The sequence below is a fragment of the Macrotis lagotis genome, chromosome 3, assembly GCF_037893015.1.
Source record: "Macrotis lagotis isolate mMagLag1 chromosome 3, bilby.v1.9.chrom.fasta, whole genome shotgun sequence".
In the NCBI taxonomy this organism is placed as follows: Eukaryota; Metazoa; Chordata; class Mammalia; order Peramelemorphia; family Peramelidae; genus Macrotis; species Macrotis lagotis.
The window spans coordinates 149,040,463-149,184,641 of NC_133660.1; the positions used below are offsets into that span (position 1 = coordinate 149,040,463).

General features: G+C 33.4%; 1 pseudogene; it reads right to left on the minus strand.

Moving 5' to 3' along the window:
* Positions 1-110,041: 110,041 nt before the first annotated feature.
* Positions 110,042-110,569, minus strand: LOC141516279 (adenylate kinase isoenzyme 6 pseudogene; annotated as a pseudogene).
* Positions 110,570-144,179: the final 33,610 nt, after the last annotated feature.

The following is a 144,179-nucleotide window of genomic DNA, read 5'->3' on the forward strand; positions in this document are numbered from 1 at the left end:
TTTGAATTAAATGTTAAAGGAAACCAGTAAGTACAGGTAAGTAGGAAGAGAATACCAGGTATGATGATACCTATTGATCCCCTGAGATAGGAACAACTCTTTAGTTAAGCCAGAAGAAAGAAAAGGATTGACTGAGTAAACAGAATTGATGTGATTCAGTAGTTTCAAAATAGCTAAGTTCTAGTGAATGAAAGTCAGAGAAGATTCAACACTGTTGTGGAATGAAACTGTTTCAACAAGGTGATAGAGCAGGAAGATATTTTTCATCCTTTGTGGAGAAAAGATTTTATTACTTATTAATATTCTTTGAATCTAGCTTTCTGTGGCTCCAACCTTATAGTTCATACTGAAGACAGAAACCCAACTGGAAAGCTGTAGATTCCAGCATCATATGTTTGGAGAAAAAAAAAATAGGTTTATTTGGAATCTACCCCAAAACTTGCATTTTGACTTTGGATGATTTTACTGAATGTTTGGACAACCCTCTGACTTACAACTCAAGAAATCTTTATACCATTTTGGCAATTCTTTTTGTGGAATCTGCCAATTTGTGAGTTGCTTTACTTGTAATCTAATTTGAATTCTATTAAATATAAAACTTCAAGAGATACAGAAGGAGATAGTGAAACCATTATGCAACTTAATGTGTCTACCTTTAAAATTATTACTATTTCATTAATTGGATAGTTCTCAATTACATATAAAATTGATAATTTTTAAAAATGTTAAGCAAAAATGTAAATCTCCTTAATACACCTTCCTATCCTGGAGAAGGCAAGTAATTTGATATGGATTATGCATGTGATGCAAAACATACTTCCATATTACCTATGCTGCAAAAGAATACACAATAAGACTAAAAAGTAAAGACTATGTTAGTTCTGTCTCTCAGTTTATATCACTTCTCAATGTGGGTCCTTTGAAATTGACTTGGATCATTGTTTTGATCAGATTAGTTAAGTCTTTCAAAACTGATCATCCTTGCAATATTGCTGGTATTTGTATACTGGTTTTGCTCAGTTCACTTTGCATATGTTCATATAAGTCTTCACAGTTTTTTCCCCAAATTCATTCTGCTTGCAATGTTTTATAACACAATACTATCCCATAATAATTACAAATGGTAACTTGTTCAATCATTTATCAACTGATGGACCATTGAACACTGGATTAAAGATTCTACTTCTAGGAACCAAGATGGCACAGTTGACAGTAAGTTGCTGTTATTCTTCTAAATTCTCCTCCAAAAAACTTTAATAGAGCTTCCTAAAACAAATCCTGGAACAACAGAATGAGTAAAAAGACACATATTTTAGTCCAAGAAACTTGGAACTGCTACAAGAAAGGTCCTTTTCACTCTGGGAAAAGGGGAGCAGAGGAAGCATTCTAGTAAGCCAGCAGGAATTCCCACTTCAGCAAACCTGTAGGAGATCCAGAGCCCCAGTGGGGTGAAGCAGGCAAATATGAAGACCAGGACTCCCACACACAAACATAGCCTTAGTATAGCCAAGGAAACTAGCAGACACCAGCTCTGAGAAGCATCACATGCTTCAGTATAGCCTCAGGTTAAAAGAGAAAGTATTTACCAGGCTTTAGCACAAAACAAATGCTACTACTACTACTACTACTACTACTACTACTACTACTACTACTACTACTACTATATTCAACTCACCTCCATATAAGCTACCAGATAGCTACAATTTCCAGAAATAAGTCACAGCCCACTCAACTCTTTCAGGCCAGCTCCAATATGATGGCCTAATGTTGACTTCAGAGCAATATCAATACAGTAGCAGATAAAGAACAAGGGCTTGTAGAGTGTGAAGAGCAATCTAAGATAGTCTTCCTTCCTCACTGAGAACAAAGCTCAAATTTCAAAGAAAAGAAAAAGACCAACATACAAGATGACGAAAAAATAATAAAAATGAAAAAATTCAGAAGAGAACAACAATGTCAAAACATCTATGGGAAAAATTCCAAAGAAAAATGGAAGTGGTCTCAAATCCAGAAAGAACTCATGGAAGAATTTTCATATATAACAAATTTAGAAAAGTAGTAGGACATAAAAAGAACACGCATGAATCATCAGCATTTCTATAAATGAAAAACAAAGTCCAAGAAGAAAGAGATAGAAAGAAAAATTCTATTTAAAGTAACTGCAGACAACTTTAAATACTTGGGTATTTATCTCCCTAGGAAAACCCTGAAACAATTTCAAAACACTTCTCACATAAATAATGTCAGATGTAAACAACTGGAAAAATTTCTCTTGTTCATGACCAGGTCTAGCTAATAAAATAAAAATGACAATTCTACACAAATTAAATTGCTTATTTAGTGCCATACCAAACTACTAAATAATTATTTTACCAAGATAGAAAAAATTCATAGCAAAATTCATCTGGAGCAGCAAAAGATCCAGAATCTCAAGGGAACTGATGAAAAAAATGTAAAGGAAAGTGATCTAACTCTACCAGAGAGAAAACTATATTATAAAGCACACTCATCGAAAATACCTGGTACTGGTTAAGAAATAGAGTAGTGCATCAGTAGATTAGCATAGGTACAAAAGAAAAAATAGTAAATGACTGCAGCAATTTACTATTTGACAAATCCAAAGAACTTAGCTTCTGGGATAAGAATGTATTATGTGAGCAAAATTGTTGGAAAAACTGGAAAATGGCATGGCAAAAACTTGGCTTAGACTGACGTCTCATACCTATCCCCAAAAAAGTCAGAATTTAAACACAAATTATGATACCATATATCAATAAACAGACCAAGAAATACTCTGTCAGATTATGGAAAGGAGTGAAATGTATGACCAAACAAGAAATAGAGTGCATTATAAATTGCAAAATGAATAATTTTGATTACATTAAATTGAAAAGGTTTTGCACTAATAAAACAAGTGCTGCCAAAATTAGAAGGAAAAAAAAAAGCTGGGAAACAATTATCACAGCCAGAGGTTCTTAAAGTCTCATTTCTAAAATATATAGAGAATTGCATCAAATTTATAAGGTTATAAGTCATTTACCAATTGATAAATTCCAAAGGATTTGAGAAGACAGTTTTCAAAGAAGGAAATTAAAGCTATATAAAACATATATGAAAAATACTCCAAATCATTACTGAATAGAGAAATGCATATTAAAATAACTATGTGTTATCATCTTATACCCATCAGATTGACAAAGATGGCAAAGGATGGCAAAGATGGAGAAATTGTGGAAGGATTGGGACATTAATTTATTTTTGGTAGATTTATGAATGGATCCAACCATTCCAATGAGCAATATGGATCAAAGAGCAATGAAATTCATCATACCCTTTGACCCAGCAATTCCAACACTAGGCCTATATAGAAGGGAAGGTAAATGTTGGAGGGGAAAGGGGAAAGAAAGAGAAAGTGGCTAATAAAAGAGAGGGTGGATTTAAGGATGTGGCAATCAGAAGCAAATGACAAGATAGGAGGGATAGAGTGAAAGGATAGGAAAGTACAAAGGGAGAGAAAATAGGATGGAAAGTAATAAAGAGTAATCATTTTTGTGAATATGAATAAGATGAATGCTCCCCAAAAATAGAAGCAGATAGCAGAGTGTAATAAATATTAGAATCCTGTAATTTGTTGTTTACAATAAATACATTTGAAACAAAGAGATGCCTATAGAGTAAAAGAAAAAATCTTGAACAAAATAAAATATGCTTCAGTTAGAATTTACAAAAAAAAGAAGAATACTAAGCAAAAGAAAAAATCGATCCCATTAAAAGGGAAAAAGAAGGAAACTATGTCTGGCTAAAAGTTACCATATACAATGAAATGCAATACTAAACATATATATATACCAAATAATACAGCATTCACATTCTTAGAGTACTTAAATTAGTTATAGGAAGAGATAGAAAGCAAAGTTATATTAGTAGGGTACTTCAAGAGTTGCTGTTCAAGAACCAACTGGGGTGTGGAGGATTTGATTTGGGATTGATGGTCTAGGTCACTCCAGCAGGGCTCGAGGGTGAGTTCCATTGGAGAGTTGCAGACATAGGTCTGCTGAGATCCTCTGGTCTGAAGTATCTCAGACTCTATACTTTCACTTCAGTGGAATCCTCTTCCCAGAACAAAGACAGTAACAGTCCTCTCCACCCCCCTCCAACCACCAGGATCAGGCATGGGCAGCAGAGGTCCTTCAGCTGTGAATAGGAGAATAATTACCTTGCCCCATGGCATAGCCAACATTGTTCAAGGATAAAAGCATCCAGCAGTGCTGCCCAAATCCTCCAGACCAAGTAAAGGGGCTTTGAATAAAAGTCACAGTCACTCCAGAGAAAGCAATAACCACCCCCACAGTGGCTGACCCACTGGGAGTTATTAAACTCAGTGAGTAAAGCTTTTAGGGATCTCAACACCAAACTTCTGTGAACCACCCTTACTCCCAACACAAGATCTTAGGAAAATGAAGAAAGACTAGCAGAAAAGGGGGAGGGTGGTCCATAGAAAATTACCTGGAAAGTAAGGACCCTGATTGAGAAAGATCTAAAACCTCTGAGGAGAATATGATTTGGTCTCAAGCACAGAAAGACTTCCTTGAAGAAATCAGGAAGGAGTTTAAAAATCAATTGGAAAACTTGGGAGAGAAAATTTTCTTGCCACAAGAAAACAAATACTTGGAAAATGCAACTGGACAAATGCAAAAAGAAAATAATTCTCTCAAAATCTCAATTGGTCAAATGGAAAACTCTTTTGAAAATAGAATTGATTAATTAGAAAAGGAGTTGGAAAATGAAAATGAAGAAAATTCTTCTTTGTAGAAACTAATAACTTCATGAGACAACAAGAATCAGTTAAACAAAACCAAGAAATTGAAAAAATAGAAGAAAATGTAAAATACGTCATGGACAAAACTACTAACATAGAGAATAAAAGTAGGAGGGACAACTTAAGAATCACTGGCCTCCCTGAAAATATTAAAAGAGAAAAAAATCCTGGGCTTAATATAACAGAATTTAGTGAAGGAAAAATGCACTGATGTAATGGAATCAGAGGGCAAAATAGTTATTGAAAGAATTCATCTACCCTGAAGAGATGATGAAAAGGGTAAAAAGATCACTTGTACAAAAATATTCATAGCAGCCTTGGTTGTGGTGGCAATAATTGGAAAGCAAGTAAATGTCCATCAATTGGGGAATGGCTTAGCAAATTGTGTTATATGTATGTCATGGAACACTATTGCTCTATTAGAAACCAGGAGGGATGGGAATTCAGGGAAACCTGGAGGGATTTGCATGAAGTGATGCTGAGCAAGATGAGCAGAACCAGAAAAAATAACTGTACACCTTAACAGCAACATAGGTGTGATGATCAACCATAATGGACTCACTCATTCCATCAGTGCAACAGAGGCAACTTGGGGCTGTCTGTCATGGAGAATACAACCTGCTTCCAGAGAAAGAACTGAAGAGGTTGAAGAAAGCCCAATTTAGGAAAATTCTGTTATCTTAATGTCTGTTCTTGTTATATCTTTTACTTTATGTTTCTGCCTGAAGGATATGATTTCTCTCACATCACATTCAATTTTGATCAATGTATATCATGGGAACAATGCAAAGACTGGCAAATTTCCTTCTGTGGGGATAGAGGGAAGTGAGATTAGGGGGGAAATTGTAAAACTCAAAATAAATAAAATCTTCAAAAATAAATAAATATTTTTTAAAAAAGAAAAAAAAAAGAAAGAACTACATCAATCCCCTATGGAAAGGAATCCCAAAATAAAACCATCAGGGAATATTGTGGCCAAATTCCAGAATTATCGAATGAAAGAGAAAATCCTACAAGCAGACAGAAAGAAACAATTTAGATAACAAGGAGTCACAGTTGGTATTACACAGAACTTGCCTGCATTAACATTAAGGGAATTAAGGGCCTGGAATGCAATATTCCAAAAAGGTAAGGAGGCTTTGAAGGCAGCCAAGAATTCAATTTCCAGGAAAACTGAGCCTTCTCTTCCAGGGTAAAAAAATGGACATTTAATGAAATAGGAGACTTACCACTTTTCCTGATGAAAAGACCAGAACATAATAGAAAATGTGGACTTCAAAAAGGGGACTCAAGAGGCACATGAAAAATTAAAAAAAAAAGAATAAAGAAAAAAAACTACTATCCAAGAAGATGAAACTGGCTATATCCCTCACTGGGAGAAAGACTTTAATAGCTCTCTAGAATTGTAAATCTATTAGAGAGAATATGCTTAGACAAAAATGATGAACACTCAAGACTTTTCTTTCACTCGGATAGCATAATTTTAAAATAACGCCTCTTTATAAAGGGGGACAGTAAAGAGATGGGAGGATGGAGGAGATTGAATGGGGTAAATCTCATTACATTAAGAGGTACAAAGGATCTATTGCAATAGAGGGGAAGAAGGGAAGAGGTGAGAACTGCCTGAATCTTACTCTCATCAGATTTGGCTTAAAGTTAACATACATACATTCAGTTAAGAAACTTATCTTATCTTTAAAATATTAAAAGGGGGAAAGGGGAGGGGTAGGAAAACAGGAATTAAGAGAAGGAAGGGAAGGAAGAAGGGGCAAAGGGAGAGGGGAAAGAAGAGGGGAGAGGAATACAAGAGAGCAAACACACTGAAGGTGGTGGAATTAAGAAAGAAAATACTTAGGAATACAGATAAAGTGAAAAAAGTGGAAAAATATAATCAGAGGGAAGATAGCATGGAGAGCAATAAAAAGTTAGTAATTACTAACTGGATGAAATCTCCCTTAAAACATTAGCAAATGGAGTGGATTAAAAACCAGAATAATACAATATGGTGTTTACATGAAAGCCATTTGAAGCAGAGAGATACATATAGAATAAAGGTAAAAGCTTGGAGCAAAATATATTATGCTTCTGCTGAAGTGAAAAAAAGCAGGCGGAGCAATCCTTATCTCAGACAAAGCATCTGCAAAAGAGCTATTTTTTTTTAGGTTTTTTGCAAGGAAATGGGGTTAAGTGGCTTGCCCAAGGCCACACAGCTAGGTAATTATTAACTGTCTGAAACTGGATTTGAACTCAGGTACTCCTGAATCCAGAGTCAGTGCTCTGTCCACTGTACCACCTAGCCACCCCGAAAAGAGCTATTGTTAAAAGAGATAAGCAAGGAATCTATATCCTCCTAAAAGATACCATATACTATAACGTAATTTAAATATAGATATGTATGGATCAAATGGTATAGCATTCAAATTCTTAGTGGAGATATTTAAGGAGTTACAGGAAGACATAGACACTAAAACTCTACTGGTGTGAGACCTCAACCTCTTGCTCTCAGATTTAGATATCTTTAAATAAAAAAGCAGGAAGTTAATGAGGTAAATAGATTGTTAGAAAACCTAGGCTTGGGGCGACTAGGTGGCACAGTGGATACAACACCAGCCAGGAGTCAGGAGTACCTGATTTCAAATCCGATCTCAGATATTTAATAATTACCTAGCTGTGTGGACCTTGGGCTATCCACTTAACCTCATTTGCCTTGTAAAAACCTAAAAAAAAGAAAGAAAAGAAAACCTAGGTATGATAGAAACTGAATGGGTATAGAAAGGAATATATTTTTTCTGCCGTACATGGCACTTATAGAAAAATTGACCATATACTAGGCCATAAAAATATAATCAATTGCAGAAAGGCAGAAAACATATTTTTCAGATCATAATGCAATAAAAATCACATGCAATATTGGGCCAGGGAAACTAAGTAACCTCATTTTAAAGTATCAGTGGATCAAAGAATAAATTATTGAAAGAATAAATTATTGCATCCTAGATAGTGATAATAATAAAACAACATACCAAAACTTATGGGCCACAGCCAAGGCACTTCAAGGCAAAAGATTATATCTTTAAATCCTTACATGAATAAATTAGAGAGGAAGAAATCAATGGACTAAATATGCAACTAAAATAAATTGGAGAAAGAACAAGTTAAAACCCCCCAATTAAAATCAAAAAAGAAATTCTAAAAGTTAAAGGAGAAATTAATAAAATCAAAAGCTAGAAAACTATTGAGCTAATAAATGAAACCAAGAGTCAGTTTTATGACAAAAATCAGTAAAATTGATAAAGCTCAAGTTAATTTGAAAAAATAGAAAGAAGAAAACTAAATTGCTAGTATCATAAGTGAAAAAGGTAAACTCACCACCACTGAGGAGGAAATTAAAATAATAGTTCATAATTAATTTGCCTAACACTATGCCAATAAATTTGATAATCTAAGTGAAATGGAAGAATATTTATAAAAATATAAGTTGCCCAGGTTAAAGGAAGAAAAAGTTAATTACCTAAATAGCTCTATCTCAAAAAAAAAAAGAAATTCAACATTATTGAACTAAGAAAAAATCTCCAGGGCCAGATGGATTCTCAAATGAATTCTATTAAATATTTAAGGAATAATTTGTTCCAATTCTATATAAACTCTTTGAAAAAATAGGTGAAGATGGGGTGTCTAAGTGGCGCAGTGGATAGATTAACGGCCCTGGAGTCAGAAGTAACGAAGTTCAAATCCAGCCTCAGACACTTAATAATTACTTAGCTGTGTGGTCTTGGGCAAATCACTTAACCCCATTGCCTTGGTGAAGATGGACCTCTGCCTGACTCTTTCAATGACTCCAATATGGTGCTGATACGTAAACCATGATGTGTTAAAACAGAAAGAACATTATAGATCTATCACCTTGAAGAATATAGATGCAAATATCTTAAATAAAATTTTAGCAAAAGGATTGCAACAAGTTATCACTAATAAAACACATTATGACCAAGTAGGATTTTTCCCAGGAATGCAGGGTTGGTTCAATAATAGGAATAGTGTTAGTATAACTAATTACATTAATAAAAAACTTGTCAGAAATCATATGATTAGATCAATAGATGTTGAAAAAGCTTTTGACAAAATACAGCACCCATTCTTACTAAAAACACTAGAGAGTATAGGAATAAATCAATTATTCCTTAGAATAATAAGGTTAATCTACCTGAAACCATTAACAAGAATTATATGCAATGGAGATAGGCTAGAGGTATGCCAATAAGATCAGGGGTGAAACAAGGATGCCCATTATCACCACTACTCTTCAATATTGTCCTATAAATATCAGCTTCAACAATAAGAGGGGAAAAAAAGAAACTGAAGGAATTAGAATTGGGAATGAAGCGATAAAACTCTCACTCTTTGCAGATGCCATGATGGTTTACCCAGAGAATGCTAAAAAGTCATCTAAAAAGCTACTAATTAGCAAAAGTGATTTTGTTTTAACAAAGTCGCAGGATATAAAATAAACTCTCCCTATCCTCAACATTTCTTTATATGACTAGCAACATTTAGCAGAATGAACTAGAAAGAGAAATCTCATTCAAAGTAACTTAAGACAATACAAAATACTTGAAAGTTTGCCAAGGAATAGTCAGAAATTTTTTGAAAACCATTACAAAACAAAAAAATTAAGATTTAAATAACTGGGCAAATCTCAACTGCTCACAGATAGGTTGAGCTAAAATAATAAAAATGACAATTCTACTAAAATAAACTACTTATTTAATGCCTTAACAATAAAAATTCCAAAAAAATTAACTTAATGAGTTAGAAAAAATTTGTAAGTAAATTCATATGGAGAAATAAAATGTCAAGAATTTCTAGGAATTTAATGAAAAAAAGTTCAAAGGAAGGTTGGCTTAGCCATACCAGATCTAAAATTATATTATAAAACATCAGTCATCAAAACTGTCTTGTATTGGCTAAAAAAATAGACTGGTGGATCGTGAAATCTACCAGGTGCAATAGGAGGATATGATTATAGAAATCTGTTGTTTGATAAACCCAAAGAGTCCAGCTTCTGGGATAAAAACTCTCTTTTCAATAAACAACTATTGGGAAAATTGGAAGTTAGTATGACATAAACTTGGATTAGACCAATACTTCCCACCCTATAACAAGATAAAGTCAAAATGGATAAAGGATTCAGACATAAAAAAAAAAACATATTTTAAGCAAACAAGGAAATCAAGGAGTAGTTTACCTGTCAGTTCTATGAAAGGGAAAGCAGTTTTTGACCAAAGCAGACATAGAGAACATCATTAAAAACAAGTTAGATAATTTCTATTGCATTAAATTAAAAAGATTTTGCAGAGACAAACCCACTGCAACCAAAATCAAAAGAAATGTAGTAAATTAGGAAGCAATTTTTACACCTAGTATTTCTGACAAAGGACTTACTTTTAAAATATACAGAGAATTGAATCAAATTTTAAAAAAAATCAAGCCATTCCCTAATTGACAAATAGTCAAAGGATATGCAAAGGGAATTTATTGATGAGGAAATCAAAGTGATCCATAGTCATACAAAAATTTGCTCTAAATCACTACTTATTAGAAAAAATCAAATTAAAGCATCTCTAAGGTACTACCTCACACCTCTCAGACTGGCCAATATGAGTAGAAAGGACAATGATGAATGTTGGAAAGGATGTGGGAACTCTGGGACACTTATACATTGTTGGTGGAGCCTAATTGCCTCACATCCAGGACTATCTTTACTCATCCTGATTTGTGTATAGGCATTGGACCTGGGGGACTTTGGAGGAGAAAGTGAAGTTGCTAAGTTTTGACAACACTCCCACATACAAATCCAATCCCCATGCCTATCTAACCCTTTCTGGAGAACAATTTGGAATTATACCCGAAGAGCAACAAAAATGTGCATACCCTTTGATCCAGCAATACCCCTACTGGGTCTGTAACCTGAAGATATTATAAAAAAGTGTAAAAATATCAATTGTCCAAAAATACTCACAGCAACCCTGTTTGTGGTTGCAAAGAAATGGAAATTAAATCAATGTCCTTCAGTTGGTGAATGACTTAACAAACTGTGGTATATGTATGTCATGAAACACTATTTTTCTATTAGAAACCAGTAGGGATGGGAATTCAGGGAAGCCTGGAAGAAATATTTGCATACACTGTTGCTGAGGGAGATGAGCAGAAACAGAAGAACACTGTAGACCCTAAGGGGTGATTTCAGCCTTAATGGACTTGTTCATTTCATCAGTGCAACAATCAGGCACAATTTTGCAGTATCTGTGATGGACAATAACATCTGTGCCCAGAGAAAGAATTGTGGAGTTTGAACAAAGACCAGAGACTATTACCTCTAATTAGAACAAAAAGTTATCATATTAGGTAACTTTACTGTCTTTTATAGTTTATTTTTCTTCCTTAAAGATATGATTTCTCTCTCATAACATTCAGCTTAAATCAATGGATATCATGGAAGCAAATTAAAGACTGACAGATTGCCTTCTGTGGGGAGTGGGGGGGAGAGAAGAGAGTTTAGGGGGGAAATTGTAAAATTCAAAGTAAATAAATAAATATTTTTAAATAAAGGAATGTTTGCTTTAACAATGAGAAGAAAAGATAAATTGATGGAATTGGAATATGCAATGGGGAAACAAAACTCTCACTCTTTGCAGATGATAGGATGGTATACCTAGACAATTCTAAAAAAACTAAAAAAAACTGCTAGAATCAACAAGAAAATTTTCAGGATGTAAAATACACCCACATAGATCATCCACATTTCTGCCTATTATAGACAAAGCCTTGTAGCAAGAGATAGCAAGATTTCCATTTCAAGGGGCAGCTAGGTGGCGTAGTGGATAAAGCACCGGCCTTAGAGTCAGGAGCACCTGGGTTCAAATCCAGTCTCAGACACTTAAAAATTGCCTAGTTGTGTGGCCTTGGGCAAGCCACTTAACCCATTTGCCTTGCAAAAAACCTAAAATTACAAAAAGAAAAGATTTCCATTTCAAGTAACTGTAGAGTTACTTGAAATACCTGGAAGTCTAGCTGCAAGAAATACCCAGAAACTGTATGATCTTGATTATCACGCACTTTTTTTCACACAAACAGATCTAAACAAGTGGAAAAATGTAAATTATTCATCAGTAAATAGAGCTAATATAATAAAAATGACAATTGTACCTAAATTTAATTACTTATTTCATGCCATGCAAATCAAACTACCAAAATATATTTTATAGAACTAGTAATAACATTCATGTGGAAGAAGAAAAAATCAAGATTAACAAGGGAATTAATTGGGGAGAAATCAAAGGAAGGTGTCCTAGTCATACCAGATCTGAAATTATATTAGACAGTGGAAGCCATCAGAACTGTTTGACTAAGAAATAGAATGGTGGATGGGTAGAATAGATTAAAAACCAAAGAAACAGCAGCAAATGCCTATAATAATGTATTCTATTAAACACAAATACTCCAGTTTGGGGATAAGAACTCTCTATTTGTCAAAAGCTACTGGGAAAACCAGTATGGCAAAAACCAATCATATATCCACAGCTCATACTCTATACCACAATGAAGTCAAAATGAGTCATTCTTGTTGTCTGTCCTTCATTTTCAAAGAAGTTCTTGACATATGGGAGGTGATGCCAAGATATGCATGTGAATTGTATTTGTGTGTGGGAGTGTTGTCAAAACTTACCAACTTCACTTTCTCTTTCAAAGCTACCTAGGTCCAATGGCCATACACAAATCAGGATGACTAAAGATGGCCCTGGATGTGAGGCAATTAGAGTTAAGTGACTTGTCCAAGGTCACACACCAAGAATATGTCAGGTGTCTGAGACTCAATTTGAACTCAGAACCTCTTGACTCCAGGGCCAGTGCTCTATATACACTGTGCCATCTAGCTGTCCCTATATCATGTAACCATGACTTAGACATACAATATGATAACTAAGCCAATTATTAAAGGAAAAAATAATTTATCTGTCAGATCTAGGAGGAAGGGAGGAATTTATGATGAATCAAGATACAGAAAACATTATAAAATGCAAAATGGATAATTATGATTACTTGAAATTTTAAAGATTTTTTTAGAAATGAAACCAATGCAACCAAGATTAGAAGGAATATAAAAAGCTAGCCAGTGCTTCTGATAAAGGACTCATTTCTCAAATGTAAAGAGAATTAGTCAAATTTATAAGAGTACAAATCCTTCCTCAGGTAATCAATGGTCAAAGGATATGGATCAGCATTTTTCAAATGAAGAAATTAAAGCTATCAATGGTCATATAAAAATGCTCTAAATCATTATTGATTCGAGAAATGGAAATTTAAACAACTCTAAGGTATTAGACATGGAAATTATGCTAAAATTCTGAGGTAGCAAATATATTAGAATGCTCCTTTAATATTTAGATTTTGTTTGTTCCTTGAGTATGGTTAAATGGTATTTAAATGGCTTCTTTCAGTTTGTTTAAGGAATTTTCTCTTTGAGTGAGAGCTCTGGAATTTGAAGATAACATTCCTGGATTCTCATTTCAGGATCTCTTTGAGAGTGATTAAGGGATTATTTGAATTTTTATTTTACCCTCTGATTCAAGGATATCACAGAACTATGACTATGTTCTTTATTTGATTAGGACCAAAGTTAGTATAATACTCTTAAATAATCTTTTTTTTCAGGTAAGTTGTTTTTTCTCATGAGGTATATCAAGTTGGCATCTTTTTTGATTTTGTTTAATTATTTCTTGTTGTCTGATGAAGTCATCAGCTTCCATTCATCCAATTCTAATTTTCATGTATTAATTTTCTTCATTATGTTGTGCCTCTTTTGCCAAAAATCTTAAGTTTTTCAATGAATCTATCTTCATCTCTCTACTTATTTTCTCTTCTAATACTCTTCGATTGTGAAAATAATCTTTAGCTCATATAGAATTATTTTTGTGCTTCTGTCCAATTCCCAAAATTTTTCTTTGAGGTTCTGTTTATAGCTATTTTGACTTCATTTTCTTCTTCTTTTGAATTGGTTCTTGATTTTCTCTTTTATCATACTGTTTTGTATGGCCGGAATCTGTTTTTATCACTGTAGTTTCCTCACTCCCCTTACTTCATTCCCTTTTCTTCATTCGAAACATGTTAATATTAGATTCTATGACTAGTTTGGAAAGGGTAAGGAGAGACTTCAAATTTCAGTGCTTTTTCTTTTGTTTCTTTGTTTGTTATTTGTTTTCACTCTGCTGTTTTCAAAGATACCTCTGAGTTTTTGGAAGTTGGAGGTGTTTCCAAATAGTGTGATCTCTGTAGAGATTTGGTTACTGCTCTCTTGATCTGTATTTTTGTCCCTAGGAAAGGCCTCTGAATCCTTTAGGATTGCAATATACACAGATCTTCATGGCCTCTGTTCACATATCTGAAACAATATGGTTTCTTTAGGTCCCTGATGTCTGTTAATATTGTCCCTCAGAGCTTCCACTTTTTGACTGAAAGCGTCCCTCCCTGCCCTTGAGTTGTTTTTCAGAGGTAAGCTTAAGTAACTGAATTGCCAAACTGTTGCCTCCCAGTGGCCAGATACCTTTTGAATAAATATGCACCTCTTTACCCTAGAACTGTGTCCCAGAAAAGGGTTAGCAAAAGAGTTGCCAGTTTGTGGTCCTATGTCAATGCTCCTAAATTCACTTTCTGACCAATTGTCAGGTCTTCTTGCTGTCTCCAGCTTGAGAATTCATGAAGCTGCAGTTTCTGTTGCATTATGTATTCCCAAGATTGGTGTTTCATTTATGTGGGCTCGAGGTCAATCTCCTCTTTCTTCACAGATTTCTTTTTCTGATTTTCTGTGTTATCTTGGGCTGGAAAATTGTCTCACTCTGACTTTTTTTTGTCTTGGTCATTCAAGAATTTGATATGAGGTATTATTTTAAAGTTTGGAAGGGAATTTTGAGAGAATTCTACTACACCCATTTTGATTCCACCAATATATTTATTTATAAAAACCCTTTTTAGATTGTCCATTTGTTCTCAACCAAAACCTCCCCATGCCATCTGTCATGTTATCTGAAAAAAGCAGATTTAATTGTACAGAAAGATATAATTACATGCATAAATTGGAACATCTTTTGAGGAAGTAGACACACATTCCAGACAGATATACTGGGTTATAGTAAAACAGAGGACAGATTCAAGAGAGAGACACAACCTAAAATAATCATCAATCAATAAAACATCATGAAAAGAAATGCACAAAATGAATTATTAGACTAGAAATTTTATGGCTATAAATTTAATTGAAATATGTTTTCCCTACGTGTGTGATTTATTACCGTTACACTAAGTCTACTCTTCACATGGATGTTATTATATATGTATGAAGTTGTACCCCATGTTTCAATGATGTTTTTTGATTATACCTTTTTCTATGTCATTTTACTAATGATTCAATTAAAACATATACATACCTACTAGTTGATTGTTAATGCAATTTACATAATTCAGGGTACAGGAGCTATAGTATTAGACATGTAAATTAAACTAAAATTCTAAGGTACCAAGTATTCTCTTGGGATGTAGTTAGTGAGTGTGAGTTTAGCCTCCTCTAAAATCATAGTTGCATACATCTACCAGTTTTAACTTCCTCGTGGTTAGATCTGATTTTCATTCAAAAATATTCAATGATTTTTATGTCTACTAAATAAGAATCAATCATTTTTTTTTATTATTTTTGACATTTAAGACCAGATCTACCAGCATACAAGCCTCTTGTTCTTCTATAAGTCTTCTCTAAGCATTTTATGCTCTAGCCAATGAACTTCCTTCAAAAACCATTTTCCTTTTTACCTCTTCTTAAGCTATTCCAAATTCTTTCTCCCTTTTTTTAGACTGATGCCTTTCTTCTATTCATCAAGCTCAATTGCTACTTGCTCTACAAGTTTTTTCCCTGATTTCCTTAGGGATAATGACTTCTCCACTTGAACTTTACATGCAAAATTGTTATCTCCCTACCTGAGGAAAGTTGTGCTGTTACCAGCTGTTCTACAAAACAAATAACAACCTCAAAATTATGTATAATACTATTTTAAATTTAATTTTTATTATTAGCCTTTTCTTCATTACCTTCCTAAATCTTGGAAATTATCTTTTTTTGACTATGATCCTAAATTTCCTTTATTTAATTTGCCATAGTATCTTGAAAGCAGATTTCATTGTCCAGAAAAAGACAACCATATGTAGAAGCTGGAGCATCTTTTAAGGAAGTAAGCACACATTCCAGACAGAGATACTAGGAAATATAAGATTCAAGAGAGATACAACTATGTGTGTTTGCCAAATTCTTCACAATGAAAATTTAACTATTGTCTCTTTCTAATTTGTCTTAATTGATTCCAGCACTTTTGTCCTTAAGGCTCACACTATAACACAAGATATAAGCAACAATGTAAAGATGAGTGATGGTTGGGAACAGTTGCCAAGGTATTACAAATGAAGAATAGTTTGAAAGAAATAGAAAATTACATGGGCCAATATATTAGGTTTTTAATAAGAGCCAAAAGACTGACTCATATTGAACTAGGAAACATACTATGTCAAGGGATTAAGAACAAGACCACCTAGAGCATTGTTGGGTGATTTTAGTTAAGAGGAAGTAATTTAGGAAAATTAATAAAAATCTGTTCCAACAATTTTAAAAAAAGCATGCTGGCTAGATCCCAATTGATGAAATCATACAGATCATGCAGTTTATCTAGGAGGCTAGGTAGAAGAGTAATAGATTACTTGCCTTGGGACCCAAAAGATCTATGAGAAAATCCTATAACTAGTAGCTGTAGGTATATGGGTGTGATGAATAAATTGTCTCAGCCTCACTTCCATATTTATAAAAAACAAACAAACAAACAAATAAGCATAGTAAATGTGCCTACCACAAAGTATTGTTGTCAGGATCAAATGAGATAACATCTATTAAATTTCTGAAAACCTTCAATCATTATACAAATGATTTATGGCTATTATATCTTTTCTTTCTACTAGACAATAACCTCTATGATAGCAAGGACTTTGTCTTATCTAAACTAGATGAATTTTTTTTCAAATTATCATGTTCTTTGATTTTTAACTTGAAGTGATTAAAGTGGTAGGAATCAATAGGAAGTATAGTAGCAAATTCTACATCTGGGTGGGAAATAAACTTTTTACATAAAATTGAATTCTGGTGAGTTTAGCATTTATATATATATATATATATATATTTTAATTTAGAGTTGATAAGCATTAGGGCAGTGAAGGAATAAAATGTACCTTTTAAAGTCTATGAAGAAAAAGTTGGCTAAGTAAGTAAAATGTAAATAAGACTGAAAGTGGATCTCTTTAACTTTCTAAAGATAATAAAGTGTTGGGGTGGCTAGGTGGCACAGTGGATAATGCACTGGCCTGGGAGTCAGGAGTACCTGGATCCAAATCCCTTCTCAGACACTTAATAATTACCTATCTCTGTGGACTTGGGCAAGCCACTTAACCCCATTTGCCTTGCAAAAACCTAGAAAAAAAAGATAATAAAGTGTCCTCAATTATTATAAATTCCTCAGGCCTTCGACAGTCTATTCTCAATTAATCACCTAAAACTTAAGGAAGTTTAACTTCCATTACTTCCCTATGCCATGCTATACTCGCACTGAATTGGACTATTCCCTCACATTTTCTTTACTATTTCTATGTTCATATTATTGTTTATATCATAACTTAATATCAATATATAGTCTCCCAGGGGCAGCTAGATGGTGCAGGGGATAAAGCACAGGCCCTGGAGCCAGAAGGACCTGAGTTCAAATCTGATATCACACACTTAATAATCGCCTATTGTGTGACCTTGGGCAAGTCATTTAATTCTATTGCCCTAAATAAATCAAATTTCGAAAATATATACACACTCTCTAACTCACCAAAAATTATACACATATATAAAAAAAACTCAAATGCCACTTTTTTTTTAGGTTTTTGCAAGGCAAATGGGGTTAAGTGGCTTGCCCAAGGCGACACAGCTAGGTAATTATTAAGTGTCTGAGACTGGATTTGAACCCAGGTACTCCCGACTTCCAGGCCAGTGCTTTATCCACTACGCCACCTAGCTGCCCCAATGCTACTTCTTAATCTTCTCCTGATGATGATGTCTATTTGTCCTTCACCACTGTGACATCAGGGAGATGATGGCATGACAAGCACATAAATTGGATTTGAGTGAATGGGACTATGCTAAGACACCAGTCTAACTTTCACCTTCCGAAACATCTGTGTCTAGTGACCAAACATGAATTGGGGTGACTGGAGTCAGTCCTGCATACAAGGCAATCAGGGTGAAGTGACTTGCCCAATGTCACCCAGTGTCACCCAATTAGTATCAAGTGTCTAAGGCTAGATTCAAATTCCCATCTTCCTGATCCAACAGCAATGTTGTTAGCTGCCCTAATCTTCCCTTAATCATTTGAGCTAGAAATAAATTTTCTCCCTAGACCCACCCCACATAGAATATCAATAGCTCAGAGTCTCTATAATAGATATTATGTCACTTTTATCTCTTATCAATTACTACCCTGAATCTACGGATTATGTATAGGATCCTCCATACCTAAGATCATGAATTTTATTGCTCATTGTTTTCTTGGATATTGTTCCTTGATAATTATTACCCCCCCCTCTGATATTCTTGCTGCTATTTTATGACTGCTTTCTATGGCCATTCCTATATTTTAAACTGATGTAGATAAATGCATTTTACATTGCAAGATATCTTCCTCACTAGCTTTTTCATATCCCACATCTATTTTAATTTTCTGAAGCCTTTACCATTAATCAACAATAGTAGTGAAGAATTTCTGTCTTAGGTCCTTCTTTTCTTGCCTTCTACTTCATAATTCTTCACATTGTATTCAGATTATTTCCTTAGATATAATGTGTCTTCGTGTGGTTATCCCAAAGTGGATAATAGTAAAAGAGAAAGTTTGGCAAGTTGGTAGAAACTGTCTGTAATGCACTAGGTTTATTCCCCACTCCCTAGTACCTTGTAGCATTCTGTACCCCATTAGTTTAATCATGGAATTCCCAGATATTTCTGTTAAATAAATCAATACACAGGTGTTGTGAAGTTTTAAATGTGCAAACAAAATAGTTAAACCCTATGATCTCTTTTTGAGTATGTACTTCTTTGATTGGGCCAAGAAAAAAACAATTTGATCAGCTAAGAAGACTAGTCATGCCCATTGAGCCTAAGTACAAAATAGCAGTTAGTTCAAGGATAAGCTCAGTCAAGCAAGGAATGAGTTTAGTAGCTTAAGAGTTCTAGTTTGCAGGATTCCAGTTAAACAGTGGTACTAAAGCCTCTGAGATGGAAGGAAGGGAAAGAGAGAGTTCTGTTCAATTGGGATTTCTCAGACTGCTGAAATTACACTTTGATTTCACTCATGCATTACATTCATTTCTTACTGGTAGAAAAACACATATAACACTCATGCGACTTGACAATTCCCATAGCCATCTAAACTTGCTGAAATGTTTTCTTTTACACTTTTTCTCACTCAAGCTCTCTTTTACTCTTCTGTTTTAGCTTTTATGGCATATAATTGAGTTCTTGTTTCTGAGTAAGACTTTGTCTCACCACTGCAAACACCCTAATGTAAATGAAAGCTGTCTCAACTATTGTATGTTAAACTGTTTTAGGTAGACATACATGCAGCAGCTAGGTGGCACAAAGGATAGAGCACAAACCCTGGTGTCAGGAGGACTTCAGACATTCAATATTTACCTAGCTGTGTGACTTTGGGCCAGTTACTTAACCCTATTGACTTGGAAAAAAAAACCAAACAAACAAATAAGAAATACACTTAGGAACTCTTGGAATCTTGTTTTTTCTTCACTCCTTTTATAACTAATCAGACTTTAGTCACCTACTGACCAAAATTTTCATTCACCATGAGTGTTTTCTGTTCAGTCTTTAATCCTTCTTCAATCTGACAACACTTCAAATATTTTTAATTTTTTTAAATTTATTTAAGGATATTGGGGCTAAGAGTGACTCAACCAAGGTCATACAGCTAGGCAATTATTTAGTGTCTGATGCAGGATTTGAACTCAGGTCCTCCAGACTCCAGGGCCTGTGCTCTATCCACTACAATACCTAGCTGCCTTCACTTCAAATATTTTAATATGACTCAAAAATTTCCACAAGACATATTTTGTTCAAGCTATATATCCCTGGGTGGCTTCTCTAGTATTTATGCCTTGGTAATAATTCCTATCACAATTATGTTTGCCATCTTCTAGAAAACCTCTAACTTGAAAATATAGTTTCTAAATTGTGCTGATGTGATGCTCAAAACCAGATAATATAGGCATCTATTATAAAAATTTCCCAGTTTCATGTTTTAATTCTAATTTTAGAGGAAGAAGTTGTTTTTATTGATCAAAGATTTCACTTTTATTTCATGAAATCAAAATTTTTATCTTGTGATTCTTTCTCCTCTCTCCCTCTCTTCTCTTTCTCTCTCATTTGATTGGATTTTAACTCTTATACTTTATCCATAGATCTGACAGGTATATTTTTCCATGATTCCATAATTTAATTCTAATGTAGTGTTTTTATGTGAAAATTATTTATCCAATTTTATGTTTATCTTGATATATGGTGTTAGATGTTGTTCTATACCTATTTTGTGCAAAACTGCTTTCCAGTAGTCTAATAATTATTTTAATCAACTGCAAAATTCCCAGTCCCAAACTGGGATCTTTGGTTTTATCAAATTACAGATTACTATGACCATTGAACAAATCTATTCCATTGACCCAATTTATTTTTTGGCATCACAAAATTATCTTTATGATTACTGCTTTGTAATATAGTTGAACTTATAGAAATGCTAGATCATCTCCTTTTACATCATTTTTTTCATTAATTCCTTTAATACTCTAGAACTTTTGTTATTCTAGGTGAAATTTTATACTGTTTTTCTATTTCTATAAAATAATTTTGATTAGTTTAGCATTGAAAAAATAATTTAGTTAGAATTATCATTATTATTATATTGATTTGGCTAACCCATGAGCAAGTACTATTTTTTAATTGTTTAGATTTGTGTTTATTTGTATGAAAAGCATTTTGTAATTTAAGTCATATAATCATGTAATTCCTAGGTGTGACTTGGCAGATAGCATTTTATATTATTTATATTTATATTATCTCTTATTGCTTATAAAGAAATTCTCTTTTTTCTTACTACTAGATTTTTTTGTAAGTTTTGAAAGTACAAATAATACAGATAGCTTCCATATAACTAATTTTATCATTTAGCAACTTTTCTCAGAGAGCTTTAATTATATTATTTTTTATTTGAATAATTTTGCTTTTTTAGGACTTATTTTCTTCAGCAATGTTTTGTAATGTTTTCAATTGGTTTTAGATGTTTTTCTCTATTGCTTTTCTTCCTCTTTTACAAACTTGTAAGATTTGATTTTTCAATTTTTTTCTCTCATTTATTTCTTTACCCAATATTTCTTCCACCATTCATTTGATTTTGAAAATAATTTTAAGCTCTTCCAAAAATTCTTTTTGGATTTATATTTAATTTATTTCCCCTCCACATTAAGGATTTCTGTGTAGCTCTTTTGGTATTATTTTACTCTTCTGAGCTTCAGACTTGATCTCTGCTATCACCAAAGTAGAATATTTTGCTTAAATTCATTTTATTGCATTCTTTGCTTATTTTTCCAGATTATTTCTTTACTTTCAACTTTTTTAAAATTGCACTAGGTTCCCAGTATTTGCAAGCTTAAGGATTTTTCATGCTGTTGTATTAAGAATTAGTTCTGGGACTTTGAAGTTTTATATATAGTTCCAAGATGATGTGATCTGGAAGAGGTGTGATCATTCTTCTGGTCTGTGCTCTGTTCCCATTGAATGAAGGCCTCTGATGCCTTGCAACTGAAATTGATACTGTTCCTCAGCATGATTTTATACTTTTGATAAGAAGCATTACTATTATTCATGCCCCTGTTTTGTTGGCACTGAAAGTAACACTAATACCCAGTGTTCCTTATCTCCTTGGATCACAACCACTTTCTGTCCATTTGATATGACCTTTTATCATCTCAGACTTGAGAGCTCCCCTAACTGCTGTGGTCTCTGTCACCACCAATTAACTCCACCATGGATATTGTATACATGTGGATTCTTAAACTCCCTCCAACATACCTTTCCTTTTAACTTCCTAAGTTATGTTGATCTGAATGAATATGCCACCCTCAACTGTTGTCAGTTCTATCACTACAGAATTTGATTAAGATTTTATTTTAAAGGTTTTTGGTTTTCTTTTCTCTCTATTTTTTTTAAAGGAAATGTTGACAGAATTTGGATGAGTACTTTCTCTGTCCAAATCTTGGCTCCTCCCATTGATGTCCCTAATTTTCATATCTCAGAGAAATATAATTTATGTGAAATATTTATTGAAAAAAGAATCCAAAATTATAACTATAAGATTTTTAGTAGAATTTCCTATCCATGTAAATTAAATAGTATTGTATAGTTTAAAAATGAAAATTAAAAACAAAATAAAAGAGAACCAAAATCTCAACTTTAAAAAGATCTGAATTGAAATTCTGCTTCACTTATCTGTCCCATCACTCTGATCAAGTCACAGGGAAATTAATTAGCAGTCTTTTATAGATAATTTTTGAGCAGGCTTAATTGTTGCTCTACACAAGTTTTTAAAAGAATTGGAAAATTCTTAATTTACCTCTATTTATTTAATCTGTGACTTCATCCAAGCCCCTGAAAAAAATAATATCATTGACAATTCTTAGTGACAGCTAGCTAGTTATCATCCCCCATTTTTAAAAAAATAGGTAGCACTTATTTTATTCTAACTCACCTATCTGTCCTTATTTCCCCTCCATATTCTATCATCAAATCCTGTCAACCTTTCCTGCAATAACCTGTGCCCCCCTCTTACCTTCCCTTTTCTATTGCTGCTACTATGATAGTAGTCATTATTTTCTCAAGCCTAGAGTACCACAGTAGTATTCTTATTTTTTCAATATTCTCTAATTCTTGTTACCAATACATTCAATGCACTGCTCTGGAAGCATTCTTCCTAAAATACCACCTTGCACATACTACTCAGTTATAGAGTAATAGATATTTAGTCAAAGGAATCTAATCCTGAAAAAATCATTTTGACCTCTCTCAGCCTCACCTTCCTTGTATAATGGAGATGATAATATTACTATTTCTTAATATTATTGTAAAGTTCAAATAAGATAATAAATATAATGTACTTTGATAATTTTAAATTGATACCTAAATGATAGCTATACTAAATTTTTAACTGACTACTCATTTTTTCAACTGTTTACCCTTAATTTACAGAATCTCATGGTCATTACCAAGAATTTAAGACATTCATAATCTAAGCTTCTCTAAATATTCAAAATTATCACCTGCTAGTATCTTATCCCTTTCCTCTTAAATATTTATTTTTCCCTTAAAGCATCATGCATTCCATTGCCTTTACTCAAATACTGTCTCTGTCTCAAATACTTTTCCTTTTTCTTTCTCTTCATTTATGCTAGTCTTTTATTCTCTTACATATCTTCCCTCCTCCTCCTCAACCTTCTCTTTTCCTTCATGATTGTCTCTCTTTTATCTCTTGTTCTCTCTGTCCATTACATCCTTCCCTCATTAGTTTTCAATCAGTCATCCATTTCAATAATGCTCATGCCTCTATTCCCTTTAATCATTTATCTCCTTGATCAATTTGGCAACTGTCATGACATTGATAGTGTTCAACTCTGGTTGCTATGTTTTTCACATTTTTTTTTTTTAACCACTATTTGAAGTAAATTAAAGTAATAGCAAGAGTACAGGTCTTGGTATCTGGAAGATATTGTCCCCTTGATTAATTTGGCAACTTCTATGAACTTGATAATGCTCAACTCTAATCAATATGTCTTTCATCTATTTTTTAGAACTACTTGAAGAAAATTAAAGTAGTAGAGAGCGCACTGGTCTTGGTGTCAGGGAAATAGTTTACTTATATTACCTCAAGCAAGTGGTTCATATTTCTGGGCATCAGTTTTGCAATCTGTAACATGAGAATGTTATAGAGTACTACCAATAGCCCTACAAATTATAAATCTCTCATTGAAGAATTCACAAAAAATTCTATGCACTATTAAAAATTTATGGTATCCAAATGCAACTAGTCTTCCATATTTGCAATGAATTTTTTATCATATTTTTATATAATTATCACATTCCTTGTCTCCATATCTTCTCACATGCACACACACACACACACACACACATCCACCATACAGTTTATGTGACATAAAGGAAATGGGATGCCTTTTTGCTAATAAGATTGGTATTCAAGTCTTTATCCTTAATGGTTGATTCTTATACATAAATTGTTCCACAAACCCAATTACCATTCTACCTCTCTTTTCTATTCAAAGTATTCCTCTCTCCTTACCACTTCCATACTTTTCTTGTCTTTCCATTAGCTAAGAATGAAATTCATTTAGAACCAAGAACTCTTTTCCTACTGATATTTGTATCTCTTTTCTTATTTAAGTGTTCAGCACATAATAGATACTTAATATGTTACTTTTTCATTTTCTCTTTCTTTTTTATCAGAGAGGAACAAACTAATTGCACAATTTTCCAAATTTAAATCAGTCATTGCCTTCCTGCTATTCAACCATAAATGTAATTCATTATAGGGCCTATCCAGTACCATTGAATTAAAAATCAAGAAACTTAGGCTTCATTTTTGTCCTATACACTAATCATTTATAGGACCTTGGGTAAGGCACTTCAGTGTAACTAATTTTCCTCTTCTGTTAATATAATGATATTGACTTAGAAGATCTCAGCATTCATTTGAGAAATAAGTTCTATTTTTGAAGATTTTATGATGCTTTTCCTATTAATCATTTACTCTCTAGAAAAGGAATCAGGTTGTTCAAAAGGCTAGTTAGAAAGTCCAAACTATTTTTGAAGAAGTGAAGGAAAGCATCCCTCCCATTTACATCATTAGGAAATGCATGCATTCCTTAAGCTTACATTTCTCAAATATCAAGCTTCAGAATTATTCTAGGAACAGAAACGATAGTTTGATATAAGCAAGTGGGTAAATGTTAGTGTCATACTTCTCAGATGCCTTTCACAGAAATTGGAGACAATGCTCATTGCAATCAGAGATGATTCCTGTAAAGGAACAATAAAAAAGTTAGAAAAGCTGTTAGGGAAAATGGTTATGAATAAAGAGAGATTCTAAAAGAAAGAACTATTATTTTGAAATTTGGCATTTTCTTTGGCTACTACAAATCCAGCTTTTATTGACTGACTTTTTGCTTCATTTTGTTTTACCCAGGCAGGATATAAAGCTATAGTGTCAAGGACTAAAGATCAACATTTCAGCATCAGAATCATCAATTATAATTTTGAAAGCCTACAAGTATATGACACTACTTTGAATAGCAAGTTATCTTCTCTCCTGAACAGTAAGGAATAACATACATTGTGTTAAAGAGAGAAAGCTCTACTTCTTTCCCCTCCCTAATTCTCTTTTCTCAATGAATTGTGAGGTAATTAGGCAAATAGTGGCTCACATGCCTGTGAGAGATAGAAAAATGAAAGACAATTGTCATGGAGCACTACTTCATGGATTATTTCATCATTTTTCCCCTGTTTTGAAAGCAAGATAGTCATTAAAAATCATTTACAGATTTCAGAAACCTTTGGAGTACTTTGCTGTTGTTTTTGTCATTTCTGAGTGACTCCATTGGCCATGACATGTGAGGTCCTTCTAATCTCTACTATGTCTTTAAATCTGTCCAATATCATGTTCATTGTTTCCATGTTACTATCTATCCATCTCATCCAGAATGAACTCAATGCTTGGGATTAGTCAAGCCTAATCTCTATAATAAAAATTAATCATAGAATCACTTTTTTAGAATTTAACATTTAATGCAATTTTAGAGGTCATACAATGCAATACTGCAATTATATAGGGGAGACACATGAGCTCAAATGGCATTAAATTACTTAACAAAGGTCCCATTCAAATGCTATGATCCTGAATCCAATAAGTGTCAAGAGCCATACAAACAGTCTGGTTTGTCACCATTTCAATGGTATGTGATTATGATATTTCTTTAATGTTACAAGAGTTTTAAAGTTTATACCTTACAGAAAGTTTGATTTTGCTAAATTTATTTTAAAAATGTTCATTTGAGGAAATATTTGACAAGTTTGAGTTATTCAATGAAATTGAATATATTAAAATATTAATTAATAATTGTGCTACTAAAATATATATTAAATAAATCAATACCATCAATGAAGTTGGAAAATTATATGTGATATCCTTAAATAGGGCAGTGGAAAAATCAAGGAGTTCTTAGAAAAGAGCAAATATTAAATCAGGATTAGGAAATTCATCTATTAATTGATAGGTTTAGAACTGATATGTCAAACTCAAAGAACCATAATAAAATGTGATTGGGAAATGTTAAAATAAATAAAAATGTAATATCACATAAAGCCAATTTACAATTTTCCAAGACAATATGTAGTACATAGATATATGTTTCCTTTTCAGTTGGCAGTACAGGTAGAGAGAATTCATGATGAGAAATTGCCTCTCCCAAAGGCAACTGCTCTAAAAATGAAAAAGTTGACAGGGTACAAAGAGATTAAATGACTTATTAAAGTTCGCACAACAGCAGTGGAAGAAAGAGGATAACATGGGGAGATCAGGTTTTTATGATTCCAAGTCATGCTATTGATCTTCTGTGCAGCACTATCATTCAAGTTATAGACAGACAGATAGACAGACAGATAGATAGATAGATAGATAGATAGATAGATAGATAGATAGATCGATAGATAGATAATATTTGTATATATCGTATTTAAGATATTAATTCCCCACTAAAATTATTATTTTTTGCCTCAAAACTTTCTGCTAACACATAGATGGGATCACAGTCTTTGTTAGTGATGGAAATATTAAGTGGATAACATCTTAAGTCTTTGAGCATTTGAAGGAATTAACAAGTTTTCTTTTTCTGGCCTTATTAATGAAATCTATTTTATATATTTCAATATATCTTGGCTCTAAGAATTGTTTTTACATTGTAGATCTGCTTCATGGTATTTTTTCATGGCATATCTTCTTTGGTAGCAATTTGTTTGGAATTTGAGATAATACAGCTTTTGGATCACATTCATTCTTAATTCCAATTTCCTGAAGGATACATAGATAGGAAGAAATTAATAGTCCAAAAATCAAAAGATAACTTGAACTTACCCTTGTAACAAATAATAAATAATGTGACAATGCCAAAAGGTAAGTTATTGCAGTAAAATAATGAGAGTTTTATTTCAGATAAAGGTATATTTAAATGTATTATACATTTTCTTTGTGCCAAGATAGAGAGACACATAGATGGTACAATGAATAGAGAATTAAATCTGGAGTCAGAATGATCTGAATTCAAATATTAGCCTCAGATATTTACTAGCTATGTGCCACTAGTTAAGAAGGAAATGACAAACCACTCCAGTATCTTTGCCAAGAGATCCTCAAATGGAATCATAAAGAGTTAGACATGACTGAAATGACTTAACAGCAAAATACATTTCAGTTATCCTTAAATGGTTGTTATACCAATAAAAGAAAACAATACACACACACACACACACACACACACACACACACACATATATATATATATATATATATATATATATATATATATATATATATATATATTCTCCTTTCAAATAGGGCATTGCAATAAAGGAAGACAACTTATAAAGGGTAGATAAAAATAGAAAGAAGATCATTCATGACAAGGAAAGACATAGAATTGGCTAGAGTTAAATACATTTTTAGATTGAGGAAAAATAAGAAAATAAATGCACTATAATCAGAAAGTAGAACAGTACCAGATGGAGTACAAGGTTCTGCATATGATCACTTGAGTATACGAGGAAATGGCCATAAAGTCTGTTCAAATGTTTTTAATATTTGTAACTTATAGGATATTGGGGCAAATAACTTCAACTGCTACTTGAATCACTTCAACAGTTGCTTCATCAGTAAAATGAGGGGGACTTGACCAGGGAGTTGCTAAGATTTCTTCATGCTACAAGTCTGTGATACAATGACTTTCTTTCAAGAGAGGTAAGATGTACTTAACTATTGATCTATGGTTAAAATTCTATAACAATTTAAGAGCAAGTGAACAGAAAAGTGGTCCCTTTCCAATTGGTTTGATATTATAGGCACAAAAATCTGCATTTGGCAAGATCAATGTTTCTTCATAGAAATAAATTTAAATGTCAAGATGAATGGTAGAAGTTGGAAATTTCAAGGAAAATGATCATTTGATCTCTCTCACAGTGAGGTCCTTTCTCATGTCTCTCACTTGAAGCAGCTAGAAGCAATTGCTGACAGGAAAGAATTTACAGATAAAAATTAAGTCAGTCTAAAGAGTCTGACTGATAAAGACATGGAAATGAATTTCCATCATATGAAATAAGGATATAGATAATGTCATCAATGGAGGAAAGTTGCGGTTCCATGGTATTCCTTCTGAATGTGTCAGTAGATACACTCACCATTCCTGATTCTGCAGCTGGGAAAGGTTAGGGATGTTAAGTAATGGAGAGCAAAAATTATATTCCCTATCTTAACTCTCCAATCATAAATGTTATTCCCAACAGTGGTATGTAGAAGGCATCCTATACTGCTGCTACCCCTAATTTTGTATACTGCATATCCTTTTTGAGAGTGGTTGAAGTTCTTTACTACCATAGAAAATTCTTTACTACAATATGTTCTATATACATCCTTTCTTTTATCTTTTATCTTTCCTCTATGTACACAATGTGGAGGAGAAAAGTGGAAAAGAAAATATAAACTTATTAATTAAAAAAAATTTAAAATGAGCAAAGACCAGTTTCCCTTTCAAGTATAAATTTATTTAGAGAGACTTTTAGTGTCTCAGTACTTAGAGCACTTAAAGAGTCTATAATTAATTAAATCAGAAGTGATTTTAGGGGGAGAGGGTGGGAAGCTACTTAAAGTTTCCATATTTCAATTAACAAGGATTTAAGGACTCTAGTTGGAGGGCTAAATGGGGGGGATTTGAAAATGAATATGTGGGGGGTGGGTACAGAAGTTTGAGGAAGTGATTTGATTTTGGATGATATTTTGTCTCATGAGGATTGTATGTGCTTGGAGTACTTGTAAAGGGGGTAAGGTAAGTAATGATTATAATTTGATGTTATTCATGAGTCTTGAGAAATGTATTTCAAATGAGACAGAATTGACTATGAGGCAATGCTGCATATCAAACAAGCAATCAATTAGTCAAGCTTTGATTGAAGGTAATTTGATTGATGTTAATTGAATGGTACTTTTATTGATAAATATCACCAGGTGAAGTGGCACAAAGATGTATTATATTAGAGGGGAAAGAAGGGAGGGTGGGAACACTGAGTAAATTCTTTTCAATTATTTTAGCACCTAAAAGGAATAAGAGACTCCTGCTTGGGTTTAAAAATCTATCCTACTCTACTGGTAAGTGGAGGGAGTTGAATGGAAAGAAAAGGGAAGAAGGGACTGATAAAAGGCAAAGTGAAGATATAAGTGAATAAACTAAAAGTTAAAAGTTAAATGGGAAAGGGAGTAAAACTTTGGTGAGGAAGAATGAGGAATGGAAAGAAAAAATATAAATGGGGAAAGATAGCATGAAGGGAACTATAGAATTGGTAATTGAAACTAGAAATGTGAATAAGATGATTCTCTCAAAAAAGGGAATAGGATAACAGAATTCATTAAAAACAAGAATTCTACAATATATTGTTCACAAAGAAACACTTTTGAAATGGAGAGAAATACACAGGGTAAACGTAAAAGACTGGAGAAAAATATATTATGGGGCAAGTCAATTAACAAATAAAAATCAGGAATAAAGATTCTAATCTTAGATAAAGCAAAAGAAAAATTGTTCTCATTAAAAGGGATAATGTATCTTCTTAAAAGGCACCATAGGTTATGAATGTATATGATTATTAAATATGTATGCACCTAGTGATATAGCATTCAAATTTCTAGAGGAAAAGCTGAGTGAATTAGGAGACATAGGCAACAAAAATATAAATAATGAGGGACTTCAACCTCTCTCTCTCTCTCTCTCTCTCTCTCAGAACAAGATAAATCTAACCATAAAGTAAACAAGAAGAAAGTTAAGATGGTGAATAAAATCTTAGGAATCTTAGATCTGATAGATGTCTAGAGAAAACTGAATGGGGGATAGAGAAGAATATACATTTTTTCTCTTTAGTACATTGTACCTATACCAAAAATTAACCATGTAGTAGGGCATAAAAATCTTATAAACAAAAGTAGAAATACAGAAATAATAAATGTATACATTTCAGATCATGATGCAATAAACAGATCATGTAATACACACTGATGGAAAGATAAACCAAAAATTAAATTGGAAATAAATAACTTTAAATAATGAATGAATCAAACAGCAAATCATAGAGATAATCAATAATCACATACAAGAAAATGAAAACAATGAGACATCATACCAAAATTTATAGGATGCAGCCAAAGAAGCTTTGAGGGGGAATTCTATATCTCTCAATGCTTATAAGAATAAAATAAAAAAGAGATCAATGAATTAGGAATACAACTAAAAAAGTAGGAAAAAGAACAAATTAAGGAACCCCAAATAAATACCAAAGTAGAAAGCCTGAAAATCAAGGGAAAAATTAATAAAGCTGAAAGCAAGACAAATATGTATCTAATAAATAAAATTAAGAGATAGCTTTATGTCAAAAAAAAACCCAAACTAAATAAACCTTTGGTTAATCTGATTAAAAAAAGAAAGAAAGAAAACAACCAAATTACTAGCAGGAGAAGGATGAACTAACCTACAGATAGTAGGAAATTAAAGAGATAATTTGCAGTTATTTTGTCCAATTGCCAGTAAATTTGATAACCTGAGGGAAATGGATGAATATTTACAAAAATACAAACTACCCAGATTTACAGAATAGGAAATAAAATACTTAAATACTATGATTTCAGAAAAAGAAATTTAAAAACCATCAATAAACTTCCAAGTCCAGATGAATTTGCAAGTGAATTCTTACTAAAATTTAAGTAATAATTAATTCCTATTCTGCATAAATGATTTGTAAAAAGTGAAGGAGTTCTGACAAATATTTTTATGACATCAATATGATATTGATACCTAAACCAGAAAGAACCAAAACAGAAAAAGAAAATTATAAATCAATCTCCCTAATGAATATTGATGCAAAAATTTAAACAAAATTTCAGCAAAAATATTGCAACAAATTATTACTAAAATAATACACCATGATCAGGTAGGATTTATACCAGGTAGGCTGGGATGGTTTAATATTAGGAAAACACTCAGCATAATTGAACATATCAGTAACAAACTAACAGAAATCATATGATTGTCTCAATAGATGCTGAAAAAGTCTGTGATATATGATATCCATTCCTATTAAAAACACTAGAAAGTATAGGAATAAATGAGCAGTATCTTTCTAAACCCATTAACAAATATTAAAATAATGTGAATAAATTAGGAACATTTACAATTAGTGGAGATGATATGATAGTATACTTACATAACCCAATAAAATCATCTACAAGAGATAGAAAGAAAATCAATTTAAAATAACAGCAGACAACATTAAATACTTAGGAATCTACCTCCCAACACACTGCCAGAAACAGTATGAACACAATGATAAAACAATTGTCACCCAAATAAAGTTGGATCTAAACAACTGGAAAAAATGTCATTTGCTCATGGTTAGATCTAGGTGATTTATTAAAAATGACAACTCTACCCAAATTAAATTATTTATTCAGTGCCATACCAAACAAGTGACCAAGTAATTATTTTACCAAGCTAGGGAAAATATTAACAAAATTTATCTGGAGCAGCAAAAGGTCAAGGGAACTGATGAAAAAAATGTAAATTTCTCTAGCACTACCAGATCTAAAACCATACTATAAAATGGCAGTCATCAAAAGTGTCTGGTACTGATTAAGAAAGAGAGGTTAAGAAATAGAGAAATGGATCAGTGGACTAGGATAGGTGCAAAATAAACTCTAGTAAATGACTATAGTAATCTACTGCTTGACAAATCCAAAGACATTAGTTTCTGGAATAAGAACTCACTTTGACAAAAATTGTTGGAAAAACTGGAAAATAGTTAGGCAAAAAATAAGCAGACCCACATCTCACATCCCATACCAAAATAAGGTCAAAATGAGTACAGAATTTAAACATAAACTGCAGCACTTATAGCTCAATTAACAGATAAAGAAATACTCTGTCAGATCTATAGAAAGGGAAGAAATTTATAATCAAGGAAAGAAAATAGAGTACATTATAAATTGCAAAAGGGTGATTTCAACTATATTAAATTTAAAAGTTTCTCCATGAATAAAACCAATACTGCCAAAATTAGAAGGAAAACAGAAAGCTGGGAAACAATTTTTCACAACTAAGAGTTCTGATAAAAGTCTCATTTCTAAAACAAATAAACAATTGCATCAAATTAATAGGGTTGAAAAATCATTCCCCAATTGATAAATGATCAAAGGATAGTTTTAAAAATATGAAATTAAAGTTATATATAATCATATAGAATACTCAAAATCATTATGGATAAGAGAAATACAAATTAAAACAGCTATGAGTTATCACCTCACACCCCTTTGATCCAGCAATTACAATACTAGGACTTTATTCAGAAGAAATAACATATCAAATGTTCTAAAATATTCATAGCAGTTCTTTTTACAGTGACTAAGAATTGTAAATTGAGGGGATTTCCATCAAATGAGGAGTTACTGAACAAGTTTTGCTACATGAATATTATGAAATACTATTGTTTCCTAAGGAACCATGAATGGGCAGACTCTACAGAAGCATGTAATTTTTTTTAAGGAACTGATGCTGAACAAAGAGAGTAGAACCACAAGTGTGATGTATACATTAACAACAACACTGTGAGTTGATCAACTTTGATTAATGCAACTCTTCTCAACACTTCAGACAACTTGATCAACCCTAGGAGACTGCCACGGACAATGCTATCCCCATCCAGGGGAAGAAAAACAAATCACAACAACACAATGCAAAACCATACTGAATCTGAATGAACACTATATTTACTTTTTTTAAAAAGAAATTTCTCTCATGTATTTCTTTATGATCTCATGTTTTCTTTCTTTTCCCCTAACTCTAATTCTTCACATCAAAAATCACTAAACTTGTAAACCTGTAAAACAAAATGTGTATGTATAATATTCACCTAAATGTTCACCTCTGTGTGGAGAGGAGTGGGAAGGGTGGGTGAAAGGAAATTATGTAACTTAAAATATGCATATCCCTGTGAATGAATGTTGAAAAATTTCCATAATATCTAATTAGAAAAATAAGATTAAATAGCATTTAAAAATATATTGAAGACAATTACCAAACTACTTTAAAAAAAAGTTCATGTACTCTGTGTTTAGACCCCACATCCTAGCATATCTTTCAAGAATTCAATATTACTACTATTCCATGATAGGGAATTTAAATAAAACTTAAAAGGCTAAATATCCACATTGAAAAGTAAGCTAAAATAATGGACAAAAACCTTCAGTTGTCCTGTAAGATAAGTTGTGAATATGGTATGCAGGCAATCTAAATAATTAGCTTAAGAAAAAATGTCAGCTAAACTGAAAAAAAATTGATCACATTAAATTAAAAAGGTTTTGGAAAAACAAAACCACTGCAGCCAAGATTATAATGTATTAAATTGAGAAGCAATTTTTACAACTAGTGTTTATTAGAGAGAACCGAGTCAATTTTTTTAAAAGAAATAAGTCATTCTCAAATTGATAAATGGTCAAAGGGTATGGAAGTTCAATTCTCAGACAAAGAGATCATAAATATTTATAGTCATATGAAAAAATTATCTATAATTATTTTTAGAGAAATGCAAATTAAAGCATATCTGTGATACCCCTTCACGCCTCTCAGATTGGCCAATATGATTAGAAAAGATAAATGTAGGATGGGATGTGGAAAAACTGGGATACTGATGCATTGTTGGTGGAGTTGTGAATTTATCCAACCTTTCTGGAGGGCAATTTGAACTTTTGCCCAAAGGGCATTGAAAATGTGTATACCCGTTGATCTAGCAATACCTCTATTGTGCCTGTAATCCTGAAGAAATCATGAAAAGGGATAAAAATTTCACATATACCAAAATATTCATAACAGCTCTTTTTATAGTGGCATAAAATTGAAAAATGAGGGGATGCTCATCAATTTAGGGATGCTGAACAAACTGTGGCATATGTATATAATAGAGCACTATTATTGTAAAAGAAATCATGAGGGATGGGATTTCAGAAAAGCCTATAAAGACTTATATGATGCTAAGTGAAGGAACATTATACATACAAACAACCACATGGGGTGATGATCAACTCTGATGGACTTGTTCGATTTAGTAATAAAAAGACAATTTTAAGACTTGGGATGGAAGGAACTGTGGAGTTTAAAAGAAGACCAAAGCTTATTATCTTCAACTTTTTAAAGTTGTCATGTATTATGCAATTTTTCTTCTTTCATTTCTATGTGATTCTTCTCTCACAACAAATTATATTTTAATATATGTTTAGTAGGGTAACAAATATTAAGCCTATATCAGACTGTGTTCTACAGAAAGGGGGCAAGGGGGATGGAAGGGAGGGAAGGAGGGAGAAAAATTGTAAAACTCAAAGCCTTGCAAAAGAAAAATTATTGGTAAATAAACTATCATTATATGGTTTGTATATATTTGTGTGTGTGTGTGTGTGTGTGTGTTTGTGTGTGTATGTGGAAAAAAAGTCTGTTACATGCAAAAAAGTCACTAGATTAAAGATCGTTATTTACTTAAGACATTATAGGACAACTGGAGTACTATGTGGCAGGTGAGGTGTATGCCAAAACCTCACATTTTATTACAAGATAAATGTATATAAAATCTAGATAGCAAGGATCACATCAGAAATAAATCAAAGAAAGAATGAGTACATTACTTTCATTTTTTTTTTTTTTGTTTAGGAGAAGAGTTCATAGCCAAATAATGGAGAGATCAAAGAAGATGAAATGGACATTTTTGCTTGCATAACATTTTAAATACTTTTGTACATATTCAAATAAGATTATAAGTGAAATACTTATATAGGAAAATATTTATGCTAAGGTTCTCTGTTAATGTCTCATTTACAAGATGCTTAAGGAATTCATTCAAATTTTTAAGTGCAAGTTCCATTCTTTGACTGAAAAAAGGTCTACGAAATATGATAACTATAAAAAGATAGATTTTATGGGGAGAAATCCATGTTTCCTGATTCCTTGTGAAATAATCCTCCAAATTTTCAATTACTGGATAAATGTAAAAGAAAGCAATTCTGGGGTTCAAATTTATATCCATAAGATTGACAAAACTGACATAAAAGAAAATGGTAATATTGAAGGGACTTCAAGAGAAGAGGTACATTATTGGAACTGTGACTGAATCCTACTAATTCTCAAAAAAATAATTTATAATTATGAGGAGAAATTGCTAGTCTTCAAGTATTTTTAACTTCTTATGGCTTTAACTAATCTATGATTTCTGGTAGGTCTATACATCAAAGAAATCAAAGAAAGAAGAAAATTTCTCATTTGTATAATAAAAAAACATCTAAACTGGAGGACATGCCCATTATTTTGAGGATGGCTCTTAAATTGTGGTTTCTATATACAATGAAATACTATTGAAATTGGATAGTGATTTGAGTGAATTGAGTAGAACAATTAGAACAATTCATATTTTATCAATATTGTAAAAGTGAAAAATACTGACAGATAAACATGCTTACAATGACCTGACCAAAAAGAATTATAACATACAATTCAGAGTAAGAAATATATTTTATTTTCTAAATTTATTTATGTGGAAATGATTTCCTTGGCTTAGTTTTTGTGAAACAAGGGTTTAACATATATTTCTTTTTCCTCTTAAATGAATATAAAGTATGTGGAAGGCAGAAATGAATGTTTGGTCGTTAAAAAGAAAAAGAAGCAACAACTGGATAAATATTCAAATATGTACTTTGGTGCTATAAAGTGAATATCTGTTACTGACCTCAGGTCTTATAACTCTAATAATGTTATTTAAGATGTTCATAATATAAAATACAATGTTCTTCTCCTCCTGAGACTCATCATAGCAAAAGAGGGCATTGTCAGCTCCCAAATGATGAGATAGTAAAATTTCAAATTTTCATGAATTCTTCCAGTTTGGAAGCACTTAGCACATTAGGTCTGCTATCTGAATACCAGGCTAGTTAAATAAAGAGATTCAGCAACAATAAGGTAAGTAGGAAACCATACTTTCATTGGACATTCCATCCTATTAAAACATACAAACATTCAAAGTCACCCTCATTCACCTGCCATCCCTTCAATTTTTGCAATAATAGTTAAAAATTAGTAGAAAAAATTCCATATTTAGTAATAAAATGTGTAAGAAGAAATAAGAATCATGTATTTTTAGATCAATCCTAAATATGAAGATTGACCTTGAAATGCAAAATCTTTGTTTATTACCAGTGAGTTGATATGCTATTATGGAACAAAACCACATGCAACTGGATATTTGCATTGTACATAAAACTAGAATACATGAAAACATTGCAGCTAAATGGAAATGGCATATAAATGAGCTTGCTGACCTGGTCTCATGATGTTCACAAAGGTCCCTTAAAAAAAACTACTTAGTACAGCCATTTGGTTCTATTTATTTTAGGTCAATTGTTTTTCCAAAAGGGTAGTTCACATTTTTCCTATTTTTTTTCCCATTCCTTTGATTTTGTTTGATTATTTCTTGATATCTCATTATTCATTAACTTCCATTCGCTCATTTCCAGTTTTTAAAGAATTATTTTCTTCAGTGAATTTTGGTAGTTCTGTTTACATTCAGTCAATTCTACATTATTTTCAGGAGGTAAAGAAAGACAAATTTTAATTCACAGATTACTGTTAAGTTCATGAGTGATTTCAAAAAGTTCACAGATTAGGTTCTTTATAGAAGCAACAATAAGTGTGTTTAGTAGAAGTAGCAGAGTTAAGTAAAGGAGAAAAAGTCACGTGCTGACTTGGTGAGAACATAAAGGATATCTAGGAGGGAGAAAAGAAAGAGTGTGAGAGATTCTAGGGGGATTACAGTTCTCCAAAGCAGGTTAAGACAAGCACCATAATTAGCAAACAGTATAGGCAGTAGAGAAGAGCAAAAGAGTGTGGAATCACACTCCCCCAGCAAAGGCTGTCCTCCAAAGGCAAAGGAGAAACTCAACTGAGGAGTGAATTGAATTGTTAAGGAGGATTTAGGGAGACATAGGTGGGGATGGGTAATTTAGAGAGCAGGGATGATGCAACAGAGATGAGGTAATAAGAGGTGTGCAGTTGAGGTGTGGTAAGTCAGAGACTGAGTATTTTCAGGGATCCTTTATTTAATGGAGGCTTGTTTTCTGCCTGGGGCATAGATTTATTTATTTAGACCTTTCCAGGGAGGGTTAAAGTACTTTACTGAAAGTTAATTGACCTTGTCTCATAGCTTGAACAATGGGAATGGTGAAGCTGGAGGGAAGATACTTGGTCAATGCAAGGGGTTCAGAATAATAACTATAAAACATATGCCTCTGTCCAATATTTCTCCTACTTCATTCTACATTCAAACAATTTAGGACCAAATTCAGTACAGTTGAGGTGAAGGTTACTTTTCTTCTGAAGCTACTTCCAAGCTAAAAAAGGGTATGTAGAGCTGTTTCTGTCTAGCAGGTCTGTTTGAGGGGGAGTCAGGGTGAATCCAAGAATCAGCTGAAACAGGATCCAAGGATGCACTGACTCATAGGTTCCAGTACAGAATGGTATCTTCTTGGACCACTAAATTGAGATGTATCACTTGTAATCTAGAGGAAATAAACCTCACAAGAAAAGTTAAACTTTGACTCCCAAGTTCCAACAGTGGCCAATAAAGAGAAAAGCCAGGAGCCCCAGGTAAAGGAGCCTGGGGAAGAAGAACAATGTAGGGAAAGAGCAATTCTCCAATCCAGGTCTTTTATTATATGAGAGAACACTAGAAGGTCATGATGTGTTTGCATGCTTATGACTTATTGACTACTTACTATGATTGTGGAGATTTGACATAAAGGAGAAAAGCTGGGGCATGATTATATCAATACATATATATCAGGAAAAAATATTCAAACATCTATTTGATTTCAAGTAAGAGTCATAACTGATAATCAGTCATGAAGTAACAATACCACCTCAAAGTCTTACTCAGGAAATGTGAGAAACATTCCATTTTTTTTTTTTTTTTTGGTTTTTGCAAGGCAATGGGGCTAAGTGGCTTGCCCAAGGCCACACAGCTAGGCAATTATTGAGTGACTGGTCTGAGGCTAGATTTGAACTCAGGTACTCCTGAATCCAGGGCTGGTGCTCTATCCACTCCACCACCTAGCCACCCCAAAACATTCCTTTTAAAAAAGGAACACAACAGGGAAATTAAAAGGATTCTGCCCTGGGCTGAGACCAAAGACTTCCTTTAGTTGTTTTTCTCCTGATCTTCCACCTGCAACAATTCTCTGAGTAGTTTATGACTTTTCTTTCAAATGGTGGATTGCTGACTTAATGATCCTTCAGAGAACTATACTTAAATTCAAATATCAAAATAAAATACAATTATAGTCCCAAGGGCTTTTACCCGCAAATGGTAAATTTTAACCAAGAAAAACTTCAAGTTAGAGACAGTTGTTTTTCCTTTCATAGAGCTATGGTAAGCAAGAAAGTTTACCAGTTAAAACATGCATAAGAAATTTTACTATTTGTTCCTGTCTTTTCTTTTACTAAATACCAAAATTTTTTCCTCTAAAACTAGGAAGATTTTCTTTTCACAGCTTCAAATCTCTCAATCCTCCATTTCCAAAAACTACAAATCCTTCTAGGAGACATGCAGTAACTATACTATTGGCTAATGTAGAGATCCATAAGTGGGTTTTCTTGTGTTCCTGAGAAATCCAAAACAAAACTTCAAAATATTTGACTGCCAAATTAATTCAGTTTTTCCAAATTAATAAATTCAAAATTAAGTAAATTCAAAATACTGACATCTTTTTTGTGGGAGTGGGGGAGGTTCAGATGTTGCAGAACAGAGACAAGTTGAGCTGGAGAGTGGAATGAATGAATGAACCCACTCTAGATCCAATAGAATGGAACAGAAGGAGATCAAGATGTGAGTCTTAGCTAATTCACAAGTCAATCTCTCTCAGGACCCTGAGATGCAGCAACTTTTTCCCAATTCCCCACACCAAGAGGGTTTGGAAAAGGGAGAATACACAGTACAGATCAAAAACAGAGTCAGCCAAACCATTCAATATGACAATGGAGACACAACAGAAAATTTTCCCCAATTCCTCTGGTTAAAATGAAGTAAAGGGAGAAAACACAATGCAGATAAAAACACAGAGTGGCTGAACCAGCCAACATGACTACAGAGGTACCATAGACAGGCATCCCTAATCCCCCAGAATGGGGGATGGGGGGAGAAAGGGAGAATACACAACACAGATAACAAGCAGAGAATAACTGAACTAGTAGTCTTCACAGAGACATAACAAACAGCCAAACCAGTCAATCAAAACAACAGGGACACAATAAACAGTTAAAACATAGCCTAGATGGCTACTCTTCAGAACAAGATTTTCTCATGTTGTTATAGTTTTAATTATGCCCCTATTTAAACAGTGGTAGAAACTATGAGCCAGAGATAGTGCAGTTATACCAAAAAATTCCTTCACACAAAATTTTACCTAGAGTCTAAGAAGTGGATCCTTTAGTCCTAACTCAAAGACTAGATCATACTGACGAACCACACACAATAAAAATAACCAAACAAAAATACTAAAAATACTGCACTTGTCTTTGGAAAACTAGAGTGATTGAAGGAAGTGGTATCTCACATTTTTGACTAATAACTCCCACAAAATTTACACTGTCTGTACTTCTTATGCAAATCCCATGGGCAAGAGAAGGGCAATTTATAAAAGGGGGGTATTTTTCACCTTCCAGATTTAAAGAGAGTTGATCAGTACCTCACATTGGGTGCCATTATGAAGACAAGGAAAATGAGGCTAAGGGAGAGAAGGCTTAAGGATCTATATGGGTTCATTTTGTGAAGAATTTGCCAATTATCAGAAGGTTATAAAGTCTTAATTTTTTATTCACAGATTACTGCAAAAGTTCACCCATAACTACAAAAAAGTTCATGGGTTTAGTAAATTATTTGGAGAAGTAGCAAAATATAATGTTTAGTGTACTTCAATAGAAGTAGTGACATAAAGTAAAGAAGAAACAGTCACAAACTGGGATGATGAGAAGATCCAGGAAAACTAAAAGGGAGGAAAGAATATGAGAGATTATTTGGGGTATTACACTTCTCCAAAGCAGGCAAGCTTTTCAGCAAGACAAGTAACAAAAAGTAGTAGACAATGTAAGTATGATAGAAGGGCAAAGCAGTTGGGGATCATGCTCCCTCACAGCAGGCTATCCTCCAAAGTTAGTGGAGTCATTTTTTCTTAAGGTTTTTGCAAGGCAATAGGGTTAAGTGGCTTGCCCAAAGCCACACAGCTCAGTAATTATTAAGTGTCTGAGGCCGAATTTGAACTCAGGTACTCCTGACTCCAGGGTCTATACTCTATCCACTGAGCCACCTAGCTGCCTCCATACTTTTTAAGGAATTCTTTTCCAGTGAATTTTTGTGTCTCTTTTTGCATTTGGCCTATTCTAATTTCTAAGGTGCTATATTCTTCAGAATTTTTTTGCCCTCTTTTACCAAGTTGTTAACTATTTTTCCCATGATTTTCTTACATCATTTTCATGTGCTTTTCCTTTTATCTCTTGTATTTGATTGATAAAGTTCTTTGTGAGAGCTTCAAGAATTTTTTGGGGGGAGGAGGGTTGTTTGGAAGTCAAGACCAATTCACTTTTTTGTGGTTTTGGATATAGCAGTTTCAACTTTGGTGTCTGTTTCTGAGTTTGTATGGTAAATCTCCCTTTAATCATTATAATTTCCAAAGTTAGGCTTTTGTTATTATTGTTCATTTTTCCAGTTCATTTCTTGTTAAAGTTGTTAATGTTATATCAGTCTATTTTCTTGCTAAAGTTGAGTTCTACTCCAGAATGAAGTGAGCATTTTTGCAAGTGGAAGGCTTTTCATGAGGCTATTTTCAGAATCGATTTCTTTCATATATAAAGTTTTCAGGTTTTCCAAGATCTAAAGATTTCAGGTTTTCCAGGATCTAAAGTTTTCAGGCTTACTAAGATGATATAAATAGTTAGGAACACTGCTCACTTGGCTGGTTTGCTGGTCTGAAAGAGAATTTTTCCACCCTAGAATTATGACCGTGAACTACACTCATTTCTGATGACTAGCACTGGTGTGTTAAGGCTCCTTTTCTACCAGGCCTGTTACTGATATTTGTGTATGAGCAATGAAACAGTGCTGAACCCAGTGTTAGCGAAAATATCCCTTTAATTTTCTGAACAGTTGGCTGACCTCCCCATTTAAGTGATCTGAAAGCTTTGGAAGCAGTTGTCCTTATTTTTTTAAAATATTTAATTAAAGATTTTTATTTATTTTGAGTTTTACAATTTTTCCCTCAATCTCACTTCCTTCCCCCCACCCCCCCACAGAAAGCAATTTGTCAGTCTTTACATTGTTTCCATGTTGTATATTGATCCAAATTGAGTGTGATGATAGAAATCATATCCTTAAAGAAGAAACATAAAGTAAAAGAGATAACAAGATCAGACAATAAGATAGCAATTTTTTTTTCTAAATTAAAGGGAATAGACCTTGAACTTTCTTCAAACTCCATGGTTCTTTATCTGGATAGAGACGGTATTCTCCAATGCAGACAGTCCCAAACTGTCCCTGATTATTGCACTGACAAAATAAGTGAATCCATCAAAGCTAATCATCACCTCCATGTTGCTGTTAGGGTGTACACTGTTATTCTGGTTTTACTCATCTCACTCAGCATCAGTTCATGCAAATCCCTCCAGGCTTCCCTGAATTTCCATCCCTCCTGGTTTATAATAGAACAATAGTGTTCCATGACATACATACACAACAGTTTGCTAAGCCATTCCCCAACTGAAGGACATTTACTTGATTTCCATTTTTTTGCCACCATAAACAGGGCTGTTATGAATATTTCTGTCCAAGTGATGTTTTTACCCTTTTTCATCAGCTCTTCAGGGAATACACCCGGTAATGGTATTGCTGGATAAAAGGGTATGCACATTTATGTTGCCCTCTGGGCATAGTTCCAAATTTCTCTCCAGAAAGGTTGGATGAATTAACAGCAACACCAACAATGTAATAGTGTTCCAGATTTCCCACATACCTTCCAACAATGATCATTATCCTTCTCTGGTCATATTGGCCAGTCTCAAAGGTATGAGGTGGTACCTCAGAGAAGCTTTAATTTGCATTTCTCTAATAAGTAATGATTTAGAGCAATTTTTCATATGACTATGGATTGCTTTGATCTCCTCATCTGTAAATTGCCTTAGCATATCCTTTGATCATTTCTCAACTGGGGAATGGCTTTTTTGTTTGTTTTTTAATTAATTTTTATTAAAGATATTGAGTTTTACAATTTTTCTACCCAATCTTACTTCCCTCTCCTCCACCACGGAAAGTAATCTGTCAGTCTTTACTTTGTTTCCATGTTGTATCTTGATCCAAATTGGGTGTGATGACAGAAAAATCATATCCTTAGAGAAGAGACAAAAATTCTAAGAGGTAACAACATCAGACAATAAGATATCTGTTTTCTTTTCTAAATTAAAGGGTTTAGTCCTTGAACTTTTTTCAACTCCACAGCTCCTTAACTGGATACTGATGTCACTCTCTTTTGCAGACAGCCCAAAATTGCTCCCAATTGTTGTACTGATGGAATGAGCAAGTCCTTCAAGGTTGATCATCACTCCCATGTTGCTGTTAGGGTATACAGAGTTTTTCTGGTTCTGCTCATCTCACTCAGCATCAGTTCATGCAAATCCCTCCAGGCTTTCCTGAAATCCTGTCCCTCATGGTTTCTAATAGAACAATAGTATTCCAAGACATACATATACCAAAGTTTGCTAAGCCATTCCTCAATTGCAGGGCATTTACTTGATTTCCACTTCTTTGTCACCACAAACAGGGCTGCTATAAATATTTTTGTACAAGTAATGTTTTTACCCTGTTTCTTCATGGAATGGCTTTTTTAAAAATATGACTCAGTTCTTGTATATTTTAGAAATGAGTCCTTTGTCAGAAACATTAGTTGCAAAGATTGTTTCCTAGTTTACTAATTTCTTTTGATCTTCTCTGCAGTGGGTTTTATCTGTGAAAAAGCTTTTTAATTTATTGCAATCAAAATCATCTAGTTTGTTTTTTAGTGATGTTTTCCATTTCTTCCTTAGTCATAAACTGTAGAAGGAGTTCTCTTGCTATTTTGTTGGTGCAATTCCTACACTGGCAGATTGTCCTAGGCTGTGTTATATTCTCACCAATTGTAACAGAACATTGTTGCTGACCTTCTAAATCAACTTGGGAAGAAAAAAATTTCCTCTGTTATTTTGTGGGGTTTGCCACGCTATAATTCATTTTTGAGGTAGTTTTTAAAGTTGTTTAGTAGTTAACTGGGAGTGGTGGCTAGGTGGTGCAATGGATAGAGCACCGGTCCTGGAGTCAGGAGTACCTGAGTTTAAATCTGGCCTCAGACACATAATAATTACTTAGCTGTGTGGCCTTGGGCAAGTCACTTAACCACATTTGCCTTGCCAAAAAAAAAACCCTAAAAAAAAGTTAATTGAGAGAGCTCAGGAGAGTCCCTGGTTTTTTTTTTTCATTGTCAAGTGAGCTATGCCCCCAAGTTAAAATATTAATAATAAGTTTAAAGAATTGATAGACCTAATAAGAGGGAATATTATTCAAATATGACTTCTACTTGTCATTTATCAATCTAATGATTTCAAAGTAAAAGAGTATTAACAAAAATCCACAGGATAGATTAGTATCTTGTTTTCATGTTTCTCCAATAAGAAATATTCATTGTTGACTCACTGATTTCAAGTGGAGAGCATATATTGTGGAATAAAAGTGATATTAAAGCTGGATATCAGTTCATATTCATTTATTAAAAAAGAATCATAGCAAGAAGACTAAAAGAACCCAGAAACTGACCCACTGAATTCCAGAAGCACAAGAATATGTATTTGTTTATCCTTTCCATTCAAGAAATAATAACTCAAGTTTTTTCTCCTTTAATTTTATTGAGTAAAAGGTCTTTTTCTCTATTAATGAGAATAAAATATATGCATAAAGATTAATTTTATATAAATTCTTGATTGTTTCATCTCCTCACTAAATTATCTTCTTTTTTTGTTTTCTTAATAGGATCATAGATTTTAAACTGGAAAAGAACTTAGAACCTGTCAAGTGCATATACATATATATTATAAATATATAATACTTAATGTCTATATAAATAATTTTATTCAGAAAATTAAAGAAATCTTGGAAAAGTTATTTGATATTCATAAAACCTCACATCTTTTAAGTGTGCAAAACAAGATTCATACTCAGGTCTTCCTGATTAACATATTATATGCTCAAAGAATGAAACCTAGGTGTACCTCTTTTCAGCTGAGTGTTGTAGTATTGACTAATCGATAAAGGCTTAATGCATAATTCAATTTCATGTTCTGTGAATGAGGTTATAAAAATGGCAATTTGTTTTTTGCTAATTTGGTATTATGTAGCTAATCTTATTTACTTTATAGTCTAAATTTTCTTTATAACTGAATGAAGCAGTTACTATTTTTTATGATTTATTTTTTATCTTTGTGAATTCAACTTGTTCATTTTTTTTACTTTGATGTTGATATTCTGCCCTTTTAGAGTGAAATTGCCTCATGATTCATCAGTTTTATTATTCACAAATAGTTTTTTTGTTATTTTTATAATTCTTTAATTTTCAGTTGTCCCATCTATGAAATAATTCCACAAATGAGCTATAAAATGTGAAGGGAGAAGTGATCAATGTTTTTACACATAAATTATATTTTAAAAGCCTGTAATCTTATTGGGGCAAATGTGTTATTTGGTATTGTCTTCAAGTTGCTGCCTTGGGATCAATATTTCATATTAGAACTACTTCTTTAAATTATCATGACATATTGACATTTTGCAAGGAAGAGAAGTCAAATTCTTTTGCAAAAACTTTGCCAAAAAATTATCATTTTTTGTTTGAATTACCAATGTCCATATATGTTATATCTTATATTCACTAGAAAATTTCAAATTTATGAAAATTTGAAATCATCACAACTGCTATGTTTTTCAAATAATTCATCTAGAAATAGTAACTTGAACTCACCAATGCTAGCTCATTGGGGTGCTTATAATTTCCATACTTACCATTGGCATTTAATAGATATTAACCATTTTTCTTTCTGACCTTTGAAAATCAAGGGGTCTTTCTGTGTAACAGAGGAAAAAGGAGTAAAATGTTGAGTCTACTGTATTTTATCTTTGGCTGTAGTCATCCCACCTAACATGAAAACAAATTTGTATAAGCAAATTTACATGGAAAGAATTGGGGGAAAATGAATAGAAAGGAGGTAGTTGCTTTAATGATAATCCCTTGGGTTACACTATGAAAATCCCCAGAATCAGGAATTTGAATGTCTTGTTGTAGGAACATCAAAGAGACCAGTGCTGTTGAAAAATTTAGAGCAGTATGGTGAGGGAGTAGTGCAAGGGAGTCAAGAAGATTGGAAAGAAAGGGAAGGACAGATTGCAGGAAGGCTTTGAATATCAAATAGATTTTTTTTCCATTCTTTCCCTTTTCCTATGTTTCCTTTGTTTCTCATTGAAAACATAATTCCCTATGACAGAAAAAAATGAAAATAAATTGTATATGTCTGTCTTCTCTGTTTTGTCCATTTTCAGTGTCCTGTATTTCCTGAGGAGTATATCTAACATAGTGGAAGTGAGGTATCCAATCAGATATCATGGTATTCAGGGTTCCACTTACCAAGAGTATCATTTAAATGGAAATAATTTTAGTCTGTGTTTAAAGAACTTTGTCTTGGTCAAAAATACTTCACCTTGAGAGAAAGACCCATTCTAGCCATGATTCTGGGATACAGAAAGAAGACTCTTTAACTGGAGTAAAGCAAAAGACAAAAGAGTTTTTCCCTGGGAAAATCCTTTCATTTCTTCACACAAATTTTAGGGTTTCTGCTTTCTGAAAGGATTATAGCAAATAAAGCTTCAAGGCTTAGAATTTTTAAAAAGACCTATAGTCCTCTTATCCCAAAAAAGGAACTTCCTGCAGAAGCCCAGAGTTGAAATTCGATATGAGTTGCACAATCAGGGGAGTTGCACTTGGCAGTAAACCGAAGGGATCACCAGAATCAATGGAGCAATACTGAACCTCAATTATGAGAATCCAAAAAGGAGCAATGCAAAAGAGAAACAACATCCTCAAAGATGACATATTTGACAGAGACCACTTACTTTGAAAGACCAGCAGAAAACAGTACCAGGGGAAAACAATGCTATGACATAATCAGAATAAAGCAATCCTGGCTGATCAGAGATTATGTGGATTCCACATGTGTTCCCTATGAAAGTCCTACTATTTTATTGCAATTCCATGCAAATAACATGCTCATTTTCTAGGTCTTCTGAGAAGTTTTATTTAATTATCATGGTCTTCCCATGTTTTCTCTTTAAATGAAGATCACTTGCTCAACTGCTTTGATTGGCAATTAACAGTTTACTGTCAAACCCCAATGAAATACAAGCTGACTACAGCTGTTGCTTTCTGTTGGGGGGAGGGAAAATCCAAAGTATGATGTAAATACCAGTCTCATTTTACCTCTTCCTACCATTTTTATTCCTGCAAAACCCACAGTTATTATATTTTAAAAGTCTCTTTCTAGTTTGCCATTTTTTTACCATTTTATTTCAATTTCCACTAGCTGCTCAATAAGATTTTCCAAAATCAGAACTAGTACATCATCAAGTATTATTATTTCCCTCCATATCTAGTGTCTTGTAGGATATGGTAGTAAACCCTTTCAAAAAGATACTCATCCTATTGTCAAAGAACAAGACAAGAGAAAAGGGGACAATATTTATCCTCTCAGAAGACTGGGAAATTAGATTAGAAACAAAGTTTGTGAGGAAAAAAGAGACTATGGGGAAAAAATTCAGCAAACTCAGACATTAGATTTGTTTAGTGTAATGTGCCCCCTCATTTTATTCTATTTATACTTGTTTAGGTAACAGATAATTTTATTTGTACTAAAAATTTATCACTTTAATAGCATATATTATTTACAATTTGTACTTGCTTCTTTATCACCCAACACAATTCCAATAAACCAGGTCAAAATTATATCAAAATGAGCCCAATGAGGTCAGTAGTCTGCTTGAGGCTAAATCACAGTGATGCATAAATGTAGCATAAGTGTGTATGTTTATAGTAGATGTAAACCTCATGATCTGATTACAACTTACATAACTATGTGAAACTACCATGTAACTCCCTATATTGTTGTAAATTTATTCTAGTTATGTCATTATTATTCATCAATCATCTTTAATTATGGTCTTCAGATTAGCAACAAGTATTTTTGTGATGGGGATAAGCTAAAGGCATTCCCAATAAGATCAGGGGTGAAACAAGGATGCCCACTACTATTCAATAAATGTATTAGAAATGTTAGCAATAAGAGAAGAAAAATAAGTTGAAAGAATTAGAATTGGGAAGGAAGATACAAAACTCTAACTCTTTGCAGATAATATGATGGTATACCTAGAGAATCCTAAAAAAATCATCTAAAAAACTGCTAGAAACAATTAGCAACTTCAGCAACGTTACAGAATGTAAAATAAACTCATAAATTCTCAACATTTCTGTGTATTACTAGCAAGGTACAGAAGCAAGATCTAGAAAGAGAAATCCCATTTAAACTAACTTCAGGCAATATAAAATACTTGGGAGTCTACCTGCTGAGGCAGACTCAGAGACTCTGAAAACAGCTATAAAAGACTTCTTACACAAATAAAATCCTATTTAAATATCTGGACAAATATCAACTGCTCATGGATAGAACAAGGTAATATAATAGAAATGACAATTCTACCTAATTAAATTACTTATTTAATGCTTTACTGATCAAACTTCCAAAAAATTACAATAATGAGATAGAAAAAATTGTAAGTAAATTCATATGTAGAAACAAAAAGTCAAGAATATCCAAGGATTTAATGGAAAAAAGTGCAAAAGAAGGTGGCTTAGCCTGAACAGATCTAAAATTATATTATAAAGCATCAGTCATCAAAACTGGCTGGCATTGGCTGATAAACAAAATGATGGATCAGTGGAATAGACTAGGTACAAAAGAAATAGCAGGAAATGATTATAGTAATCTGCTGCTTGATAAACCCAAAGAGTCCAGCTTCTGGATGGCAACTCTCTCTTTGATAAAAACTGCTGGGAAAATTGGAACTATGGCAGAAACTTGGATTAGACCAACATCTCATACCCTATACCCTATCTCATACCCTATACCAAGATAAGATCAAAATGGGTACAGGATTTAGACATAAAAAACAATATTATAAGCAAACTAGGAGATCAAGAATTAGTTTACCTGTCAGATCTATGGAAACAGAAGCAGTTCATGAACAAGGAATAGATGGAGAACATCATTAAAAACAAACTAGATAATTTTAAATACATTAAATTAAAAAGCTTTGGTATAAACAAATATACTGTAGCCAAGATCAAAAGAAATGTGGTAAATTGTGAAACAATTTTTGCAACTAGTGTTACTGACAAAGAACTAATTTCTAAAATATATAGAGAATTGAGTCAAATTTAATAAAATAAATGCAAGCTATTCCTCAATTGACAAATGGTCAAAGGACATGCAGAGGCAATTTACAGATGAGGAAAGCAAAGTGATTCATAGTCATATGAAAAATTGCTCTAAATCATTTCTGATTAGAGAAATGCAAATTAAAGCATCTCTGGGGTACCACCAGAAACCTCTCAGAATGGTCAATATGACCAGAAAGGACAATGATCAATGTTAGAAGGAATATGGGAAATCTGGGACAGTAATATATTGTTGGTGGAGGTGTGAACTGATCTAACCTTTCTGGAGAACAATTTGGAAATATGTCCAAAGGGCAACAAAATTCCACATACCCTTTGATTCAGAAATATCAATATTAGGTCTATACCCTGAAGAGATAATGAAAAAGGGTAAAAAATCACTTTTACAAAAATATTCATAGCAACTCTGTTTGTTGTGGCAAAAGTATTGGAAATTGAGTAAATTTCCATGAAATGGAGAATAGCTGAACAAATTGTGGTATATGAATGTTATGGAACACTGCTGTTCTATTAGAAATCAGTAGGGATGGAAATTCAGAGAAGACTAGAAACACTCTCATGAACTGAACTGGATGAGCAGAACCAAAAGAACACTGTATACCATAACAGCAGCCATTACTATATTAGGCTTCTTCATTTCATCAGTGCAGTAATCAGGGATAATTTTAAGACATATGCAATGGAAAATGCCATCTGTATTCAAAGAAAGAATTGGGGAGTTTAAACAAAGACGAAAGACCTTTAATTTTTAAAAAAAAGTTATCTTATGTAATTTTGCTATGTCTAATTTTTATTTTGTTTATACATTTTATTTTATTCTTAAGGATTATTTTTTCTTAAGGATACAAATTTTTCACTCAACATATTTTGATCAATGCATAGCATAGAAAAAACAAAGATTATCAGATTGCCTTCTGTGGGGGAGGGGAGAAGGAAACAAGATTGAGGGGGAAATTGTAAAATTAAAAATTAAAAAATAATGACCTTCAAATTCAATCTTAAAATCATTGGTGTGAACATACCATTCTTCCACCCAAAAACTTTTAATGTCTTCTCATTGAGTATAAAATAAAAATTATTTTGCCTATTATTTAAGGTTCTCTACAATCCAGCTGCAAATTACCTTTACACATTCATTTCAAAACTCTGGTCCCTTTATATTCCCTATATTCATGCATAACTTAAATTCTAGCTATATTCTTAATTCGCCAAACCATTTACCTCATTTGCATGTTTGTATAGGTTAGCTCTCACATATAGGGTTAATACTTCCTCTCTCTCTCTCTCTCTCTCTCTCTCTCTCTCTCTCTCCCCCCCGTATCTCTATGTTCCTCTCTTTCTCTCTCGTACACATATACATACCTCAACACTTTATATGCAAGTCTTCTTTTCCTTTCTAATCGATGTTCACAAATCTCATTCAATGGATTATCATTTTCTGGCTACCAGAAAGGCAATAGTTAATGGTATTCAGCAGGAATGTACTGAATTGATGGACATCATTAATTTAATAGCTATAGCCTCACTACCTGCTATGGACTCTGCAGTGCTACAGAAAGGAAAAAGACAATGACTGCTAATGTTTCCACTTTTTTTGGGAGAATGACAATTGCAGACAATGAAGTATAATGTAAAATGAAACTTGTCAGTGCTAGAGGAGAAGTCTAAAGAAAGTTCTAAAAAAAGGGAAAAAATACCTTTTAATAATCAGTAAACAGGTACAAATAAGATAATTTTTTAATAGGACCTTGAACAATGGACCTTATTTCTGCATTAGAAAAATTCAATGGAGGACAGGTAGAATGATTAAGGGCATTCCACAAAATAGGAATGGCTTTGACAAAAACTAGGAATCAGGAAATGCATATTTCAGAAACGATGAAAAATTCAATTTTAGTAGAACTATAGATATATATGGAATAATGATGACAGATAAGTTTAGAAAGACAATTTGGGGCCAGATTATGGAATTCTTTATGAAAGGGATATTGTAAGGATATTGGACTTAGCAATAATGCACCTAATGCTGAGGATTATTATGAGAATGCTTACAATTTTACCCAATTAAGTGTTCGAAGCTTTATATATAAATTATATATATATATATATATATTATATATATATATATGATGTATTCTAGAGGTAGTCATATGCAATATATCCCCCCACACCCACCTCACCTGTCTGCAACCCTCTCAGTGTCCACATAAGGGGCAAGGTTATAAAACCTGAGTGGTACCTGCTCTGGAGGCTGTCACTCTCTTTCTGGCCCAGTCAGCTCTGTTTGACTGTTCCTTTTCCCTCTCTCTTTACCTATCTTCCTCTCTCTGTCTCTGCCTCACTCTTTACTTACCAGGTGTTTGTCATTCATTCTGTCTTAAGTGCTTCTGACCCTTCAGGAGGAAAAGTTTTTTAATCTTTTTACTTTGTTATATATTATAATAAAATTCTGAGCAGTTTTAACAACTCAGAGAGCATGGGAATTCATTGGCCTTTTCTATGGCCCCCAAATTCCAGTGCTTATCTGGTTACCATTGATCCCATCAACAACAGTAACATAAGAATAGATGTCAAAATTAGAATTCTGTTGCATTTGCCTTCTTGGACACTAAAAATAAGAAGGAAAAGAAAAACAAATGAAAAACCAATTAATTACAGAATTTCAATTCCAATGCCACTTTGTAGCACTGCACCATAACTATTATGCTGTATGTTACCATCATAGCAAGTCTCCAGGAAAAATAATTTAGAGATCTGAATGCAAAAGCCTGAAAAAAGACAAAGGTTATTTTAAAAAAAGAATTTTATTTTAACTTGACATGAAAACAATAGTTCATTGATTAAAATTGTAATATTTTCTAAGTGACATATTTTTGTATAGTGCCTGGAATTGTTTGCCAAACCATATGACAGCTCTTTCACATAATCTCTCCCCTACCATTGGAAAGTAGTCACTTCATATTATGCTATATACATACATACCGTTAAAGAACTCCCAGAAATAGTCAGAAACTTAGCTGTATATACATTCAATTAACATGGACCATTAAAATTCATAATCATTCTAATTTAAAGCAAATGTAATTTCATATTTATTTTTCATAAACTGAAAAACATGACTCCACCTTAAAATGTTTTCATTTTAAATTTTTTCTTGGTTTTATTTTTTTGGAGTCTTTTTTTGCTTATATGATATCAGAGGAAATAGAGATAGAGAAAACCATCTGAAGTTAGTAATACAGTGTTGGACTATGAGTCAAGAAGATCTGGGTCTAAACATGGAGTCATTCAGTTATTTGTGATGGAATTCTGGGCACGTAAATTAAGCTTTCCCATTTTAAATCTAAAATGGTAGTAATAATAATGATGATTATGATAACTATAATATTCATAATTTCTACTTCACAAAGTTCTTGTGATGAACTAATGAAATAATTTCTAAAGTACTATGTTGATTAATGTTATTTTATTATATGTGGCAGATTGTTATACATTAATATATAGAGAAAAATATAGGAGTTTAGAGAAAAACTTTGAGTTTATTTCTGGTGGGAATATGATGTGCTTTTAGAGGGATGTGATGTGCAATGAAATTAGAAGACTACTGGAAAAATGACTAGAGATATCACATTAAAATAAAAAGAAACATGCCATATACAAAGAATTGTAAACTGAGGGGATGCCTATCAACTGAGAAATGACTGAACATTTTTTGTTTTATATGAATTTTGTGGAATACTATTGTCCAATACAAATAATGAATGATTTCATAAAAACCTGGAAAGACTTTCATGAATGAATGCTTAGTGAAATGAACAAAATCAGGAGAAAAACAAGCACAGTAACAGCAACATTGTGTGTTGTTTAACTATGCTAGACTTAGCTCTTCTTAGCAATGAAGTGATCAAAGACAAGTTTAAAAGATATTTGCTGAAATATTCTAGTCCACATCCTATAAAAGAACTTTGGAATTTGTATGCAAATAAAGCCATACTATTTTCATTTGGGGTTTATTTTTGTTTTATTTTGTTTTGTTTTGTTTTTCCTTTCTTTTGATTTTCTCCTGATTCTTCTTTCACAACATGATTAATATGTAAATATGTTTAACACAGTTCTGCATGTATAGTCTATATCAGATTGCTAGCTGTCTTGGGGAGAAGGGAGGGAAGGAGACAATTGGAGAAAATTTTCCAAAAATGAATATTGAAAGCTATCTCAACACATTATGTGGGAAAAATAAAAATGGAGTGAGAAAAAATTTAAAAATACCTCTCCTTAGCCTGGATATAATTATCATTCTTATAATTTTGGATCAGCTTAATGAAAACAGAAGATGTTAGCAAAATAAAGATAATTGAATGAGTATTAATTAAAAAAGAAATATGACTTATGTAATACAATAATAAACAAGATGCAAAAAAATCATCAGTTGCTTAGATATGTAAAAGAAAAGATGTCAAAAATGACTCTGATTCAATTACTACTATTATGTAAAACAAAAAGAATGTCAACTCATAGTTGTGAAAAAAATAATTTAGTAATAATAAAGAGGACTGACCCAAGACTATTTCTGAATTGCCACAATAATTCTGAGAGTAGATAAGAAAATAATTAAAAGAGTTAAGGAAAAGTAAGAAGTAAGGAATTAAAATTTCTTTCATTTAAACATTACACATAAGAATCATTCAAACAACAAAGGTGGATAAGTTCAGAAATAAGAGACAGGAGGAAAAAATCATATCTCAGATGACAAAGAAGGAAAGGAAAGAGAGAGAGAGAGAGAGAGAGAGAGAGAGAGAGAGAGAGAGAGAAAGCATTTTGAATGATCATGTCCATTTTTTAAAACCAGAAAATGAACAAATAGATACCTCTCTATATATAAAATAAGCATATAAAAATGTATTTTCCAAATCAAAAGGAAATTTGCAAACATAGATACTGTTAAACTAACTTTTAAAAGTCAAATTTTAAAAAGAAAAAAGAATTTATTGTATAGCAATCTTATTTTACAGAAAGAAATCAAATCTCACAATAAAAATACAAGTTAGAAGGATTAAATAAAATCCACAACAATCAATATTTCTTTATATTCTTTACAAAGAAAAATGTAGAAATTGAAATTTTAATTCTAAGATATCAAAGTGAATGCAATATGGAATTAGCCTAAAAATACACAGAGAAGGACTTGGAAAAATAAACTGCTAATTTGTTTTCAGAAATAAAATATCCTAAACAGAATTTCAGACATAAAATATCCTAAAACAGTCCAAAGATAGGTATTCAATAGTCATGAATGGTTTGTCAATATAATTACTAGGAAAATGCTACAGAAATTTATCTACAGATTTCTTGCTACATCATTCAAACTTCAAATAGGAAAAATTTATAATTCTGTTCATTTAAAGAGATCTTTAATCTCAAGAAATCATTATAAATCACATAATTATCAAAGGTGTTTGACATTTGCTTAAAAAGTAGTAAAACAGGTATTTGAAATGCACTAGACAATCTCTGAGGCACTTGCTATTGGTAAATGTCTTCTATATGTTTTCTCCTCTCTGAGTTTTCTAATTCTTCTCAGTAGTTGATAATTCTTTTGAACACTTTTGACTACTACTTCTCTTTATCAATAGCCTATCTCCAATTGTAGAAATCATTCAGTTAGTTAAATATTTCTTAAGCACTTACCATGTGAAAGTGCCTATCTAATGGGAAATTCTGATGAAGAAGACAATTAGCAAATTATTATGTTTGTACAAGATGGTGCTCTTCCTATTGTTCAATTATTTCACTTATGTTAGACTCTGCAGAACATAATTTGAGGTTTTCTTGGCAAAGATATTGGAATGATTTGTCATTTTTCCCCTGCAATTCATTTTACAAATGAGAAATCTGAAATGTAAAAACTGAAGTAATTTTCCCAGGGTCACATAGCTAGTAAGTGTCTGAGGCTGAGTTGGAACTTATGAATATGCATCTTCCTTATTCCAAACCCAGCTTTCTCCACTGTACTACCCATCTGTCCCATACATAAGATATATGCCATATTAATGTCTCAAAAGGAAAGTGAAGAAATAGTAGTAGACAGAAAATGCCTCCTTCATAATGTGGTATTTGAACTGAGATTTGAAGGAAGTCAGGGAAACTAAAATAAAATGTGAAAGTGATGAATGAGAGCATCCCAATAATGAAAAACAAGTAATAAAAAATATGAAGTGTCACCAGGTCAATTTTGTTTTGTCATTGAATTAATGGGACTGGGTATATTAGAAGGGAATAAGTAAATGATTGGTTGGTTCTTGTTCCTCATTATTGAAGATCAAAATGACATCACTATGTTTGAGACAAATTACATTGTTTTTTAATGTGACAAGTTTGAAATACTCTACCCCAGGCTGGGCACAAATAGTTCATGTGAACACCTGGTGAGGGCTACTCTAAACTTATAAATGTCATATTTCCTTTGAACTGCTCCAATTATGCATTCCCCATGGAGTGTTGCACCCTCACTGAGGTGGGTACATCATGCTGGGAGATCCTATGCCAGTGTCTCCCATTCAGTACAATCAATTCTAAAGTTATTCAATGAGACCTTCAATCTCGGTATCACTTCTTCTGACACCCCTTGTGAGTGCTTGCCCTGTGTGAGTCCTCCATAATTTTTTATTTTTTTTGGCAAGGGTGCATTGGGCATCCGAACAATGTGACCAGTCCATCATAGTTACACTTTCTGCGGTAATGTTAGAATTTAAGGCAATTTAGTTAAAGGAACTCAGTGTCTTGTATCTTCTCCTGCCATATTATCTTCAGAAACTTCCAGGACAATTTCTTTCCTGATGTAGTGCTAGTGGATTGTCCTTATTTCACAAGCCTATAACAATGATGCTGGTACTATAGACCTTCAGTCTAGTAGTCAGTCTAATACCTCTTCTCTCCCATACTTTCTTTTGGAGCCTCCCAAATACTGAAGTGGCTCTGGAAATGTGAATGGCAATATCATTGACAATGCATACCTCCTTGGAAAGGACACTGCCAAGGTAAGTGAACTTGTTCACAGTACTCAAAATTTCTCCATTTGTTGTAATTCATGGGTTTACATATGGGTAGTGTGCTGCTGAGTGATGGAGCACCTGTGTTTTATTGGTGTTAATTGTTAGACCAAAATTAGCACAAATAACAGAGATTTGATCCATACTTTGTTGCATCTCAGCTTTGGAGGCTGCATTGAGTGCACACGCAGCTGCAAACAGATGATCACAAACTATCACTCCCTCTACTTTGGCCTTGACTTGTAGCCTTTTCAAGTTGAAGAATTTTCCATTAATGCAGTATCCAATATTGAGTCCACATACATCTTCAACAACATTGAAATCATCATGCTAGGACTTCCAGCGAAGATGGCAGAGAATAGACAGGCACAGTTCTAAAGTCTCCTGACCTTTCCCCATCTATCACATGAAACAAACCTCTTAAAAGAAATCTGACCCACAAAATCCAGAAAGAAAAGCCAGGAGAAAGAACATCTACCTCAGGCTTTGTCTCTGGCAGCAGCATGGGCTGAATTCAGGCTGCTGAGTCTGGGCTCAGAGGGAGGATCATCCCCGGATCAACCAGATTAACAGCTGAATTGGAGCCAGGAGTCTGAGGGCCTGAGAACCAGACCTGCTGGATCAGCAGCCGGGCTAGACTATAGGGGCTTGAGTCAACTAGAGAGCAGAGGCATTGGTGTTGGTGCTGTCCCCCAGGAGCTTGCAGACAGGGTTGGGGGGAGAGTTCTGGTAGAGGAGAGCTGTGGACACGATCCCTGGGCTCCTCTGGTCTGAGGAACTCAGAATCCCATTGCAGCTCAGACCTCTTCCCGAACAAACAAATGCAAACTACTTCTGCCTCAGGCCCAGGTGTGTGAGCAGAAGAACCAGCCCAGCTGACAATTGAGAGTGAATGACCTAAGGCCAGGGTAAAGCCCACCATTGACTGAAGGCAAAAGGATTCAATAGCTCCAACTCATCCCTTCAAGCAAAGGGAGAAAGCTTCAATCAAGGTCTCAGGCACTCCAGAGAAAGCAAACCAATACCAGCCAGTGAAACTGCACTCATTGAGTAAAGCCTTTAGAGATACCAAGCCCCTGTGAACCACCCCCCTCCCCAACTCAAGATATTAACAAAATGAAGAAGGGTCAGCAGAAAGATGGATGCATAGAAAAATACTTGGAAGGGAAAGACCCTAACTCAGAGAGACCTAGAACCTCTGAGGAGAATATGATCTGGTCTTCAGCACAGAAAGACTTCCTTGAAGAAGTAACAAGGAGCTAAAAAATTTGGGAGAGACAATTAACACATTGCATCAAGAAAACAAAGCCTTAGAAAGTACAATTGGACAAATACAAAAAGGAGAATAAATCTCTCAGATCATCAATTGGACAATGAGAAAATGAGAATAATTCTCTCAGATCATCAATTGTGCAAATGCAAAAAAAAAATAATTCTCTCAAAACCTCAATTGGTCAAATGGAAAGCTCTTTCAAAAGTAGAATTGACCAATTAGAAAAGGAGTTGCAAAAGGTTAATGAAGAAAACTCCTCCCCCCAAAAAAGAATGGAGTCTATAGAAACTAAGGACTCCATGAGAGAGCAAGAGTCAGTTAAACAAAATCAAAAAAATAGAAGAAATAGAAGAAAATGTAAAATACCTCATCAACAAAACCACTGACCTCGAGAATAGATCGAGGAGGGGCAACCTGAAAATTATAGGACTTCCTGAAACATTGAAGAGAAAAAAAAGCCTGGGCTTAATATTACAAGATCTAGTGATGGAAAACTGCCATGATATCATGGAATCAGAGGGCAAAGTAGTTATTAAAAAAATACATGGATACCCACCAGAAAAAGATCTGAAAATGAAAACACCAAGGAATGTTGTAGCCAAATTCCAGAACTATCAGATAAAAGAGAAAATCCTCCAAGCAGCCAGAAAGAAACAATTTAAATATCAAGGAGCCACAGTAAGAATCATGCAGGACCTGGCTGCATCAACATTAAGAGACTGAAAGACCAGGAATGAGATATTTCAAAGAGCAAGGGAGCTTGGTATACAGCCAAGAATCTACTTTCCCGCAAAGCTGAGCCTTCTCTTCCAGGGAAAAAGATGGACATTTAATGAACTGGGAGAATTCCAAAAATTTCTGATGAAAAGACCAGAGCTAAACAGAAAATTTGGACATCAAACAGGAGGTTCAAGAGACACATGAAAAGGTTAAATGAAATGGTGGGGGGGGCAGTAAAAGGAAAAAACTGCTATCCAGTAAGTTGAAACTGGCTATATCCCAGCATGGGGAAAAAAATTCTCATAAATCTTGAGAATTGTAATTCTAACAGAAAGAATATACCTAGCCAGAAATGATGTACATTCATGACCTATCCATGAGACTGCTATCTAATGGAATGTAACTGGCTTTAACCCCACTTGGGAGGAAGACTCTAATAACTATCAGGAATTTTGACTCTATTCAAAAGAATATACAGAACTAGAAGGGACAAACACTCAGAAATTTCGATGACTTAGATAGAATGAAATAAAAAACACTACCTCCTTAAAAAGGGGGACAGGAAAGAGACAGGAGGAGGGAGGGGATTAAATGGGGGTAAATCTCATTACATTAAGAGGTACAAAAACCCTATGGTAATAGAGGAGAAGAAAGGAGTGGATGAGAAACACCTGAATCTTCTTCTCATCAGACTTGGCTTAAAGTCAATGTACACATAATCAGTTAACTTACAAAACATATAACCTTTCAAATATTAAAAGGGGAAAAGGAGAGGGGGGATGGAGAAAGGCAAGAGGAGTGGGGGAAAAGGTGAAATAACAAAAGGAAGGGAAGGGAAAAGGGAAAAGGGAAAGGGGAAGGGGTAAAGAAAGGGGAGGGTGCGATATAGGAGGGCAAACACACTGAAGGGGTGGTATTCAGAAACAAAATACTGGGGAATATGGATAAGGGGGAAAAGGGGAAAAATAAAAACAGAGGGAAGATAGCATAGAGGGCAATAAAGAATGAGTAATCATAACTTTGAATGTGAATGGGATGAGCTCTCCCTTAAAATGTACGGAAATAGCAGAGTGGATTAAAAACCAGAATCCTATAATATGTTGCATACAAGAAACTCATTTGAAGCAGAGAGATACATATAGAGTAAAGGTAAAAGGTTGGAGCAAAATATATTTTGCTTCAGCTGAAGTAACAAAAGCAGGGGTAGCAATCCTTATCTCAGACAAAGCAACAGCAAAAATAGCGTTAAAAGAGATAAGGAAGGAAACTTTATCCTCCTAAAAGGTACCATAGAAGATAAAGTCATTTCAATATTGAATATATATGCACCCAATGGGACAACACCCAAATTCTTAGAGGAGAAGCTGAAAAAACTACAGGAAGACATAGAGAGCAAAACTCTACTACTGGGAGACCTCAACTTCCCTCTTTCAGATCTAGGTAAATCAAATCATAAAATAAACGAGAAAGAAGTAAAGGAGGTAAATAGATTGTTAGAAAAATTAGATATGATAGACTTATGGAGGAAACTGAATGAGGAGGAATATACCTTGTTCTCTGCAGTACATGGAACTTATACAAAAATTGACCATATACTAGGACATAAAAAACTAATGACCACCTGCAGAAAGGCAGAAATAGTGAATACATCTTTCTCAGATCACAATGCAATCAAAGTCATATGCAATACTGGGCCAAGGAGATATAGACCCAGAATAAATTGGAAACTGAATAACCTCATTTTAAAAAATGAGTGGACCAAAAAACAAATTGAAGAAACCATTAACTATTTTATCCTAGATAATGATAATACTGAAACAACATACCAAAACATATGGGATTCATTCAAAACGACTCTCAGGGGATATATTATAGCTCTAAATGCTTACATGAATAAATTGAAGAAGTAGGAAATCAATGAACTAAACATGAAAGTAAAAAAATTAGAGAAAGAACAAAATAAAAAAACAATCAAATTGATAAACCTCTGATCAATTGGATTAAAAAAAGAAAGAAGAAAACCAAATTGCTAGTATCATGAATGAAAAAGGTGAACTCACCACCAATGAGGAAGAAATTAAAGTAATAATTCAAAATTATTTTGCCCAACTCTATGCCAATAAATTTGATAATCTAAGTGAAATGGAAGAATATTAACAAAAATATAAGTTGCCCAGGTTAAATGAAGAAGAGATTAAATACCTAAACAACCCTATCTCAGAAAAAGAAATTAAACAAGCCATCATTGAACTAACTCCCTAAGAAAAAATCTCTAGGGCCTCATGGATTCACAAGTGAATTCTACCAAACATTTAAGGAACAATTGGTTCCAATTTTATATAAACTCTTTGGAAAAATAGGGAAAGATGGAACTCTGCCTAACTCTTTCTTTGAAACCAATATGATGCTGTTACCTAAACCAGGAAGAGTTAAAACAGCAAAAGAAAATTATAAACCTATTTCCCTGTTGAATATAGATGCAAATATCTTAAATAAAATCTTAGCAAAATGATTACAACAAGTTATCACTAGGATAATATATTATGATCAAGTAGGATTATTCCAGGAATGCAGGGTTGGTTCAATTTTGGAAAACTATTAGTATACTCAAGTATATCAACAAAAAGCCTATCAGAAAGTATATGATCCTATCAATAGATGCTGAAAAAAGCTTTTCACAAAATACAGCATCCATTCCTATTAAAAACACTACAGAGTGTAGGAATAAATGGACTGTTCAATAAAATAATTAGCAGTATCTGTCTGAAACCATCAACAAGCATTATATTCAATGGAGAGAGGCTATAGGCATTCCCAATAAGATCAGGGGTGAAACAAGGGTGCCCATTATCACCACTACTATTCAATATTGTATTAGAAATGTTAGCATCAGCAATTAGAGAAGAAAAAGAAATTGAAGGAATATTTGCAGATGACATTATGGTCTACTAGAGAATCCCAAGAAATCATTCAAAAACTACTGGAAACAATTAGCAATTTTAGCAAAGTTGCAGGTTATAAAATAAACCCTCATAAATCCTCAACTTTTCTATATATGTCTAGCAAGATACAGCAGGAAGAGCTTCAAAGAGAAATCCCATTCAAAGTAACCTCAGACAATATAAAAAATTTGGGAGTCTATTTGGCAAGACAGACTCAGAATCTTTTTGAAAACAATTATAAAACACTTCTCACACAAATTAAATCAGATTTAAATAACTGGGCAAATATCAACTTCTCATGGATAGGTAGAGCTAATATAATAAAAATGACAATTTTACCAAAAGTAAACTATCTGTCTAGTGCCCTACCAAACAACATTCCAAAAAATTACTTTAATGAGTTAGAATAATTGTAAGTAAATTCATATGGAGAAATAAAAAGTCAAGAATTGCCAGGAACTTAATGAAAAAAAAGTGCAAAAGAAGGTGGCTTAGCCCTACCTAAAATTATATTATAAAGCATCAGTCATCAAAACTGTTTGGTATTGGCTAAGAAATAGAGTGGTGGGCCAGTGGAATAGACTAGGTGTAAAAGCAGGAGATGATTATAGTAATCTGCTGTTTGATAAACCCAAAGAGTCCAGCCATTGGGATAAAAATTGCCTCTTTGATAAAAACTACTGGGATAATTGGAAGTTAGTATGGAAGAAACTTAGATTAGACCAATATCTAACACCCTTTACCAAGATAAGATCCAAATGGTTACAGGACTTAGACATAAACAACAATACAATAAGCAAATTAGAAGATCAAGGACTAGTCTACCTGTCAGATCTATGGAAAGGGGAACAGTTTATCACCAAGGAAGAGTTGGAGAACATCACCAAAAACCAATTAGATGATTTTGATTACATTAAATTAAAAAGGTGTTGCAAAGATAAAACCAATGTAACCAAGCTCAAAAGAAATGTAGTAAATTGGGAAACAGTCCTTCTGACAAAGTACTCATTTCTAAAATATACAGATAACTGAGTCATATTTTTAAAACAAAAAGCCATTCCCCAATAGACAAATGGTTAAAGGATATGCAAAGGCAATTTAAAGATGAGGAGATCAAAGCAATCCATAGCCATATGAAAAAATGCTCTAAATCATTAATTATTAGAGAAATGCAAATTAAAGTTTCTCTGAGGTACCACCTCACACCTCTCACATTGGTCAATAAGACCAGGAAGGATAATGATCATTGTTGGAAGGGTTGTGGGAAAGCTGGGACACCATTACACTGTTGGTGGAGCTGTGAACTCATCCAACCCTTCTGGAGAGCTATTTGGAACTACACCAAAAGGGCAACAAAAATGCGCATACTCTTTGATCCAGCAATACCACTACTGGGTCTATAACCTGAAAATGTTTAAAAACATCACTTGTACAGAAATATTCATAGCAGCCCTGTTTGTGGTGGAATGGCTTAGCAAACTGTGGTATATGTATGTCATGGAACACTATTGTTCTATTACAAACCAGGAGGGATGGGAATTCAGGGAAGCTTGGAGGGATTTACATGAGCTGATGCTGAGTGAGATGAACAGAACCAGAAAAATACTGTACACCCTAGCAGCAACATGGGGGTGATATTCAACCTTGATGGACTTGCTCATTCCATCAGTGCAACAACCAGGGAAAATTTGGGGCTGTCTGCAGTGGAGAATACCATCTGTATTCAGATAAAAAGCAGTGGAGTTTGAACAAAGTTCAAGGACTATTCCCTTTAATTTAGGAAAAAAATAGATATCTTATTGTCTGATCTTGCTATCTCTTATGCCTTTTGTTTCTTTCTTAGGGATGTGATTTCTCTCTCATCACAATCAATTTGGATCAATGACAACATGGAAACAAGATAAAGACTGACAGATTGCTTTCCATGGGGGGTGGGGAGGGAAGTTAGATTGAGAGAAAAATTGTAAAACTCAAATAAAATCTTTAAAAAAAAGAATAAACTTCCTAGTAAAACTGAATATAATATATCAGGTGAACAGGTAGAAATTTAATGAGATGGAGAACTTTCAAGCATTGAAGATGAAAAGACTAGAACTGAAAAGAAAATTTGACTTTGAAATTCAAGACTCAAGGGAAGCATAAAAAGATAAACACAGAAATAAAAATTCTAAGGGATGCAATAAAGTTAAACTGTTTACCATTCTATGTGGGAAGATTATGTATGCATTATCTAATAATTGCTTCATAATTAAGGCAGCTAGACATTTTACACAAAAACGAATATAGGAGTGAATCAGTTATGTTTGGAAGATGTAAAAACAAGTGGATAAGCAAGAAGTAGGGATGCCCTAGAAAAAGAGGAAAAAGGAGAAGATAGAGAAATAGAGTATAGAGAAAATTTATCTTATGTAAAAAAGAGGTGCAAGAAAGAGTTTTTACATTGGAAGTGATAATGGGGGGGGAGCAATGCTTGAATCACAGACATCTAAATTGACTCAGAAAGGGAAAACAAACACCATATTCTTTTGGATATATACATCTATCTTATCAAACAAGAGAGTCAGAAGAAAAGAAAATAAAATGGAGGGGGTAATTACAAGGATGCCAAATAAAAGAAAGTATGAACAGAAGTAAAATAGACTTTGGAGAATTGACAAGATCAAGAAAAAAATAGGAGGAATAGAAATACAGTTATTAATCTTAACAGTCAATGTGAATGGGATGAACTAATGGCATGATACTTAAGCAGATTGAAGAATTGATTAGAAATCAGAATTCAACATTATACTGTTTATAAGAAATATAATTTTGAAACAAACTGAAGACAGTGGAGAGAACCCAAGTTTCCCTCAGAAGCAGCCTTAATCAAATCTCTCTATGGATTTTTGAGTAACTTCACCAAAATAGAACAGAGTGGACCTTTTCCGGTAGTTTCTGTAGCTGATGGACTGTCTTGGACAGAAAACCAAAATCAATCTCTGTTAATAAGTGGCGAAGCATGATGGGGATCAACAAGAGATTCTCAGCTACAGAATGGATCTGCAGTGGAAGCCCTTGAAATCTTGAATTAGTAGGTTAATGAAACCGAAGGCCAATGATCAAGGCTCCAGTACAGATACACTGGCACAACTGAATTGGATGGTCCAGTCCAGCTAGCAAGTTTCTGTGATGACCACAGCTGGGTGAGTATGCTTCTGGCATTCTCAATGTGAATTACTCAGTGAGCAAATTGCTGAGGTTCAAAGAGACTTCTTGGAATAGCTTAAAATGGGTTTTAAAAACCATTAAGAAAAACTGAGGGGTAAAAAGGCAAGTGAAATTCACCATCTTGCAAAAAGAAGTACAAAAATTGACTGAACAAAATAAATTCATTAAAAAAACAATTGGGCAAACAGAAAAAAACAAAGGGAAAAAATAACAGCTACTTTAAAAATAGATTTGAGCAAATGGAAAAGGAGATACAAAAGCTAACTGAAGAAAATAATTACTTGAAGACTAGACTGGTGTGAGTGGAAGTGAATAACTCTAGGAGAAATCTAGAATTAGTCAAGCAAAACTTAAAAAAAAGAAAAATAGAATAAAATATAAAATACCTCATTGGAAAAAAATACTGACCTAGGAGAAATAATTCAATAACTTAAGACATAATTTAAGAATCATTGGACTAATTAAAAGCCATGATCAAAAAAAAAATCATTTAAGAAATTATCAAGGAAAACTGGCCTTTATCCTAGAACCATAGGGGAAAGGAGTCAACGATAGAATCTACTGATCACTTCCTGAAAAGGATCCCAAAATAAATATGCCAAGAAACATTTTATTAGTATTATCAAATCAAGGAGAAAATTCTGCAGGTAGACAGAAAAAAAATCAATTACCAAAAAAACTCAGGATTGCTCAACACTTGGCAGCATCAACAGGAAAGGATCAAGCTACCAGGATTATGACATTCTGGAGGGCAAAGGAGAATCAACTATCCAGCAAAGTTGATCATAACCTTTTAGGGGGAAAAGATGAATATTTAATGAAATAAGTGACTTTCAAATATTCTTCATAAAAAGACCAGAGGTGAACAGAAAATTTGTGCCTCAAACAGAAATCTCAAGAGATACATATGAAGGTAAATAGGGAAAAGGAAAGACTGTTATTCAATGGCATTTAGGTGGCTACTAACCTACATGAAAGTAAGATACTCATAACACTTGAGAACTAAAACTCTATTAGAAAGAGTATACTTAAACTGAAGGTATTGACATCAGTTCATTTTGATATCATGATTTTTTAAAAAATAAGTTATTAGAAAAAGGAATTGCAAAGAAATGGGAAGAAGGAGGAGCAGAATATGATAAATTACAATATATGAAGAGCTGCAAATGACCTGTGATAGAAGAGGGAGAGAAATGAGATGGGTGAGAATTGCCTGAAACTTAGTTTCACTGAATACATTTATATATATATATATATATATATATATATATATATATATATATATATATATATATATATATATTTAGGTTTTTGAAAGGCAATGGGGTTAAGTAATTTGCCCAGCATCATACAGCTAGGTAATTAGTAAATGTCTGAGGCCACATTTGAGCTCAGGTACTCCTGATTCCAGGGCCAGTGTTCTATTCACTGTGTCATTTAGACTTGAAACATTTTTAATAAGATAAGCAGTGCAACAATGACATCAGTTTTCATTGCTATTATTCAATATTGCACTAGAAATGTTGACTATTATTATTATTAAGAAAAATAAAAGAAATTGAAAGAATAAAAAAAAAAAACACATGCACAGAGGAATCAAAACTTTGCAAATGATATGATGACATGCACAGAGAATCTGAGAGAATCAGCTGAAAAACCCCCCAACAAAACTAAGTATAATGAAAAACTTCAACAAAATTTCAGGATATTAAATAAACCCACAAAAGGATGAGTATTTCTATATAGAACAACAAAACCCAGTAATAATAGATAGAAAGCAATAATCAATTTAAAATCACTATGAAAATGTAATATTCTTGGGAATTTACCTGTCAGAAAAAAATAGGAATTACATGAAAACAATTACACAACACTTTTCATACAAATAAAGACCAATCTAGAAAACCGGAAGAATAGGAATTGTTCATTGACAGATTGAGTATATATAATAAAAAATGACTATTATACTTAAGCTTATTTATTCAGTGTGAATGCAATCCTACTAGCAAAGCATTATTTTATAGAGCTAGAAAAATTGTTAAAAATACAGGAAAAAACAAAATGTCAGGAATATCCAGAAAACTAGTGAAAAAAATTGGAGCAAATTAGTTTACTAGTTCCAGATTTCAAACTACTTTACAAAATGGTGATCATGAAAATGTGGTACTGACTAAGAAATACTCTATCCATAGTAAACATTAGGTAAGCATGTAATACACAGTTGTAAGTGTATATAGTATCTTGCCTTGATCCCCATTCAGAAACTAACTATGTCAGTTTCTTCTTTCCGGCTGCTTACAGGATTTTCTCTTTTATCTGATAGTTCTGGAATTTGGCCACAATATTCCTTGGCATTTTCAAAAATATCCATGCTTTTGAGGTAAGAAATTAACACATGACAAAAAAAGTTTAGTAAAATGTGTAAACAATTTGGCAGAAATTAAGCATTGAGTAACATTACTTATCATATATATGAAGATAATTTCAAGATAAATAAATAATTTGAAATAGTGCTATAAGGAAAGTAGAAGAGCATAGATTAACATGTGCTCCTCAGATCTTTGGATAAGTAAAGAGTTTATGACCAAAAACCATATAGAGGATTATGTGAATTGAAAAAGATAATTTTATTAAATGAATTTAAAAATCTATTGCAAAAACAATAAAAGATAGTAGCCAAAATTGAGAGTAAATCAAAAAGAGGGGGATACAGCAAGATTTTTCTGAAAAGACCCCATTTCTGAAGTATATACAGAAGCATGCCAACTTTATTAAAAAATAATAGCTACATTAAGATATTTTAAATTAAACTACTCAGTTGACACCTCATAATTTATTCTACTATTAGAGAAAAGGAAAATGACAAATGCATATACATAGTGTGGAAACTAATGCATTTTTGGTGGAGATATGTACTAATCCAGTCATTCTTGAGAAAAATTTAGATTTGTCTCTGAAGGAGTATAAAACTGTACATACCCTTTGACCCAGCAATGCCACTACTATATCTTTATCTAAAAAGATCAAAGAAGAGGAAAAATAACCTACTTATTAAAAATATATTTTTGTGGTAGCAAAGAAATGGAAAATGAGGTGATACCAATCAATAAAGGGATATTAGAAGAAGTTGAGATGAATAATATAGGTGAAATATTACTGTGCTATAAGAAATAATGATAAAGATTGTTACAGGAAAGTCTGAGAAGACTTAGATGAACTCATACAAAGTGAAGTGAGCAAGAAACAGGAAAATATCATACATAGTAAAAATTCTAAATTTATCCTATCCTATTCTAAATATGAAAGACTTCCCTACTCTGACCAAGACAATTCCAGTGGACTCCTCAAAAAAATTGCTATCCACCTTCAGAAAGAAAATTGTTAATAAGATAAATAAATAAATACATAATACCTGATATCTGAATGCAGAATGAAATAAATATAATTAATTTCACTCTATTTTTATTGCTTAATTTCACTTGTTTTCTTTTGCAAAATGGCTAATATATAAATAGGTTTAGCATACCACATGTTTATATAATCAAAATCAAATTTTGTGTCTTCTCAAGAAGTAAGGTTAAGAAGGAAGGAGATGATCTGGAGCACAAAGCATGCTAAAAATTTTAACTTGGCATTGGAAAATATTTTACAAATTAATAAAAACAATTTAAAAATACAATTAGAAAACATTCCTGAATTTCAGTAATTCTCCCTACTGACAAATTAGTAACTAAAGAAGAAATATGGCAATGGTAAATTTTAAAGGGTTTTTGAAGAGTAGTCTAGTAATTAACTGTATTGAATTTTGAACTGGTTCAACTACTTTAGAAATATGTGAGAATTAAGAGAATAGTTTTAGTTGTTATTTTTTAAACAATGATTTATCTACTAGCTAGTCTGTACCCACAAAGGAAGTCAATAATAGAAAGATTACATATGTATTAAAATATTCAAAGCAGCCATATATTAATTGCAAAATGATGGAAATGGAGAGTTGCAAAGATGGCAGAGTAGGTTGAAGCATAACCCTCAAAGATATATACAAGATCATCAGATGAATGTAAGAAGAAATCACAGTGGGAGATCTTTCCAATCTGAGTATAAATTTTAATGACAGAAAAGTGGCAAAAGCCGGAACTATGTTATAGGGATATATTGACTTCTTAGATTCTGTCTAAGCCCCAGACCAATATTACTGGATTACTGGACTACTAATATTACTAAAGTAGAGACAAAATCAATTAGTTTCTGAATGGGAATGAAGGCAAGATAATTCAGAGAATCTGAGAGACTAAGCCTTCCCAGAAAACAAAGATCTCAGGAGTTTAGATTGCCCAAAATAGATCTTCAGATAGTTCACAGTCTAAGAAGTATAATCTTCAAGAATCTCCTTGACTAAGCTACTAACTTGGTTTTCATATTTTTCTTGCACCTCTCTTATTTCTCTTCCCAGTAGTTTCCTCTATTTCCCTTGGTTCTAAGGAAAACAATCAAATAAGTAATTCTTAAATTAGACATTCTGAAATTTCACCTAATAACATAGATTTATAAAAAGGAAAAAATGGAAAGATGTAAAATGTTAGGGATTTGTTTGAAAAAAGGAACATTAAAACATTTTAGTAGAAATTATGAATTGTTCTTAAAATTATTTGGGATGAGGGGCAGAGACAGGAAATCCCAGCAGCTATTGCCCAGATCATTCCAAATACCTCTAAACAACGACTCTAATCAAATTCTAAAGTGATGAAACCCAGAAAAAGATTGAGTGAAATAATTTTCCTGCACAAGACAATTTGGATGATCTGCAGGAAAGTTTTCTTGCAACAGGTTTTGAAAGGGCACACAGTATAGCTGACTCCAGCTATCCAGGACAACCACAAGGTGGCTGAGTCCCTAGAGGCTCACAGGTACATGGAGGTGGCAGTTTCCAGACCTTTCAATCCAGGGATTTCCAAGGATAATTTGGAAGTTAAGCAGGAAAACTCTGCCACATTAGAGTAAGCATGGAGCCTTATTCAATGCAGACCTCAATGCAGACCTAGCCTGGGAAGTCAGCAGTAGCAGGTCTGGGGAGTCACTTGTCAGGGAATCATCTGACAGTTGCTTGCAAAGCACTCAGCTCTCAGAAGATAATGGAGTCACATAAATTGCTCTCCCTGACGCAAAACTGTTTTGTTTTGTTTTTTTTCCCTAAACTCAGGGATCTCTGGACCCCAGACTCAGGAAAGGGATTTTACTACCATAGCAGAGCAGGTATGCTCCTCACAGCTTTTGGTTAGAGGGGAGTGCATTTTGTCATCCACTGACCAGAGCATAGACCAGAAAAACAGTGAGAATATTTCTTGAAGGAACTGAGGTCCTGAAGTTATCACTGAAAACAGCTACAAAAACCCTCAAAAGCATCATAGTCTCAGAAGTATGCATTTATTATTTCTGCCTTTCTGCATTTGATTATAAGGTTTTTAATGCCCTAGTATATGGTTAGTTTTGGTTTAAGTCCATATACTGCAGAGAAAAAGGTATATACTTTTCAATCACCATTAAGTTTTCTCCAGAGATTTATCTAAGTTTTCTAAGATGTTATTCACCTTCTTAAAATACTACTTATTTATTTTGTGGTTAGATTTATCTAAATCTAAGAAAGGTAGGTTGAGGTCCTCTATTATTGAATTTTTCCTGTCTGGTCCTCCTTGTAATTTGCTCAACTTTCCTCCTAGGAATTTAGAGGCTTCATCACTAGGTGCATACATGTTAAATAATACTATAACTTCAATATCTATGGTGCCTTTTAAGAAGATGTAGTTTTCTTCCTTATCTCTTTTAATGATATTAATTTTTGCCACACAGCTAGGTAATTATTAAGTGTCTGAGGCCTGATTTGAACTCAGGTACTCCTGACTCCAGGACCAGTGTTCTATCCATTGTGCCACCTAGCTAGCTGCCCATTGAAGCATGATATATTTTATTCCAACCTTTTTCCTCTTTCTCATTTACCCTCTGTGTATCTCTCTGCTTCAAATGCATTTCTTAAACAACATATTGTAGGATTCTGGAAAATGCTCAAAAACTTGGGAAAGTGCATTCTCCATGCTGGAAACAGACCCCTACCTTAACAATGAGTTAAAAAAAAACAAGTCATACACTGGTGAAATTAGCAAACAACAAAACAAAAAAGTCTGACCATAGACAATTATTTTGGTTTCATAGAGCATCAAAATAAACACTCAAAAATTAGCAAAGTCAAAGCTTCTGCATCCAAAGCCCCCAAGAAAAAATACAAATGGGACTCAGGCTATGTAAGAACACAAAAACGATATTGAAAATCAAGTAAGGGAGGTAGAGGAAAAAATTGATAACAGAAATGAGGGCTATGAGGGAAAATCATGAAAACCAAGTCAGCAGCATGATGGAGGTACAAAAAATTACTGAAGAAAATAATGTCTTCAAACCAATTCAGATCAAAAGGAAAAAAGCAGCTCCAAGAGAGATAATTTAAAAATTCTTGGTCTTCCTAAATGTCATGGCCATAAAAAAGAAGACCCTAGACTTCATTACTAAAGGCCTGAAGCCCACATCCCATCCAAGAGACCCAACAAGCTGCCATCCCCATGGTCCCAGACAGACCATCCAATCCAAGCACCCTGCAAAAAGTGAAAAAGAAAATGTGCTACATCTGACCATCCTCTCCTTTGATACATGAAATATCATAGCTTATTCTACCTCTCCTTTCTCTTATTCCCAGTACATTTCCCTTTTAGCCATTGATTCCATTTTAAAAAATATATTACATCTTCAAATTCAGGTCTCTCCTGTGCTTTTCTATAAAAGCTCCTTCTACTTGCTCTAGTAAATGAAAAGGTTCATATGAGTATTATCAGTATCATCTTCCCATGCAGAAAGACATGCAGTTATTCATCATTAAGTCCCTCATAATTTACCCTTCTCGTCCACCCTCTGCTTTACCAGATTCCTGTACTTAAAGGTCAAACTTTCTCTTCAACTCTGTTAAATTCCTGAGTTTCATTAAAAGTCCATCTTTTCCCCTGGAAGAGGATGTTCATGTTTGCTGGGTAGTTGATTCTTGGTTGCATTCCAAATTATTTTGCCACCTGGAGTATTATATTCCAAGCCCTATGAACCTTTAATGTAGTTGCTGTTAAGTCCACTGTGATCCTGACTGCAGCTTCACGATATATGAATTATATCCTTCTGGCTGTTTGTAATATTTTCTCTTTGACTTGGGAGTTCTGGAACTTGGCTATACTACTCCTAGGGGTTGGGTTTTTGGGAGGATCTCTTTCTGGGGGAGATTAGTAGATTCTCTCAATTTTTATTTTACCCCCTCTGCTTCTAGGATATCAGGGCAATTTTCCTGTAGAAATTCTTTAAAAATGAGATCAAGGTTTTTTCCTGATCATGACTTTCAGGTAGTCCAATAAATTTTAAATTATTTTTATTTGATCTGTTTTCCAGATCAGTAGTTTTTTCAATGAGATATTTTTCACATTTTCTTCAATTTTTTCATTCTTTTGGTATTGTTTTTACTATTTCTTGATTCCTTGAAAAATCAACAACTTACTTTAGCTCCATTCTGTTTGTGAAGGATTTGTTTTCCTCAGAGAGTTTTCATATCTCCTTTCCCATCTGGCCAATTCTGCTTTTAAAAGCATTCTTCTCCTCAATAATTTTTGAACTGTTTTATCCTCTTGACCTCAGCTGGTTTTTCAACATGTTATTTTCTTCAGTATTTTTTGTATCTCCTTATTATGACTAAATTATGACTAAACTACTGACTTCATCTTCATTTTTTTCCTGCATCTCTCTCATTTCTTTTCCCAATTTTTCTTCTATCTCCTTTACTTGATTTTCAAAATCTTTTTTGAGTTCAGCCATATCCTGAGCACAAATTCTGTATTTCTTGGAGTCTTTAGATGCAGAAGCTTGGACTTTCTCATGTTCTGATTGTGTGGTTTAGTCTTCCATACTTCCATTAGAACGAAGTCATTGTCTATGGTTAGGTTCCTTTTTCTATTTACTCATTTCCCCAGCCTGTCCCTGGTTTTGGGGTGCTTCCTGAGCTTTTCAGTATTATTGGGGCACCCACACACACACACAAAAGGACCTTGGGGTGTAAGGCTCTGACTGCTTTCTTGATCTGTGAATGACCACAAGTTCACCCTTCTTCCCTGAGGCTGTGGGGGGGGGAGTCCATGCTCTATGGAGGGCCTAGATTGTGCTCAGGGTCTGAATGTGGTCAAAGCCCTAGAGTCCTCTTCTAGGGACAGAGGACAGACCTGGACACTCTCCCTCCACTCCCTTACCTTCTGTGGGCTGAGCACTCAGGATGTAGCTGCCTAGAGGTTTCTGCTGGATGGTTCCATGGGTCTGCTTCTATTTCTTGGGATCTGGGCTGCAATGAGAGACTGGGCTATGCTAAGTGCCACAGCCACACTGAGGACCTGGACTTTGCACTGGCTCTGGCAGAGGTCTCCCTGCTGATCTTCCAAGTTGTGCATGGTACTCCCTGGGAGGCAGGTCAGGAAACTACTTCTGCTGCCAGGAGGAGGTGTGCCCTGGGGATGTTTCCAGGAGACTGAAGTTCCTTCGCTCAAGCTCTATACCACCCCTCTAGTCCCATGGAACAGAGTCTTCCTATTATTTTCCAGGTTACCTTGGGCTAGAGAATTGCCTCATTGGATCTTTCTGTGGGTTCAGTCTCTCAATAATTTATTTAAAGTAATAATTTTAAGGCTTTTGAAATATTGTGGAGAAAGCACATAAGAGAGGTTCTTCTCCTGCCAGCATCTTGGCTCCACCCCCTATATATTTTTATTTTTAATAATGTTTTAATTTCCCCAAGTATATATTAAAACAATTTTAAAGATCCATTTTTAAAGTATTGAGTTTCAAATTCTGCCCTTCACTTCTCTCCCCGCCCCTGAAATGATAAACAATCTGCTATCCATTATATATGTACAATCATTCAAATTCTTTATTAATCATTCAAACAAAATAAAGCAAGAAGTAAGAAAGGAAGGAAGGAAGGAAGGAAGGAAGGAAGGAAGGAAGGAAGGAAGGAAGGAAGGAAGGAAGGAAGGAAAGTGGAGGGAGGGAGGGAGGAAGGAAGAGGAAGAAATAAGTAATGGAAGAAAAATATATACTTCAGGCAGTATTCAGACAGCATCATTTCTTACTCTGGATGTGAATAGCCTTTTTCATCACATAGCCTTTAGAATTGTCTTAGATCATTGTCTTGATGAGAGTAGCTAATCATCTTTTCAAGATTTGTATTACTGCATAAAATAGTCTCCTGGTTCTGTTCACTTCAATTTCTATTAGTACATATAAGTTTTTCCAGGTTGTTCCATTACAATCATATAGAAAAGCTTATTTTGTCATTCATTTGAAGGATATTACCTTAATTATAATTCTTAGTTTCTCCTTTTTTATTACTTAATGATTCAGACATAAAAGTATTAAAACATGTGCAATTTTATAACCCTTTGGGCAGAGTTAAAATTATTCTCCTAAGTAATTGAATCAGTTCACAGATTCTCCCATATATCGCCTCCAATATATATAATTTTCCTTATTTTTTCACATTAGCCAAGTTGATATGTATAATATCATACCTCAAAATTATTTAATTTGCATTTTTATCATATGACTAGAGATACCTTTGATGTCTTTGTCTGAAGACTGCCTGTAACTATCATTTGACATTTATTCATTGGGAAGTAACTAATATCTTTATAAATTTGATTCAGTTCCTTATATATTTACGTAATGAACTCTATCAGAAAAATTTGTAATCTGACCCCCCCAATTCTCTGCTTTCCTTCTAATTTGGTTGCATTGATTTTGTTTGGATCAACAATACTTTTACAATTCTTAGAGATAAAAGAAAGAGAAAAAGATCCATATATTAAAAAAAATTAGCAACTTTTTTGTATTTTTCTAATGTAGAATTCTAGAAATGAGGGACTACTTCTCTATTGGGGAATGACTGAGCAAATTACGGTATACTACCATATAGAAATATGTTTTTGGTTTTTTTTTCCAGAAATGATTTCAAGAAATATCTAAGAAAATCTGTATGAAGTTTTTGACATGTCCCCAGACTGGAGTTAGGTTCATTTAGTGAGGAATTAACATAAACATATAACCTGAGGGTACAGGGATAAAGAAGAGAAAATTTTATTAAAAGGTACAACGAAAAATAATAATAGAGAAACCTTGTCAGTTAAACATGTTATAGTAGGTAGTAGTAAACAGTGAAGAACTTACCCAGTTTCATCACATACAAAAAGGTTGAAAGGCTGTGGAGCAGTTAGATGGAGCAATGGATAGAGCGCACCAATCCTAGAGTTAGGAGGATTGGAGTTCAAATCAGTACTCATACACTTAATAATTGCCTAGCTGTGTGACCTTGGGCAAGTCACTTAACCTCATTGCCTTAAATAAACAAATTTTTTTTCAAAAAGGAAGGCTGATCAGATGACCCTCTTTAAATAGTTCTGTGGTAGGAGGAACAGAGAATGGATTTAATTAGTGGTTAATACTTAATTTGGAGTGGTTAACACCTGATTTGAGGCAGCATTGCACATGTACATGAGGAGTATCCATTGTAACTGTCCCAGCAGCAAGGGTATCTGACCAAGGGGGCATGGGTAAACTAACTGTTAATTCCAGAATAGTTTACGATTTATCTAAACACTTTAACAATACAGAAAAATATTTGTTTTCAATACAAAAAAGTTTCCAAATCAAAAATTTTTCTATGTGGGCCCAGTGTTGCCATATTTCTTATCAATATAAAATTATGTAAGCAAAGTCTTGAGAAATATTGTTTTAATTACTATTCTGCAAAAAACAAATACCTTTGAAAGATATAGCTAGCAGCATTACAATGACAATGACAAAATATTATTCTAGAGACTGATGAAGAAGTGTATTTCAACCTGACAGATAATGAACACAGGTAACGAAATAAGACATTGTTTGACAGACAGTTGTTTTTCTTAACTATGCTTATATATTAAAAGGAATTTTATACCTTTTCAATAAGGTATCAGAAGAAAAAGAATAATTTATAGTTATTAATTGGAAAAATAAAATTAAACTGTAAATAAGTTATATTTTCATCGAGTTAGTAAATAGTTGAACAAATTATTCCTTGGTAATATAATGAAATATTATGTTGACATAAGGCATAAACAAATGAACTATTCAGAAAAATATCAGAAAACTTTATGAATTGACAGAGAATATAAACAGAATCAAAGTTGGTCAACAGTCAACAGGATTTATTCTGTTCCAAGTACTGTGTGAAATTCTGAGGATACGTAAATCCTAAACCTTTTTATAACAATAAGAAGAAAAGTTGATTGTTACAGAGTACTTTTTTAATACCAAAGAAAAAGGAAATACTTTAGAAAACATCTATAAACTTTAAGATAGAAGAATAAGAGTTTGATCACCTGCAATTGACTCAGTAAATAGAATTACTATAAAGACTATTTCAGAATAAAAGGGTCAATCTTTTTCTCTTTTTGAAAGTATTATGTTGCTTACAAATAGATTGGACACATTTTTCTTTCTTTTTATACAGAATGCTATTTTGTGTGTCAATTTCCTTCTAGTATGTGTTCCTTTTATTTCGTTTTTTTTTCTAGCAGAGGAAATTTCTTGAATTAAAGGTGTTTGTGCAATCCTAAAAAAAGCAAATATAAGAAACTTGGTGAAATAGCAAAAAGTGAAATGAATGATAAACTTCTAGAGTTAAGAAATCTGTTTTGTTCAAAGTTTTTAGATTTCTGTTCTACAGTTGAGTGCCCTCAACACTGGTGGTATTTTTATCTATATAATAATCACAGGTTTTGTTTAATGGGAACACTTAATGATGCTGCCGATTAAGTCAAATGAGGAACCTCCTATTTACCCATACATGTAAAAGGAAGTCACCCTTGCTGCCCTTTCAATTAAAGGCAAAGAGGATCAAGTTTTCTCTTAATGACTTAAAATGAAAACAAGTTGCTAGGCAGAATCAAAGCAATCCAGAGAAGACCTTTTATATTTATTTAATAATTAGGTTATTTAAAAAGTTTAATTCATTTTAGGTTTTTTGCAAGGCAAACGGGGTTAAGTGGCTGTCCCAAGGCCACACAGCTAGGTAATTATTAAGTCTCTGAGACCGGATTTGAACCCAGGAACTCCTGACTCCAGGGCCAGTGCTTTATCCACTATACCACCTAGCCGCCCCTTAAAAAGCTTATTTTAAATGATAATTTTCAGTTTTATTCAATTAATATTTTAATATTTCTTTGCAATCATTTGAGAACAATCTTTTAATTTTTGTTGGACTTAGTGTTCAATGCAACATTAGAAGAGACAGCAATTAAAGTAAGTAATGTAAAACTTTATGAATTTCATAAGCTCAATTGAGACAACTCACCACTTACATAATCTCTTTTCTTTCTCACCACTTACATAATCTCTTTTCTTTCCTTGGACCCCTATTCCTTTCTCAAAATTTATATCCCCTCTGCTTGTAAATCTTATTTCTTTGCTGACAAATCTTTACTATTGTTGGGGTTCAGCGTGCAAACCATCTCTTGAAAGAAATTAGGCTTGATATTCTTCCATGAAGCCATGGTCATTTTTTGGGGGGGAGCATGTTTCCTAGTAGCAGACTGTTATTCTAAAGGAAGACTACAACTCAACTGAAGATGTGTTAATCAGGCATGACAGATAAAAAATCAGTTAGATATAGTTGATCAAGAATCAATACTTTCCCTAAAGATATATATATATATATACACACATATAATTCCCTTTTAGCATTGTCAAACTGTTCAGGTATAAAGTTGAGGAAAGACACAGACATGCTTATACTTCAACAAGGAAATGGATATAGAGAGAAATATCTTAAGTTTGTCAAATTTAGTCATTAACTATCTAAAAGATCATTGTTATCTCCATCCCTAAATAGATCTAAAAATGGTAAGAATACCATGTAGGAAGCCAGTTTTCACCTTTCATCAATCAGCTGTGATAACTGTGTTTTTTCTTTGTATCTCTAGCACTTAGCACTAGCTGGCACATAGTTGGCATTTGATAGATGTTTATTGTCTGATCCATAATTCAAATTCCTTAGCTATCTTACTTTAAAGTGAAATGATTCTCTACAACTCTTGAAACTTTAACTGCAAAACTGAATAAGCAGCTTGGTGAGAGATCAATAGAAATGATATATATGGGGCAGCTAGGTGGTGTAGTGGATAAAGCACTGGCCTTGGAGTCAGGAGTACCTGGGTTCAAATCTGGTCTCAGACACTTGATAATTACCTAGCTGTGTGGCCTTGGGCAAGCCACTTAACCCCATTTGCCTTGAAAAAGCCTAAAAAATGAGATGTATGAAGCAATAGAAAGAATAAAGATTAACTTTTAGTTTGTGTGAAAGATTCAAATCTCAATCCTGACATTTATCAGTAGCCTGACCTCTATGGGATCATTGCAAAAATTAAATATAATGACTCTAAAGTCTTTTAGAAATTGAAGTGGCAGGGGATTAGAAACTAATGACTCCATGAGAGAGCAAGAGTCAGTTAAACAAAATCAAAAAAAATAGAAGAAATAGAAGAAAATGTAAAATACCTCATCAACAAAACCACTGACCTCGAGAATAGATCGAGGAGGGGCAACCTGAAAATTATAGGACTTCCTGATACATTGAAGAGAAAAAAAGCCTGGACTTAATATTACAGGATCTAGTGATGGAAAACTGCCCTGATATCATGGAATCAGAGGGCAAAGTAGTTATTGAAAGAATACATGGATACTCACCAGAAAAGATCCAAAAATGAAAACACCAAGGAATGTTGTGGCCAAATTCCAGAACTATCAGATAAAAGAGAAAATCCTCCAAGCAGCCAGAAAGAAACAATTTAAATATCAAGGAGCCACAGTAAGAATCATGCAGGACCTGGCTGCATCAACATTAAGAGACTGAAGGGCCTGGAATGAGATATTTCAAAGAGCAAGCGAGCTTGGAATGAAGCCATGAATCCAGTATCCCAAAAAGCTGAACCTTCTTTTCCGGGGGAAAGAGATGGAAATATAACAAAATGGAAGAATTCCAAAAATTCCTGATGAAAAGACCAGAGCTAAGTAGAAAATTTGGACATCAAACAGGATGTTCAAGAGACACATGAAAAGGTTAAGAAAAGGGGGGGGTGGTAAAAGAAAAAAAAACTGCTATCCAACAAGGTGAAATTGGCTATTCCCAGCATGGGGGAAAAGATTCTCATAAATCTTGAGAACTGTAACTCTAACAGAGAGAATATACATAGCCAGAAGTGATGGACGATCATGACCTATCTACGAGACTGCTATCCAATGGGATGTAACTGGCTTTAACCTCACTTGGGAGAAAGATTCTACTAACTCTCAAGAATTTAACTCTACTAGATAGAATGTACTTAGCTAGAAGTGATGGATACTTAGAAGTTTCTGTTACTCAGAATGATTTTTAAAAACACTAACTCCTTTAAAAGGGGGACAGGAAGGAGGGAGGGGATTGAATGAGGTAAATCTAATTACATTAAGAGGTATAAAATACCTATGATAACAGAGGGGAAGAAGGGAGGAAATGAGAAACACCTGAATCTTCTTCTCCTCAGCCTTGGCTTAAAGTCAATTTACACATACTTAGTTAACTTAAAAAAAAATCTAACCCTTCAAGTATTAAAAGGGGAAAAGGGGAGTGGGATGGTGAAGAGGGGGGGGACCAGCAAAGGGAAAGGAAAAGGGGAAAAGGGAAAGGGAAAAGAAAGGGGAGGGAGGGATATAGGAGGGCAATCACACTGAAGGGGGTGATATTCAGAAACAAAATACTTGGGAATATGGAAAAAGGTAGGGAAAGGGGGGGAATACAAACAGAGGGAAAATAACATGGAGGGCAATAAAGAATTAGTAATCATAACTTTGAATGTGAATGGGATGAACTCTCCCTTAAAACATAAATAAATAGCAGAGTGGATTAAAAACCAGAACCCTACAATATGATTTCTCTCTCAACACACTCAGTTTGGAACAATGTACAACATGGAAATAAAATAAAGACTGACAGATTGCTGTGGGGGAGGGGTGGAGGGAGGGAGGTACAATTGGGAGGAAAAATTGTAAAACTCAAATAAAATCTTTTTTTTGTTTGTTTTAGATTTTTCTCAAGGCAATGGAGTTAAGTGGCTTGCCCAAGGCAACACAGGTAAGTAATCATTATGTGTGTAAGGTAGGATTTGAACCCAGGTATTTGGGACTCCAAGGCCAGTGTTCTATTCACTGTGCCACCTAGCTGCCCCAAATCAAATCTTTAAAAAAACCAAGGTCATAGAAGCCAGGTTAAGATTCTTGTAGCTAATAACTGCTTTCTTTTGTGAAAATAATTGAATTGCTTTTACTTAATAAAAAATAGAAATTTAATGGCCTATGTAAATGCTAGCTATTATTAAAAATCAACAAAGTTGATAGAGAGAAACCAGGTACTGTCATAAGGTCAGCTGGCTTTACCTCAGATCTAACATTATCCAAGACTCTTAACAGAATTTGGATGCACAAAACCCACAGAAGAACTTAGGAGATGAACATCTACCAAAATGGTCTTGTTTCAAAGCTAGCCAGGGGCAGAAAGCAGATAGCAACTTAGGGGTAGTGGAGTGAGACCAGGGGGCCTAACCTGAGAACAGCAGCAGAGGCTTTTGCTGTGGGCCATAGAGAGATAAACCTAAAACTAATTGAAAACTAAATAACCAGTGAATCAAGCAACAAATTGTAGATAGAATTAATGATTTGATCCTAGACAGTGACAATCATGAGACAACACACCAAACTTGTGGGATACAGGTAAAGCAGTTATTAGGGGATGTATTCTATCTCTAATGTTAACATGAACTAAACAGAGGAAATCAATTAACTAAGCATGAAACTAAAAATTAGATAAAGAACAAATCCAACACCTCCAAGTGATACTAAATAAGAAATTCTAAAAAATTAAAAGAGAAATCAATAAAATCAAAAGTAAGAAAACCTGAACTAATAAATAAAACCAAGAATTCTTTTTTACAAAAAAATAAAGTTGATAAACCTTTTGTTAATTGGATTTAAAAACAGAGGAAAACCAATTACTAGCATCAAAAATTAAAAAGGCGAACTCACCACCAATGAGGAGGAATTAAAATTATAATTCAGGACTAATTTGCCTAACTCTATGCTAATAAATTTGATAATTTAAATGAAATGGATGAATATATACAAAAAATATAAGTTGCCCAGGTTAAATGAAGATAAAATTAAACACCTAAATAATCCAATCTCAGAAAACAAGATTCAACAAGCCAGCAATGAACTCTCTGAGAAAAAATCTTCAGGGCCAGATGGATTCAAAAGTGGATTCCATCAAACATTTAAGGAACAATTGACTCCAATTCTATACAAACTCTTTGGGAAAATAGGTGTAAAGAGTACTCTGACTAATTCCTTCTATGACAACAGTATGATGATGATACTTAAGGCAGGAAGTATCAAAACAGAGAAAGAAAATTATAGACCAATTTCCCTAATGAATATGGGTCCAAAATTTTCAAATAAAATCTTAGCAAAGTGATTACAGCAAGTTATCATCAGGATGCTACACTATGATCAAGCTGAATTTATCCCAGGAATGTATGGTTGATTCAAAATTAGGTAAATGTTAGTATAATTGATCATATCAATAAAAAATCTAACAGAAATAATATAATTATCTCAATAGATGCTGAAAAAGTCTTTGAGAAAATACAGCACCAATTCCTACTAAAAACACGGTAGAGTCTAGGAATAAATGGATTGTTCCTTAGAATGATAAGCAGTGTCTATATGAAACCATAAACAAGTACTATATGCAATAGGGATAAGCTAGAGGCATTCCCAATAAGTTCAGGGATGAAACAAGAATGCCTGTTAGCAACACCACAATTCAATATTGTATAGAAATGTTAGCTTCAGCCATAAGAAAAGAAAAAACAAATTGAAGGAATTAGAATTAGGAAAGAAGAAACAGAACTTTCACTCTTTATAGATGATATTATGGTACACCTAGAGAAACCTAAAAACTTATCTAAAAATTATTTAAAACAATTTAGCAGTTACAGGATATAAAATAAAGCCACACAAACACTCCACATTTCCACAGATTACTAGCACGATACAGCAGTAAGAGCCAGAAAAAGAAATCCCATTTAAAATTACTTCAAACAACATAAAATACCCAGGAGTCTATCTGCCAAGGCAGATTCAGAAACTCTATGAAAACAACTATAAAATAATTTCCACACAAATAAAATCAGATTTAAATAACTGGGAAAATATCAACTGCTGATGGATAGGCCAAGTTAATTTAATAAAAAATGACAATTCTACCTAAATTAAACTTCATATTTTGTGTCATGACTATCAGATTTCCAAAAAATCATTTAATGAGCTAGAAGAAATTGTAACTAAATTCATATGGAGAAACAAAAAATCAAGAATATGCAAGGATTTAATGAAAAAAGTGCCAAAAAGTGGCTTAGCCTTTCCAGATCTAAAATTATATTCTAGAGTTTCAATCATCAAAACTGCCCAGTACTGGCTAAGAAATAGTGTGGTGGATCAGTGGAATAGACTAGATGCAAAAATGATAGCAGGAAATGACTATAGTAATTGACTGTTTGATAAACACAAAAAGGCCAGTTTATGGGATAGAAACTTCAATAAAAAAAACTATTGAGAAAAATTGGAAGATAGTATGGCAGAAACTTGAATTAAGCTAACATCTTACACCCTATACCAAAATAAGGTGAAAATGAAAGCAGGATTTACACATAAAAGACAATATTAAAGGCAAACTAGGAGAGCAAGTAATAGTTTACCTCTCACTTCTATGGAAAGGAGAGCATTTTATGACCAAGGAAGAGATAGAGAACATCATAAAAAAAACAAACTGGATAATTTTGATTACATTAATTTAAAATTCTTTTGCACAAACAAAACCACTCTAACCAAGATCAAAAGAAAGGTAGTAAATTGGGGAGCAATTTTTATAATTACTGTTTCTGAAAATGGACTTATTGCTAAAATATATAGAGAACTGAGTCAAATTTATAAAAAAAAAACCATTTAACAATTGAGAAATGGTCAAAGGATATCTTCAAATTGGGTAATTCTCTGATATAATCCTCTGTACAAAGTCATCTGAAAATACATGTAACTGAATTAAGGGGTTTGTAAAAAAATAATATCGATTTTTCTTTGATTATAATGCTTTATGGCTCCTCTGGAATCATAGGAGGAAAAAAGAACTCATGGGAATGCTAAAATAAATAGGGTCAGAATGACCCTGATAGAGGCTGGGAGTCTGCCAAAACCTTTGTTAACACAGACTTCTGAGTTATATGCTCTTAAACAGCCTTTATAATTGTTTAAAAAAGGGGGGTATAGTTCATATATATGAAAAATTTTGGGTGGCAGAGGAATGATAAACAGTAAAGGTAAAGATTTAGTGCATATACTACCTTCATATCTCAAAATATGGGGAATCTCAAATTCCCAGAACATCATTTTGTCAGGAGGATTGAAAGCTCTTATGAGTTAGAGCATTGAGAAGTTAACATAGCACTAACACATTAGGAAGAATTTGCAAACTTTTATATTTTGAACTCAGGTCCTCCTGACTCCAGGGTGCTACCACCTGCCCCCAACTTTTATATTTTGAAAAGGAAAATAATTTGAGGTAATTTTGCATATGAGTTTTTTAATTTATAATATTATTAAGAGAACTATAAGGAAAATATTGTAAAAAAAAACTTATGAAAACACCTGGTCTTAAGAAATTTTTTTAATTGCAAAGTTTTAGGGAGTAAAGGGAATATACTTTAAATTGAATATGTGTTATGTATAATTAATAAACTTTTAATAAGAACAGATTCAAACATTTTTTGAAAATTTAAAATTGTGTTACAATAACAAAATAGGAATGAAGTGAAGTGTCATTCATCACATTTGTAAAGATTTGTTGTAAGGAAGATTAGAGAATACCTTGCCAACAGGTTATATCTCTCAAGGTCTTTTTTGGCCCAGAGAGTTTGTGAAATGCTTTGTTTTTCCAACTCATGTTTATGAAAAAGAATATTCATAAGTAAGATCAAAGAAATTCAAGTAATATAAGTTATTTGAGAAAAAAAAATTTATATGTATCTTGCAGCACTGGCTTTGGTAAAAAAAATTGCATTTTTTTTTCAAATTTATATATATATATATATACATATATATATAAAATTTAAACTAAATTCATAAAGAATTTTATTTCCTTTTGTAAAATAGGAGTGTATTTGAAATAAGAGGAAAGTAAGTTTATAATATAGAGATGTGAAAGAAATTTGTGTTGAAAAGATATTCAGGTCTAAGGTTAACTTCAAGAGAACTTGTTTTGTTTTGTTTTAGCTTTAAGAAAATGAGATGTCAGCCTGGAAATCTTATGTTTCACATAGGTTAAGAGTTAAATGTTCAATTTTAAAGAAGTAAAATGAAAAACTCAGAAGAAACATGTATAAGAGATTGGGAAGTTATTGCAATTATTTCCAATAAAATTTTTTAGGGTTTTTTGCAAGGCAAATGGAGTTAAGTGACTTGCCCAAGGCCATACAGCTAGGTAATTGTTAAGTGTCTGAGGCCAGATTTGAACTCAGGTCCTCCTGACTCCAGGGTCGGTGCTCTATCCACTGTGCCACCTAGCCACCTCTTTTTCCAATAATATTGATGGTATGTGAGGGACTTTGAATAGTTATTGGGTTATTGAAAATTATGTAATCCATAGACTTCCTAGTGAGCAAGATGTTGAAAAAAAGTTATATGATCTAGGTTTGTCTATATAAGCTATTTTTCACTGTAACAATGTCTAAGCTTGGAATTAATGTTTATCACTTTGTAGAGGTAATGAGGTTAAATATCAGAAGTCATGACCCTCTGGGTTTTCTGAAATTTTTAAACCATGTGATGAAAATAATCATAGGACTGATCATTTAACTCTTCCACTCCTTATAAGCTCAGTAGAAGAGTAACCTAAACTGTCTTACAAAAAGAATTCATCAGAATGCTTCTTTATTAAGGTTAGAATTTTTTTAAAAATTCATCAGAATGCCTCTTTACTATGGAAAGAATTTTAAAAATTAAAATTAAAGCTAGGAATATAATAAAATCCTGTCCACAAATGGGTATTTACCTACCTCTCCAAATTATTTGAAGAATCATAGAGGTCATACTCCTAATGAGTTATGGCAGATGAATGTGACTCATCATGCAACTATTGGAAAAATGAAATTTATTCATGTGACTGTAGATACATCTATTCACATACAATGTCAACAGCACAAAGTGCAGAGGCTATTCGAGGTGTGATTAATCATTTATTACTTTTGCAGGGATAACAAAATTTACAAAAACAGATAATGAGACTGGATACACTTCTTTGGTATTTAAACAATTCTATCTATATTACAATATAAACGTTACAGACATTCTTTATAATACCATGGGTCAAGCCTATGGTTGACAGGAAGAATAGGTCATTAAATGTGTTCCTACATAAACAGAAAAGGGGGACTATGGGGGAACAGATACCGAAGTAAAGCTTTGTATTCATTAAATTATTTGACTGAATGAAAAGAATAAAACTGTGACTGAAAAAAACACTTTGGTTACAAAATTACCATAGATGACTTAATAAATTCTCCTAAAGAGTGCTCATAGAGTAATGTGGAAGGATACAAAAGATGGACATTAGAAATGACTTGATCAATTACTAACCTGGGGTCAAGGGTATGCTTTAGTTTTGTACACAGATGGAGAAACTGTCTAGATGCTAGAAAGGAAAATCAGACCGTGCAGACCAGATGATCAAGTAATACAGAAAATAAATAACTTACTCTTAAGAAATGGAGGGAAAAAAAGGATAATAGAAGTAAGGACAGACCAGGCAAATGGAAATCATGACATGGACTTACAGGACAACTCTTGATGCTTAAATTTATCATTAACAATTTTGGGACTGTAAAAGGAACTGAATATTGGACTTATATTCAAAAACTATACTATGGGGAGAAAAGTATGATTGAAGTTGTTTAGATAGAGGAAGCTGTATATTTTGGGGGACATAACAAAGCTACTATTTGAAATATCAAAGAAGAGATGCTGAGAAGAGAAGTTGAGTATAATTTTTCTGGCTTAAATAGTATGACACCTATATGTTTTTGGAAAGAGTATACTGTTGAAACATTTTATAAGTAAAACTAATCATTCTGCTCATCCAAATATTCATGGCATGGGAGTATTTAGAACCTTAGGAATATTAGGAGTTCCATTTTTAGAAAGTATTGAAGGAAGAAAAATATTTCCTATGGAAACTCCTTGTTTAAATTTACATGCTTGAGATATGAAACATGAATGTTTTCTACCCTGAGTTGCTTGTCATACCCCATATAGAGGAATTTATGATCATTACTGAGAAAAAGAGGGGTATAGTATTACCTGATACAATTTCATTATTTGAGCATGTGTATGTAAAGAAGTGACAAATAAGGAAAAGATAGAAGCAAAATATACTCAAAAATTGTCAGAAAATGTTTCTAGAGCATTAAAGGCTCAGAAGAAGGTATCATGAAGATATTTATAATTTGATTAATACATTATAAACCTCTGTAATGAGCAATTTGTGTTAGGGAAGAAAATATAGATTTAAGCAAGAAATAGTATGATTGGCTGTCTTCTCCACCTGTAATTGGTACATGGCACATGGTATTATTTCTGTTTTCAGCTTTATTGTAATTATGATATTGATCATTTATTGTTTGCCTATCTTTTTTTTTTTTAGATTTTTCAAGGCAATGGGGTTAAGTGGCTCATCCACAGCTAGGTAATTAAGTGTCTGAGGTCGCATTTGAACCCAGGTACTCCTGGCTCCAAGGCTGATGCTCTATTCACTGTATCACCGAGCTGCCCTGCCTCTCATTTTCAAATGTATCTTTGCTCTGAATAAAGTGTGAGTTTCACATTCAAGATGTTAAAAACACAGAATGGCACCTATTGAGGAAGATGTACAAAAAAACCTCCAAAAATGGTTTGAAGCCAGATAAGATGATGTACTTACCGATCAGTATACTTAAGGTCTTTTATATATGTTGAAGGTATAACATTTTGATAACACAAGTTAAGAACCAGATACTATATGATGAAGGGGTGAAGGTCAACTCATGCAATTGTGAGCTTGTTGTGTAAACAGAAAAGGGGAAAGTGTTGAGAGCTGCTAGGATAAGTTTGGGTGTAAGGTTAGTTATGACTAAAGGCGCAAGCTTAGGTGACATTTGAGCTGAAACCTCTCCATGGAACTCTGCTATAATAACATAACATGACCACACTTGTGTGAAAGCCTTGTACCCGAACTTCTTGACCTGGGTTACATCCTGCTAGGTTATTTCCTGCATGTTTGAGAAACATCATTGTTTTATCTTATATACTAATTTTGTGGTTTTCTGCTACAAAGAATTATCTGATAATGTGAATAAACGGCTCTACTAGTTGTCCCACTAGCATACCCACCCAAGTGTGCCAGTGTTTCTTTTCACTCCTGAGTTGAATTAATTCCCCTGCTGGATAAAAACACATGTTTACAGATTAGTTTCTTTAGGTATAAGGAATTAGGTTTAAGGGAAAGAGATACATAAGATATAATTTTTATAAAGTGTTCATCAGATTCTGAAGGGTTGGGTTGTATGTTTAAGTGTGTGTGTGTGTGTGTGTGTGTGTGTGTGTGTGTGTGTGTGTGTGTGTTTCTTCAGGATAACTTTGCCCAAAGCAGGTCTAATAGAGTTGTTCCAGTTCTCTGAACTGCTGAGAGAAGCTGCTTCCAGAAAGGTTGTTCATCTTTCAATGTTGTTGTTAATCTATGCAATTTTGTCTTCATTCTACTCCCTTCATTCAGCATCAGATCTCAGAAGTCATTCCACACTTATCTAGATTTCAAATATTTGTGGTTTCTTAAAGAGCAATAATATTCCATAGTATTCATGTACCATAACTTATTTAGTCATAATTAATGGGCAGCCCCTCAATTTCCAAATTTTTTTTCACTCCAAAAAGAGGTACTAAGATTATTTTGAAATATGTAGGACTTTTCCCATTTTTTATAATTTCTTCTGGATACAGACCTAGAATTGGGATTACTGGGTCAAAGAGTACAAGTAGTTTTAGTGCTCTTTGGGCATAGTTCCATATTGCTTTCCAGAAAGGTTGAAACCATTCATAACTCCATCGATGTCCCAATCTTTCCACAACCACTCCAAAGGCAATCATGTTCCCTTATTCTCATCTTTGCCAATCTGATAGATATAAGATGATACTTCATTGATATTTTAATTTGCATTGAAGCATTTTTTTCATATGATTATATATATAGCTTTAATTTCTTCATTTGAAAACTGTTCATATCCTTTGAACATTAACATTTGGGGAATGACTTGTGATCTTATAAATGTGATGCAATTCTCTATATATTTTGGAAAGGAGACCTTTATCAGAACTTCTAGTTGTAAAGACTGTTTTCCAGCTTTCTTTTTTTCTGTTAATTTTGGAAGCATTGATTTTATTAGTGTAAAAACTTTTTATTTAATATAGGCAAAATCATTCATTTTGCAGTTTATAATGGGCTCTAAATCTTTTCTGGTCATACATTTATACTCTTTCCATAGATCCGATAGATAGAGAATTTCTTAGTCTATTAATTTATCTATGCTGTTGTTCTTTATATCTAAATCCTGTACCCATTTGATCTTAATTTGGTATAGGGTGTGAGATGTGGATCTAAGTCTATTTTTTGCCATGCTATTTTCCAGTTTTCCCAACAATTTTTGTCAAATAGTCAGTTCTTATCCCAGAAGATTGTCTTTGAGTTTGTGAAGTAGTAGATTGCTGTAGTCATTTACTGTGCTTTCCTTTAAACCTCTCCTAATCCACTGATCCTTTACTCTATTTCTTAACCAGTACCAGGAAGTTTTGATGACTGCCACCTTATGGCATATTTTAGATGTGGTAGACCTAGGCCACCTTCTTTTACATGTTTTTTCATCAGTTCCCTTGCTATTCTTGCCCTTCTGTTGCTCCAGATAAATTGTGTTACTATTTTTACTAGCTCAGTAAAGTAGTTTGATTGGTATGATACTAAAAAAGTAAATTAAATTGGGTAGAAATGTCATTTTGATTATATTAGTTCTATCTAACCATGAGCATTTGAAAATTTTTCCAATTACTTATATCTGACTTCATTTGGGTGAGAAGAGCTTTATAGTTTTGTACACACACTTTCTGGGTTGTCTTGGGAGGCAGATTCCCAAGTATTTGATATTGTCTACAATTATTTTATATGTAATTTCTCTTTCTATCTCTTGCTCTTGGATTTTGTTGTTCATATATAGAAGTGCTGATGATTTATGTGGGTTTATTTTAGATCCTGCTCCTTTGCTGAATTTTTTAATTGTTTCAAGGAGTTTTGAGATGATTTTCTCAAGTTCTCTAAGTACAGCATCAGATCATCTGCAAAGAGTGAAAGGCTTGCTTCCTCATTACCAATTCTGTCCTTCAATTTCTTTTTCTTCTCATTTTGCTGAAGCTAACAATTTCTAATACTATATGGAATAGTAATGGTGACAATTGACATCCTTGTTTCTACTCTGATTTTATTGTAAATGCTCTGAGTGTATTTCCTTTACATATAATATTTATTGAAGGTTTTAGGTAGATACTATTTATTATTTTAAGGAAAATTCCATTTATTGCTAAACTTTCTAGTGTTTTTATTAGGAATGGATGTTGTATTTTATCAAAGACTTTTTCAGTATCTATTGAGATAATCATATGATTTCTGTTGGTTTAATATTTGGTATGTTTAATTATGGTTGAATATTTTCATAATGATGATCCATCCCTGCCTACCTGGAACAAATCCTACCTGATAATAACTTGCTGTAGTCTCATTACTAAAATTTTATTTAAGATTTTTGCATCAATATTCTTCGGGAGTTTAGTGTTTAATTTTCTTTGTCTGTTTTTGTTCTTCCTAGTTTAGATATCAGTACCATTTTGCTGTCATAAAAGGAGTTTGACAGAACTCCTTCTTCTACTATTTTTGAAATAGTTTATGTAGAATAGGAATGAATTGTTCCATAAATGTTTGGTAGAATTCACTTGTAAATCCATCTGGACCTGAAGACTTTTTCTTAGGGACTTCATTGATGGTTTCATCAATTTCTTTTTCTGGAATAGGCTTATTTTACTAATTTATTTCCTCTTTTGTTAATCTGAGCAATTTGCATTTTTATAAATATTCATTCATTTCACTCAGTTGATCCAATTTATAGGCATACAGTTCAGCAAATTAGCTCTGAATTATGTCTTTAATTCTCTCCTCATTGGTGATTAATTCATCCTTTTCATTTCTGATACTGGTATTTTGGTCATCTTCTTTCTTTTTTTTTTTTTAAATCAGATTAACCAAAGGTTTGTCTATTGTGCTGATTTTTTTCCCAAAACCAACTCAGTTTTATTTATGAAATCAATGGTTTTCTTGCTTTTGATTTCATTAACCTCCCCACCCCTTGATTTTCAGAATTTCTAACTTAGTATTTAATAGGGGAAATTTAACTTGTTCTTTTTCTAGCTTTTATAGTTACAAACCCAATTCATTGTACTTCTCTTTCTCTATTTTATTCATATAGGTATTTAGAGATATGAAGTTTCCTCTTAAAACTGCCTTGGCTGCATCCCATAAGTTCTGCTGTGATATCTCATTATTATCATTTTCTTGGATATAATTATTGGTTATTTATATTATTTGCTGCTTGATTTATCCATTATTTTTGAAAAAAATATTTAATATCCAATTAATTCTTGGTTTATTTTTCCATGATCATTTCTTACATGTAATTTTTATTGTTTCGTGGTCTGAGAAGTGTGTATTTATAATTTCAGCCTTTCTACATTTGATTAAAAGTTTTTTATGTCCTAATACGTGATCAATTTTGGTATAGTTGCAGTTCATTGACAAGGAAAAGGTATATACTTTTTTGATCCCCATTAAGTATTCTCCAGAGGGTTATCATATCTAAGTTTTCTAAGATTTCATTCACCTTCTTAACTTCCTTCTTGTTTATTTTGTGGTGAAATTTATCTAGTTTTTCCTCCCTGAGGAAAAAAGTCTCTAGGTCCAGATGGATTTACAAGTGAATTCTACCAAACATTTAAGTAACAATTAATTCCTATCTACATAAACTATTTTCAAAAAATAAGAGAGGAAGGAGTTCTGCCAAACTCCTTATATGACACCGACATGGTGCTAATACCTAAATCAGGAAGAATCAAAACAGACAAAGAAAATTATAAACTAAACCCCTTAATGAATATGAATGCAAAAATCTTAAATAAAATTTTAGCAATGAGACTACAAGAATTTATAATAAGGATAATACATCATTATCAGGTTAGATTTATGTGAGGCATGCAGGATGGTTCAACTTTAGGAAAAACAGTCAACCTAATTAAATTTATCAATAGCAATACCAACAGAAATTGTATGATTATAGCAATAGATGCTGAAAATCCTCTGATAAAATACAACATCCATTTATATTTTAAAAAACCACTAGAAAATTTCAGAATAAATGGAGTTTTCCTTAAAATAATAAATAGTATCAATCTAAAACCATCAACAAATATTATATTTAATGAGATTAAACTCAGAGCTTTTCCAATAAAATCAGGGGTGAAACAAGGATGCCCATTATCACCATTACTATTTAATAAAGTGTTGTAATTTCTAGCAGTCACAATAAGAGAAGAAAAAGAAATTGACAATTAGAATTGGCAATGAGGAAGCAAAACTTTTACTCTTTGCAGATGATATGATGGTATAACTAGAGAATCCAAGAAAATCATCTCAAAAACTTTTAATAATTAAAAAGTTCAGAAAAGTAGCAGGATATAAAATAAACCCTCATAAATCATCAGTATTTCTAAATACAAAAAACAAAGCCAAAGGAGAAGCTATAGAAAGAGAAATTCCATTTAAAATAGTTGTAGATAACATTAAATACTTGGAAATCTACCTTCCAAGAAAATCTATGAGCACAATTATAAAGTACTCCTCACCCAAATAAAGTCAAATCTAAATATTAGAAATATGTCAAATGCTCATTATTTTTATTATATTAGGTGAAGCTAATATAATAAAAATGATGATTCTAAACTAATGAAACTACCAAATAAGTACTTTACCGAGGTACAAACAAAAAGTAACAAAATTCATCTGGAGCAACAAAAGGGCAAGAACAGCAAGGGAACTGATGAAAAAATATGTAAAAGAAGGTGGCCTAGGTCTACTAGATCTAAAATTATACTATAAAGCAGAAGTCATCAAAACTGCCTGGGATTGGTTAAGAAATAGAGTAATGGATCAATGGATTAGGATAGGTTCAAAAGAAACTGCAGTAAATAACTACAGCAATCTATTTGACAAACACAAAGACATCAGATTCTGGGATAAGAACTCATTACTGGACAAAATTGTTGGGAAATATGAGAAAACAATATGGCAAAAACTGGGCATAGATCCACATATCAGACACTATATCAAAATAAGATAAAATGGGTACAGGATTTAGATATAAAGAGCAATACCATAGAAAAATTAGTAGACCAAAAAATACTCTCTCTCTATCTGATCTATGGAAAGTAAATAAATTTATGGCCAAAGAAGAATTAGAGCATATTATAAGCTACAAAGTGAATGATTTTCACTATATAAAATCGAAGAAGATTTTGCACTAATAAAAATGAATGCTGCCAAAATTAGAAGAAAAGCAGAAAGCTGGGAAACAATCTTTACAACTAGGAGTTCTGAAAAAGTTCTCATTTCTAAAATATATAGGGAATTGTATCAAATTTACAGGATGATAAGTCATCCCCAATTAATAAATTGTCAAAGGATATGAACAGACAGTTTCAAATGAAGACATTAAAGCTATATATATTATCATATGAAAAATGCTCCAAATCACCATTGATTAGAGAAATGCAAATTAAAACAACAATGAGGTATTATCTCACACATATTAGATTAGCCAAGATGAGAAAAAGGGAAGATGAGCAATGTTAGAGAGGTTGTGGGAAGATTGGGACATTGATCCATTGCTGATGTTGTGAATGGATTCAACTTTTCTGGAGAGCAATATGGAACTATGCCCAAAGAGCAATAAAACTTTTCATACCCTTTGACCCAGCAATTCCAATTCTAGGTCTATATCCAGAAGAAATTATAAAAAAATAAAAATTCTATGTTCCAAAATATTCATAACATCTCTTTTGTAGTGGCAAAGAGGGGATATGCATCAAATGGGGAATGGCTAAACAAGTTATGGTACATGAATACTATGGAATACTATTGTCCAACAAGAAAACATAAATGGTTGGACTCTAGAGAAGCATGTAATGACATCCAGGATCTGATGCTGAATGAAAGGAATAGAACCAAGAGATAGATCAGCAACAACATTATGGGATGAACAAACTTGATGGAAGCAGCTCTTCTTGGAAGTGCAAAGAGCAAGGACAATTGTATTTGACTGGTTATGGACTATATAACCACAAAGGAAGAAAAATAAAACACATCCAAACAAAGAGGGAAAAAACCTTCAGAAGCTGATGAACACTTTACAAAAATTATCCCTTATGTATCTCTTTCCCTTAATCATAATTCCTCATGCCCAAAATTACTAATTTGTAAACATAATTAAAAAAAGATATATGTAAAATGCTAACCTAACCATTATCTGCTGAGGGGAGAATGGTTGGAAGAGATGATAGAGGGAAATTTTGTAACTTGCAAATTTCCATGTGCATATGGACTAAAATAAATTAATAAATTTTTAGAAAAAATTTTAAAGATTTATCTAGTTCTGAGAGAGGGAGATTGAGGTCTCCCATTATTATTGAAGTTCTGCTGATTATGTCTCCTTGAATTTCACTCAGCTTTTCCTTGAGGGATTTGGATGCTATACCACTAAGGACATACATGTTTATTAGTTATATGTTTAGTAATGATATAACTTCATTACTAATGGTGCCTTTTAATGAGATATCTCTTTTAATAAGATTGATTTTTACTTTTACTTCATCTGAGATTAAGATTACTACCCAAGATTTTTTTTTTTTACTTCAGCTAAGGCATAATATATTTTGTTCCACCCTTTTGCCTTTACTCTGTGTGTGTATCTTCATTTCAAATATATTTCTTGTAAACAAAATATTATAAGATCCTGGTTTTTAATATATTCTGCTATATGCTTCCATTTTATGGAACGATTCATCCCATTCTCATTTACAGTTAAGAATACTAATTCTGAGTTTCACTACATGCAATCTTTCTCCATTTATATTTCTCTTTCCATTTCTCATATTCCTCCTCACCAAAATTTTACTCTTTCCCCTTTGATTTTTCATTTAAAAATTTAACTTTCAGTTTATTTACCTTTGCCTTCCCTTTTATCAATCTCCTTTCCTTATCTTTCCATTTCCTATCCTTCCTTCCCTGTAGATTAGGGTAGACTTTTAAACCCATGAAGGAGTGTACCTTATTCCCTCTCTGGGCTAAATCTTTTCAATAGATTTTACTCAGTATTCAAGTTCTCCCTTCTTTCCCTCTAAAATTATAAAACTTTGTGCTTCTTCCCTTAGTGTTATCTATAACTCTGATTCTACTAATCAGGTATCATCAATCAAAATTTGATTATTTGATTCCTTGATATGGTCATATTTTTCTCAAGTTATCATAACTGATTCTTTACTCACTTAATTGATAAGCAGCATTGTCCCAAATTACATCAAATTATAATTACAATCATTCTTACCTTACCCCTGTTTAAGTATCTTTCAAGTAAACACAATCCTTTTCATGAGCCGAAATATCATTCAAAACCATATCATTTTTTAACTATTTGTTTCCCTCCCCCAGGTCTATTTTCTCTTACACTGTACTCCCCTCCCTCTGACTCCCCACCCAGGATACTTAACCCCTTATTAAGTGTAGTAACATTTATTTTCTCTACCACTTTTCACCCCACCTCCACACACAGGGTACTAACCCCTTTTTACATGAAGCATTGGGTTGTCAAGCCCTGATCTACTTAATTGCAGGAATCTTAAAGATTTTTAAGTACTGGGAGTTGCTATAGGTCTCACCTAAGAGCTTTACAAATTATTGTAAGTTATGGGAGACAATGACTCAGGACCTTGCAGTTTATAATGCCCTCATTAGATAAGGTGCTAACCAAAGTAAAATTTAAGCGTGGCAAAGGAAAATGAGATAGTTAAGTTTAAAGTTAACACCCCTGCTTTTCTTCAGGTCCTCTTGCATCAAACTAATGATGTCACCTTTGATTTCTTCAAGGGACAGATAAGATGCAACTATATCCATATCCTTCAAGTACAATTTCTTCAATTATAGTTCACCCTTTAATTATCCTAAAAGAAGTAAAGTTCTAAAGGAGTAGAAGTGTTTCATCTTCCTTTTATGGGTTGTATACAATTTGATGGTCTTGACCAACATTTGTTTTGTTTTGCTTTTTTCCTTCTCCTTTTCATTTAGGTTTTTAAGCAACTCTTGAGTCATGTTTTTGGCCATTGAATTCTCTGTTCAGTTCTGGTCTTTGTGTCAGGAAATTTGGAAGTCCTCTATTTTTTTGAACATCCATCTCTTCCTTTGAGAGTATATACTTAATTTTGCTAGGTAGTAGTACATTCTGTGTTGTAATTCCACATCCTTTGCTTTCTGATATATGGTATTCCAGACCTTCCTACTTTTTAATGTTGAGGTTAATAGGTCCTATGTCTGATTTTGTTTCCTTTGTATTTGAATTGTTTTCTTTTTTGCTGCTTGCAATATTCTGTCCTTTATTTGAAGAGTTCTAAAATTTGACTGTAATTTCTATCCTGGAGTCTCTTTTTTGGAGGGGTACTGTGGATTCTTTCAGTGATTATATTATTATCTTGTTCTAGTAGATTTGTACATTTTTCCCTTGTAATTTCCTGCTTGTAGTTTTTCATATTCTTTTCTTTTTGGTCTAGGCATTCTTGTCCAAAGGTTCATAGATTATCTCTCCTGGATCTGTTTTCCAGGTCATTCTTTTGCCTAAATTTTACTTTACATTTTTTTCAGTCATTTAATTTTATTTGATGGAATCTTGTAGTCTTATAGAGTCATTGGTTTGTCTCTGGTGAATTCTAATTTTTAGGGCTTTATTTTCTTCAATTAACTTTTGCATTTCCTTTTCCACTTGGTTATTTTTACTTTTAACAGAGTTGAATTCTTTGGTCAATTATTTGTATTTTTACTGCATGACTCTCATTTCTTTTTTTCCATTTTTCTTCTTCCTCTTTCCTTTGGTTTTTTAAATTCTAATATGAACTTTTATAATTGAGTCCAATTTATAGACTGTTTTGATACTTCCCCTGTGAATGACTTTTCACTGCTTTCTTCTTCTGGCATGGCATTATCATATTTGTCTGTTAAGTAGTTTTCTATAGTGATCACTCTTTTAGCATTTTTGCTCATATTTGTTGTTTTAGCTCTGCTCCTGGGGTATAGGGAGTATAGATCCGAGCTTTTTTTTTCAGGACCTGGCATCTAATCCAAGATGTTGCTATGCAGTTCAGGTCTTGTCTTTGCAGAGGTTCATTTCCTCCTTTATATCAATTCTGATTTAGCAGTGATTTGTTTCAAACCCAATTTGATCTTTTGCCTCGGTTTTTCCATGGTTCAGATTTTGTTTGGGTTTGGGTTCCTGGCTGATGGCTTGCCATCTAGAGGCTGGGACCTCTGCTGTTTTAAGTTGTTGGGACTCAGATTGCACTTTGGCTAAGAGCTTCCTGATAGCTTTCCTTGCTTTCCCACCTCCTGGGCTTTGCTTCCCCTTTTCCCCCCAAAGAGACAGACTTTCACTTAAGATCCTCCACAATGTCTATAGTTGAAAACTTTTTTGAATCTTCTTTTTTCTTGGTGGGACCTGTAGTTTGAATGTTAGAGTAGATGTGTCATTTATCTTTGGTAAGGAAAAGATCCAAGAGCATTTTAACTTCAAGTCACCTTCTGGGCTCTACCCTGGAAGTTCCCTGACCTACCCAGGTTCAACTGCAATTCACTATGAACCTTCTTCCACTTTAACCTTCAAAGTTCTCATTTGTTTTAAATTCCCAAAATACTAGAATATTTGCTAATGCATTTATTCAAATGCCTAGTTCAGTTACTAGTAACTTACTTTATGCTATCAAATAGGAATGATAAGAAATATGAACTCTATACTGGTCTGGTTATTACATTGCAAAATTCTCTAAGAATCTCAGAGTGCAAAATTACGTATCTTTCATTCCCATTTCTTTCCGAGTGGTTGCACTAACTTGCTTGCTTTATTATTCTTTTTCCTTTGTTCTACAATGGAACCAATAGTATCAATGGAGTGATGAGTTGACTTGAATGTGAATTGTGTTTAAGTCAGATCTGCTCAAAGTCATAAGGCTCATTCCCTTCTCCAGAGTCATCTGAGTCCAATGTCAAGACAAGTGTCAAGATGATTTGTCTGAAGTTTCACTGAAGCAATGCTTATTCAAAGACTAAGAACTAGGTAAGAATTAAGACAAAAAATGATCTATTTTACCAACATAAAAGTAACAGTGGGGAAGGTAAAGATCCTCAGAGTTTCTGGTTGACAAAGTGTTGGAAGCCATCAAAATGCAAATAAGTAACAAAGGCTTGGGTTGAATGTATCATTTGCTATTCAGTAAAAGCAATAATTAAGGTTTAAAGGCATAGTCAGGAGGTTTCATCTGAATTACAATATTTTAAGGCTATTTTTCCCAGTGCTATGCTTCAAAAAAATCATGCATGAAAATTGAAGAATAAAGAGCAAGTTGTCCCAACGTTTTTTGAGAAAAATAATGTCAAAAAAAATTCAAAGAGGAAAATTTTAAATCTCATCTCTAACTTCAAATCCAAAAGTTTGTTCCTTCAGAGAGACATTTCAAGTGGAGAGGGGGGCAAAAAAGGAAAGAGAGAGAGAGAGAGAAGGGAGTCAGGGAGGAATAAAGAAAAAGAAAGAAAGAAGAAGAAATATAAGAGAGAAAGAAAAGGAAAAGAAAAAAGTAGGATAAAGAAATTGGTATTCTCACAGATTATATAATCATAATAATCAATAATAATAATTACTTGCACATTATATTTAGCACAGTGAGGAAAATGTTGTACAAAGACATACTTGTCAATTGCTTTTTCCAGAATTCTTTGATCTCATGGCCTTATTTGAAAGGAAACAGAACTTTTGGTGGAGATCTAGATGTTCCAAGAGTTTCTTGGTCTTTGAATTGTTTCACTGCTTCCTTTTTCCCTTCTGACTTCTTGGTGCACTATCAATTCTGGAGGACCCATTACATAAGAAGGGTGACATGAGACAGAGCAGTGCAGAGTTCTCAATCTCATTCTTTCCTCAGAGAAACTGGAGTCAGAGGCAAAATGAGTCAAGAAGATTAAGGATGGTCTAGAACTTGTCAGTAATGCAAATATAGTTAATGTGCATTTATTCTATCAGTTCCAATCCTAAATCACAATTCAACTTCCCCCTTCCCACAAACTTCTTATATAGAATATCCCCAAAGTCTTTTTATTTTGGGGGGGGTAGATTTTTGCAAGGCAATAAGTTTAAGTGACTGAGGCCAAAATTGAACTCAGGTCCTCCTTGTTACAAATGACTTGTGAATCTTTAGTCCAGAGTGTTTAAAATCGTTTTATTTATTTATCTTAATAAATGGCATACCTCTCTCTCTCTTTTTTTTTTAGGTTCTTGCAAGGCAAATGGGGTTAAGTGGCTTGCCCAAGGCCACACAGCTAGGTAATTATTAAGTGTCTGAGACTGGATTTGAATCCAGGTACTCCTGACTCCAGGGCCGGTGCTTTATCCACTATGCCACCTAACCACCCCTCATACCTCTCTCTTAAGGGAAGAGGGGCAGTGAATCCTGGAAATGTTAGATGTTATATACACTTTGAAAGACTTTGTTACTGTCCCTTTATGCCAGTCATTGGCTGGAGTCACAAATCTAATTGATACATTTTTCCTGCCCTACTCATTATAGTAATGAGCAAGAGCAGTTTCCTTCTTGAGCATGCTCAAAGGAGGACACAGAGCCTAGGTTAATCTCAGAACAAGATGAGGCAGACCTGATCTAATTTCAGTTTTAATCAGATTGAGGCTAAAGCTTTTGTCCTAACTCAGGTACCTACCTTTAGGCAACAATTTAGGCAGTCTTTGTAATGTAAACTAACAATTCTCCCTTCACATTCTTGTGAAACATTCCCCATATTCTACATTCTCCTGACTGCAGAGCCAGTAGTCTATCCACTTCCTTACCAAAATTCTTAGAGGTATATTTTTGGAACCTGCACTAAGAAATTAATGACACCATATATTTCACTGATCCCTATTCAAATGACCTTTGTATACTAGATTAAGTACTCATAGGAAATGACAAAATATTCATAGTGGGGTTTTATTCTTTAATTTTAATTCTTTTTAATATCACAGGAAAAATTAAAGCAATAAACTAAATTTCTACTGAATTATGGTGTGTTAATAGATTATCATAATTACTAGGTAATTTATCATATCTCCAAAATGTCTATAGCCAACATCAGAGTAAATAAATGAATATTATGAACCATACGTCATCCTCTAGGACCTATAATAGAAAGTCTCAGGAATTTTCAATGTAGAACTTAACTTTTATTTCTAATGACATGGTCAAAGATTCAGGAGTGAGAATACACAGAAACTCATATAAATATGTTTTGTTTTTGTTTTTTCAAGTCCAGTTACAGTCAGGGATCTATATCTACTACTTAACATAATTAGTTCATTTCTGTGGAGCAGAGAGAATTGACTGAGTAGCAGTACCTACTTGGGCATTCTTTGTCATTGTATTCTACTGCTCTAATTTCTTGTGACCAGAAAGTATGTCAAATTCCACCTTATCCTCTATTTCCATTGTTAGGGCAGGTCTAACACCAACACAGTTATGTAAGGTTCAGTTTTAAGACAAAATGAAGATTGTGTGAGGATATGAAAAAAGTATTTATTGGCAGTTTTTTAAGACTTGATTCCCCCTTCTCCATAAGGAAATGCATCATCAGCAAAACTGCATGCTCTGACTCCATGTGGGGAGGACTTTTTATGCCCTTAGAAGAACATGAAAGTTATCTACAGAGAAGCAGAAGTCAATCAGGTCACTGGGACAGCTTATCACCTTTTAGGAAAAACATCCCTGTTGGAGAAAAGACAAGGGCAACCCTAGTATATATTAATCACACCACTTTCAGTGACATCGTCTGTGTCACTTATTAACCCTAAAACTGCAAAATTTTAAAAAATATAGTTAATATAAAATGATAGAAAATATCAGTTAGTCATGAAGTTTTATTCTCTGAGATTTCCCATTCCCTAGGGGTAGATGTCATTCTGGTTAATAAGCACTCCAAGCTGAAGGAGATCATAATATTTATACAGCATGGAAAGGAGCAATTATAGATATTTTTATATATAAATGAAGAAAAATAACATATTATTTTAAAAAGATTGAAATATTAGATTAGAAGCCAGAGGAACTTCAATCAGATCTTCTTTCCATTATTACACTGTTGAATGAGAGCAAGTTACCTTTTTGCCTCTGTCCTCAAGTGACTTACATTCTATTGAAAAAGGAAGAAAAAAATTGTACATAATGCACCCAAAAACAAAAAGATGCTAACACATACATTCATTCTTGCATACATACACAATATAATACATAAGCAAAATAAAAGTAAGGCACTGCAATAAGTAGGAAGAGCAAAAAACCTCAAGGAGGAACTATATTTGAACTGAATTTGAAAGAGAAACTAGAGATTTAAGATATAGAAGAATAAAATGCATTCCAAGTGATAGTAGGAAATGGAATATGATGTATAACAAAGAACAAGAACTAACTCATCTCTTTTTTTAATTCATAAAGTTGCTTAATGAAATTTCTTATGCCATTCTCCTGTACATTCTTCATTGGTGATATATTACAACCTACTCATGTCTACTAATCATCTCTCTATTATCCTTTGAGGTACTCTCAACTTTAAATTTGTAGACATAGCATAATTTTATAATTTGAAGCAATGCAGCATCACAGTAAAACATTAATGTTTAAAAAGGCAGATCTCTTGTTCAGAGATATATAGGTTTATTTAAAAATTCTTTGCAGTTTTCCAAATGCAATAATCCAGTCCACACTTTTTCTTTTGCTCAATTCCAGCCTCAATATATTTTTTCAACTCTTAAAATACTTGCATATTAATTTCAAAATGATCACTTATAGCTAGAGTTATACTCCTATTTTAATAACTACCCCATAATCCTTAATCTTATATATTTTTCAATATTATTAACCTAATGAGAGGTCACATAACATAATGTATAACTGGACTCAGTAACAGGAAGAACAATGTTCAAATAATGTCTCTTACACAAACTATCTCTGTGAATGCCTTGATGTTAGGGACTATCTTTCTCAATAACCCCAGCATGTCACACAATTCTCAGTATGTTCTTCGAGTTTAATAAATGCATATTGAATGGCTAATTGGCATGATAGTCAACTCTTCAAGAGTTAGAGAGTTAATAATCAACTCTCTCAATCAACTCTAATAAGTATTAGCATAGATATCAACTTTCATTAGTGAAGAGAGTTTATTTATCCAAGAATTCCCTATAACAATGGTATCCAATCCCATGCCTATTAATCTATTTCATGTTTATGTCTTTCCAGGACCATTGGTAATTACATAAGCAACTAGACTTCATATCTTTAAATAGATATAAACATATCTCTGCATATATATTATGTTTTACACATATATACTTACATACACATATTTGTATGCATACACACATTTGTATGTTTATCTATACAGACATAAATATGCACAATGTATAAATACTTTTCTGTTGTATGTGTGTATGCTTGTGGCAAAATGAAGTGAATTTATTAGACTTTGAAGACAATCCTGCTACATTAATATTGCTATTACTACACAATTTTATACTTGGTCCTTTAGTAATCATATACTAATAAATGATGCCATATTCATGGCATATTGAGCCATTCTCATAATTATTCTTACTTAATTTTCATTTTTTTCCATATTCTTTTCACTGATATGCAGGGTAGACAGAAAATTGAAATCTATGAAAAAAGTTTCCTTTTCTGCTTTGGTATAATGAAAGTTTTTCTTTAGTAAATAATATTGACACCTATTTCACTGGCTACATCATTCTGCTGTATTTTCCTGTCCTCCTACTCATTTTAAAGGTATGTTCATGTTAAAAACAAAGAAATTCGAAGACCTTTGGTCAATGGAGAGTATAATTCAATTTTAGAAATATGATTATTAAAAATCATAAATAGGCTAATTCTAATTTACCCTGAATATTGCCATGTTTAATTCTTAAAGTCAACCAGATGTCTAAATATTATTCTATATTATTTGTTGTTTATTCTGAAGAATATTAAGGTGTTTCACTTTTTTGTTATTTTTCAAATAAGAATAGCATTTTTATGACTAAATGGGATTTTTTAAAAAAGCAACCAACAAATCACAATTGCCAATTCCTTTATCCAAAGTTTGGAGTTCTGAGGTCTCCCAGACTCACTATCACCTTCCTATGCAAGAATATTGCCAGTTTACCTTTTTTTATGCTTCACTTGAGTCTCATATTTGAAGATCCAATTTTCTGTTCAGGTCTGATCTTTTCATCATGAAAGTTTGAAAGTTCCCTACTACATTAAATGTCTATCATTTCCCCTGAAAACGTATGCTAACTTTACTGTATTGTTAAACCTTGATTGAATTCCAAGTTCTTTTGTCTTCCAGAATTTCATATTCCAAGTCCTATGATACCTTAATATAGAAGCTACTAAATCTTGTCTAATTCTGAATGTGATTCTATGATTTTTGAATTGTTTCTTTCTAGCTGCTTGCAATATTTTCTCCTTGATCAGGGAGCTCTGAAATTGGATTATAATATTCCTGGAAGTTTTCATTTCAGGATACCTTTCTTTTTATTTTTATTTTATCCTCTAGAATATCAGGACAGTTTTCCTTGATAATCCCTTTTAAATGATATCTAGGTTCTTTTTTTTTTAATTATTGTCTTCAGGTAATTCAATAATTTTAAAATTAAATCTCCTTGATCTATTTTTCCAGTTTAGTTGTTTTTTCCACTGAGATATTTCATGTTTTCTTCTAGTTTTTAATTATTTTTGTCTTCTTTTATTGTTTCTTAATTTCTCACAAATTTGGCATCTTCCCTTTGCTCAATTCTATACTTTAAGGAATTATTTTCTTCATTGAGATTCTATATCTCTTTTTTCCATTTCCCAAATTCTCCTTTTTAAGGCATTCTTCTCATTGACTTTTTTTGGACCTCTTTTTTTTTCCATTTGGCCCAGTCTGTTATTAAAATTGTTATTTTCTTCAGTATTTTTTGTGTCTCCTTCATTAAACTGCTAATTTGGTTTTCATGTTTTTTCCACATTACTCTCATTTTTCTTCTCAACTTTTTCACTATTTCCCTTAATTGATTTTCAAAATCACTTCTGAACTCTTCCATGGCCTAAGTTAATTCATATTTTTTTCTTGTAGGCTTTGGATGTAAAAGCCTTGATCTTGATATATTCTTCTGAATGTATGTTTTGTTCTTACCTATCACCATAGTAATTTTCTATGGTCAGGATTTTTTTTTTTTTCATTTCCCCAACTCATGATTGGATTTTGACTCTTTGTTAAAGAATGGGTTTGCTTTTGTTTTGTTTTGATTTGTTTTTTGGCAGATATTTTCAGAAATACTTCTAGGGACCTACAAGTTTTCAGTTCTTACAAGGTGATATGATCTAAGAAGAGATTTTTACTACCCTTCTGGCCTTTGCTGTGGTCTCTGGGTGACCACACATACTCCTTTCTTCCCTGAAACTGTGAGGGGAGTTCCCACTCCCCTGTAGCAGCAAGATCTGGCATGTTACTGCTTTTCCTGTTCCTAGGACTGTGACCCAGATCAAAGTATAGGCAAAACAACAGAGTCCTGCCTCAGTGAAAGCAAAGAGACCCTTGTAATCCTTTACCAGAGCTCTGGAAGCAGCTGTTGTTGCTGATTCAGTGACTTGTAAATACTGTTCTGGTTCTCCTCAGTCAGGTCTGTACTGCTTAGGCCTCTGAAGAGTTTTGATCCATTCTCACCCTGGTGTGATAGTCCTTTCCTACTGACCTTCCATGTTGACCTTAGCAATCTCTGGGCTGAGAAGACTAGAAACTTCCATCCCTGTTCCTGAAACAGTTGCTTAGCTACCTGTTCCTGAATTGTTAGGGTCACTTATGTCCAGCACAGCCCTGGTTGTACTGCTTTCCTCTCACCTTTGTGCAAAATACTTCATGATAATGTTCCAAGTCATCTTAGACTGGAAAATAGTATCAGTCAGTCTTTTTAGGATAACATCTACCCTAGAATTTATTTAAAGTCATTATTTAAAGTTATTTGGTGTGGTTTGGGAGTTGGGGAGAGTTTGAAGAGTCCCTGATTTGACTTAGCCGCCTTGTCTCTGCAGAGCAAACCTATAGCTTAACAATTTTTGAATAAAATTTTATTTTTCCAAAATATATGAAAACACAATATGTTACACATGTAAAATCAGTGACACATTGCCTTAATTGTCTTGTAAAAGAAGGTACAGACCAAAAGAAAAAAAATATCATGTAATGAAATAAAGTTTGCTTCAAACTGAATTCAGACTCCATCAGAACTTTCTCAGGATCTGAATAACATTTTTCATCTTGAATCCTTCGGAATTCTGTTGGATCATGGTCTTTCTAAGAATAGCTAAATAATTCAGTTAGTTGATAATCATACAATATTGTTGTTACTGTGTACAATGTTCTCCTGATTTTTCTCACTTCACTGTGCATTTGTTCACTTAAGTCTTTCCAGGTTTTTCTTAAATCATTCTGCTCATCCTTTCTTATAGCATAATATTCTTCCATTCTAATCATATACCACAATTTTTGCAGCCATTCTCCAATTATTGAATACTGTCTCAATTTCCAATTTTTCAATGCAAATCCAAAAGACAAATAATACAATTACTATTATCTTTATTTTATAAATGAACAAAACAAACCTAAAAGAAACTGGACACAACTTCTTTAACACAACTATTGTTAGATCCAGATCAATATTTGCACCAATTTTTCCCAACTCAAAGTCCTGAAATCTTCTAAGTCCATAACAATACTTTTAGATGTCTGCTGAATTCAAGAAACTTTTATATCTTTTTGTAACAGCTAATCAATATTTATTGTCTACCTATCATGTGCACAGTACTATGCTAGTTCTGGGAAAACTACAAAATTTGTGCAAGACATGATAATCTCTACCATCATAGAACCTATGTTCCAGAATGTAGGCAAGACAAAAAAAAAACCTCATCATAGAAGATACCAGCATTAAACAATAAATACATTAGCTGCCAGGTGAGGTCCTGCCAGTCTTTAAGCAAAGGATGGATCAACAGTTTGTTAGGTAGAGCTGAAGATATCTTTGTTCATATTGATTCAACCAGGAGAGTCAAGGCCATCCAAACCAACTCTGAGATTCTGATCATGTGCTTCTGTTTTGAGGGACATCATGTGGGGGGGGTGATAGAGATTGGTAGAAATTCAGTGGAAGAGGGACCAGACAATTTTTCTGCAAAGCTATTAACATAAGCCAGGAGGAGGGCTTGGAGGGATAATGTAGTAGTTTCATTTATGGGGAATAAGATGATCAAGCCAGAAAAAGTGATAATGGTGGGCCTTGAAGTTCTACAACAGAGTTGTACTAATAAAGAGTGTGAGCTTCTGATTTTTGGATCCTCAGCACTTCATACAATTTTTGCATTTGTTTTGATTTCATTGGTGAAGGAAACTCTTCTCACCTAACAACTATAACTTAAAAATCATTCCCATAAGGGAAGGTAATACTTTTAAGAGAGTGATGACCAGACAAGATATTTTGACTTGGCAGTCAAAGTGATGGTGACTAGATTCTCAGAACAATTGATTAAGGTATCCTTTCTAGAACAGGGGCTTTGATTTGATTACTCTTTTTTTTTCTAGGTTTTTGCAAGGCAAACGGGGCTAAAGTGGCCAGCCCAAGGTCACACAGCTAGGCAATTGCCAAGTGTTTGTGGTTGGACCTGAACTCAGGCACCCCCAACTCCAGGGCCAATGCTCCATCCACTTCACCACCTAGTCACCCCCTTGATTATTCTTTCCACGAGAGGCAGAAACCAGGGAAAGGTTAGGTATGAAGACTGATCACAATACCAGGGTGGAAATTGGAGTAATAGGAGGAGCTAGACAAAATACAAAGATAGCTGGAATTTAAGAAATGTTCGTACTTAATCTTCAGGAGGCAATAGGGTGCCACTTTTTTTGGAGTAGTAAAACACATAGGTTCATGTGTGAGAAAAGAGATCATATTGGTATTGGTTAAAGTAGACTATTTTTTACATTGTTAGGAGGTGGCTAGCTGGCACAACGAATAAAGCACCAGTCCTGAAGCCAGGGGTACCCGGGCCCAAATCTGGTCTCAGACACTCAACAACTACCCTGCTGTGTGGCCTTGGACAAGCCACCCAACCCCATTTGCCTTGTAACCCCCCCCCCCAAAAGAGTCTAGGCATAATGAGAGCTTGTGTGAATTTAGTGACAATGGGAACAAAGAAGAAAGAAATGGATATGGAAGGTAACATGACTCTACCAGACTGAGGAACTGACTGGATTTGAAAGACAAGGGAGAAATAGAAGATAAATTAGTTACCATGAATCCTGAAGCCTCAGTGTAAGCTATAGCTTCCTAATCAGTTTTCAGGGCTGCTTAGAAATTCTTTAGGAGTTGACCTTACTACAACTGTATATATATTTTTTAAATTTAGGCATTGCCAGTCTTATCCACACTTTAAAAGGACTGTTGTTTTTATATATAAGGTTATTTTGTGAAAGAATCTCACAAACTGTTTCCAATGCTTCAGATGAAGGTATGAAACTTTTGGGTTTTTGAGTAATTATATCCAGCCCTAGAAAATTCTGAAAGATCATACTTGCTCTCAAATACAATCCTTAGGCATTATGGAATGTTATGTTTCAAAGAACAGTGAGAAACCTAACAGTTTCTTATTATGATAGATAATTTTAGATGCATTTATCAAAGTTTATTTGATACATTTTCTTTTAAAGTAAACTTTGATGAAGTAGAAAGGCAACTAGATTTGGAATTGTAATTCAAATCCACTCTCTGTCACTTATTACCCATGTAATCTAGAGCAACCCAGCCTTCTGGGCTCAAGTTACCTTTAAGGTACCATTCACTTTCATTTTTGATTTTGTGAGAGGTTAAGTGATTTGCCCAAGGTCATGCAGCTAGTAAGTATCAAGAATCTGAGGCTGGATTTGAAATTAGGTCCTCTTGACTCCAGGGCTGGAGTCCTAGCTGCCCTCCATTCACTTCTTAACTCTGTCCTCCTGTGCTTATAGACATAAAATTAGCCTTTGCTCTCCATAAACTTGCATTTTAATATTAATGATAAAGCTCTGAAAATGAGATGTTGAATGAATGGAGGTATCATTGAATTTGTTTGGGATGGGGCTAGGGGGAGTGCAGAAGATGGTCTTGGACATACTGAGTTTTAAGTGCTGGTGGGACACATAAATGGAGATACCTCACAGGCAGCTGGATATGGAGATGGGACTAAAGAGTTGGAGTCATGCCAAGAGCTGAAATCATAGCAACAAATGAGATTTTCAAGGGAGAATATAGACAGAAAAGGCAACCTGACAGAATCTTGGGAAATATCCATTTTAAGCACTTGGCTGGGGGTGGGGGGTGGAGATCAAGACACCAATAGGTTGCCCTAATATAGAGGACAACCAAGGATGTAACCTGTCTCTAAAGCCATATGAGGATATTGCTCCAATAGATGAAGATGACCAGCAATGTCTGATGTTTGAGGGCAGTTTCAGGAGACTGTTGGGACAAAATTCCAAGTAAAAGGAAAAACAGGTGATAATAGAGCAGAAGCATCTCATTGTCAGTGAAGGAGAAAGGAGAAAGTTAGGAAAGTAGCTGATTAGGGTAGAAGGAACAAGTGAAGGCATATTTTGTGAGAACTGGGGAGATCTCAGCCTATGTAATATAGTAAATACTGGAGACTTTGAGGGCCTATATAAAGGGAGTAGGGGAGAGGCAGAAGGAAGAGAGACTGAGACAGATTTAGGAAGCAGGAAGAGAATTGAATGAATAGCTATAACGCGAGGAAAAGGGAAGAGTTGAACATAATACCAAAGGTTTTAAAACATTCAACAAGAATAATGTTTTAAAAAAAAGAATTTATTAAGTACTGCTATGCCAGGCCCTTGTGTTAGTTGCTAAGACAAAAATGAAAGGGTCTCTATCCTCCAGTTTTACATTCTTTCAAGGAATAGAACATATGCATATATATAAATATATATATATATATACATATATGTATAGATACATACATATGTAAAAATAGGTTATTTGAAGGGGGTAAAGAGACAAGGCAATAGTAACTTGGGGATAGAGAGAAGGCTTCTAGTATAATGTGGTGCTTGAGTTGAGAGTTTGTAAGGAAACTGGGAATTAAAGCACCAGGGTTAAGGAATGCATTCTAGGTCTGAGGATACTCAATGGAAAAGGCACATTTTGTGGAACGATCAGTAAGGGAGGGATAGGTAATGGTGCAATGGAGAGAATGCTGACCCAGAGTCAGAAAGATCTGAGTTCAAATGTAGCCTCAGACCTTTAATACTTACCTGAGGCAAGTTGTATGAAAGCTAAATTGGTCAGGTTAAGAAGTTTAAATGTCAAAAAGAATGGATAAAAAAAAAATTGATGTTTGATTCTAAAGGCAATAGCAAATTTCTGGTGTTTTAATAAACAGGGGTGGCAAATAATGTCATTGGTAGATGTGGTGGATAGATCAGAGAAGGCTAATGACCAGAGGAGGAAGATGAAGCAGAAGGCTTTTTGCAATGGCCCATGCTTACCTATGATGGTAATCAAGTATAGAGAAGGGGAGATCCAAAAGCTGTCAGAGGTAAAACTGACAGGACTTTGCAAATGAACATAGAAAAGAGGGTGAATTATAGCATCACAAACAAAAATAGAAATTGGAAAGCAAGTTTGGGAAAAATAACTGAAAATTCTATGTCACTGTTAAGTCTATAAATAACTTTCCTCAATAACACTGTGCAACTAACATTTTTTTTATAAAATGATATCAAAGCTCAGAGTTTTGTATTTCTCCAGGGTTACATGGTTTATAGCAGACAAAATCTGAATTCAGTTTTCTCCTAATTATAAATCTAGTGCTCTCTGGGAGGGCCTAAACTGAAGAAGCCATAATATGTCCAAGTGGAGATGGCCTAAAGGCAAGTTGGACATGCAGAACCTTACCAGCAATGAATCTGACTTTCTCTCACAAAAACACTGATGGATTGGATCACCTTCTGGTTGAAGTTATAGGCAGCAAAGGTGATCTTTGAAAGGGATGTTCCTCAAAAAGGCAAAGGAAGGAGGTGCAGAGTACCCTAGGTAAAGTAATAAGGCCTGCTTCATGGTCCAAGAATATATCAATAAGGCATAGAAATATACTTTTAAAAGGGAGAGGGAAAATGTTAGTTGTCAATGTTAAAACACATCTTCATGAAATACACAATCACTATATTTTAAAATTTTATCTCATAATTTCCACCACCTCTATGGTAGAAAAGCATTATCACATGAATTTTCATGGAACTTACTTAGCAAGACTTAAATTAGCCAACCAATAAATTTATATTTACAGTTTCCATGGTGCACAGAAGACTTGCTATTTCCCATCTATATATGGAAAATGTGATCAACTTACTCTTCCTGAAGAGATAACTATCAGTGCTAGTATCAGCAGTGAATTTTTAGGCAAAAGAGCTCTGTGAACAGACTAAACAACCACTAAAAATATTTTTTTTAAATGCTATTTTCTTAAAAGCCTCATCTTTTACTTTGTGACTATCCTAATTTATAACCAACTCCAAGATTTAAAAAACAACAAACATTAACCACCAATAGAACACTTAAAGTAATGTTGATAGCTTTATCCTTAAGCTCTATTATTTACAAAATCAGCAGTTCTTCCTAGTCTTCATTTTTCTTTTTCATGTCAATTATTAGATTTCCACCTAGTTTCTCAAATGTGCTTACTCTTTAGCAGGTAACCAAAATAAATGAGAATATTGAATATATCTAAACTTTAAAAATCCTTAATATCTTCTTCGTTTATTTGGGGGTTTCTCAGTTTTCTCATGGAGAAAAAAAAATTTAGTCATAACTCAATCTTATATATTATCCACGTGCCACTTGTACAACAAAATTCTGGATAGTAAAATGTGGTGTATGTTGTCTTAATTCCTATTGCATAAGAAGGAAGAAGTCATCAAGAAAATAATTTGTAGAACACCTTGAAAATCCATGCTTTGCCTTCAAAGTTCAATTATTTTCTTTCATCCACTGTTCAATCCATTTCATTATCTGATCTAAATTACTTTCTAGTTCTTCTGGCACATTGATTGGCAGCCTGTGTACTATTTCATGCTTGTAGGAGGCCATGGCTTCTTCATAAAGAATTTGGAAAATTTCACACTGTATGTTGTCCTGTAGTTTCTTTACACTGTATCCCCTCTTTTCAAGTTTTGAATATAACACAGAATTATCTGTTTGAAGCACAAAAACTATATGAGACCATCGTTTAGGAAAGAAGTCACAGCCATGGTAATCAACAATAATTCCACTTTTGGTCATTTTATTTTCTAACTCATCAACTACTCTGTCTTCATCCAAAATAGGACATTTGTATTCTTCATCAAAATCATCATATAACTGTCCTATGATTTACCTTCTTGCACTAAATCGCCCACATTAATGTATGTCAGTCCTGTTCTTGGATGCAAGTTCTTTGCCCAGTGTGGTCTTTCCAACCCCTGGTGTACCGGTGAGCAGGATGTTGGGCAGCCTCATGGTGGTTGTGGCGCCAACTCCACCCCGGCGCTGGCCCTCCACGAGGGAGCAGCAGGCCGAAACTTTTGTATCTTTGACTATCTCTACCTAAAGATTCAGTAATATTTGCTGCCTTTAGGACAATCCTTTGGTTTAAAGAGAAGTCTTCATTTTCATTTCCATAGGACAAACTCTATTGAAACCCATCTAAAGTCAGGTGACCTTCATTGGATCAAAAAATAAGCATATTACCTTTACAACTATTGGAAAAAAAGATGAAAGATCATCTAACCATATTTAAAGATAATGAAAGGCTGAAATTTTTGATTGTGTGAGGATCATTGAGGCACTCTAAAGAATCACAAATGCTTTATTTAAAAGAACTAAATAAGTAAAAAAGTAAAATCATTAAAATAGCTATAATATATTTTCCTAATGTTTCTTAGTGATCAATTATAGACACTTTTATGAAAATTCTAAAAGTACAAGGCATAAAAATAAAAATCATACAATATCCCTAATCTCAAAATATAATTTAAATAATGACTGACCTACCATGCATTCAAATTTCACAATAAAATTCAAGCTATGTATATATGTGTGTGTGTGTGTGTGTGTAGTTAACTATTGCAAATATTGCTTAAAAATTAATTTCCCATTAAAGAAAAAGTAATTTGAAACTGATATTTAGCAAATCTCTCATCACATAGAAGTCTGACACCCCTTTTCCTAAGTTATTATAAGAATGAATCTCTATAGGTTTTAGTACTTCATAATTCTCTGTTTCTTTATACATGTCATCTTGTCTCCTTATGTATGAATCTAAGAACATAGACAGCAAAGAACAATGTTTCTTCATCTCTGATTTCTCAAAGTCTAGAAACTCATAAACACCCTTACTTGTATGATCAAAATGTTTGTGCTTACTTTTCTTTCATGTTTAATATCAGCTACTGGATGAAGACCTCAATTCAGACAGATTAAGAATTTTCAAAAAAAAGAAAAGAGTTTCCCCTATGAGAATGTTAATAGCAACACTATAACAATTATTCCAGAAAAATAATATAAAGTATGTTATAGAGTTAATATATAACCAAAAATTGCTAAAGAAAGAAAGAAAGAGAAAAGAAAAAATATACAAGCCATGTAGCAAGAGCAAGTGGCTTTGCATATTGTACATGCCTAATAAATATTTGTTGGTTAATTACATTGTTATTTTTTCAGTGGCATAAAATCATAATGGAACCCTCAGTAAAATGGATTAGTCCTCTTCAAAAAATTTAGGGGAAGATACAGGCAAGTGTCACCAATAATCAAACAAGAAGAAATAAATGTATATTTTTACATATTTTGGAATGAAAAACTCATATTGATATAGTCACAGATTCATTGACATATTGGAGAACTGAAGTTTAAGAACAAATCAAATGAAATACTACTTATATTTTAAAATAAAATTCAAAAGTTCTTACATCTATAAGACACAAATGAATTTGACATTAATTCAAAAATGTCACATTCATAATAGGTTGTCAAAGGAAGACAGGGATATATTTGGATTGCCTTTCAATTTTTGAACTTAATTACATGGAAGCCAATTGTTCTCCACCACAAATGATTATTTAGTGCCACTTGAAGAGATTTTTTGTATGAAAATGTCATTTGGTTTAAATTAACATTTAACTCTTTTTTTATTTAAAAAAAGTCAGCGTGTCACCAGGTACAAGGGAAATATTCTCCTAGTGAAGGTTGCATGGTCTTTCCTAGAAGTTGCATAGTTGCTGCTTGCTTTCCATTTCTTCACCAAAATGTCCTATGGTTAATTAGAATTCTTGATGACCTTGGAATGTTACCTAGAATGAGTTCTGCATTAAATGAAAGTGAAACCTTTGGCCTTAAATTTTTTTTAAAAAGTAAAAAATCCTAATTATCTTCCCAGAATGCTTGAAGGCTGCCTACTTTCAAATGGAAAAGAGATGAAAATTTTAGCAGAATAAGAACAAGGAGGGGCAACTAGGTGGTACAGTGGATAGTGCACAGGCCCTGGAGTCAGGAGTATCTGAGTTCAAATGCAGTCTCAGACACTTAATAATTACTTAGATATGTGGCCTTGGGCAAGCCACTTAATCCCATTGTCTTGCAAAAAACCTAAAAACAAAACCAAAAAAAAAAAAAAGAAAAAGAAAAAGAACATAGGGAAAAATAAAATCAAGTCAACCAAATGACAGTGTTCTCCAAAACAAAGTTTATTATAGTACTGGTATATTTAATGTGGATTAATGGTGTCAATGTAAAATAGGTATAGGTGTAAGTCATCTGTAGTTCTTTTTATGTCATTTGAATATTAAAAGTGAAATAGGATGGCCTTGCCTGATACCAGTTTTGTTATAATCTGGTCTAACAATCCTTCAGCTGCCACTCATTATGAGATTTTAATTTAATTTTAATGTTACATTTTATCTATATTTTATTACATTTTGTTTACTTAGAGAAACTGACAATTGCTTAGAATACTAAAACTATAAGTAAAGCAGGGTGGGGTAGAGTTTGTTGAATAATGTTTAGATAATTAATGCTCTATTGTTTATTGCCTGATAGTCCATGAGTTTGAGGGAAAATTGCTTAGAGTGCAAAGAGACTTATTTGTCTTAGTGTATAATGATGAAATTGGGGAAGGATTGAATTAATTTCCTGAGGTCATGATTAAACACCAACCACCTGGATAGAGCTATGTCCTGAATAAGTTCAGACAAATTAGAGGAAAGTGAAAATACTGCTTATTCAATGTTCATTTTTCCTTACAAACAAAATATGCCTGATAGGTTAAAACATAGTTTCAAATTATTTAGCAGGCAGCATATGTGTTTTTCTTCTAAGATGTCCTTCTACCTTTAAGACATTTGGTAGCTTTGTGCACTTTCGGTTATAATCAACAAGCATTTCCCAGTTGCTTTCTGCATGCTTGCATTATACTACTAATGCAAAGAAAAAAAAATGAAACAGCTCCTGACCTTGCAGAATTTACATTCTTTTAGAGGAAAAAATATAAATATCAAGAAGCATAAACAGAAAAATTCAAAACCAAACCCAATGCAGTTTTGGGAGTATAGAAGGAAACCATCATTTATTAAGCCCCTTGTGTTCTAGGTAAGGGCTTCATAAATATCATCCCATTTAATATTCCAGGGCTAAAATAATGATCATTAAATGCTACAAAATAAAGTAGATTTGTAGGGTATGTTTACAAAAGACTAGCACCTCTGATGTGAAGGTTGCCTACAAGCCCTTTTCTGGTCTTCTTTCTACCCTGCATGTGTACCTGAGACAACCAATTCTCACCTGTGACTCTAAGAATTGACCTCACACTGGTAAACCATTTTGGCAGGATGAGAGTAACTGAGGGAATCCCAAACTCGTTGGTGAGTTGGCAGGGTATCTACCCTAAGCATGTGAAGTCTTCACTGGTGGAATGGATGGATGATAACATTTCATTTCAAGGCCAAGAATAGAGCTGAAGCAGGTGCTGTAAAATGCTTAGAGCTTGATTAGACATTGACTCCAGGGTCATCTACTGCCTTTAGAGTCATCACGAGTTGTCTTGTCTCTGCCTTGCTACTCCACTGTGATAATTTTGAATGAGAAAATGAGCTCCACAGCTTATACAATTCTGTGTCACTTAAATCCAATTTATGCACAAATTTATCACCCATACTGCTTTTCCATTCCTTTCTCAACACCCTGTGGTGATGGGTAAATGATGAAACAGAAGGTGAAGATATACTGGGAGCTATAGTCCCAACCTTGCACATAGGCAGCCCAGGCCATAGTGTCATTTTCCTAATGAAAGTAGAATTGAAATTCAGCAGCCTCCTGGGTGTCTGAACAGCCATTTTAGGATCACCATTGCTCACCTCCCAATTTGTGAGAGGGGCTAGAAAAGATGCCCTAATTATTTTTTTCTTATTACCCAACCCTGGCCTGATTACCACAGCAGACAGGGATCCCACCCTGCAGAGAAAATACAAAAAAAGTTCAAAAACTTCTTCAAGGAGATTTATACACCATGATTGCATAGAAAGTGTGTTCCCTCATAGACAATACAAAATCTAAAATACCTGAAAGAAGAAATCTCTTGTTATAAGAGAACTCAGTGAGGTATCATATCCAAAAGCAAGCCTGATTGAAACAAGGCTGGCAAATGATGATCAGGTTACTGAAGTCAGAGCTGGGTACATGATTTTCTGGAGTGGTCACAGTTAAGGGAGAATACTGTGAAATTAGAGTAGATTTTGTACATAAATTAATCTAGTCATCAGGTTTATATACCTACAAAAAAGAGACATGTTCATGATCATCCAATTGTTATTTGTAGGAAGATGTCACTCCAACATCATCAGTGTCTATGCTCCCGACTTCTGCTGAAGTTGAAAAATTCCATGATCATCATCAATTTACCAAAGAAGACAAGTTTATAATTTTTGAGTGTTTTAATGCTAGAGTAGGCTTAGACTACCATACATGACAGAGAGTCCTTGGGAGAAATGGAGTTGCAAATAACAACAGCAAGGAACACCTATTACTGAAGACTTATGCATTTCATGACCTTCTCATCACCAACACTACCTTTGATTTACCTATATGCAAAAAAACATCCTGGATGTACCTTCACAGAAAACATTGACATCAAATAGATTATGTGATTGAAGAAGAGAAAGATAGAGGGGTGGCTAGGTGGCACAGTGGATAGAGCACCAACCGTGTTGTCAGGAGTACCTGAGTTCAAATCTAGCCTCAGACACTTAGTAATTACCTAGCTGTGTGGTCTTGGGCAAGTCACTTAACCCCATTGCCTTGCCAAAAACCGCCCCCCTAAAACAAAAGAAGATAAAGATCGGATGTGAGAATGACAAAGACAATTTGTGATATAGTGCTGGACTGATCCAAGACACATTCTTTTCATGCTTCAATCAAAATGGCAGACCCAAGGCAAAACAACCATGAGAGAAGTAATGGTAAGAGATTAGAGTACTGCTATGAGTGGGAATAGATTGCTGTGAACTTGGAGAGAAAGTTGAACAAAAATAATTTGGAAACAATGAAGGAGAAAAGGATTGGACAACTTTCAGAGATTTGGTGAAGAGCACTGCATTGACTCATTTGAGTTGGAATTGTTCTTCAACTTAAAAGGCTACAAGACAAGACTAAAATGGAACAAGTATTGGTGCAAGATGTTCTTCTGGCAGATGATTGTGCACTCAGTGCAACCTCTGAAGTTGAGAAGCAACATATTATGGATCAGTTCTCTGCTGCTTTTCATAACTTTAGCTTAACAATGAAAGTCAAGAAATCAAAGTTTCTCCATCAGTCAGTACTGCACCATCTATATATGGAACCATTGGTCACAGCAAATAGAGACATTTTGAATTTGATGAATTCATTTATCTTGAAAGGATACTTTCAAAGGATATGCACTTTGATAATGAGGTTAATACACATGTTGCTAGAGCTAGCTCAGCATTTTGGAGGCTCCAAAAGAGTGTGTGAGAGAAGAGATTTTATACTGATTCCCAAACTGAAGGTTCATAGAGCCATTTTGCTGACCTCATTATTGCATGCATTTGAAACCTGGACAGTATACCTGTGCCATGCAAGGAAACTGAATTGCTCCCATTTAATTTGTGTTTGAAAGATTCTGAAGTTCAACTATCAAAATAAGATACAAGACACTGAGGCCCTTTCTTGAACTAAACTGCCAAGCATTTAAATGCTACTACAGAGAATACAACTATGATGAACTCTCCATATTGTTCATATGCTAAGCATATGCTTACAAAAAAAGACTATTTTATGAAGTAATCAAACACTAACAGAATTAGGGATTGGGGATTTAGAAAAAGTGATATGACACTTTAAAGATCTCTCTTAAGAACTTTGGAATTGATTGTGCATCATAGAAGATACCTTTACGGGACCACTCAGGATGATGTACCCTCATCAATGAAGGTATTGTCCTCTATGAGCAAGGCAGAATTGAAGCAATCAAAGGAAGCACAAGATATGCAAACTTTGAAAACTCATCCCAGGTGTACACATAGGCTATTTGTACCTGATGTGTGGTAGAGCTCCTATTGATCTGATCAGTCACAGAAGGATACACTGTAACTTATCCCTAGCATAGTGATAATTAAGGAGAAGAATGAAACAACAAAATAAACAAAATAATTCAAAGATATCTCCATTGTCCATCTCTATAAAAGAAAAGGGAATATATTGTCCATAAACAATCAAAGGGAGGCCCTTAGTGCTGAAAAGATTCCTGTCAAAATTCTCCTTAATAAACATATCTTTCAATTGGAAGGTGGTTATTTAACTGAGATCCAGTGTGGCTTCATAAAGATACCAAGGAATGGTCAATATGGCAATTACTGTCCAACACCTCTAAAAATGCCAGAAGCAGAAAAGAGAGCTGTATACAATGGTTACAGATCTGACCAAAGACTTATCAGAAATTATGTTGACATTTGGTCACCCATTGAAATTTAACAGAACTGTACCTCAATGTCCTGATGGCATTCTTGCCTAAGTTCTGGATAATGGATGACTCTCTCACACTGTTGCAGTCACTACTGTAGTATACTTGCTTCCTTATTTTTAGCATGATGTTTTCAGACATGTTGCCAAACACATTTAAAGAGGAGTAACATAGCATCAAGGTCAGCCTGTCCTGAAAGAAAAGTTTTCAATTTGAAAAGGCCACAAGTCTTTTCAATATATAACTGGAAGTACTACTATAATTGGATATTGCGCTATAGTGGTAAATGACTCTTAGGTTCCAAAAGCAATGTCAGTAGAATGCAATTTCTGAAAACTTAGATCATGTAAACATTTGGAGTGGATTTTCTAAATTTACACATCCTGCAATTCTTTTGAGCTAGTTCAATTCTGCTTTACTAATAGAGCACAGCACTTTCTCTGATGGTGGCTTATCATGCTGGCCCATGTCTCCCATGTCACACAATTAATTCAAAAGTTTTTAAGAGAGATATTGAGTATGTCCTTGTATTTCCTTTTCCCCCCATCATGTGAATGCTGGCCTTGTGTGAGTTCTTCATAAAATAGTCTTTTTTGACAAGAATAGGTATGGAATTCAAAAAATGTGACCAGTCCATTAGAGTTGTGCTCTACAAAGTAGAATTTAAAATCTTGGCAGTCTAGTCCATAAAAGCATATCAGTGCCTGATATCTTACCCTGCTATGTGATTTTTCAGAAACTTTCTAAGATAATTCAAATGAATGAGATTCAATATTCTGGCATGGCACTGTTATACTGTCCTGTTTCATTCAGCACAATGACTATTTAGGAGCTTCAGTTTGGTAGTTAGTGTAATAACTCTTTTTTCCTACACTTTCCTTCAGAGTCTTTCAGTCACAAAGCTACCTCTACAAATGAAAATATCAATTTCATAATCAAAATCTATATCCCTTGAAAGCATACAGCCAACATAAGTGAACTTATCCATTGTATTCAAAACTTCTCCATTTGTTGTAACTAATGGTTATATATATATATATATATATATATATATATATATATATATATATATATATATATATATATATATATATATACATGTATGTATATATATGCATGCTGTGATGCTAGTTGATGGATCACTTATGTTTTCTCCCAATTGCACAAGCACCTGAAAATTGATATTTTTTTCCCAGCTTCAGAGATAGCATGGATTGCATAATTCTCTGCAAGCAAAAACTCATGCACCAACATCCCTCCCATTTTGATCTTAGCTTCTGGTCTTTTAAAGTTGAAAAATTTACTATTAGGACAAGCTAACCTTGATGCCATGTTCCTCCACTTTGAAGGTATTTGGCAACATGTCTGAAAACATGGCAAATATAAGGAAGCCTGTGGTGACTGCAAAAGTGGGACAGAATCATTCATTATCCAGAAGTCAGGCAAGAATGCTATCAAGAAATTGAAATTGAAATTTCTCTAGTCAATAAAATATCATATTTTCCCATAAGTCCTTGGACAGATCTGTAAACATTGCATACAGATCTCTTTTTGCTTATGTCATTTTTGGAGGTGTTGGGCAGCAAATTCTATATGGGCTATTTCTTGGATCTTTCTGAAGCCACACTGGATCTCAGTTAAATAATCATCTTACAGTTGAATGATAAGTTTATTAAGGAGGACTCTAGCAGCAATCTTTTCAGCACTAAGAGCCTCCCTCTTATTGTTTCTGGACAATACATTCCCTTCTCTTTTATAGAGATAGATAATGGAGATATCTTTGAATTATCTTACCTCTTCTTGCCATTTAACCCAGAAAATTTAAGTCAGCTTTTATATGAGCAATTGAGCCCCGCCCCCTTGTTAATTTCAGCTAGAATAAAATCAGCACCAGGTGTTTTATCACTTATAAGGAACCCAAGGGCAATCAAAACCTTTCTGAAGTTGGAACTTCAACCAAGGAGGAATTGTCTTTAACCTGAAGCAAATGGATAATGGCTTCAGCATTGATTGATGACAGTCTTTTCAGAACACTATGGAAGTATTCAGCCCATCTCTCTAGGATCAAATGTAGTGTTGTGCACACAAGTTTTCAAACCTGCCCACTCATATTCTTTTTCGTTTTTGCTTAATGGGTTTTAGCCAAATTTCCCTACTAGTTAGCAACTGATATTCCAACTCAGAGAAGCTCTCTAATCTTTTGACATTAATTCTGGTAACCATTTTGCTGTGTGATCACTTCTTTTGTTGAATATGAATATCTTGAGAGGATAAGTCCATGATTAGTCCAGCATTCTTCACCAAACTTCACCTTTTTCTGTCTCCTAGTCTGTCTCTGTCTCTTCTCTTTACAACTTTTGCTATGAGTGCATCCACAGTTTTATTGCATTTAGAAAACAGAAGATAATGTTGTTGTTGAGAAGATCATGAAATTCATTTCTTCAGTACAAAATGACCATTGCTATTACTCTTTCTAACTATATGCTTCCAGTCTTGACCCTACTCTAGCACTAAAATCATCCAGAATTATAAACTCTTTGCACATTGCAGATTTTCTTTGATCTTATCAAAGTTCATAATTATAAAACTATAGGCACTGATGATGGTGGTGTGACATTTTCCTGCCAGTGGCAATAGCATTGTCATGATCTTGTCATTCATTCCTTTTAGCAGGTAGACAATCTTGTTGACAATATTAGTTTTGATTGCAAAATCTACATCAGTTTCATGACACCCCACTGGGAAAACTTTAGGAAAAACGTATATATCCAACTCCAACTTCAGTAAGCTGCCCTTCCTTCATTTGCTAATCTTATTTCACTGAGGTCTCTTATTTGACTATGATACCTGTGGAGTCTTGCAAAAAGAGCTGCTTGTCTTTTAGGTCTATTGAATTTTGTACTTATGAATGTGCACATATCCTGATGTTGAATGAAAGTTTTATACATTTTTTGACCACAGACTGGAGTAACCAGGTCAGGGTTTGATACAGCTTTTCAGGTACCTTTTCTATCTACTTTTTTTTAAGGTTTTTTTGCAAGGCAAACGGTGTTAAGTGGCTTGCCCAAGGCCACACAGCTAGATAGTTATTAAGTGTCTGAGATCGGATTTGAACCCAGGTACTCCTGACTCCAGGGTCGGTGCTTTATCCACTGTGCCACCTAGCTGCCCTATCTACTTCTTCAAACAAGGAGGTGAGCAGAATGATCCTAACAGGCTAATGAGAGATCCATATGGCAGCCAAATCCCTCTGCTGGTTGCAGGGAAAAGATAACCCTATGCCCTAGGCTGCTTATATATAGGGTTGTAACTACAACTCCAAGTATATCCACATCTGCTGTTTCATTTCTTGCGTGTTGAAAGTAAAAATACTCTGGTTGCTATCTTTTTTAATCATTTACTAATTCAATTTAAGTGAGACCGATCTGCATGAAGCTTTTGGTCTCACATCTGTTCCAGAGTTATTGCAGTCCAGTGGCAAAACATAGTCAAGACATTTGGTGATAGCTTGAGATGCAGTGCATTATCTTGTCATCTTTGTTGTATAACAAAGCTCTAAATATTCTTCACCACCTTCTTCAACTACCTTCATGATCATTGGAATGATTTTTTTCTAATTTGCCTATTCTACCAGGGAAAGTGTTCACATGATGGCTAGACATTCTGCTAACTCCTTGATGTATTTGAGAGCCCTCCATTTTCCTCAACCTGGATTAGCCTGTATGCCAAAATAGCTTACTGAGGTGTGGTTGCTGGATATGCATTCTTTCTGCCCAAGTCAAGAGAAGAGGTCAGAAAGAGAGATGTTTCAGTTTTGCCAACAAAAACTCAAGGTTCACTCAATTTATCAAGAGACAAATTTATGAAAAATAAGCCATTCCCCAATTGATAAATGATCAAAACTTTTAGAATAAGAATTCAAAACTGTGAGTAGGCAAATGAAAAAATCCTCTAAGTTATCAACTGTAGAAATTAAAATGAAAACTACTCTGGGGGGGGTGGGTGGCTAAGTGGCGCAGTCGATAAAGCACCGGCCCTGGAGTCAGGAGTACCTGGGTTCAAATCCGGTCTCAGACACTTAATAATTACCTAGCTGTGTGGCCTTGGGCAAGCCACTTAACCCCGTTTGCCTTGCAAAAACAAAAAACAAAAAAACAAAAAAAACTACTCTGGGATGCGCACCTATCAAAATGTTCAACATGGCAGAAAAGGAAATTTTTTTTGAAGCTTGAATTGGAATTGACTTTACTATTTTGTAAATGTGAATTTTACAAAGCGTTTTACAATTAATGATCATATCCTCCTTCATGGATTTTGTATCTGATGGAGACAGGTATGAGTACACTTCAAACTCTAGACGTTTCCTTGATCAGCTGTTCAATGTAGTTTTAGTTACTGATATACTGTGTCAGCCATGACTAAAAAGTAACCGTCTTAACTATACAGAGTAACAAGACATAAATACTAGTTAAGAAACAATTTTTTTTCTGTTCTTAAAAAAACAATAAAAAAAACTAGCATCTTTTGTGGCTGAAATGTAACTCTGTGGCACTGTGAAACTGCCCATCCGGAGTAGGAACGACTTATTTCACTCAATTATTTTTTTAACAGTCATGAATTACAGTACTACTTTACTACCCAAAATGGACTCCATTTAAAAATTTGTAAAAACAACCATTAACTTTTTAAAGTCTCTTTTTTGCAAACTTTCTGTCCAAAGGATTAATGTTCTGTTTGAGTCAAGTGCCATCCAAATTTTCAAGTCAAAAATATTTATACATTTATACTTAAGGGGTTTTTTGTCTGCTAAAAATAGTATTGCAAGTTTTGGCCTTTTTTGACATAAAAATGACAATTATGTGCAAAATGCTGACAATGGAAGTGACTGATCAGAACATGAGGTTTTCCAATTTGAGTGATTTAGATTTCTGCATATTTTTTCCCTTTTTTTATTAAAAAAAGAAAAATCCTTTTCAATTTTAGAAACATCTTGTACTCAGCCATGAATATCTCTGGTATGGTAATACACACACATTTGGGGCTTGCTCACTGACCTAATGACAAATTTATACAGCAGGGACATTTTGAAACAGTAGTTAAAGCCCATACCACCCTGAAATGTGCCCGATCTCATCAGATAAGGAAAATTACAAATGCTGGGAGATATAGAAAAATTGGAACACTAATACACCACTAAGGTAGTTGTGAACTAGTTCAACCATTCTGGAGAACAATTTAGAACTACACCCAAAAGATTATAAAACTATACAGATTCTTTGATTTACCACTACTAAGTCTATATTCCAAAGAGATCAAAGAAAAGGACATGTTATAGTTTTTCCATTGCTCAACCGATGGGAGAAAGAAATAATATATTTTTAAAAGACCTATAAGATATAATTAAAGTGAATTCTTTTTAAAAGTTATGCTCAATAATTAACATGGTAAAATGTTGCTTCATTATGAAAAATTAAAGAATGCATGCTCCAGAACAATGTGTGTGTATATACACACACAACATATACATATACATATACATATACATATACATATACATATACATATACATATACATATACATATACATATACATATACATATACATAGATGCATAAACATATACACATGCAAACACAGGTACACACATATATGTAGCACTCTGGTTATATTTTGTGTATATATATGTAGCACTATATGTATATATATGTATATATATACATATATATATGTATATATATATATATATATATATATATATATATATTAGTGTTTTAGCAAAAGGTGACACAGTGAATAGAATGACAATGTTGAGGTGAGAAGTCTCATCTTCTTTTATTTCGACCTGATCTAAGACACTACCTATTAACTCTGTGAACCTATATCAGTCATTTAGCTCAATTTACCTCAGTCTCATCATTTCTAAAATGAACTAGAGAAGGAAATGGCAAATTACTATAATATTTTGCCAAGAAAATATGGTCACAAAGTCAATATGATTGAAACAACTGAATGGCAGCAACATATGTAATGTTTGTGTTGGTCTTTTTTAAAGATAAAGATGAAATAATATTTATTGATGCATATGTATGTATACATTTACCTACATGTGTCTCTTTTGAAAACTAGATATAGATTCTCATTTCATTCTATGGAAAAAATTTGGTGGAATATATAAAAGTATTAGTATCTGTTTTTGTGTAAAAGAAGAAATTATAGTTCAAAGAAGAGTTGGACTTTCTCAAAGCCCTATGACTGGTAAAAGATAGAGCTCAGATTTCAACTTCAATATGTAGTTTTGCTTTGGATTTTTGTGTTTGGTTTTGAGGGGTTTTGTTTTGTTTTCTCTAATATATATTAATCTGTCAGTCAAATATTATCATATAGTACTTGTCAAATATTATCATATAGTACTTTTTGTTTGAAAGGGAAGGTGATTTGAAAGTATTCACATTTATTGCTTGGGATGGAATTTTTTAATGAATATTAATGAAATAAATATATTGCCTGCTGTTCAATGTCCATATTATCAAAAAATGACTGTTTTTACCAGAATGAAAGATATACTTCTTGTTTCACTCCCCAATACAATCTTAAATTTAGTAGAGACATGGTGCAGGACCTAAGCGTTGAGTTGAGTTTCATAGATATTGCTATTAATGTTATGGAATTAATAAAATTCTTGAGACTTCTTCAACATGAATTAGGCTACCTGGAAGATATCAATTAATTTTCAATGAACTGGATGTTTTGATTATCCAATTTTCTCTTTCCTGCTCCACTATCTGTCAGGAGAGGGGTTGGGGAAAGCTATATTGTAATTTTTGTTCTTCATCTATTTTTCATTTTGGTAAATTTAGAATTATATCATCTACATCTATCAACTCCTAACCTACTGCTTAATTTTTTGACAATAGTGTTTCACTTAAGAAAATGTCTACAACTTCTGTTGCTATCATTCTTCTTAAAAGTCATGTTCAATATTTAACATGATAAAAATTTTGTTTCATTTTGAAAAAATTAAAGAATTCATGCTATTTTATATCTATGTGAAGAGCAGGTGTTTTTTAATCTTCCCAGAGAGTAGGTGTTTAAACTTTAGCTCTTGCATCATTCAATAAAGATAATTCTCAACCTTCTTCTCCTGAGGTTGAGCAATAGAAAATCACCATTCTAGGATCCTAACCCATGCAAACAGCCGGCCAATTTTTATATTTTAACATAAATGGTAATTTTATATCTTAGGAAATTGCAAAATGACACAATAGAGAATATTATTTTCTAAGCTTTTTGAAATAATATGGTATTCCATAAATTATGTCACTGTTTCATAGTCATAATTAATCATTCATCAAAAATACAAAATACCATTTGAAATCTTAAGTAAATCAGTATATATCAGTATATATATATATATATATATATATATATATATATATATATATAGTTCATTTGTGGCTCTTTATTTTAGAGATATATCTTGTATGCAGATCACAGTACAGAACTAAACTACCTAGATAAATTCAAATATTATGCCTGTTGAAACACAAACAGCTAAATTTCCTAGGGACTTTAGGCTTGAAGCCAGGTCTTGCCTCTGAATTTATGGACAAAAAACAAGAGCAATTGTAATTTTTTTTTGCTGATAAAGTCAACTAACACTCTATTAGCAGCAACATTAAAGCAATATAAATGATTGCACAAATCTGCAGTAAGTACATATCTTTGAGCCAATGTACTCAATGAGCAACAGGTTTTTGACCAATTTCTGCAATTCTACAAATAACAACAGAAATATGACTATGCTATCAAATGAAATCACAAAATGCTGGAACTGGAAGACCGATTAGATAATCTTGTCCAATGCTTCATATCATATATAACAAATATATATGTAAGTTAGTTTTAACATTTATTTGAAAGGCAGATTAAAAACCTTGTTTCCTACAAAACTTTGTACTTTTGATAAAAATACACTGAACAAAATTAAGGTTTTAGATAGTTATGCTTCATTGGTAGTGGTAGGACCTTGCAGAAATCCAAAGCCAATAGTGAAATCAAATAAATTTATCCAATAAAATATAGCACAAATTGTTTATAAGTGAGACCAGGTCTTTTAAGGATTTATTTTTTCAATCTGTGACACTGATTGTTCACTTCCCAATGCTGTTACTAAATAAAAAATTATATAAGACAAAACATACATAAACAGCATGTTTAATTAGGGAAGGGGCTTCTATCTATTTATGAAACTGGGGTGAAAAAAATCTTAGTTCACATTAATATACAAGTGCTTTTCTGCTGATATTCTCTAGTTTACACAATTGTGTAATGGTCTAGGGAATATAGATTATAGTGTATAATTCATGTATTGAGAATCCTATTCTTAAAGCAATTATTAACGCACAACTGGAGGAATGATTTGAGTTTTCCTGGCAGTGAAGCACAGATGCTTGGACATATTTTAAAATTACCTTTTAAATTATAGGAATGGTAGAGCATTTAAAAATCTATAAAGTTTAGGTTGACTTGATAGCAGTGATTACAACTTCAAGACTCTTTTCTGATATGAACAGAATTACACTAAAAATATTATAGATTAAATTTTTTAGAACAGTAAAAATATGATATTGCAAAAGAAGGGTATGATAACCCAAACACTCACATGAAAGCTTAGTACTAATGAATCATAGAGTAATCCCCACTGCTCTAATTTTCAATTCTGCTATAATATAGCTACCATTTACATGAGTGATAGAACAGTTCATAGATAGATAGATAGATACTGTTTAAATATTCTCTCTAAACACAATGTTCATATATATTTGCACATATTCACAATATATTTATGTATTTATGTGCATGCATGTATCTTTATATACATTTATACATATATGTGTGTGTGTGTGTACAACTATTTATGTTTGCGTATGTATGTGTGGAGAGATAGAGACACAGAGAAAGTGCTATGTCTTTATACACAAATATGGTCCTTGAGAAGTCATGTGTACTAAATTGAGAGAGATAGCTTCTTGATGAGACAGATTCTTCTTATTGAAAAGTAACCATTTTTTTTTGTCCCAGCTTTCAATGTCATTTTCACCCTTGGAGAGAGAACTGGTATATAAAGGAGGCATATAATGCTCTAAAGATAAAGGATAGCAAGTGACACAATTTGACAAGAAATGGCAGACAAAACTTTTATAGCTTTGCTCTTTGATTTTGACTTTTTTTTCTCCCTTGTATTTTTGTTGTCAAAAATAAGAATTCTGGAATTTTTGCCCTTAGATTTCTTTTCTTTTTTCTGTGGGAATGAGAGAGAGATTAATAAGTTTAATGTTTTTTTTTATACTTTTGGTAGATCAGTATAATTCTAAGCTTCCATTCCTTCTGGTCTAGCTTTACTGTTAGTTTTTGTTTGCTTTTTTTCTTTCTAGATCTGCTCTTTCCTGAAAGTTAAGACTTAAAGTAGAACTTCTTTCCTTTTTTTCCCAGAATGATATTTTATTTTATTTCTCCAATTCCATGCTATGAAAGTTTTCCAAGATTCATCCTCCTTCATATTTGTTATACATTTTTCCCCTGGCCTCCCTTTCCAACCCTCTTTCCTTAGCAGCAAACTACTTGGTATATGTACATTTGTGTTTAATGTTTAAAGTTTATTATTAGTCATTTTGTGTATGAAGAAATAGGATTAAAGAAAAAGAAAGTAAACCATGGGATAGGGAAGAAAAAAATGAGAATTTTTAAAAAAGTAATGTGAATGTCAATGTACATAATACTTTTCCCAGGATTGTTCTAGATCTCTGAACTCCTGAGAGGAGCTGCATTCCTCAGAATTGATCAACTTACAATGTTATTGCTAATGTGTAAAATGTTCTCTTGGTTCTTCTCCCTTTACTCAGCATAAGTTCATGTAATTCTTTCCATTCTTCTCTAGATTCCAACCATTCATGGTTTTAAAGCATAGTTTCTTATGGCTGGTCTTTTTTATCTCTATTTTTTTCTTTCTACTAGGAGAGATGTCCATATACTCTGGGTATAGGAAAAGTATTGATTCTGATAAATAACAAATTTTTGTAGGAATAATTAATTACTTCATATGTTTGGAGTTATTTCTTTTTTTAATTAATTTATATTTTTCAATTAAATATAAAAGTAGTTTTAAGCATGTAATTTTGGCAAAATTTTGAGTTCCACATTTTTCTCCCTCACTTCCCTATCTCCCCCACCCCTTGACAACAAATAATCTGAAATAAGTTATACATGTATAAGTATGTTAAAATATTTCCATCTTAGTCATGTTTGGAAAGAAGAATCAGAGCAAAAAAGTAAAAAAAAAACATGATGGGGATAATAAGAAAATAAATTTTAAAAAATGGAAAATATTGTGCTTTGTTCTGTATTCAGACTTCATAGATATTTCTCTGGATATGGATGGTATTTTCCAACACAAATCTTTTTGAATTGTCTGTGATCATTGTACTGCTGTGAAGGATTAAGTCTCTTTTAGCTATTTATCATACTGTGTTGCTGTTAATTTATGCAATATTCTAGCTGGTTCTGTTCACTTCACTCAGTCTCAGTTCATGAAAGTCTCTTCAGACTTTTCTGAAGTCAATTTCTTCATGGTTTCTTACAAAAGAGTAGTAGTCAATCACATTCATATACAATAAATTGTTCATATGTTCCCCAATTGATAGGTATGCCCACAATTTCCAATTTTATTCCACTACCAAAAGAGTTTCTATAAATGTTATTATACATATGATTATATTCCCTTTTTTGCTGGGGATTATTTTTTCAAAGATTTTATTTTGAATTTTACATTTTTCCCCCTAATCTTGCTTCCTTACCCCCACCAACCTCAGAAGGCTGTTTGTTAGTCTTTACATTGTTTTCATAGTATGCCTTAATCTTTTTAAAGATTTTTCTCATTATTAATCACTTTTGAAAGTGAGTAGATAAGTGAATTAATGACAAAAAATAATTATTTTTCACTATAGCTAGCCTTTATATAGTACTTTAAGGTTTACAATGCACTTTTATAAATACAATATCATTTTTCCTGATAAGTATGTTGGGTGGTATTTCTGTTATTATCATATTTTTTTCCAGTTTGAAACAGATAGTGTTCTCATGACTAGTAAGGGTCTTGGGTTTGGATTTGAACTAGTTTCCTAACTTCAGGTCCAGCATTCTGTCCATTCTATTACCTAGTTATTGGATTTTTCAGTTGAAGATCTAGGCCAAAAGATTTCTTAAATTCCTACAGCTATAGTTGTATCTGGTAGAAAAGAGATGTTCGCTTCCACTTCCCAAGAATATCTTGTAATATATCTTTCCTCTTTCATTGAAAAAAAGAAAAATTAACATATTCTGTAAAGATTTAATGAAAACTGGTGAAATCAATTCAATACATCTTTGGTGTTAGGAAAAATACTAATAAAGATGAAAAAAGTTATAGATAAGAGGAAAACTATTTGAATGAGTTAAAAAAAGTCAAAGCAGAATCACAATGGAAAATGGAGAAATTGTCAAAAAAAAGTAAAAGATATTAAAAATGAGATAGTGAGTAAGCACTGTCAACTGAAAAGGGACATCCTTATTATGTCAAGTGGAAGAATTTTATCCAGTATACTTGTCTTTGAGAGTATGCTCATTTCTGAATTAATTGTTATTTTCTCTTTTATGCACTCATTTCTAGTAAATGTAACCAAAGGTACAGTCTTGGCATCTTTAATACCTTAATACATGTGTATATTTTTTTAATGCTGAAATTGTTCCTATGTGTAGTGCTGTGCAACTGCTGTCATATATTTAGTCATTAAAACAGAAGAAAGAATCCAAAACTATATATGCCATTTCATTTATTATTTGGAAAGAACAACACATATAGAGTAGACATGTCCCCCCAAACCTAAACCATTATATGAAATGAAAGAATATGAAAAGTGTTTAATGAGCAGGTAAAATATAATCAAAAGAGAGTATGTAATCAGAGATCTACAACTAAAAAATTTGTAGGTGTTTTTGAAATTTTTATTCCCTCAGAATTATAAGATAGTAAAATATGTAGCATTATTACTTTACTAACTTTTTTTTTTTTAGGTTTTTACAAGGCAATGGGATTAAGTGGTTTGCCCAAGGCCACAGTAAGGTAATTCTTAAGTGTCTGAGGTCGGATTTGAACTCAGGTATTCCTGACTCCAGGGCCGGTGCCCTATCCACTGAGCAACCCAGCTGCCTCCACTAACTCTTAATAGTGATAATTCTGCCAAGTTGTGGTGACAAGGAAGTTCTGTAAATTGATTGAAATTGAAATTGAAACACATATAATAGAATCATATTTCACCTGTTTCCAAGTTTGCTAAAATAAGTAAACTGTTTTCTTCAATTTTCTTTAAGGTGCTTCACTCACATCTATAATAGATTTCATATAAATGATCAACAGATACTTAACTAAAATTCTACATAGGAAAATACTTCAAAAAGTCTCCTTAAGTATGTGAATGATCCAACATTTTATTTATAAGAGGGAAAATTCTCCATTTTTCCCATTGTCTTTTGTACTTATTTCCAGAAATGTGTTGACATTTTCTTCAGTATTTCTAAGTATTTCAATCTTCTACTTTTAATAAATAATAATGTTGACTACCTCCAAAAAGGACATCATTTCTAAATCAATCCCAAAGATCTAATGAAATGGTTAACATTTTTAGGTGTCAATAAAGTATGTGAAAGTAAGGATACTATGGATTTTTGAGAAAACTAGATGACTGGCTTAACAAAAAAAGACATAGAACCTGGACTCAAAACCTAATCTATTCTTAATTACATGTTTGACTTTGGGTATGCCATTTATCTTTAGTTTCCATTTCTGAAACTTAAAGCATTCTATGCAATGTTATCTAACATCAATTCTATATATAAATCCATAACTCTACAAGGGAGATCAATAAAGAGGCCAATGAGAATGTAAAACAGCAAAGAACCAGTCATTCACAGCTTAATCAAACCCTATCATTTTTTATCTCTAAATATAAAAACCTTCTTAAGGGTAAAATTTTTCCTCAAGATAAGGAGTTTAATGTTATCTGTCCTGATTTTTATGTACATATTTTATTTGTTTTCCAATTATATACAACAGTAGCTTCTCCCTATCATATTTTGGTAATGTTTTGAATTTTACACATCCCCCCACTTCCCTCCCACTCCCCCACCTAAGAAGGATGGTACTCTTCATCACAGATACCCGAGCAAGTCCACTAAGGTTGATCATCATCCCCATGTTGTTGTTATGGTGTACAATGTTTTTCTGGTCCTGCTCATCTCATTCAACATCAGTTAAGGCAAGTCTTAACAGGCTTCTCTGAATTCCCATCCCTACTTATTTCTAATAGAACAATAGTGTTCCATAACAAGTATATACCATAATCTGTTCAGCCATTCCTCAGTTGATGGACATTCAATTAATTTCCAGTTCTTTGCTACCACAGAGTTGTTATGAAAATTTTTGTATAAATAATGTTATTACCTGTTTTCATGATATCTTCAGGGTATAGACCCAGTAGTGGTATTACTGTATCAAGGCGTATGCATATTTTTATTGCAATATGGACATAATCCAAAATTGCTCTCCAGAAAAGTTGGATCAGTTCACAGATCCACCAACAATGTATTGGTGTCCCAGATTGCTCCATCCCTTCCAACATTGATCATTGTCCTTTCTGATCATACTGGTCAATCTGAGAGGTATAAGGTGGTACCTCAGAGATGTTTTTAATTTCTTTAATCAGTAATGATTTAGAGCAATTTTTCATATGACTATGGATAGCTTATTTTCCTCATCTGAAAATTGCCTTTGCATATTCTTTGACCATTTATCAGTTAGGGAATGGCTTTCTTATAAATATGAATTTTATTCAGTTCTCTATTTTAGAAATGAGTCCTTTGTCAGAAATAATAGTAAAAATTGTTTCCCAATTTACCATATTTATTTTGATCTTGTTTACAGTGATTTTGCTTGTACAAAGGTTTTTTGTTTTAATTTAATGTAATCAAAATTACCAGTTTGTGTTTAATGATGTTCTCTATCTCTTCCTCTGGCATAAACTGATTCCCTTTCCATAGGTCTGGTCTCCTAGTTTGCTTATAATGTTATCTTTTAAGTCAAAACCCTGCACCCATTTTAATTTTTTCTTGTTATGGGGTATGGGATGGTGGTATAATTCAAGTTTCTGCCATACTCACTTCCAATTTTCCCAACAGTTTTTAGCAGAGAGAGTTCTTATCCCAGAAGCAGGGCTCTTTGAATCTATGAAACAAGAGATTACTATAATCATTTATGGCTGTCTCTTCTGCACCTAGTCTATTCCATTGATCCACCACTCTATTTCTTAGCCAGTGCCAGACAATTTTGAATACTGGTGCTTTATAATATAATTTTAGATCTGGTAAGGCTAAGCTACTTTTTTTTGCATTTTTTCATTAAATCCCTGGAAATTCTTGACTTTTTATTTCTCCAAATGAATTTAGTTACAATTTTTTTCTAGTTCATAAAGTAGTTTGATGGAAGTTTGATTAGTAAGGCACTAAATAAGCAGTTGAATTTAAGTAGAATTCTTATCTTCATTAAATTAGCTCAGTATATCCAAGAGCAATTGATATTTGCCAAGTTATTTAAAATCAGATTTTATTTGTGTGAAAAGCGTTTTATAATTGTTTTCATAGAGTTTCTGAGTTTGCCTTGGCAAGTAGACTCCCAAGTATTTTATATTGTCTGAAGTTATTTTAATTGGGATTTCACTTTCTAGCTCTTGCTGCTATATCTTGCTAGTAATACATAGAAATGCTAAGGATTTATGTGGATTCATTTTATATCCTGTGACTTTGCTAAAGTTGCTAATTGCTTCTTATACTTTTTTAAGATGATTTTTTTTTGGATTCTCTAGGTAGACCATCAAGTCATCTGCAAAAAGTGAGAGTTTTGTTTCTTCCTTCCCAATTGTAATTATTTTGAATTCTTTTTTCTTCTTTTATTGCTAAAGCTAACATTTCTAATACAATATTGAATAGTAGTGGTGATAATGGGCATCATTGTTTCACCCCAATCTTATTGGAAATGCCTCTAGCTTATACCCATTGCAAATAATGAAGTTGATGATTTCAGATTAGATACTGCTTATCATACTAAGGAAAAATCCATTTGTTCCTACTCTCTCTTAATTGTTCTTAGTAGGAATGGGTGCTGTATTTTGTCAAAGGTTTTATCAGCATCTACTGAGATAATCATATGATATCTGTTATGTTTGTTATTGATATAGTCAGTTATACTAATAATTTTCCTAATATTGAAGCATGCATTCATGGAATCAATCCTGCTTGGTTGTAGTGTATTATTATCCTAGTGATAACTGGCTATAATTGCTTTACAACAATTTTGTTAAGATATTTGCATCCACATGCATTAGGGAAATTGGTCTCTAATTTTCTTTCTCTGCTTTGACTCTCCCTGGTTTAGGTGTCAGAACCATATTTGTGTCATAAAAGGAGTTAGACAGAGCTCCATCTTCACCTATTTTTCCAAAGTGTTTATATAGAATTGGAACCAATTATTCCTTATATGTTTGACACAATTCCCTTGTGAATCGATCTGTCCCTGGAGATTGTTCTTCTAAGAGATTTCAATGATGGCTTGTTGAATACCTTTTTCTGAGACTATGTTATTTAGGCATTTAAATCGCACTTCATTTAACCTGGACAACTTATATTTTTGTAAATATTCATCTATTTCACTTAGATTATGAAATATATTGGCATACAGTTGGATAAATCATTCTAAATTATTACTTTAATTTCCTCATTGGTGGTTTGTTCGCCTTTTTCATTTATGATACTAGCAATTTGGTATTCTTTCTTTTTTTTAAATCAAATTAAGCAAAGGTTTATGAATTCTATTGTTTTCTTCATAAGAACAACTCTTTCTTTTATTTATTAGTTCAATAGCTTTCTTGCTTTCAATTTTATTAATTTCTCTTTTAATCTTTAGAATTTCTAATTTGGTATTTAATTGGGGTTTTTAATCTGTTCTTTCATTAATTTTTTTAGATTTTTTTTTTGTTTAGTTCATTGATTTCCTCTTTCTCGATTTTTATTCAAGTGAGCATTTAAAGCTATAACACATTTTCTCACAACTGCCTTGGCTATATCCCGTAAGTTTTGGTATGTTGTCTTGTTATTGTCATTATCTTGGATAAAATCATTAATTTGTTATTTGATTCACTCATTTTTAAAATGATGTTATTTATTTTCCAATTAGTTTTAAATATATCTCTCCATGGTCCATTATAGCATGCAATTTTTATTGCATTATGGTTTGGGAAGGAAGTATTCACTATTTCTGTCTTTATGCATTTGATTACAAAGTTTTTATAAAGCTCAGCACATGATCAGTTTTTGTGTAAGCGCAACGTACTACAGAAAAATAAAGTACATTTTTTATATCCCATTCAGTTTTCTCCAAATCTCTATCATGTCTAGATTTTCTAAAATTCTATTTAACTCCTTAACTTCCTTCTTGTTTATTTTATGGTTAGATTTATTTAAATTGGAGAGATGGAGGTTGAGGTCTCCCACCAGTAGAGTTTTGCTGTCTATGTATTCCTGTAACTCATTCACCTTATCCTCTAAGAATTTGGATGCTATGCCACTTGGTACATATATATTTACTATTGAAGTTGTTTCATTGTCTTAGAAGGCTATAGTTTCCTTCCTTATCTCTTTTAATGAGATCTATTTTTGCAGCTTCTTTGTCTAGGAAAAGGATTGCTACCCCTGCCTTTTTAACTTCAGCTGAAGCAAATGTATTCTACTCCAACCTTTTACCTTTACTCTATATGTATCTCTCTGCTTCAAATGAGTTTCTAGTAAGCATTATATTGTAGGATTCTGGTTTTTAATCCACTCTGCTATTCTCTTATGTTTTATGAAAGAGTTCATCCCATTCACATTCAAAGTTATAATTACTCTTTACTTCCCTCCATGCTATCTTCCATCTTTTGTTTTTCCCCCTTTTTTTCACCGTATCCATTTTCCCCAGTAGTTTACTTCTGAATACCATCTCCTTCAGTGTTTGCCCCCTTATATCCAAGCCTTCTCTTCTTGCTTTCCTCTTTTACTTTTCCCCCTTTTCATTCCCTTTCTTCTGTCAATTCCTCTTCTCCTCCCATCTCCCCCTTTCCCCTTTTAATACTTGAAAGGTAAGATAAGTTTCTTAACTTGAGTGTGTGTGTGGTAATCTTTCTTCAACCCAAATCTGATGCAGTAAGATTCAGGTGGTTCTCACCAGCTCTCTTCTCACCTTCTATTGAAATAGGTCCTTTGTACCTTTGATGTAATATAATTTATCCCATTCAACCTCCTCCATCACCCTATCTCTTTACTGTCCCTCCTTTTTAAAAAGATATTGTTTTTAAATCATTTTATTTGAGTCACAGATAAGTCATGAGTGTCCCTTCCTTCTGGCCAAGTATATTTTCTCTAATAAAGTTACAATTCTCAAGAGTTATGAGAATCTTTCTCCCAAATAGAGATATAGCCAGTTTCATCTTTCATCCAGCAGTTTTTTATTTTCCTTTTTTTATTTATCATATATCTCTTGACTCTCCTGCTTGATGTTTCAATTTTCTATTTAGCTCTGATCTTTTCATCAGGAATAGTAGGGAGTCTCCTATTTAGTAAAATGTCATTCTTTTCTCCCAGAAGAGAAGGTTCAGTTTTGACAGATAGTGAATTCTTGGTTCCATTCTAAACTCTTTTGCTCTTTTGCATATGGTATTCTAGGCCCTTCATTCCCTTAATGTTCATGCAGCTAGGTCCTGTGTAAGCCTTACTGTGGCTCCTTGGTATCTAAATTGTTTCCGCTTACAGAATTTTCTCTTTTATTTGATAGTTCTGGGATTTGACCACAATATTCCTTCATGTTTTTATTTTGGGATCCATTTCCAGAGGGGACCGAAGTATTCATTCAATAACTATTTTGTCCTTTGGTTCCATGATATTAGGGCAATTTTACTTTACTATATTCTGAAGTATTTCTTCAGCATTCAATGAGCTTATTGACAATTGTAACTGCCTCCCTTTAAAAGTCATTGTAAAACTGAAAAGCTGATTTGAGAATCTGTTATATAATCCATGACTGATTATTTTTTAAAAAATTGAAATTGAGTCTAATGCCTCGCAAAATAATGGACTATTTGCCCATCAGATTTTTCCTCTTCCAAGGTAGATTTTTGTCTATGTACAAACCTCATATTCAAATAACACATCAGACAGAGGATAGATTATTAAATTGTGCTAAAATCCTTCTAGTATTGCAAGGAAAAAAATCCCCAAATTTCCTACTAATTACTTCCAGTGATCCAACTAAATGAATGGTAAACATATTTTCTTTTAGAAATTAAGTTCAGCACTGTAGTCCTCACCACATTTTCCATTGTGACTCTTATCAATTATTGTGTAAATGCACTTTTAAAAGTAAAAATAGTCAAATATTCTTTCTGGAATATTAAGAAAACAAAGAAGTAAACAATTTTCTATACCTCTTTTAATCTGAGAATGAAATCTGGCTTTATTTTTGCAGTCAATTTAAGGGAAAAAAAACCTTTATACTTTCATTGAATCCACTTTTTCACCTACTGCTCAATTCTCAAATATTTCAAAATTGAGTTCCATCACTCCAAAGAAAATTTTCTCTCTTGAGCTATGAATGATGTCATAACTGTTGAATCCAGATGACTTTCCTTACTTCTTATAATTTCTGAAACTTTTGGCACTTTGGTAATGCACTCTGGGAATATCCTTCCTTCCACTACTTGAAAGAGGATGACATTCCTATCTTTTGATTCTCTTATCTATGACAGCATTTCATCTTATGACTTTTGCTAGATCATCAGCTTTCTTCTGCCTCATAATCATTGGTTTCTTCAAAAGTATCTAGATATATGTTTCTTCTTTTTGGAACTTAAAAAAATCTTCTTGATATAATTAACTTCCATGAGTAAACTATAGTCTCTATTCACATAAATCCTATATCTATGTACTCAGGTCAATCTTTTCCTGGAGTATTATTCCCTACCATATAAAGCTAGAGGTCCTTAGCCATTTTCACCTCGGTATATTTCAAAGGGCATTTATATTCCCAACCTAACCCTGAACTCCCTTTTAAAATTTTCTGCCTTCTATATTGGGTATCACTTTTCATTAAGAAACTAAAGTTCAGAACTCACTTTGATCCCAACTCTTTCCTTTTCTTTTTCCATTGTTAGTGTTCAAGTCTTTGTTTCTACAACATCACTCACATCTGCCCTACTTCCAATGTAGAATGCACCTCAAAATTCAATATAGTATAAAAATGTCTTCTTTTAAGGGTTCAACTGTAAAACTTTATCTCTTCCCTGACAGGAAAATCCATTTATTAAATAGATTCAGAGAATAAAGGGTAAGTCATATTTTCTTCACTCTCTCACCTTCTTCTGACTTGTTCACATGAAGAAGAGTTTCTCATTTCCTTTTTTTTGGTTTTCAGTATATTTATCTATTTCATTAAATATTTCCTAATACATATAAAAATTAGCAATTAACTTCTCCCCCTCCCTCAGATTGAGAAGATAAGGAATTTAAAGTCATGCAAAACATTTTTTGCTATTGTAAATGGAATCGCACAAACAAAATAATAAAACTAAACTGAAAATAATTATGTTTCAATATGTACCTCAGAGTTAATCAGTTATTTCTATAAGTGGATAACATTTTACATCATGGATATGTTTAAACTGTCTTAGATCATTGTAATGACAGCAGTAGATGAGATTTTCACAGTTGATCTTCATCAAAATATCACTGTTACTGTGACAAAAATCAGTTCATATAATTCATTCCAAATTTTTCTGAAACTATCCTGATCATCATTTGTTATAATAAAATAGTATTTTTCAAAATAATATGGAACACTTTGTTCAACAATTCCCCATTTCATTAGTATCTCTTCAATTTGCTACCACAAAAAAAGAGTTTTTTAAAATTGTTTTTATCTCCAAATATATTCACCATTAAAAGAGAGAGAAAAAAATAGTTCAGTGATTTGGGCATGTATCTAAAATATAACTATAGAAATTAAAAAAAATCAAAATATCAAATTAAATGCCAAAGTGGCAATGTTGAAAATCAAAAACATAATTCTTATAGTTGAAACTACTGAACTGTAAACAAAATTAGGAAATTCCTTTATTAAAAATAACAATAAAATATATAAGCCATTGGTTAATTGGATTTAAAAAGAAAGATGAAAACCAAATTCCTCAATATAAAAAGGAAATGACAAAATATACCACCAAGAAAATCAAATAAGAGAAATTAGTAGGTATGATTTTGTCCAATTCTGTGCCAGGAAAATTTATAATCTAAGAGGAATGGATGAATATTTACAAAGATCTGGCTTTTCTAGATAAATAATCACTATGTCTCTTATAAGCAATACATTGTTGGATTCTGTTTCCTAATCCATTTTAATTTTTTATGCCATGATTTGGATAAGTTCAACCTTTTTACATTCACAGCTATGATTTTTAACTGTATATTTCCCTCCATCTTATTTTCTTCTTTTTATCCTTCACTCTCTCTTCTTATTTGAACCCTTCTCTAAAGTCTGTTTTGCTTCTGACCACTGTTGTCTTTTATTTGCCTTCCTTTGTGTTGTCCCCATTTCCCTTATTTCCAATTTACTGTGTATAAATATATATGTGTACTAAATAGAAAAAAAGACAAATGCTGTAAATTATTTTTGATGTCTGTAAATTTTATCGTTTCAATCCAAAGACATTCTAAAAGCAGCATTTTCAATTATCTGTTATTCTCACATCTAATTTTATGTTTATCTGACATGAGGAACAGTTATGGCTAATTGACTATATACCAATACTGTTTGTATACCAGTTCCTAGTAGTTTTGCAGTGAGAATTTATATGCAGTGAGGTATTGCTTGGGACTTTTCCACCTTATTTCTTGATATTCATAAAACTTGCTTAGTTGTCTTTGATCATTTCTTAGCAGATTTAGAAGATTCTTTCTAAAAAGCTAATTTGAATTTAATATTTGTGGTCACAATTTTCTGTGGTATGTTGGATTGGATTAAATACTGATGTTTGTAATAATTTTGCATTTGAAAAGTGAGCTATGAAGAAGAAGATTTGCTTATATATGATTTCCTTCTTAGATAAAAGCCATACACTATTGTCTGTGAAGGAAAGCTGGTAAGGAAGTATGATTTCAACCTTGAACTATGAAAAGTCTTCTTTTCCTATAGATATCACACAGAAATTCTTCCTATCTTCATTCCGTGAACAAAAGAACACAAGGAAATACATACAATAGGATCAACCACAGAAGTTTATCAGAAATAAATCTGTTAGTCTTTCAAAAAATGAAAGAGCATGCTTAAAAATAGTTGTCATTTGTACCAAACTGAACAAGGAAAGGGAAGGTGATACAGGGTGCTATTTTTTCTACATTCCTCATAACATTTCTTTTTTTCAGTCATCTGAGTAAGAAGCTCATTTTTTTAAAAGAAGGATCTTATGACATTATCTTTGTTCCTTTAACTTCAAACTCTCCAGCTGTCTGGAAGTTTGAGTGGGAACTGCTGATGTTGCTAATATGGCCATTGCACAAATCTGTCACATGTCCAGGAGCAGGTGTTGCCATCCATTCTGTTTGATGTATTCTCTCCTCTAACTTTTTTGTATTATTATTATCTAGGCCTTATGGGACAGAGCCAAGATTTAAGCCTGAAGCTAATATGATCCCAAAGCTTTTTCCCACCAAAGATAAATGAAGCCTCTAATCTGTTCACACTACAGATCCCACCGAGAGAAAGAGAAGGATCAAAAAAGTTTTCAACTATAGGCATCATGGAGGAACTGCTGTGAAGGTTCGTCTCCTTGGGGGGAAAGAGGAAGTAAAGTCTAGGAGGTGAGAGAATGGGAAAGTCAGCAGGAGGCTCTTAGCCACAGTGTAATCCAGGTTCCAACAATTTAACAACAGCAGAGGTCCTGGCAGCAAGATAGCAAGCCAGCAAGGAGGATCCCAACCACAAACAAAATATGAACACTGAAAACATTGGTATAAAAGAAAGGACTAGTTTGGGAACAAACCAATATTAAATCAGAACCTGGACATGAAAGAAGGAAAAAAAGGCAAGGCCAGGGATCAGAAACCAGGCCCAGAAAAAAAAAAAAGCTTGAATCTATTCTCACCATACCCCAGGAACAGAACTAAAACAACAAAGATGAACAAAAAAGCTAAAAGAATGTTCACTATAGAAGAGACAAAGAAAACAACAATGCCTTGTCTGAAGAAGAATGCAGTGAAAAATCACTCACAGGGAAAATATCAAACAGTCTATGAATTGGACTCAAATACAAAAGTTCATAGAAGAGCATAAAAAAAGTATTTCAAAACCAAAGAAGGGAGGAAGAAGAAAAATGGAAAAAATAAATGAAAGTCATGCAGGAAAAATATGAAAAATTGACCAAAGAAATCAATTCCATTAAAAGAAAAAAAAAAACAATTGAAAAGGAAACACAGAAGTTAATTGAATAAAATAAAACACTAAAAATTAAAATTGAAAAAGTAGAAACCAATGAATATATTAGAGTATAAGATTCCATCAAACAAAATAAAAAGGCTGAAAAAATTGAATAAAATGTAAAATACCTTTTAGGGAAAATAATTGACCTGGAAAATAGATCCATGAGAGCCAATCTACAAGTCACGGAACTACCAGAAAGCCTGGATCAAGAAAAAAAAAATCTGTAAAGCATCATGCAGGAAATTATAAGGGAAAATTGAACATTTCTACTAGAACAAGACAACCATATAACACTGAAAGAATCCACCAGCCCCTCCAGAAAGAGACCTCCAAGATTAAAACTCCATGGTCTTTAATAGCCAAATTTCAGAACACTCAATTAAAGGAGATAATATTGTAAGGAGCAAAATGAAAACAATGCAGATATAAAGGAAACACAATCATACTCACACAGAACCTTTCAGCCTCAACACTAAAGAATCTGAAGACCTGGAATAGCATATTTCAATGAGAAAAGGAACTAGGATTGTAACCCAGAATGTACTACCCTACAAAATTCAGCATATACTGTCAGGGAAAAAGATGGATGTTTGATGATATAGAGGACCTCCAGAATTTCCTGACACAAAGACCAGAACTGGACAAAGAGTTCAATAGCTAAAAACATGGCTAAAGAGTTGCATTTAAAAAAAGGTAAATAAAAACTCCAAGGAAAAAACAAATATTGTTCCAGACTATCAAATATTATGCTTTCTTAAAAGGGAAGATATAATATTTCTAATTCTTTAGAACTTTGCTTCTTTTAATATAATTAAAAGGTAGAATATAATTGAAGAGAATGAACCTAAAGGACATGTGTATAATTGGGTATTATCTCTTGATTAAAGAGGTCTGAGATGATATCACTATGTTTGAGACAAAAAAGCCCCTGAAGATAAGCAGAAGTGTTCATTTTAAACTTAAGCGTCTCATTATTCTTTGATTCACTTTAATCCTACTGTGCTTTAGCACCTTGTCAAATGAGGGCATCATAAATTGAGAGGACCTAAGTCATTTTCTCTGCAATTTACAATCTTTTATAAAGTTCTCAGATGAGATCTTCAAAGCCTCCCAGTATTTTGAGATCTTTAAGATTGTTGTAGTTAATTGATCAGGTATGGTTTAACTTGTGCTTCATTTAACAAGGTGTTAAATACCCTGGATGGGAGAGGAGGGCAAAATGGGAGAGAGAGAATAGGCTTTGCTTCAATTAACAAGGTGTTAGGTACCATAGGTGTGGAGCAGGAAGTACAGTGGTAAAGTGTGAACAAAAATAGACATTGCTTCACTTAAGAATGGGTTGGGGGAGGGTGGAGCCAAGATAGTGACAGGAGAGGATCTTCTCATAGGTGCTCTCACTCAAAACTTATAAACTAAGGACTCTAACTGAATTTTAAAGAGACAGAATCCACAGAGGGATAAGATGAGGCAGTTCTCCAACCCAAAGTAACCTGGAAAAGAGTGGAAAGGCTCTGTTCCACAGGGTTGGAGGGGCAGCCCACCAGAGTGAAGGAACTAAAGCCTCCCGGAGGCACCCCCAGAGCCCTGGGAGCTGTGACTCACAGCAGCAAGGACAATTTCCTGATCTACACCCTGGGGAGCAGCAGGCACAACTTGGGGGATCAGTGGGGGTACCTCTGCCAGAGTGAGCATGTAAAGCCCAGGCCTCAGGGTACACAGAGAGGAGCATGGTAGGCATCAAAGGTCCAGGAATTGGTAGCAGGCAGAGCCAGTAAGCAGGAGCCCCCAGGGCATGATTGTTGAGCCTAAGGAGGGGAATGGAGAGAGCCTGCCAAGCTCTGTTCAATGTCCCTGGAACAGGTCTCTGGGGTTCTAACCACATTCAGATCCTGATCACAGTCTAGACCCTCCATAGAACACAGGGGGCCCCCACCTCAGCCCTGTGGCAGAGTGGTGCACTTGTAATCATTCACAGACCAGGAGGGAAGACAGAGCCTCACACACCGAGATCCTTGTGGAGGGGTGGTATCCCAATAATACTCAAAAGCTCAGGAAGCACCCCAAAACCAGGCACAGGCTGGAGAAATGAGTAAGCAGAGAAAAAAGAAGAACACCATTGAGAAATACTTTGCCTGTGATCTCAAGAAGGATCAAAATACTCAATCTGATGATGAGGAAATACAAGCTCCTTCATCTAAAGACTCCAAGAAAAACAGAAATTGGGCTCAGGCTATGACAGAGCTCAAAAAAATCTTTGAAAATCAAGTGAGGGAAATAGAAGAAAAAGTGGGAAAAGAAATGAGAGAGATGCAGTAAAAACATGAAAAAGAAATAAGCAGCTTAGTCAAGGAGGTCCAAAAAACTGCTGAAGAAAATAAAATGTTAAAAACCAGCAAAGGTCAAATGCATTAAAAAAGTCCAAAAAGTTATTTAGGAGAAGAATTCTTTAAAAAGCAGAATTGGCCAGATGGAAAAAAGAGATAAGAAAGCTCTCTGAGGAAAACAAATACTTCAGACAAAGAATAGAACTCAGGGAGATTGCTGATTTTATGAGAAATCAGGACACAATACTTCAAAACCAAAAGAATGAAAAATTAGAAGAAAATGTGAAACATTTCATTGAAAAAAACAACTGATATGGAAAATAGATTTAGGAAAGATAACTTAAAAATTATTGTAATACCTGAAAGTCATGATCAGGGAAAGAGCCTTGACATCATTTTCAGAGAATTAGTAAAGAAAAATTTCCCTGAAATCCTAGCAGCAGAGGGCAAAATAGAAATTTAGAGAATCCACCAATCTCCCCAAGAAAGACATCCAAAAAACAATCCCTAGAAATATTATAGCCAAGTTCCAGAATTCCCAAGTCAAAGAGAAAATATTTTAACCAGCCAGGAGGACACAATTCAAATATCAAGGACCTGCAGTCAGGATCACACAGGACCTAGTAGCAACTACATTAAAAGCTCGTAGGGCTTGGAATATAATATTTTGAAAGACAAAAGAGCTTAGAATGCAACCAAGAATCAACTACCCAGCAAAACTGAACATCCTCTTCCAGGAAAAAAAGATGGACTTTCAATGAATCAGGGGAATTACAAATGTTCCTGTTGGAATGGCCAGAGCTGAACAGAAGGTTTCATCTTCAAATACAGGACTCAGGTGAAGTATAGAGAGTGGAGTAGAAGGGGAAAATATGAGGGACTTAATGAAGATGAACTACATGTATTTCTTGTAAAGAAAAATGATACTGAAAATACTCATATGAACCTTCTCATTTAATTCATTTAATAGAGCAAGTAGAAGGAGCTTTTATAGATGAAGCACAAGAGAAAGCTGAATATATAATTTGGTGTAAACATGGAGTCAATAGATAAAAGGGAAATGTAATGGGAGAAAGAAAAATGAGAGGAGGAATAGGCTAAGATATTTCATATATCAAGATTTTTCTTTATTACAATGAGCTATTGAAATGATATGGAATGGGGAAGGCAAGGGAGAATGACAATATCTTTGCTCTCATCAGAGGAATCTCAGGGAGGAAACACTATACATATATATATATATATATATATATATATATATATATATATATATATATTTACTCAATTAGATATAGACATCTGGAGTAAGAAGGTGGACAGGTGAAAGGGGGGGGGAGGTGAGTGTTGGAGGAGGTGATTGACCATGGGGGAAGCGTGGTCAGATATAACACATTTTCTTTGTTTACTTCTTGCAAGGGGCTGGGATTGGCTGGCCTGTCCGGGACCATAGTGCCAGGTAGATGCTGGGCCTAAGGGGTGGTATATGGGCTTGGGGCCTTTTGACCCCAGGACCAGGGATCTGTCTGCAGTGCCACTCAGCTACCCTACAGCAGAGACAGAGTGAAAGGAGAGAGAAAATATAGTACGTGGTTGTGGAAAAGTAGGAATGCAGGGAGTTGCAGTTAGCAATGGCAACAGTGGAAAAATATGGAAGTAATTTTCGTGATGGAATTATCATAAAGAATGTAATCCACCTGCGACAGACTTGGTGGTGTCCGAACACATACTGAAGCACATTTTTTATTAACATTATTTCTTGGGGGAGGTTGCTGGGAAAATGGGGCTGGGTGGCCTGCCTGGGCCTGCACAGCTGGGTGATTGTTGGGGGTCTGACACAGGATTTGGGCCAAGTGCTCCTGGCTCAAGGGCCAGTGCTCTGTTCACCACCCAGCTGCCCCTGCTGTTTTTATTATTATTATTATTATTATTATTATTATTACTTATTTTATTTTATTTTGAGTCTTTGGGGGGGGTTGCAGGGCAATGGGGTTGGGGTGGCTTGCACGGAGTCACACAGCTGGGTGATTTTTGGGTGTCCCAGGCAGGATTTGGATTGGGTACTCTCGGCTCCAGGGCCAGTGCTCCATCCACTGCACCACCTGGCCATACCTACAATTATTATTATTATTA